The sequence below is a fragment of the Ambystoma mexicanum genome, chromosome 6p, assembly GCF_040938575.1.
Source record: "Ambystoma mexicanum isolate Mex_15411 chromosome 6p, UKY_AmexF1_1, whole genome shotgun sequence".
NCBI classification, from domain to species: Eukaryota; Metazoa; Chordata; class Amphibia; order Caudata; family Ambystomatidae; genus Ambystoma; species Ambystoma mexicanum.
Window position 1 is genome coordinate 80,208,108 of NC_090935.1, and position 144,179 is coordinate 80,352,286.

Below are 144,179 nucleotides of genomic sequence, written 5' to 3' on the forward strand. Positions count from 1 at the left end.
TTGTTTATCGGATATTGTATGATTTGTGTGCGAACTTGGTACTTTACCATAAATTCGGCTGGGGTCTTGTTTGTGGCCTCATGGGGCGTATTTCGATAATCTCGAAGCATCCTGCATAAGGCTTGGTGTGGGTCGACATTTTCTAGTCTGGCTCTTTGCAATGTCTTTTTGATCGATGACATGAATCTCTCTGCCATTCTGTTGGCCTGTGGCCATAGGGGTGTTATTTTCTAGTGTTTGAACCCTAAGTGCTTGGCGAATGTTGTGAAATCGTGGCCGCAGAAGGGTGGGCCATTATCTGACTTGATGACGTCAGGTATGCCCCATTCACTCACGACTTCGTCGAAGATAGCTGCAACTTGTGCGAAGGCTGTAGATGAAGATCTCTTTACGATTGGGAACCTTGAATGTTCATCAATGAAAAAGAGTAGGTATTCTCCTGATTCTAGGGGACCATAAAATTCCACCGCCACTTTTTCCCATGGATGTTCTGGTATCTGTGTCGGCTGTAGGGGTACTGGTGTTTCAGCTCTGGCCGTGCATTGGCACGCCATGCAGTTCCTTACCCACCGATCGACTAGGGCATCAAGGAAAGGGAACCACACATGGCAGCGTAGTTGACGTTTGGTGTTGTCTGCTCCCTGGTGTCCCTCGTGGGCCGTCTTGATTATTTCTGACCACAGGGCTGCTGGGATTACTATTCTGCACTCTCTGAGGAGTATGGTTCTGTCTTTCACGGCCAGCTCGGTATGGGCTTTTGCAAGCCTCTCTAGTTCGTCTCGGTTTGCCCCGGATGCGTTGACAGTGACTTCCTGTAGTCTTTCCACTTGTTGTGTTCAGTGAGTTCAATCGCCAGGGACCTGGTAGGATCCGCTGCTGATGCGAGTGCAACAGCTTCTAGTGAGATCGCTGGTGGTAGCGTGCTTGTGGTGACGTAGCTTATGTATTCCATGTCACCCTGTCTTGGTGTTGGCTTTCCTGTGGGTTGTTTCGACAAATAGTCGGCTGGGTTGTGCTCACCCCCCAGACGATGTATGATGTGGTAGTCATACTCTTGTAAGCGAATGCCCCACCGTTCAATTCTGGGGGGCCTCTTTGTTCGTGGGTTTCCAAACAGTGACACTAGGGCCTGATGGTCCGTAATGAGGGTGAATCTTTTCCCAATTATGAAATTGTGAAAGTGTTCACATGCACAGACTGCCACCAGACTCTCTTTTTCTGCTTGGGAGTATGCAGACTCGGGGCGCCAGCGCCCTGCTGACGTAAGCCACTACGTGCCTCGGGTGGGTGTCAACTCCGTTGGTCTGGGCGAGTATGGCTCCTAGCCCCACTGGGCTTGCATCGACTACTATTTGGGTGTGCCAGTCCGGGTCAAAGTAGGCCAGTTTTCTGGCTTCTGCTAGGGACTGCTTGATGGTATTGAATGCCTCTTGGCATTCTGCTGTCCAGGCGAAGAGCATGTACTTCAGGAGAAGTTTTCGGAGTGGTTCGGTGATAGTGGCGTAATGCGGTATGTACCATGTGCAGTATCCTGCCATGCCCAGGAAACAACGTATGTCTGCTATCTTCCTTGGTGCTTGTAAGTTGAAGATGGTTGCCACTTTGTCAGGGTCTGGGGTCATTCTATCTGCTGAGAATATGTGAGCGAAAAATGTTAGCTTGCTTTTACTGAACCGGCACTTTTCCATGTTCAAAGTGAGGCCAGCATCCTGGAGGGCCTTGCATGTAGCACGAAGGGCGACATCATGTTCTTCTCGTGAGCGTCCACACACTAAGATATCGTCACTGTAGTTCAGTGCTCCTTTGATTGGCGAATGATTTGTCTGATGGTTTCATGGAAAATTTCTGCAGCTGAAGATATGCCGAAATTCAGACGTTTGTAACAAAATAGTCTGTCATGCGTAGCAAAAGTAGTGATCCCCTCGACTCAGGATGAAGTACCATCTGTTGGTATCCTTGGTTTAGGTCTAATTTGGAGAAGAGGATGGATTTATTTAGTTGGACTATCATGTCCTCAATTCGGGGGTCAGGGTGTCGTTCGCGGTGAATCGCGGTGTTGGCTACTCGCATGTCTACGCAGAGTCTGAGTCGTCCTCCGTCCTTTGGCACTATTACCAGTGGGGACACCCATGGGGTCGGGCCTGTGGCTGGTTCGATTATTCGATCTTCTTGGAGTTAGCTGACACTGCGGCTTGGAGATGGAAACCAACCCTCCTTGAGTGTTGTGGCACGGGTCGAATGGTGGGATCTATGTGGAGTTTTCCTGGGGGTCCTTTTAGTTTCCCTAGGCCCTTGCAGATGAGGGGGAATTCTTCCATGATGTAGTCTTTTGACATCGTCTCTCTATGCGTGGATTCTGGTTGGACGTTGAACACGCTCTCTCTTGTTTCCACTGCTGGTTCTGTCGAGTGTATTTTGTCGCCATCCTGCACATGTATGTCTATGAGCCCTAAGCAAGAGGCAGTCCTGCAGCTGAGGAGGCATCTACCTTTGGTCGGGCTGCGAATGACGGGGATGCTTGTCGTGGTGGAGTGGTTGTCGTGGATGAGACTACGACTGAAAAATCCACTTGTTTGTAGAAGAGTAGCAGCGCCCCATTGATATATCTTGGAGTTAGACGGCGTCAAGGTTGGCTTGTTGGGAATTTGGTGAAATTCCTTCTCACCCATTATGTTGACGGTGGCTCCTGAGTCAACAAGGAAGCAGAATTGTCTCCCTCCTATGTCAACCAGTATCTTGGGTGCCACACAGGCTTCACCTTCGTCCATGATAAGATTGATGTATTCGTCATGCGGGTACTGATTATATTGATCCACTTCATATTGAACACTTTGTTGGTCCGCCTCATAGTGGAAGTGATGTGTTGGGGGGTCCATAGTATTCGTCACTGATGTGAGATACTTGCTCGTATCCTTCATTTCCCTGGGTCTCATCTGTTGGGTAGACGTCTTCAACCACTCTGACGTATCTTCTTGGGATTTTGTGATATGGTCGTGTTTGGTAGGTTTGAGCTTGTGGGTTTCTGTTTGGTATTTTGAATTGTGGAGCAACTGGAGGTCTTTCTGTCGGAAATGGTCTGCCTTCCCTGCAGACTGATTGAAAGTGTCCCTCTCTGCTGCAGTTTCAACATCTCTGGGATAGCGCGGGGCAGGTTCCAGCGTGAGGGAAAGCCATCCCACAGCGGTAGCATTGACGTTGGGTTCTCGGCGTCATGGAATAGTTGGGGTTAGTGCTTCTTTTCACTGGTCTGCTCTTGTTGGACTGCAGTGCCGCTACAGTTTTGTTCTTGTCTTGTTTCGTCAAAGTGGTGCCTGATATCTGAGTCACTTGTTTCTCAACCCTTTCTAGAATTCTAGCCATCTGACTTACTTCTTCTATGGTGATGGGCTTTTTGAGGAGTTGCTTATTTAGGGTTTGGGATGTACATCCTTCAATTACTCTCAACCTTATGGCCTCATCAAGTCAAAAGGCATCAAAATGACAATTTGCTCCTTTTATTCGTAGGCGGGTGATGAACTCATCCACGGTCTCGTCAATCCTTTGCGTGCACTGATTAAATATGTACCTTTCATTGTCCCTGCTAGGCTCAATTACCAGGCTTTTGTTTAGGGCTGCAATTAGTGATGGGAAGTCAGCCTCTTCAGCTGTTGAGATGGTTTTTAATAGGATTTGGATGTCATTACCTGCTAGGTTTAGAAACATGGTGCGTAGCCTTGGTGACTTCTCTTCCCCTGCGGCATCTATGAAGGTATTAAAGTCCTCTAACCACTCAACCCACCGTGGGCCTTGTCCGCTTGGGCATCATGGAGAAAGGGGAGGGGGCATACACCATGCCGTGGTTGCAGTGTTCCCTGTCGGAGCTGGTGCGTTTGGAGCTTGTTGATCCTGGGGCGAGCTCATGGTGAGGTGGTGGTGGTGAGCAGGGTGTGCAGCAGGTGAGACGGGCTTGGGCCTGCTGTCCTATGTGGTTGCTGTCAGTGTATGGTGTGACCGCTGGAGGATTGCCGTGCAGTCGGGAAGTGGGGGCACTGAATGTGCACCCTGGATGAGTGGTCTTTGCCTGCGTGAGGCCGGTGCTGGAGGGTGGGCCACGTGGAGATGAAGGATGCCTGGGAGTGGAGGGGGCCCGGGCCTGTGGTCGTGTGCACCTTTGCTGGACTGGTTGAGCCTGTGGTGGGGCGTGTTGCTGTTCACGCGGCCTCCAGTTGGCTGCCTGCCATAATGTAGGTACCAAAAATAGTGAAATAACTGTGGTGATTGATTGAGGTATAACCTGTGGGCATGGGCAGTGGCCAGATTGTCCTGGTCATGGCATAAGGTCATGATCTGACAATCTGGATAATGGCCATGACCACGAGTGACGACCAATGGAGTTAAAGTGGCCATGTGCACCAGGGATTGCAGCAAATATGGGTGCTAGCAAGGAAACATGTGTACTGTAATTTGCCAGTGGCGTAACACAAAATGTGGGGGACCCCTGCAAGCCCTGCTGTGCCCCTCCACCCACTGCCATTGGACAACCCCTGCTAGGCATGAGCAGCATGGGGCCCCCTGCACCGCGGGGGCTGTGGGGGCCCCTGTTACGCCAGTGTAATTTGCTTATTGCGGCATTCAACAGGGCCAAAGCAGTAGCTTTGAATGGGAGAACATATTTAGCTTGTGGTTACAGCCTGAATTGGTGGACTAGATTACAACAAACATTGCGACATGCATTAGCAAGGACCTGCAGGCATGTTTTTGGAAATATGTGTTGTGTTTTATTTTTTCCAAAATGTTAGAATGTAAGTAGAAAAACTAGTGATGTAAATTTGGTGTCTGGGTAGTGGGCCTGACCCTCAGCAAATGCAAATGTGTACGCTGATTTGCTTACTGGGGAATGTGCAGTGGTTGAAGTCTACAAAAAGAAGTAGTGGAACTGTTTTTCCTGCTGGCCTGTTTCCGCTCCCCACAAACATGATTGCCATGCCCCCTCCAATGCGCAATCCAAACCCCCAGACAAACACACCTGCGGTTCAAGGGAATGTTCAATGCAGTGCACTCAAATGCAAGTTTCAACTTCTTCCTACACTTTTAGCAAACCATTCCGGAACGGTTTCTTGTGGTCATAGGCTGCGCAACAAGGGGCGCAAAGTTAAGGTGGCTTTAGCTGAATTTCAGGGGTTTTGTTGCATTACGTTCTTACCTTAACGTCCCTGCAACTGAAGTTGTTTCCTCGAATGTCAACGGTTTTGGTACAAGGTATTGCTCACCTCAGCTTCCCTGCAACTAAAGTTTTTTCCTTGAATATATAGATGGATAAAATGCAACCACAGAGGCACACCCAAGTTTCAATGTGTCATCTGCGTACATCCGATGCAAACGAATTCCCAACAGAAATCACAGAGTTGTGGCTTGATAACCTTCATTTCACAGACTTTAAATCCAAGTCTGTAAACCACAACGGTGCCTCCCACCTTTGTGCTTACTCTGCTATATTGATATATTGTAGTGTAGGAAGAGTACATCATTGCCTGGCTCTTAGGGAATGAGAGAGGCCCTAAGTATAAATCTGATTCAGTGGCACAGCCTGGATGTCTTGTTATGATGGCCCGACACATTGTACATGAAGGCCAAGGGCAGAGCCTCAGTAGCTAAATGATTTATTTTATGTGGGTGCTTTATTTTGCCTGCTCCTGCAGAGTATTCTGAATGTTAAACTTTTCTAGGCCACTGAATACTTTAAACTGGTTCAAAGACAAAAGTCAACCAAATGTCTTGTTCTATTATCCTAGAACATAAAGGAATGTGAGCCTACACATTTTTTTCTTCAGTTTTATGAATACTTCCAAGACACATAATAAAAGTTGTGTTATGCGCACCAGCTTGTAGTCTTTGAGCCTCATTATGAGGTTTTAGCTGACGGAATGAAGGGGGTCAGTACGGGACTGGCCCCCTTCATTCCGTCAGGGCTGATTACAGGGTTCCCATCTCAGGACCCGGATCGCACGCCTGGTAAAACCAGGCGTACTTTCCGGGTTCCGCGATGGGAAGAAGGAGGTAACAACGGGACACTCATAGTGTGCCCGTTGTTACCTCCATCCCCATTCCCGTTGAGCCCTATGGGGGCTCAAATGGGAATGGGGAATGGTTCCTGCAAGGAGGAATTACCTGGTCCTCCTATCTCGGAGTAACCGGGTAAGTCGGAGGACCCCGGTAAAGGAGGCCGGTTTGGAGGCAGCCATGGAGCTTATAGCTCCATGGCTGCCTCCAAACTCGTAATGAGGCCCATTGTTTGAAAATAGCATTAAGGTTTTTATGTGTGATTTGATGAAACATTTAAAGTCCTTTGAAAAAGGAAAGGAGTTTAAGTTTGTGATTCAATTTGTTGTTTTGGAAGATTAGGTTGCTAAATGCGATGGCTGGGGTATTTGAGACTATGGGCCTCATTACGAGTTTGGAGGTAGCCATGGTGCTATTAGTACCATGGCTGCCTCCACACCAGGCTCCATTACCGGGTTCCTGCAATTAGGAATAACTGGGTTACTCCAACATAGGAGGACCAGGTAATTCCTCCTTGCAGGAACCATTCTCCATTCCCATTTGAGCCCCCATAGGGCTCAATGGGAATGGGGATGGAGGTAACAACGGGAACATTATGAGTGCCCCGTTGTTACCTCCTTCTTCCCCTCGCGGGACCCGGAAAGCACGCCTGTTTTTACCAGGCTTGCGAACTGTGTCCCGTGATGGGAAGCTTGGAATCAGCCCTAATGGAATGAAGGGGGCCGGTCCTGTACCAGCCCCCTTCATTCCATTACCGCAAGCCTCGTAATGAGGCCCAGTCAGTACTGGGAGACTTTATTTCCCTTAGTCCTTTCCTCATGTTGCAGCTTTTGTGCAACATGCAACAAGTGTGCAATGTATCTTACCATACAGCACACTTGGGTCTATATTCATTTCCAAAGGCCCTAGAAATGCTCGCTGGACTTTTTATGAACTGTACATATGTGTCATGGACAGGACTGGTGGCAGCTATCTTTTTGCATTATTTTTAACCCTTTCCTGCTATGTTAACCGCGTTAACCGCGTTTGGCACGAATTGGTGGCCTGGCTCCAAAATGGCCATGCCACAAGGTTCTTTGCCCTGTCCTTTGGCCATTTTGCCCCTTCAGCTTCCCCAGGTCGAGCCAACCCAGGTCAGTCCTTATTTGGTCATACACTTTCCCGCGAATCCCAATGCTTTTGCAGGCTTCTGCATGCCTTGTGTGTGTGCCTCCAGGATGTGGGCTGGAATGTCTGATTCCAATACACATCCTGGGTGCCAGAGAGTCTGGAGTGCCATGAATGCCTGAGACCACCGTGGTCCATGATTGGTCCACTTATGGAGTGTTTGTTTGTGAGCAGATCTCCCATTGAGTCCTCTCCATTTTGACGCGAAGGGAACGTTGGCTTAGAGGAGGCTGAAACCACCACTACCATGTCGATCTCCTGCGTTCACACCAAACAAACGATAGGATCCAAGTATCCTGCAACACAAAGCCAAGTCGAGGAACCGCTGATGACCCACTGGAAGGTTTGGCACCCTGAGCCCGCTGTCGTCCTGTGGGACCCCTCTGCATCTGATCGTCCTAGAAGGTCTGCGAAGATTCTTCGACCCATTGGAATAGTGGGACCAACTATTCTCGGCACATTCATCAAACCTTGCAAGTAAGCGTTCACAGAAGTGTCCCTGTGCCAACCAGTGGACTGACCAGTTTACCCAGTTGCTTTGCTCTGTCACCGCTGCCATTTCGAGGAGGCCCTTGAAACTTGGTATACTGCTGGCTCTGTGTCCCCGGCACCCTCCCACTGAATTTCGTACACTTGCCGTTCCCAGGTCTGAAGTGAGACGAGTGCGCCAGGACTGGAGTAAACACAGTTACCGTGTTGCCCTGCCACAGCAATGTCCTTTGCAAGTTCACTGCATTTGTGACCCTCTTGCCCCTGAAGCCGGCTGCAGTGAAACTGGGTCGATTCATCCACCCAGAGCGGAGAAATTGCCACTGTCCCATTTGGGAATCATCGCTGTATCTCAGGAACTGAAAGGTGCTGAGACGTCCTTTTTGCCGCATTCGAACTTGCCAGCGAAGTGGACTGAACTGGCGAAGTTTGGGTCTGCTTGCGTCGGGGACCGGTGAGTACTCCATACCCCAACCGGTGGCCCCTAGTGCAAGAGCGCATTTTTACGCACAAGTGGCCCCTGGGGGTCCCTCTCATTTCCACTGCTATTGTGAAATAGCGACTCCATCACACACTCTCAAACTGCCTCTGCCTTCAAGTGGAGGTCGTCTCTGAATAGTGGGAACTTGTTCTGAATCGCCTCATCCACATTCCTGAGCTAGAGACTCTTGAAGAGAACCTCGTCTGCCCATTGGCACAAGCGTGTGCACCTGCATTGCATGTACTATTGAGCACAAGGCTGCTCTCTGCGTAGGGCTTGAACTGCCTTTTAGTTAGGTGTATTGTTGATGTTGAACTGGGCCTAAATACTATCTGCACTGTCTGTTTCCTTCCCCTCTAGGTTGTCGACATATTTCGTGCATTTTACCCCTTTAGACCCAAATGTTCTTGTATATATATTTTATTGATTGTGATATGTTGGTTTACCTAGTGTTATTGCTATGTTCTTTGTTACAAAGGCCTTGTAATAAATGTGCCTATATTTTTGATATACCACCTGCATGGAGTAATTTGTAAGTGTCCTTGCTCTGTGTGCTCATTGAGGTCTTTCAGTCACCCTCACCCGTCCTGAGACTTAAGGGGTCATTACGAAATTGGTGGTAGTCATGGCGCTATTTGCGCCATGACTGCCACCAATAACGGGTCCGGCATCAGTGTTGGTCAATGGGGACTTACTGGTCCATTCCGACCTTGGAGGGACCGGTAACTCCCCATTGACCAAACCATTCCCCATTCCCTTGTGGTCCGACCACACGTCCCTTATGGGTCCCGTTAGGGGACCTCAGAATCGGGCAGTAGGGGAATACCAGCACCGGTCCCCTTACCGGTTCCCGGTATCCCCTACCGCCTGACTCGGAATGAGGCCCTAAGTCTTGACAGCCTGCCAAAGCTACCTTGATTGGTCTGGCTTGTCCAGAGGTTGCCCTGTTCCAAGAATCTAGGCTGGCCTTCTAAACCTCTGCCCACCAGGTCAGAGTTCAGAAATCCTTCTTAACAGACTGCAACATTGACCATGTTTGAACTGTGGCAGGTGTACTAGAGAGATGTTAAGCCCAATTAGCAACACCAGAGGTCGCTGTATATATGGACCAGTATGTTGTTGCCAAAGTGAACACGGCCCACAAATGGGCCGTCTTCCTGGAATTCTGCTTATTGCTGCATCGGATTTAGTGTCAATAACCGCAGAATCCAAGGAGAATTCATTAGAAGTGTACAAACTGTACTGTCAATGATGAATAGCTCTTTATGGGCACAAATAAATAAACAACTCTCAAAAGGCTGGCACAAGAACTTAGCCTGGCCGGCCTGCCTGCCAATCATAGATTCTGCTCAGCCGTCCATCCGTACATGCTGGTTACTAGGGACCAGGTGGATGGTACAACTAGGACGTTGTCCTGTGTGGGCCCATTGATTCTTTCTGCCGGCTCATGTGGCACCATCTGTGCCAGTACCAGTGGATATGGAGCCAAACAATAAGAGACAGACACAAAACCATCGTATATCTGTGCCTCAGGATCATCCCATGGTACCTTTTGGTCCATTGCAGCGACTGGACACACCGAAACCTCAATTTCCCTGCCCATATCCGGTTTTACCATCTATTACCTGGCACTCACGTCATAGTGATTGTGGCACTGAACTTACTTCATTTCAGGAACCTAGTAAAAATTGATGAAATGAGTCTGAAAGCAGAGAGTCTGACGGACCCCGAGCCTTGTGGCCATTACTAATGCCGACATACTGTGTGTCGAACTTCCAAACCGGTCTAGCCTCACAAATTGGGTATTAATTGAGTTGGCCACACCTGTTTGGGCTGCTCTATTATATCTGTGTTCGAGCATGCTGTATACTTTCAGGTAACAGTATGTCACAAACAAACATCAAAGACCCATGATGAGGTCAACTCAAGGGGCACTATGTATACCTCACTGGTGTGTAATTTCACTGCAGACCATCCCCTTGAGAGGCTTGGTTTGCAGGGTCTAGGTGTATGTTCCTCTAATGAAGTAGGTAGGACCGGAGAGACTGCATCTTGGGCCGTAATCTCTGTCAATTTGCATGACCAATGACATTGCAAGCCCTCTGTTGGTGTCGCACTGCCCCACGATTCTGTGTGTGATTTTAAGTTTGCACAATTACCTCTAGCCTATTTTCCTAGGCCATTAAAATCAATGCGGATGATGTCATGGTAGCAGGCATTCAGAAGTACATGGAGGACCCTGTGTGGCTGGATCTGGTGCATTCTTATTATATTATAGCCCTGCAAGAGACACATGGCCTCATTCCGAGATTGGAGGTAGTTGTGGCGCTATTTGCGCCATGACTGCCTCCAATAACGGGACCGGCACCGGTCTTGTTCAATGGGGACTTACCGGTGCAGTCCGACCCTGGTGGGAGCGGTAAGTCCCCATTGAACAAACCATTCCCCATTCCCATTTGAGCCCCCATAGGGCTCAATGTGAATGGGGAGGGTGCTAATAACGGGCTCGCGACTAGCAAGCCCGTTATTAGCACCCTGGTCCCTTAGTGGGACCCATAAGGGACGTGTGGTCTGAGCACACGTTCCTTACGGTTCCCTTCAAGGGACCTCGGAATCGGGTGGTAAGGGATTACCAGCACCAGTCTCCTTACCGGTGCCCGGTATCCCTTACCGCCCGACTCGTAATGACCAATGGTCATTGGTGGCCCACGATATCCAGGGCTTTGTTACATTTAGTGTACCAGCTTCAAAGGGGAAAAATACAAAGTAGTGCTTTGCAAAAGAGCATATAAGGCAATGAATGCTGTGGGGTCCATGCTCCCCAAGGCAGGTGACCGTAGGTTGTGCCATTACATCAGAAAAGGGTCAAAGTCATCGCAAACTTTTAAGGTGTTTTTCTCTTTCAACCCCTGCTTCACAGCAAATGATCGATCATTTGATGGCAATTCCTAGTGATGGAACTACTACACTAGGCACTTTATTGAAAAACATTACAATTGTGTGAGAAATGTGACTTTCTGGGAACTATATGATCTGATTACCAGAAGAAAGGCTGGTTGTACCTGTGCATATGCGAGCATTAATTAGCAAATGCTAAATGCCTGGACAGTCTATACAAACCAGAACTATAGGCCTTGTCATGCTTGTTGAAGATGGGACTGTCACCCCCACACATGAGGAGGCTGTAGTATTATTAGAATATCACCCCTTTCCTCTGTGGAGACTACTTGAAATACAGAACTACCATCTCAGATCAGGAAGCACATCACATCAACATCACACTATTAGGCGAGATGCAGAATGCTTACCAGCACCACCAATGCAAGCACCATCACACTCACAGGAGTCCAGCCTGTGTGCTGTTGCTACAGTACTTCACAGGGAATATTGAGCACATGCACATAAAGCTGGCCATTTGAAAACTCTATATGAGCCAAGAGAAAGCAGTGACACATTTGGGGAACACTTCTCACATTCCATATGCAGCTGCATCGTGCACAGGCATGGGACAAGTCAAAAAGTCTGACGTGCGTTGCGTACTTCTCTTACCCCTAATAATACTTTAGCTGTGTCAGTGCGGGGCACTGTGAGTAGGACACCAAGCTCTAACCTTAATTCCCTAGCGGCACATGGCAGTGATCCTCATTGCATCAGGGAAGTGTCATGTCCTGGACAGAAATATCACAAGTCACATGACAGACAGTGCCTGCTCGATGCTAACCTGCCAATGATGCTGGGAATAGAGTCTGTGCCCTTCCCATTTGTGAAACATGCTGGATTCTGGTGGATTATGCGAGAAGTCGATAAACAGCTGGGAAGCTTCTGACAATGTTTTACTATCACAATGCGGTACCAGAATGGGACAGCAAGGCTATGGCTACGGTGACGTAGAAACTACAGCTGTCTGTAGAGCAAAATTCCAACTTCGCAATTCACATGTGGGCCAGTGTTCAGATCATTGGCTACATGACCATCACAGCAGAGCATGTGGCCTTTCTTCCATCCAACAGCCAATAAGAGTCCCAGAGAAATTCAATGGGACATCAAATGAGTACAAAGTGGCACCCATCAAAGGTTTCAGAGGTAAGACCATAGGGAATTTGCCATCTGGGAGACGGTGGAGGAGGGGAAATCACAGTCATTAAAGCCTCACAGCTTTCATGGGGGCTTTTATATACCACCTTATACTTCTTTATCTTTTTACTGTCGATTTATAAAATGAACTCACTTCAAGGTGCTATGAAAAGGAGGGCAGAACACAAAGGAGTAGGTAAGTAGTAGAATGGGGGGTTATAGTATTATCAGGGAATGCAATAAAGGTCCAATCACAGGTGGTGCACCATTTCCATACCCAGCTCATGAAGACGTTAACTGCTGTGAAGGCACGTTGGGTACTTGTGTTTCATGCACTATCCCACATAGAGATGTGGGCATGTGTCTTCTCTGAGTGCCAGCTTGAGCAGGTTCCTGAGTTTCTCAAGGTCAAGTTGTTTCTTATACTCTGGGGTTAAAGTTTAACAAAGTATGGATCTTGTATTGACCAGTCTAGGACATGCCTGTTTCTTCTTTAGGTATTTTATTTGCATATGCCCTGATGGTTTGATTATAGATTCCTTGATGGAGAGCAATGAGTCGCAATGTCTGTAAGGCCTCTTCTAAACTGCATCATAAATGAGGCAATAGGCTCTGAGGATAACCCTTTGTTCTAGAGGAAGCCCATGCAATCTTATTAATGCAGGATGAATATGTTCATCGGTCTGAGGTCTTGAACCTACCAGAGCTTTCTTTTGTAGTTGTTGAAGTTGCGTTGTGGATTTCTGGAAAGACCCAGATACAGCCCATTATGGTCTTCACGTTTTGTGAGCATCAACGTTTGTACCAGATCCATTGTGTTCTTCAGAGGGTGAGAATATTCTTATGCATATGTGGAAGCATATGTTATAACTCACTGCATCGAGTTGCAGGACGAATGAGCATTAGGAGTCAAAAGGAAAGTCCTATTTGTTTGACTTCTCTTCCACCTTAGTGCATAGCCTAGTTAGTGCAGCCATTTCAATAGGAATAAATGGGCCTCATTACGAGTATGGAGGTAGCCATGGTGCTGTTAGCGCCATGGTTGCCTCCATACCGGGCTCCAATACTGGGTTCCTTCAATGAGGAATAACCGGGTGATTCCAACATTGGAGGACCCAGTAATTCCTCCTTGAAGGAACCATTCCCCATGGCGAGGGAGGTAATAACAGGCATGTTACTAACGGCCCGTTATTAACTGCCACTTCCCCTCGCGGGACCTGGAAAGGATGTCTGGTTTTACCAGACGTCTGTTCAGGTCCCGCGAAGGGAACCTCGGAATAGGCGCTCCCGTAATGAAGGGTGCCGGTCCCGTACCGACACCCTTCATTACGGGACATCCAGGGTCGTAATGAGGCCAATTGGGTTTATCTCCATTCAGGTAAGGGAATCATTACAAATCCACATGTCCACAGTCGAAAATAATGATGTTGTTTGATCGCTTCCTATGTTACTATTTGTAAGTTAGACATTGAACAAGCTAGGGGACAAGGAGGTACGTGAAAATGACCTAGGCTTGCAGAAGTTAATAATGAGAGCATGCAATACACTGCAATGTACAACAAGTAAAACTGTAAAAAAAAAAAAATGAAAGCATCTTACTTTCGTAGAGGGGCCTTGAAAGAAGGAATGTTCCCATTCTTAGGCAGTTCCACAAAGGCCGGTACTGAAATGAAGGTGTTTAGTGATGAATTTATGGCCACTGTGTCACATGCAAGAAAAGTCAGAAAACATTTCTGATTTACGTCAGCGACTATAGGTAAGATATAATGTCAGTCGGGGTGGTCTCTGCTCTTCTAAAGTGGCAGAGGGACAGAAACCCTATTGTTTATCATGGAAATGTCTCCCTTTTTTCGGTATTGGTATGTACTGATGTAATTGCCAATGGGCTTCATTAGATGGTAGGAGGTAACCATGGCGCTATTAGCACCATGGCTATCCCTTTACCGCATTCCGGCTCTGTGTTCCCGGAATAGGGACTTACCAGGTCATTCTGACCTTTGCGGGACCAGTAAGTCCCCATTCCGGGAACCTTTCCCCATTCCGATTTGAGCCCCCATACGGCTCAATGGGAATGGGGATGGAGCTAATAACGGTACCGCAAATTGAGGGTACCGTTATTAGCTCTGAAGTCCCTTAGCGGGTCCCATCCTTAACACCTGGTAAAACCAGGCGTTAAGGAAGGTACCCGCTAAGGGACCTTGTAGTAGGGCGGTAAGGGATTAACGGCACCGGTGCCCTTACCGGTGCCGGTAATCCCTTACCGCCTACCGTGTAATGAGGCACAATGTCTGTAGGATTGTAGCCAAGAATGGAAAAGAAAATTAGGGATGGGTCAAAAGTCTGAAATTATGGTGGGCTCAGGTTTGTTATTATGTTTGTGAGTGGGCAGATATTAGGCTTTTTCTGGTCATTTGCTATGATGCTGATGTATAAAGACAGGCTGCAAAGCTGTGCGATGGTAGTAACACGAGTATGAAGCTGGTCCTTTATGTAAGAAGCAGGGACAGGGGAGCCCTGCAAGAAATCTGCTTTCATAAAGGTATTTAATGAAACGCACTTCCACTTCTCATCTCCGACTGTCTTTCTGCTATCCAGGAATGGTGTGCCGCCAACGACCTCTGCCTTAATGCCAGTAAGACTGAGATTCTACTTATCGGCACACCCACTCCCTCCTTCCCTGCAGCTCTCTGGCCAGCCTCCCATGGCCCTCTACCTGCAAGGCAAAAAACCTCGGGGTAATCTTCGACTCCACACTCTCTTTCTCTCCTCACATATCTGACGTCTCTAAGAAGTCACACTACCAGCTACACCTCCTCAGAGGTATCCTTCCTTTCCTCTCCTTCCCCCAGAAGCTCACTGTCTCCAGAGCCCTGGTTCTCTCGAAGCTGGACTACTGTAACAGCCTCTATCTAAATATTCCTGCCTCTACTCTCCGCCCTTTGAAACTCATCCAGAACAGGACTGCGAGACTTGTCCTTGACCTCAAGCCCAGGGACCGTATCTATCCAGGAGTGAAATCGCTACACTGGCTCCCAGTGGCTGCGATGATTAAGTTCAGGGGAACTGCATGGAGATAAGAGTGTGTGAGTGCGCAAATCTATGATTATGTACCTCTCGAACCCTTCAACCCAAAGTACAGTTTCTGTGAGCATACGGCAGCCCATAAAGTTCACCTGTGAATTATGGAAGATAAGCTCTCCGTCCTGCTACTTCTGGCAGTCCCGCGTTGAATGGGATCTAGTTCCTTCACTGATCCCTAATAAGGATTAGTCCAGTCCAGCTGCGACTATGCTTCTCCTTATGATTGGTAAGACTTTCTTGAGCTCTTGTGATGCTGTTCGTTCTGTTTAATGTCTTTATATGTTGCTTCGATTTATGCCCGCAATAATGTCTCTCTTCTGTTTTCTTCCCTTAAATGGAAATGCGGCCTCAATGCAGCTGTGAGATGCGTGACAAGGCCGGCTGGAAGATGGATGCTACTGCAATGTTTGACAGCTGGTAAGTGATGGTTTAAGGAAAGCGCAAAGTATGGCAAAGGACAACCTGAAACTGACAGATTTTTCAATGTCTAACCTCGTCTTCTGTTTTTCCTTGCAGGAGCTGCTGTCGACGATGGAGCGTGTCGTGCTGCGGTGCCAAGATGAAGATATCGGCGTTCCGCAAAGTGTAAAGATACTTGGTTTGCCGAGGAGATGTACAGGTAAGAACAGCTTCCCCCAGTTGGTAAGTATGCTGGCAGGATGTCCAGGAAGCAAGATCTTCAAAGGTAAGTCTGACCTCAGGCGACGATGAGCGTTACGCTGCTTGCAAGTGCAGAATAATGCGAAGCGTCTGTCTAAAGGATCGGGACAGCTTATACAGCTGAGATAGATTGTGAGCACACCCATTAGGGCCTGCTTACTAGCCACACCCTGCCACTCCTAGAGAGTGTGTACGTGTAAAGGCAATCCATTAGCAGCCACACCCAAGAATACACTTGGGGCTGCTTAATGGATGGAATAGACAAACATAAACATCTGTTTGATGCACACATCCTTGAGAAGAAAAGAGATAAGAGGAGAAGCATAAGACAACCAAAAACTGCAAATAAAGATGCTGGAGAGTATAAAAGTGAGGTAAGACTGGTGATTAAAAAATATATGCACTGGGCCAAGTCCTATACATCCCTGAGACCCAAAAGAGAGGGGGAAGAGATGCCGAGGACGGTCTGTCAGAAGAATTCTTGTAACTTCTGGTCGATCATTGGATCGATGGAGAGACCCGTTAATACCGCACAGGATGGTGTCATCCAGGAGCAAGTCTGGGTGGATCACTTCTCTAATCTATATGGTGCCACATGCTCTCCTAATCCCAAGATTCCAATAGATTCAGAATGGTCCTTGAATACTTCATTAGAAGAGGTGACTACTCTAATAAATAATTCCTCCTCATCAAGATCCCCAAGGCCAAATGGTCTTAGCAACAAGATCCTCAAATTAAATCCGATCTCTGGGCTAGACTAAAATCACTTTTGGCAGAATAATTGAGACACGACAAATCCCAGAATCCTGGAGAAGATCGATTATCATCCCGATATGCAAGAGGGGAGATCGTTTGGCTGCTTTGAACTATCGCCCAATCTAACTCTTGGACGCGGATGGTAAGATCTACGCCCGATTTTTATTGAAGGACTTGGAACTATGGGAAAACTCCCAGGGAGTCATTCCTAAATAACAGTTTTTTAGAAGAGGCCTTTTGACTTCACTTAATGGTTTTGTCCTCAACTGTGTCAGCTGCAGTGCTATCCCCAAGGGTGGGCCTCTGCTTTTTGGGTAGATCTGCCCCAACCATCAAGGAGGCCTGGGTCTTACCAGACAATCTCCTGGCCAACTTCATAACAACTCAGAACTTCAAGTCGAAAACCATCCAAATCGAAAGAGGACTTAGTTATATGGCTCCAAGACGTGGCCCGGTTGAATCCCAAAATAGGAACTACTAGGATAAATTGGTTGGCATATGTGGATGATATTGTGATACTGGACCACACGCAGATAGGTCTACAGTGGCTTCTCGATGCTTTGGAAGAATATGCAAATCGAAATGATCTTAAAATAAATCCTGACAAGTCAAAAATTGTGATTTTTAAACATCATCTACAGGCCACTTAATCATTCATCTGGTACTTGAACGACCAAATAATTCCAATTGTTAAGGAGGTTATCTACTTGGGCTCACAGGTTAGAGCGTTTCCAACAAAATGTCACTTAACATCGACCTTGGAGGCAAAAATCTGGAATCTGGGTATGCAAATGAAAAAAATACCAACTAGAAATTGCAAATTCTCTATTGTTACCGTCATAAGATTCTATATTGTCAAAATAGTTCCAATTCTACTTTATGGTTTGGACACAAATTTTCAATCATTTTTATTGACTGGGACAGATTTGAAGGAAAAATATGGAGGTGGACATTGGGTCTTCCTGATTGCGGCCCTATTGCATGTATACCCTACAAACTGGGCCTCACTACACTTAGAGCATGGTTGGAGTGGAAATGGATATCCTTATATAGATCGATCCTTGATCCATCCTCGCCAACTTATATGAAGATGTGGCAGTTCTATTACAGGGGTCTGCTAATATTTTTTTTAATACATTGAGAAAAATGTACCGATATACTGATACAGTCGGATAGTACAGTAGAAATACTAACCCAAAATCCCCTCAAGGTCAAAGGTTCCATGAAAAGGATGGACTGGATTAGGACCATTGAAAGGATGAGATCTGCAAACATATCTGCATCTATGACTCCGACAGATAAAGCAAGGTCCTTTCTACCAATCTATCTAAGGAAGTCACCAGACCCCAGGACTAGATTGGACTTCTTAAGATTCCGACTTATCTCCTACCTACATTGGAACTACAGCATATTAGAGATAATGTAGAGACACCAACTAACATCTGTCAAAAATGTGACATGGCTAAAAAACAGTCCACAGAACACCAGTTAACTGCATGCCCAGCGACATGGGACTTGAGGGCACAAAGGCTACAAAGATTTGTACATAACGTATGGTCCTTAGAAACCAATTGTTTTTGGCTAAGTCTGGCTTCGGGGAATGAAGTTATTCTGATGGCTGGAGTAGTAAAGATACTGAAAGAATTAAATCTTACTGGATAGTAATGAGAATGCAACAGTAAGATACTGCTTAAAGATAAGATATTTTCTTATGGAGTATTAACACAGAAAATCAAAAGATGCCTTATGCTTTCTATTCCTTGCTGTGATATGATATAAGTCGTGAGCTTTATAAGATGAGAAGTCTCTAGTGTATTTTACTCTTACTAATTATTATCGGTTAAAAATATATTTCGTTTTATCTATGGTACTGATTTGGTTTTATGTAGCTTTTCTGTATGTATATTTGCAATGTTTAGTGTTCTGCTTTTGTCTCTTTCTCTTTTGTATTTCTTTCTGATTTTGAGTTCTAATCTTTCTATTTCTGGTCATTGGCTTGATTTTATGTAAGTTAAGATTTTGTGAAAAGTCGAACATTTTTGGCTATAACACAATAAAAAAAATTCAAAAATGACATGAGACACCAGCTATCTATTTCTAGATGACATGTTATCTCTCTTTAATTCTTCTCTCTCTTCCTTCATCTTCCCTAATTATTGGGAACACAGCATCATTAAACCTTTATTTATAAGACCCACCCTAGATCCATCCGACCTTAACAACTTCCAACAGTTTCTCAACAACCCTTTCTATCCAAACAGTTTGAATGGGTTATTGTTGACCAGATTCAAATTCATGCCGAGACCCCAATGCTCCTGAACAACGCACACATGGGTTTTAGACCTGCGCTTGGATAGAATGGGTCACTATCTCCGTTCAAGATTACTTAAGAGAATTATCTGACCCAACTGGCTCGGAGACGCTGATCCTGCTTGTTCTGTCAGCTGCATTTGATACGGTCAACCAACAATCGACAGACTCAACACCAATCAGGTGTTATATTTTTTGACTAGCAGATGACACTCATATCCTGGTGAATCTGAACAATGAAAGTGACATCTTGGCCCTTAGGATTAGAAATTGCTTTCCATGTATTAAGCACTGGATGGACCAAAATCACCTAAAGATTCATCGAGACATAACTGAACTCTTGATAGTGAATGAAAAGCCTCATTCCTGGTCCCGTTCCTTCTCGAAGACTCCTTTGGGCAATGTCCAGAACCAAAACCAGAATTTAAATAAATAGAAATCTTCTGAAACAGTAAATTTGTATATGTATATGTTGGTGAGGCAGTTCTTGACGATGAGTTGGGTGTCATCTGCATAATTGTAGGCAGTCAGTCTGTGGTTTTGAATGATTTTCATTAAGGGGAACATGATGAAGAGATGTGGGGAGTGTCTTGAACCTTGTAGCATGCCACACGAGATGTTTTGGGTGTTAGAGGTAAATGGAGGTAGGTAAGTTCTTTTGGTTCGGTTGGTGAGAAAAGAATGTAGCCACTGTAGAGTCTTTTACCCCGCATTCCTCCAGTCTCTCAATTAGTGTTGTGTGTCTTTTTGTCTAATTGTGTCGAACACGGCTGATGTGTCCAGTAGTATGAGGGCAGATTGCATGCTGTTGTCTGCATTTATTTTTAGGCTGTCCCATATGGATAGGAGTGCTGATTCTGTTCCTCCAATGGGTCTGAAGCCAAATTGCAAGTGGTGTTGTTTATTAGTGTGGTGAAAACATCATCATTTGCGGTTTGTATTTCTGAGTTCTGTGAACTACCTTGCTGCCAATTTTTTTGCAGTGGCTTTGAAAGGTTTTGCTGGTCTTAATTGGTCTAGGGCTTCTGTGATCCAGGCATCAAGTTTTTTTCTGCTGAGTCACGGGTCATTCTGTTCAGTTCAGCGATGTTTGGTTAAGTCTATTCCAGCAGTTCTGTTAAGGATTCCATGTCGATACACTTCCAGTCTCTTTTCTTCGTAGCATGCAATATTGCCTTTCCTGGCAGTGTGTGGGTTTGAAGTTTGATGGAGAATGGAATCAAGTAGTGGTCACTCCATATCATTGGTACCAGTGGGGTGTAGGTAGAGAGTCCATCGCTGCAGAAGATTGCATCCAAGGTGCATTGTGGTTGGATCTTTTCACTATTTGCTTGAATTGGAGAGTTTCCAGGAAGGCGCAGAGTGAGTTTGCTGGGGTTTTGTTCTCTCTTTCGAACCAGGAGAATTAGTTTATCATGATAGGTGGAGAGGTTAGCGTTGTAGCCAGTGAGACTCATTGCAAAGTTTGGTTTGTAGGATGGCGGTCTGTAGATCAGAAGGAAAACTATGTGGGCTTGGTCATTGAGTTTGATCTTGACGTGGAGAGATTTGCAGTCCATTAAGCGGAGTGGTGTGGCGCAGAAGTGGTCTTTGCGTGCCATTGCGATTCCACCACCTCTTCAGTTTTCTCTGTTGGCGTCTATTAGTTTGAAATTGTCTGGGATGGCTTCATGGGCGATTGTTTTGTAGTTGTCCAATAGCTATGTTTCTGGGAAGAAAAGTGTGGCTGTGCCACCTTCGCTTAGGAGGTTATGTATTTCTGTTTTGTGTTTCGACATGGATCTTACGTTGAGTATGTTGCATTGTAATGTGCCAGTTTTCCCAGGTGGGTTGTTGTCTATCCTTTTATGAGTCCAAGACATGGTGGTGTTTGTCAGGTTTTCATTTCTTGGGATTCTCTTTTGGGTGAGGCTGTTTGCTGAGATTGTCATTGGGTGCTCTGTCTCTTCATTGAGGAGTTCAATTAGGTTGATGACAAGATTACTTAGTTGTTGTTTGCGGTGGTTGATTGTTTATTTGTATATGGTGGCTTTTTCCAGTCTTTGGTTATGTAGGATGTGTGAATGGTTATGGATTCAAGTTTACCCCTGATTCTTTTTGGGGACTTTCCTATTTGCTTTGTTTTGTGTTTTGGTATATTTGATTTGGCATCCTGTTGGAATACAGGTTTATTTGGGTTCTTTCTTGTTGGTTATTTGTCGGTTGTTGGTTCTCCGTTGAGTTGGAGTCGTAGGTGGAGAGGTAGCATGAGATGTATTCCATGTTTTCTCTTTTCTTGTTCCATATCCTTAGTCCATTTAGTGGTGGCAGCACAGGATTTCTGGGTGATGTGAATTCTGGAGTAGATTTGGTTCCTTCCTGTTTCTGATTTACTTTCTTGTTTCTTTGTCTTTCTTGTATCGAGGCATGTTGGTGGTATGTGATTATTGTTTTTGGGATTTGTTTGTGATATATGTATGTATTCCAGGAGGACCATGCCCTCCTGGATTTTTTTAATGTTTTTATTTGGGATAAGAGATGGGACCTTCTATTGTTGTGGAGGCCTTGCTGTGGTTGTTGGAGATGGCCTCCGTTTCCGTTTGAGAAGTCTTTCAGTGTGTTTACAAGGGTTGGTGCACTCTTGGATTCCTGTTTCCTTTTAAGTTGATGTGGTTTGACGTACAGTGTTGTGTAGATCTCTGCTTTCAAGTGTTGAAGGTCTCTCTATAGTGGTTGGGTTTTGTGCTAGAATCGGGTTTATCAGTGGTGAAATTCTTCCTGAGGTCTCTGTGGTGGTTGTGATTTGTGTCCCACCCGTGCGCACCTGTGAAGCCCCGGTAAGACCCGCTCTGCCGCGGTCGACTTGTGGATTGCTGTGGAACGCTTTGTGGAACGCTTTGTGGATTGCTACGCACTACGAGAACCAGCAGGCACTTTGCTTACTTTTGCTGGGAGGGGATTTAAAAATTAGGTTGCGCGCGCACATTTGAAGCCCCAGTAAGTCCCGCTTTGCCGCGGTCGACTTGTGGATTGCTGTGGAACGCTTTGTGGAACGCTTTGTGGATTGCTACACACTACGAGAACCAGCAGGTGAAGAAGTGGGGAGGAAAAGCTATATATTTATAGCACAAGCATAAGTATATGCTAAAACATTGTTTTCTATCCTCTTTAGGCACTTTGCTTACTTTTGCTGGGAGGGGCTTTAAAAACGAGGTTTCGCGCACACCGCGCTCGTGCACCCGTGAAGCCCCGGTAAGTCCCGCTTTGCTGCTTTGCCGCGGCGCAGCGGGTAGCGGAGCTGAGCAGAAATTAATTGCAATTATTTCCCTTTATCAGTTGATTGTTGCTTTGAACTTCTATAAAAGTTTCATAAGCTCTCACTGTGTGATAGTGTATGGAAGCGAGGATCGAAAATGTTCACACTCTCCACAGATATGCCTTGCCCTGAAATACTACGTGCTCTTTTCAAGCACTCGCTAAAAGAAAGCCCTGTTTGTACACCAAAAACTGTACGGCCCGGTGTAAAAAGTGCGCCGTGGGACAATCGACCTACACGAAAAAGAACTTGTTCCATCATTGCAACTGGTGACTTGCGGAATTTTGGTTTTGCTACTTTGACTTCCCCTGGTTATAGGAAACAGAAGCCATTACCGATTAATTTGAGTGTCTCGACTGTTGAGGCCCAACCAATCTCAAATAAGCAAGAAGGTACTGTAAGACAGCAACCATTAATGAGTTCTCCAACACGTCCGGAGATGAATGATGGTATTGATGATGGTAAACAACTGTGTAATATCTCTCTATCTGATACCATGATTTTGCAGAATGCTCGTTCTGGAACTGCTGTTTCTGTGATAAATAAGTCTAATTCGGCTATGGTGGCAGATGCTGCGGTTCTAGAATTAGAATCTTCGCATTCTTGTTTCTTAACCAAGGAAGATGAATCTGACTTATCAAAATTGCCAGCAATGTTTCAGGATAGGAATATCTCAGAATCAGAATCTTCTATTTCATACATTCTTCCAATTCCTAGGAGATAGTCCAGGAATGAGTCGGCTATGACTGGGGGCACCCAATTCAAAGAAACGTCTGTGCTGACAGCTGTAAACATAAATATGGCACTAATGTCTCTTGCAAGACTTTTTGAAGTCCTAAATTCCAAAGTAGATCTTCTACACACTAATGTGAAAGCATAGCAATAAGGCAAAAAAATTGCGGTGATTCCTTGGCAGAGAAACAGGTGTCCGATGATAAAGAAGTAGCCCTTTTGTCTAAACACCTTGAAGACATTTTGTCATTGTATAAAAAACTAATTGACCAATTCGATATACAGTCAGAAATCAAAACAACAGGTGAGAAATTAAAATACTCGAAGTCGGTAGCTACATCTGCAGAGGAATATCAATGCTAAATTACAACGGTTGGAATCGGTAGTTCCATGTGTGGAAGGTATTATATATGTTTTGCCCCTGGATGTTGCAACAAAGGCTCAAGAGGCTTTACAAGAAAGTGGTGTTAACGTGGCAAGTAAGCCATCGGAAGCAGTTTTACATATGACCAAAAATGCCAAACCTATTAAAGAGGCGTAGACAATATTGTGAAAAATTCCGTAATTCAGAAATCGGAATGTAGGACCAACATGAAAAAACAAAAAATCAAAAAGCCAAGGGGGTGAATGGGAGTGGACAAACAAGGCAGTTTTTTAAATCACTTTCTAAGCCAGTGAATGGTTTTACTCTGGCGGCAAATGCGATTACTAAAAAATATCTAAATCAAACTCTAGAAAGAGATAAGAATATAAAGAATGGTATGGTACAGGGTGCAGAGGAGATGAATGACAGCATTGCGAGTGTAGTGATAGAGACTAAATCAGACCTGATGCATGCAAATAATAAAAAGAGTAAGGGTGAGAAACTTGGAACAATACTAAACAGACAAGATCTTAGGAAAGCGGTAGATGAATATATGAGTAAAGCCCACACAGAGTCAAATGTGAGCCATCCTCTAGCTCAATCAACTACCACAATCAAGTCTAAGATAGGCTTAGATACTGAGCCAAAAATAAATCTGATGGGTTGTCCGTCAAGGAGCCAAGCCAAAATCACAGAGGGGAAATTGATGGTAAAATCTTCTCTTCCTGATATACAGGATAATCTGCAAAATAATATTCTAAACACAATCAAAGAGTGCTTAGTAGCCCTAACAGCAGAACAGAATACACTTAAATCCTCTATGAAATCGCTCTTAGTTAACAAACCCGACTCCTCAAATGCTCATGAGGAAAAAGTGACCTTGAAGAATGTCTCATTCAAACTGCCTTCTGATGAAGAGAACTGTAGCTTGAACCAAGACAGCAAACGGAAGAAAAAGAAGGGAAGCTTTAAGGGGATAGCTAGGAATGAAAAAAACGCCTACAATGTACTCAATGTTTATTAGTTGCCGGGGAGGCTCCTTTCCTTCATACACTATGAACCGATTAAGCATCCTTCAGTTATTTTCTGATATTTCTAATTTGGAGGATATATCATCAGAAGATATCCAGCAGGTTGAATTCCCTGATGACAATGATCCGACAGTATCCTGTTTGTGGATGAAGTCTCGTATTATTTATAATATGATATGGTCTGCAAGATCTGCCTTACATGCCCTGGGATTTATGCTATTCTCCACCTCAATAGAGAACTTGTATAATGACTCGCCACAACAGCATTACTTACAAAAGAATAAAACTGAAAGTATGGTGGCAGTGACCTGCAATTGTAATAAAACCTAACTAGAATCTAGTGATATGTGTCCTGCAACTCATAAAATAAATATTATGAGTTGGAATACCAGGGGTCACAAGCATCTACTTAATATTGATAATAGCCATCTGAAGAACTTTGATTTAGTGTTGCTACAAGAAACCTGGCTAAGTGTACCTCGCTCATGGGATAACCATTATGTCCATCTACTTCCAGCAATAAAAGGTCAAAAAGGTAGACCGATGTCTGGCATTGTTACCATCTCAAACATGTCCACTATAAACAATCTAGCTGAGTGGTCCTCTCCAAATTCCTTTGTACAATGTTCCATATTAGAAATACAAAATACAAAATATGCAATAATTAACATATACTGGAATCCAATGGCAATTGTAACTGATACATTTTTCAAAGATTTGAATTCAATGATGGAAAAAGTTATGATTACCCCAAATATTGACCATGTGATTCTAGCGGGTGATCTGAATATTCATTTGCTGGCAGTAGGTAAGAAGAGGAATTCGGAACGGGCAACGCTATGGCTAGATTTTGTCCAGACCTGGGATTTAATCATGTTGAATGGAGCTTTTGAGTCTGACTCCCCTCCATTTTACACCTGGTCAAGTGGAAGTCAAAGGGCTATTTTTGACTATATGTTTGTAGATAGAGGTCTGTTTACTAAAGTTGTAAAATTCTCTGTAGTTCCAACTTCATCCAGTGACCACTTGATGTTGGAGGCAGAACTTGTGTTACATCAGTCCCATGTTGATAAAACATATAAAAAAACATTGAAGGACTTAGTAATAAATCCTCAACGAAGTAGACTGCATTGGACTAGTCCGGTGTTAAAAGGTTTTGCTTGTAGCCTAATAGAAGATCAACATCTTGTAGAGAGGGGATTTACCTCTCCTGAGTATACTGACAAAATACACTTGTTTGCACTAGCTTCTGATAATAACAAGCACAGTATTGTACAAACCCATATTTTTGATCAATCGGTGAGAACTAGAGAAATGGCTTTCTGGAAGGAAAAAAGACAGATTATTTTGCTACCAGTGCAGTATCGTGAACAATCTTTACGCAGAATAAAAACAAAGTATAAAAACTGGATGCGTATGCATAAGGCAATCATGCACCAAAATGATGGTGAACACTGGCTGAAAGTATTTAAGAATAAACGATCGTCACAAATTTGGAAGTTGCTAAATATGGGCTCAACACGACCTCAGATGCAATCACAACTTAATGGTGTCTCTGAAAAGGGCTGGGTGAGTTATTTCACAAATATGTATGCGTACCCAAAAATGAGTAATGCACATTCAGACGTCGTACTAAAAAAAGGTACCTTCGCAATCAATTTTGACCAAGATGATGCGCTATTCTACTTAAAAAATGCCAGCTCTTCTAGAGCTCCTGGGCCGGATGGCATATCAAACATTGTGGGCATCTATATTATATGCTGTTTTTCAAACAATACTAATAAAACAAAGTGTGCCGGTGTCGTGGTGCAGATCGATCATAGTGCCAATATATAAAAAACGAGTTCGATCAGACCCGGCCAATTATCGGCCAATATCTCTCCTGGATGCTCCAGGGAAGATCTTTAGCAGAATTGTACTGAGAGATATTAATGCGTGGACCCTTAAGGAAAAATGCTGCAATCCTTTTCAGACTGGATTTGTCGCAGGCCTCGGCACGGCTATCAACATCACGACCTTAAATGCGATCAAGGAGCTTTATGCGTCAAAAAAACAACCTTTATATCTGGTGTATGTAGATTTCCGAGTTGCTTTTGACTCTGTAGATCGACATTTGCTTATTCAAAAACTAGTAAGATTTGGTTGTCCATATACATTAGTTTATTTAATACACTTATTGCATTCAAACACCTCTATGCAAGTAAAATTGAATTTGGATGGGCTATTATCTGTGGTGATTCATACCAAGCGAGGCTTAAAACAAGGGTGCATACTTGCGTCTACTTTATTTAATCTATTCAATTTTGATCTAGGAATTGATATTATGGAAGCAACGCACGATGGACCAAAACTTGGAAGTCAGACCATTGCATGGCTCTTGTATGCAGATGATCTCGTTCTTATATCGCAGACGCCAAGTGGTCTGCAAAATATGCTTCACAAATTAGATCTGTATTTTGACAAAAACAATCTAACTTTAAAAATGGAAAAGACCCAAATTATGGTATTAGGTAAAAACAAAAGGAGACAAAAAATCATTTTGATTGGGTTTTGAAAAAACAAAATCTTACCATAGTTGATGAATATAAATATCTCAGAATCTTATTTAGTAACTCCACTGTGAACAAACCTCAGTTAAACAGCATAAATAATAAACTGAAAGCTCTTACTTCACAAGCAGGGATTCTCCAATATAGGTTCGGGAAATTCGCCTGTGCACACATTCTTGTATTCTTCCAACAGAAAGTAGTACCCATCATTACGTATGGAGCTGAGACGTGGTTGCCACAAAATCCTACTTACTGGAACACATTAGAAGCACAGTTCTGGAAAAGAGTATTAAACCTTCCTTACTCAACTCCCACTGCTCTCCTCCGTTTTGAGTTGGGTAACTTATCTATAAATATACAAGTAGCCTGGAAAAGATGTATTTTTCGAAAGTGTGTTCTAGGTCTAGCTGAGAAAAATGTGCTCACAGTGTTGGCAAATTATCTATTACGATCTGAACATGCTTTTCCGTTGAAATGGAGAACCGCTGTTCTAGCAGATATGAGTGATGCCAACATCTCGCTCGATACTTTGCTGCATAATCCTAACAAAGCAAAACTGAAATTGCACCATTTTGATTGGAATAGAACTCAACAAAAGTGTCTACAACTGAAAGATTTTGACAGGGCACTTTTTGGTCTTAAAAAATTTCGGCAGGCGGCAGATTACTTATTAAAATGTCCTTCGTTTAATTTAAGAAATCAAATATTACGATTTTGTTTGAACTTATGGCCGACTAATCAGATATTAGTAAGAAGAGGCCTAATTCAAGCTGAAAACGTGATCTGCCGATTTTGCAAAATAGCTGACAGTAAAGAAACGTTAAGGCATTTATTAATTGATTGCACTGAGCTGAGAACGCAGAGAGAAGTGGTTATTAAAAAAATTAACACAACATCACCACATTAGACGGACAAATGATGAATTGTGGCATGAGCTATTTGCTACTTCAAAAATTGCAGTAAGAATAGCTACTATGCAATTTCTAGTCACAGTTTTACATACTACGTGTCTAGAGAAATAGAAGATTGATTGATACTGTTAAACTATAATCGAGTGAAGCTAAGACAATCCAAGGTTACCAAAAAAGACATGGCGTAAGTGGAATCATTGAGGTGTTTGAAAATGGTGCACAAGTATGATCCTTTGATAGGAGGGCAATGAGCATGCTAGTTACTCTCACAATACAATGTGAATATGTATATATATAGGATGATGGTCGATCCTTTCTATCTTTTATGTACATTGCCTTTCTTTTATTTTTTTGAAATTTTAGTGGCTTCAAAGTACTTAAAGGATTGGGTTTTTTATGTTGTGTTTTTCTTTTGCAATGATTTAGGTATCTTTGAGAAAGTTTCTTTTATATGATTGTATTTATTAAATGTTTGTTTTGAAAGGTTAATTAATTAACCAACCAAAATAAAAATAAAAAAAAAATAAAAAGATTTGTGTCCTCTATACAATTTCCTTTTGAGTTGGTGTGGTCCGACATGCAGTGTGGTGTAGATCTCTGTTTCTTAGTGTCAAAGGCCTCTCTACAGTGGTTAGGTGTTGTGCTAGAATCGGGTTCACAGTAACAAAAGCATGCCTGTAGTCTCCCGGTACTGCTTAACAATAGCGAATGCCACTCTGTGGTGGTTGTAATTTTTGCCCGTATCAGGTTCACAGAGACAGAAGCCTCCCTGTGGTCACCCAGTACTGATTCATAGTGGTGAAGGCCTCTCAGTGGACGTTTGGGTTTGTGGTTGGTTGTATTGGGTACACAGTAGTGAAAGCCTCCCTGTGGTTGCCCAGTACTGCTTCATTGTGACAAGGGCCTCTCTGTGGTGGTTGGGTTTTTTGCTAATATTGGGCACACAGAGTTGAAGACCTCTCTGTAGTGGTTTAGGACTAGGGTTCTAAGGTGTAGGCATACATCTGTCTAAGGTGCCCATTGTAAATGAGCGTAGCGAAGACAAGTAGAATCCAGGACCGATGTGGTTATTGTAGATGGGACGTGAGCTGTGGGAGGAACACAGTATTATCGATGATTCTGAGTGTAACCTTACCTCTATGGTGAGGGAGACTTACCTGTGAGTTGCTTCAGCTGGTTACTTCGGTGCTTTTGCCGGAATGTGGCGTGAAAGTAACAAAACCTCTGAACACGGCAGCATTAGACAATGGCAGGATGCAACTGTAGCTGAACTTCTGAGAGCAGCGCGATTTAAACAGTGGTAGGGGTCAACACTGTACCAAACCTATGGGTTCAGAAGGGTCGGCCTAGATGTAAATTTGTCCCACGCGCCAATGAAAAAATGGCCCTCAATAACACATTGGAATAAATTATTTTTCCTGACAGCGGTTTGAGTACTACTGATGGGGGTTGTTTTTGGTACAATGTAATGCAAATAATGCATTTTAAAGTACATTTGGTTAGTAGCAGTTTCGAAAACTAGTGCAGTAACTCAAACTGGCCCTCTTTGGCCAAAGAACTGTCCCTCTCTGACCAAAAAAACAGGCCCAAGCTAGAATATTGGGCCAGCACTTAGGGCATTGTCCTATATTCCTATGGCCTAGTCCGAGCCTTAAACCGTGGTAGCAATCAACAGTAGCTAAGCCTCTGAGCGCAGCAAGAATTAAACAGCGGCAGGAATCAGCAGTAACTAAACCTCTGAGCGCCGCCAGATTAAATCAGTGGTTGGATTCAGCACACTAGTAGATCCTCTCAGCGTAGCAAGATTTAAGCAGTGAGTGGAATCAACATAGTAGCAGAGCCTCTGAATGTGGCATGATTTAAATAACAGTAGGGGTCAGTGTAGCAGCAGAAACCACTGAGCACAGCACATTTTAGACAATGTCAGGAATCAACAGTAGCCAGACCTCTGAGCGCAACAAGATTTTGGGCAGTGACTGGGTTCAACACAGTAACACAACCTTTGCGTGCAACAAGATTAGACTGCAGCTGGAATCAACAGTAGCTAGTCCTCTGAGCATAGCAAGATTCAACCAGTTGTAGGAATAAACAGCAGCTGACTTCTGGGCACAGCAAGATTTAAACAGTGGCTGGAATCCACACAGTAGCAGAGACTCTGGGCGAGCAAGATTTAAACAATGGTAAGGGGTAGGGTCAGCACATTGATAAACCTCTGAGCGCAGCAAGATTTAGACATTGGTAGGAAACAACAGAGCGAAACCTCCTTGAACAGCAAGATTTTATGGTAGCATTAGCAGTGGTTAGACCTCTGAGTACAGCAAGGATTAAGCAATCACAGTGTGTAACGCCTGAATGCAGCAAGATTCAAATACTGGCAGAGATCAACAGCCGCTAAAACCTCTGAGCGCAGCAAGATTTCAAGAAGTCACAATGTGTAGCTGCTGTCAAAGCCCTGCAGGGAAAATGGAATGGGAAGGTGGTGCACAAGGTTGGGGGGTTGCCTATTAGGAGTGGGAGGAAGAATATTTGAGTGTGTGTGAACGTTTATTTGAGATAACCATGTTTCCTTGCGAAAGTATCATCAGACTGGAGTTACCCCTTTCCAAGATGAAGCAAACTTTCATTGAGTCTGATTGGTTGAAGGTTAAAGAAAGGCAGCTTGGAATGTTTAGTGGAATTCTAAACTGCCTTTCATGCAAGACACAAACTGAGCAGGTACAGCATTCATAGGCTCCAGTCACAATTTAGAATAGTCCATTTTTAAAGGGCGAAACTAAAGAAGAAATGCATCAGCCAACAAGAAACAATAGCTAAATGTATTGATTTCCTTAATTAAACTAAAGAATAATTTAATGTAGAGTAAATGAAATTGTAAATACTGTAAGTAGTGCTTTGAATGGTTAATGATAACAAGGTGCTTAAGGGCAGCAAATAATTTGGTGGGAGCATGTAACTTGGAAGATCTGAGGTTGTGGGAACTTGTTATCTGCGTCCGAACATATACACGGTGCACATGATCGCAAAAGCCCGAGCAGTGAGGCCTAGTCATTAGAGGAGTCATGTTCACAAGATCATGATGACGGTGCGTTGCTGAATAGGTGTCCAGGAAAGGCAATGAGACGGCTGAATATTACGGAGACGCAGCGGTTGCTAACGCCAAGTACCAGAATTAATTGAAAACCCGGCTGTACTGGGAATTGGTGACCTGAGTAATTGACCAGAGGAGAGCGAGCACCACGTAAGCGCAGCAGCACAGTGAATTTGACACAGTTTACACAGAAAAGACAAAGTGTGGCAGCACAGCATCATAAATCTAAAGAGGCTACAGTAAATGCAGAGCACGGCTGCACAGCGAAAATGGAAGTCAAGCAGCAGCCGGCTGTAACCTTTTAGGAGTTATTAAGACACTGAGAAATTAAACAGTTAAAGGGAGAATTATGCAGGAAAAAGACATGTAACAAAAACTTAAATCAGTGCAAGTCAATAGTGGATTGCTGAAAGTGACAGAATAAAAGAGAAAGATTAAAGGACACAAGAAAACTCAATATGACAACATAATTGTACAATAAACAAGTGAGAAGTATGTGTAGGTCATCCAGTGCACCTTTTAACTATTCCTTCACGAAGTATCTAAGTGCAGAACAGATATTCCTTTAGGTGAAGATAGTAGGCCCATTCGGAGGTCGCTTCGAGCTCTAATCAGAGGCAGACAGGTAACCAGAGGGGAGTAGTTCTACAGGACGAGAAACAAGAGCAGGAGGTAAGAAGCAAGTCATTAATCTTGTGTATTTGGTTTCAGGTCCACTGTTAGAAGTTGGAGGATCCAGAAAGAGAATTGAGTGAAGACCTGACTTTTTTGTTTGATCCACTTCCCCTTTCCCCCCGAGGTTGTGAGCTCAGCAGTAGTCACCAAAACTCATGGGGTTCACAGCCCCATAGGGGTTCTTCTTCAGCCTCTCGGGTCAGAAGCTGGGCCCTGATAACTTTGGAATGTCGCAAGATTCAAACAGTGGCAGGGATCAACGGTAACTAAAACCTTTGAGCGCAGTTAGATTTATAGCAGTCAAAATATGTAATTTCTGAATGCAACAAGGTTTAAACAGTGGCAGGAATCACTGGATCACCCCCTGGCCAACCCATAGTTGGTTGGCATCAGTATAAACTCCCCTGTCCTAATCGTTACCTCAATGCCCATCATCTCTTCTTCCCTTCTGTCACCATGTTCCTTCACGTATGCCTCAAGTGCCTTGCTTGCCAGGTCTCTGGGTATCTGCTGCCAGTGCAGACGTGTGCCTTGTAAGCAAAGTAAGGAAATGCACATAATTTATGAACGAGGCAAGGATAAAAGGGGGGTGTGCGTGGCTTCTCTGCCACCCCTTTCTCCAGGCAGCTACCTTCCACTACGGGCGAGGGTCTTTATAGCACAGCAGATTGGGCTGTTTCATGCAGTCAAGATGGCGGCATCCCTTTCCAATGGCAGCTGTGGGGCACCAATCGGGATACCCCCCAGAGAGGGTTTCCTTCCTCGCACTGTGTCCCTCACTCCTCTGCATCCGACTGCATTGGGTTTATCACATCCTGATCTAAACAAACAGGATATTAGGGCAGAATATGTGAGGGACAGCACAGAGCCTCAGCAGCTCATGTGCGCATGGTTCAGCTGCACAACAGCGCCCCAACAATTTTCATCTTCAGTCCATACCTCACAGAAGGCACCTTCACATGTGCACTAAAAATGATAGGTAACACACACTTAACATAGATGAACTGTCCAAATATCGCTCTCACTAGTCAGGTACACAAAAGGATCACTCAGGACAAAATATTTCTGATCAGGTAGAGACCGTTATCAGATATGTTATTGATAATTCTCTGTATATTGTGGACAAAGGAGACACCTGCTTAATCATATTTAAAAAAAATCTCTGCTGCCTTTGATACCATTGATCATGAAGCTCTTCTCAACATCCTCACCACACCCACCACTCCCACAGTGGTTTGACTCACATTGTGCCAACAGAGAGCATCTTGCCCACATGGGCGCAAACATATTCCAGCTCCACCCAGTAACCTGTAGAGTTCAGCAATGCTCGACCCTGTTCCCTGTCATCTTCAACCTCTACGTGAGACTGCTGAAGCAATGCCTTGCCAACACCGGCATTGAGATATGCAAATGACACACTGCTTTACCAAAGAATCAATTACATTAACAACATCCATCAAATCATGTACTGTCTGTCCCTCATACAAGCCTGGATGTCAAGTACCTACAGGAAGGTCAACCATAGGAAGACCAACTTCATTATCCTAGTAAGCTCCACCATGCAAGCCCAAGTCCAGAATTGGCAGAATGACTTTCAGCTCAAAGGATTCACACCTCCACTCTCCTCCTGTGCAACATCTCAGTTTTACTTTTACCTTTAATTCATAAGACTAGCCCTTTCATAAGTGTAGCCCTTATCTTCACTGAGTGGATCCCTGCCTCTCTCCTTCCCACTCAAGCTTACTCCTCATTTAAATGCCTAGTCTGCAAGCTCTCTCTCTCTCCTAGCCACTCTCTTACTGTTGCTACTCTCTACCGGCCCCCTGGTCAAATCACCTATTTTCTCTCTAAGTGGGCTGACCTCTGTTAGGAAAGATTTCATATTTGAATGTAATTTTCCCTCCATGTGTCAACCTCCAAACTTTTTGCTGCTGTTCTACACCCTGATCTAACCTTTGCCAGAGTAGCGCAGCCCTCAGCCGCACTCCTCTGGGCTTTCGCTCAATTCTTATGGGGAAACTGACATGCCCTTAAGACGGTCAGTACTGGGAGACTTTGTTTCCCTTAGTCCTTTCCTAATGGTGCAGCTTTTGTGCAATATGTAAGAAGAGTGCAATGCAACTTACTTTACCGCACCCTTCAGTCTCTAGTCATTCCAAAGGCCCTAGAAACTCTCGCTGGACTTATTATGAACTGTGCAGGTGTTTATCTTATGTTTTGAACACTTTTTTGCCATGTTATCCGCGCTTACCGCATTTGGCACAAATAAGAGGCCTGGCTCCAGAATGGCCATGCCACGCGGTTCTTTGTCCTGTCCTTTGGTCACCGTGCCCCTTCACCAGGTCGAGCCGGCCCGGGTCAGTCCTTATTTGGTCATGCACTTTTCCGCGAAACCCAAAGCTTTCGTGGGCTTCTGCATGCCTTGTGTGTGTGCCTCCAGGATGTGGGCTGGGATGTCTGTTCCCAATACACATCCTAGGTGCCAGAACGTCTGGAGTGTCCTGAATGCCTGGGACCACCATGGTCTGTGATTGGTCCACGTATGGAGTGAGTGTTTGTGAGCAGATCTCTCATTGGGTCCTCTCCGTTTTGGCACAAAGGGAACTTTGGATAAGAGGAGGCCGGAAACACCACTACCATGTCGATCGCCTGAGTTCACATGAACAAAGGATAAGGAGCCAAGTATCCTGCAACAAGAAGCCGAGTCAAGGAACCGCTACTGACCCGCTGGAAGGTTTGGCACCCTGTGCCCGCTGTCGTCCTGCGAGACCCCTCTGCATCTGATCGTCCTAGAAGGTCTGCGAAGGTGCTTCGACCCATTGGAATAGTGGGACCAACTATTCTCGGCACCTTCATCAAACCCTGCAAGTAAGCCTCTTCGGAAGTGTCCCTAGGCCAACCAGTGGGCTGACCAGCTTACACGGGACGTTTGCTCTGTCACCGCCGCCGTTTCGAGGAAGCCCTCAAAACTTGGTATCCTGCTTGCTCTGTGTCCCCGGCACCCTCCCACCGAATTTCGTACACTTGGCATTCCCAGGTCTGAAGTGAGACGAGTGCGCCCAGACCGGAGTAAAGGCGGTTACCGTGTTGCCCTGCTGTGGCAACAACCTGTGCAAGTTCGCTGCACTTGTGACCCCCTTGACCCTGAAACCTGCTACCACGGAAACTACACGGTGTCAAGACGTCCTGCTTGTCGCATCCGAACCTGCCAGCAAAGTGAACTGAACTGGCGAAGTCTGGGTCTGCCTGCGTCGGGGACCGGTGAGTAGTCCATACCCCAACCGGTGGCCCCTAGCGCAGGAACCCATTTCTTTTCTACCGCTGTTGCGAAATAGCGGCTCCGTCCCACACTCTCACCCTGCCTCTGCCCACAAGTGGAGGTCTTGCTTGAGTAGTGGGGACTTGTTCTTCATCGCCTCATCCACCTTCCTGAACTGTCAGAGACCCTTGAAGAGACCCTCTTTTGTCCATTGGAACAAGCGCGTGCATGTACTATTGAGCATAAGGCTCCTCTCTTCGTAGGGCTTGGACTACCTCTTAGTTAGGTGAATTTGTGATGTCGAACTGGCTCTAATGATTACTTGCACTGCCTGTTGTCCTCCCCATATAGGTGGTCTACATATTTTGTGCTCTTAACTCCTTAGACCCCTCGGTCTTGTATATATTTTGTACTGATTGTGATGTGCTGGTTTACTTCAGTATTATTGTGATTCTTTGCTATGGTTGATGTTACAAAGGCCTTGTAATAAATGTGTCTATATTTTTAATATATCACCTGTCTGGAGTAATTTGTAAGTGTCCTTGCTTTGTGTGCTCATTGAGATCTTTCAGTCACCCTCAGCCCTCTTGAGACTTAGTCTGGTATACACGCATTTCGTTGCCTGTATTAACATCGTGGGACTTTTCATCGCCAACCTTTTCATCGCCAATTTTTTTTTTTGGAATTTTGTTTTAGGGGGGGTGTTTGTGCGGGTTGGGGTATGTTTATTGAAGTAAGGGGGGGGCTTGTGGGGGCGCAGCCCCCCATAAAAAAAAATAATAATAATTTTGGCGATGAAAGGGTGGCGATGAAAAGTCCCACGATGTAAAATCAGGCGGCAAAATCACGTAGAACCCTTAGTCTTGACTGCCGCCATCGCTACCCTGATTGGTCTGGGTTGTCCACAGGTTACCCTGTTCCAAGAAACTAGGCTGCCCTTCTGAACCTCTGCCCCTCCAGGTCAGAGTTCAGAAATCCATCTTAACAACCTCTCCTCTTCCCTCTTGGCCTCAACCACTCGACTTCTCCTCCTTGGTGACCTTAACATTCATCTTGATTCTACCTGTCCCTCATCTTCATTCATTCGCGACCTCTGCGATTCACTCTCCCTCTCCATCCTTCCGTCCAGCCTGACTTAATTGGCTGGCCACACACTTGATGTCTTGATCTCATCCAGCCTCCCCCTCTCTATCCCCCTTACCACTCCTCTCTCCTGGAGTGATCACTGCCTCCTCTCCTCATATCTCTCCATTTCCTCCCCCCAAGCCAAGTCCACTCCTAGATTGCCACCCACCTTCTCAGATATCCGGCCCATGAAGGATGTGTCAGTCGAGGCCTTCGCTGTAACCTTCTCTCCTCCTCCTCCACCCCAGGCTGACTCACACCCTGACACAGCCCTCTCTATTCCATACTCCTCTATTTCTGCTACTCTTGATACTCTTGCCCCCGTCATGAGGGTCCATTTGAAGTCTAAAGCCAAGTGCACTTCTTGGTATGAGTATGACCTAGCTAGAAGAGAGCCCACATACAAGCCTGCATCTCTGCGACATCTAACAACTCGGCTGAACTTTTCAAAATCTGCAGGGAACGGGCCAACCCTGCTGCAGTCTCCACCCCTCCTCTCTCCTCCCAGGATCTTTGCAATGCCCTTGCCTCTCACTTTAACTCTAAAACCCAGGACATCCTGTCCACCCTCTCCTCGGCTCCCCCTCCTCCGCCCTCTCATTCTTGGCCTGCTGACCCTCTCTCAGCTACCCCTCATCCCCCTTTCTCCTCCTTTCCTCTTTTCTCCCCTGATGAGATAGCTAGACAAGTCCGATCTATGAAAACCTCATCAAAACAGGTCCATCCCTGTTCCTCTAAAACCATTAAGGACCACATTGACACCCTTGTGCCAGCCCTTGCTGATGTCTGCAACCTCTCCTTTGCCTCTGGCTCTTTCCCCACCCCTCTTAAAGACTCCCTTGTGCATCCTCTCATCAAGAAATCCACTGCTGATCCATCATGTCTGGCAAACTACCGCCCAATTTCCACTACTCCTTTTTTGGGTAAGCTCCTGGAAAAGCTGGCCATTTCTCAGCTTAATCTCCATTCCGACTCTGTTGGCTCCCTCCATGACCACCAATCTGGCTTCAGGGCTGCCAGAAGAACGGAAACTGCTCTTCTGAACATCTGTGAAAACCTGCTCTCCAACCTCGATTCTAACATTCCCTCTGTCCTCATCCTACTTGATCTCTCCTCTGTATTCGACACGGTCAACCATATCACCCTGCTCAATCGTCTTCATGACAACCTCGGTATCACTGATCAGGCTCTGGCCTGGCTGACCTCTTTTCTCTCTGATCGACCCTCCCAGGTACAACTTGGGTCCTTCCTATCTTCTATCTCCCTCTCCACATGTGGTGTCTCCCAGGGGTCTATCCTCTCGCCCTGGCTTTTCAAACAATACCTGGCAACTCTCGCTTCCTGCATCTCAATGTTCTGCTCAACTTTCCAGGGCTATGCTGATGACACCCAACTCATTTTCAGGCTTCCTTCAGCCTCCTCCTCTCATTCTCTCATCTCTGATTGTCTAATTACCATTCAAATTTGATGTGCCGCCAATGATCTAGGTCTAAATGCAAACAAGATTGAGATCCTCCTTATCGGTACATCATCTCCATCCTTTCCTTTCACTCTCTGGCCGGCCTCCCTTGGCCCTCCTCCCACCCCCACCTGCGCGGCTAAGAACCTTGGGGTTATCTTTGACTCTACACTTTCCTTCTCCGCAAACATCTCTGATGTCTCCAAAAAATCTAACTTTTTACTTCACCTCTTTAGAGGTACTCTGCCTTTCCTCTCCTTCCCTCAAAAGCTCACTGTCTCCCAAGCTCTGGTTCTATCCATACTGGATTACTGTAACAGCCTCTTTCTAAATCTACCTGCCTCCACTCTCTGCCCTCTAAAACTAATCCAGAACAGGATTGCGAGACTTGTCCTTGGCCTCAAGCCCTGGGATGGTATCTCTCCAGCCTTGAAATCCCTTCATTGGCTCCCAGTGGATACAAGGATTACATTTAAAATCCTCTGCATTGTCCACAAGGCTTTCTGGGGCCCGGGTCCAAAATACCTTCAACTATCCCTCTGTAAATACCTTCCCTCTCGAGCCCTTTGCTCCTCTACTTCTACCTCCCCCAGGGTTAGTCGTTTTGCAAAAAACGAGCTGGGGTTAGATCCCTGTCTTTGGCTGGTACCACCCTTTGGAACAGCCTCCCGTCCACCTTGAAACTTGAGGAAAAACATCTTTGGTTCCGGAAACTTCTCAAGACCTTCCTCTTTACCTCTGCCTTTGCCCCCCTTATCCCCTGTTGATCTGTTTCTTCTCATGGCATTGGGCACCTGGCCACCCTCTGTTATTTTGGGCCGAGGTATCTGCTCACCCTGCCACCCTCCTGCACTGCCTCCAGGCAACCATCTGCACTACGGTTCTGTATCTGTTCCCATTCAGTCCTCCTCCCACATTTCTTCTGCACTTATCAGATATACGTTTCTGACTAACTTTCACCTGCCACTTGCTGGCTTTACTACCCTGGTGTAAAGCCCTTATTTATTATTAATTATATTTAATATGTATTGATGTTTTCTTTCCTCTGCTTCGCACTTTCCACTCCCCCCTTTTCCTGTTCCTGTTATCCCCATTTTCCTTTCCCATGCACTTGCGCTTTCTTAAATGTCACTGGGCCTAGTAAGATCGCTGTTATTCTGTTTTGTTTTTTCTTCTCCCTTGATCCCCTCCCTTTCTGCCTGGTCGCGCTCTGAAACACTTGTGTACGAGCGCGATATAAATAAAATATCATTTAATTCATCATTTCATTGCTAGGAAGACTGAAGCAGCAAGTTATCAGATAGTGCTCCTCCTCAAAGTCAAGCCTTTCATCCATGCCCAGAGTTTCAGAACATGGGTCCAGGTCCTGCTCATCTTCCCCCTGAAATGTGGCAACACCCTACTCACAGGAGTCCCAGATGCCCTCTTGGCCCCTCTAAAAGTTGTCCAGCATGTTGCTGCATACTGAATTACAGGACTGTGACAATTTTCCAACATCACCCCCAACCTCAGGCAGTTGAACTGGCTGCCTGGCAGGCACGCATTGTGTTGACGACTCACTGTATCACCTACAAGGCAGTCACAACCAAAACAACACCGAACTTGGCAGAGAAAACCACTGTGTCTCGATAGCAGTGCATAGCCAGATGCCACAACATCACAAGATGGAAACAGTGTTACCGTAGATTTCATTGAATACCATTTCACCTAATGAGATTTCACTGAATTTATTTCACAGAAAATGGTAGCTGAAGTGTAATATGTGTAATGCATGATTGGTGGTGTGCGAGGTAAGTGTATAAGTTAGGGTAGGGAGGGGTGAGGAGGTGTTGTGGGGGGTCTCCCCCACATTATTTTTTTTTAAAGTAGAAAAAGTCAAAAGTTCATTTAGTTTTTCGCTGAAATGGATTCGGTGAAATCTCCATTAGGTGAAATATTTTCTAAGAAATCACATACATCCTGGAAACAAAAAACTGCAATAGGGAAAATGCAGGAAAGAGACCTCCCCCTGCTATGCACAATGTACACAAGTTACCAATGAAGCTAAGACTGGCCTCCTCCATTCATACTTTAGGAGGGACCTGAAGCCTCTACTCTCCTAAGAACAACTCGCTGATCACTGATTGCTCTACTCAACCCTTTCTACTGCTCTGGTGTCCCCCATTCACTGCCTACCTCAAATCCCAGTTCCTCTGCTATGTCTGCACCATATTTGTAACACCTGAGTGTGCCCCCCTTGAACACTGTTCATTTGCTTCCTATCCAGACTTGCGCTTTATAATCCCCATAATTATTACATATATGTTTCTTTTGTCGACATGAGCCAGGCAAGCATGAGGCCATGGCAGACCTTCTTGCAGTGATTTTGTAGAGCCGGCCTGATTGGTGTAAGCGTTGGCCCGCTGACGGTTGCCTCCTCTCACATCTCGTGGCAAGTGTTAGGAAAGATTTCGTAATTGTAGGTAATTTTCCTTCCATGTGGCAACCCCTAAACTTTTTGCTGTTGTTTTTCACCTTGTTCTTGACTTTGCCAGAGAAGTGCAGCCTTCTGCTGCACTCCTCTGGGCTTTCGCTCCTTTTCTTACGGGGAAACTGACATGCCCTTAAGACTGTCAGTACCGGGGAACGTTGTTTCCCGTAGTTTCTTTTATCATGTTGCGGCTTTAGTGCAACATGACACAAGAGGGCACTGTAAGCTAAGTTACAGCTCTCTTGGGTCTCTAGCCTTCTACAGGCCCTAGATACTCGTTTAGGATTGTATTTGATCGGTGCAAGTAATTCAGGGACGGGAATGGTGGCAGCGATTGTTTTCTTGTGTTTTGAGTTCCTTTTGGCGTTCTAAGCGCGTTTCCTCGCGCTTAACCCAAAATGGTGGCCTGGCTCCCAAAATGGCCAGACCACAAGGCTCCTTTGTCCTGTCCGCTGACCGTCTTGCTCCCTTCACCTTCCCCAGGTCGAGCCGACCCGGGGCCTTCCTTATTTGGGCATGTACTTTCCCGCGAAACACAGATGCTTTCGCTGGCTTCTACATGTCTTGTGTGTGCCTGCAGGGTGTGGGCTGGGATGTCTGGTCCCAATACACATCCTGGGTGCCAGAGAGTCTAGGGTGGTGTGAATGCCTGGGACCACCGTGGTCCATGATTGGTCCACGAATGGTGTGAGTGTTGATGAGCGGATCTCCCATTGGGTCCCCTCCGTATTGGCGCAAGGGGAACCGTGGATAAGAGGGGGCTGGAAACACCACTACCAGGTCGATCTCCTGAGTTCTCACAAACGAAGGAATACAGGAGCCAAGTATCCTGCAACCAAGAGGCTGGACCGAGGAATCGCTGGTGACCCGCTGAAGGACTCCTCCTCTGCACTGCTGTCGCCTTGTGGAACCCTTTTCACCTTTGATCGAACCAGAAGGCCTGTACTGGTACTTCGACCCTTGGAATAGCGGGAACAGCTATTCTCGGCATCTTCACCATCTCCTGCCAGTAAGCCTTCGGAAGCGTCTCTGGGCCATCCAGTTGACTGACCAGCTTACACAGGAGTCTTGCTCTGTAACCGCCGCCAGGTTGTGTAGTATTTCGAGTCCTTGTCACTCTCACACGTTTCGTACACTTGGCGTTCCCAGGTCTGAAGTGAGTAGTGTACATTTGGCTCAGATACACACGGCCGCTCTGTTGCCCTGCTGTGGTGACAAAACTGTGCGGGTTTCTTCGATTGGGACAACTTTTTACTCAACACGACGACGAGGCGTTCCCTGCTCTTCTGAACCTGCCAGCTGCTGAAACTGACGCGGAGAAGCCTGGGTCTGCTTGCATCGGGGACCGGTGAGTAGCATAGCTAGGATCTGGTCGCCCTCCTGCAGGAGCCCATTGCTTTTCCCCGCTGTGTAAAACAGCACCCTTGTCCGTACTCGCGCTCTGCTTCTGCCCACTGTGGAGGCTGCGCTTGAGTCGCGGAACTTGTTCTTCTTCTTTATGCACTAAACTGAACTGCCTGACTTCCTTCGAAGAGCTTCTCCTCTTGCCCGTTGGCACCAGCGCGTGCAGGTACTTTGAGCACAAGGCTCCACTCTTCGCAGGGCTCGGACTTCCATCTAGTTAGGTGCCTCTGAAGGCGAACTGAGTCTAAGCATTGTATCGCACTGCCTGTTTTCCTTCCCTTTCAGGTGGACTACACATATCGTGCATATAACGCTTGCGACTGTCATATTTGTATATATATTGTGTTGATATGGTATGTGTTGGTTTAATATCGTGATATTGTGAATTTCTCGCTACGGTCATTGTTTTAAAGGCCTTAAAATAAATGTGTATATATTTTTTATATAACACCTGTTTGGAGTAGTTTGTAAGTGATCTTGCTTTGTGTGCTCATTGCGGGCTTTCAGTCACCCTCACCCCTCTTGAGACCTAGTCTTGACCGCCACGATCGCTACCTTGATTGGTCTGGCTCGTCCAGAGGTTACCCTGTTCCAAGTAATTAGGTTGGCCTTCTGAACTTCTGCGCCACCAGGACAGAGTTCAGAAATCCGTCTTAACAAATTAGTGGGATACAGCAGTGGGATACGACTGAAGGTATCCAGTGTTGCGCACGAACTAAGGCATTTCAGGTTATTCCAACCAGGACACGTAGTGAATTGTTGTCGTATAACTTTAAAAAGGCCATAGTCCTATCTAGCAGTATGGAAACAAATACCTTGTTAACTTTAAATGCTTCCAAATCAGAAACATTGAAGAAGATGTGTGCGGAGAGAGGTGTTTCCTCTCAAGGCATGAAATTGGAAATGATCCAAAGAATCGTGGCGTGGCAAGAAGCGCAGCTTGACGCTATAACTTTGGAGGACAGTGCGGAAGGTGGTGGGGCTGCTCTCACTGGCAGAACCGATGGTTCTGCCGCTGCACTGATCCATCGCGACCACGAGGACAGGGAGGACGAGATGTCTAATGTTTCCTCTGCCAGTGCTGATGGGGATGCTATGCTTGAATTCAAGAAGCAAGAGCTGCGGTTTAGGCAGCAGGAGCTTGAATTCAGCATAGCCAAACTAAAAATCGAACAGGCAGAAAAACAAAAAGACAGGGATCACCAGTTGGAACTGGCCAAGCTTCAGGTTGCAAATGGGTCCAAGGGTCCTGGACATGGGTCTGGGGCCTGCTCTCATCCACGGTTTCCGAAAGATCTGCTCAGTGTGTATGAAGAAAGGAATGACATTATGGACTGGCTGAATGCGTTTGAGTATGCATGCGAAGTTCAACAAGTTGACAATGCTGATAAGATTGCCTGGTTACTCAGCAGACTGCCCCATTCTGGCTGTAGTGCCATTATGGAAATGTCGAAGGCTGAGCGAGCTGATTTCGCAATGTTAAAGCAAACTCTCATTTTAAAGTTTGGGAAGACTCCGGCCCAATATTTGAAATGTTTCAGAGAGTATAAGAAAAAGGAAGGTGGTACTTGGGTATCTTATGTCACTGAATCCTTGAAAAACTTAACTGGCTGGGTCGAAGGTTATAAGGTTTCTACCTTCGAAGGCATGATAAATCTTGTCATGCTGGAACACATTTTTGCTTCTTCTTCCCTGGAGCTTAAGCAGCATTTGGCCGATTCGAAGGAGATAGATCCTAAGAAGCTGGCCATTGCAGCAGACTTATGGTGTCACATCGAGTGTCCCATAAGGACAAAACTCATCCTGGTAAGCAGGAGGAAGGGAAAAAGTCCAAAGATATGGAGGGTGGAGAATCTGCTAAAACTTCTTCTCATAAGGGCCACAAAAAGAAAAATAAAGGGAAGACACAAGAGAACTCACAGGGTAGTGGAGGTCAGCCTCCGAAACAGAACTCTGGTTACAATAAGCCTCCCTATGTAAACAGACCCAATGGATCTTGTTTTGCTTGTGGAGCAACTGACCACGTGAAGGGGGATCCCCGTTGTAAGGTTAGACCTTTGGGGGTCCACTCCGCTAATCTGGCCTTCTCCTCCTACGAGGAAGAAGAGATTACAGGAGCATCCTTCTCCTCAGACTCATTTCCCAGCGGGATAGAGGCTGAGGTAGTTTTAGTGTGCCTGGGTTCCTGGGAGCCTAAAGTCGCAGAGGCTTATGCTAGGATTCCGGATAATACCAAGCACTACTTTAAAGACAGTGTGCTGATCAATGGAGTAGATACTCCAGCTCTTAGGGATAGTGGGTGCAGTCGAACTGTAGTGGATTCTACCTTGGTAGACTCAGAGGAAGTTGCCAGAGCTACTCTGATGCCCACTAAATTGGCTGACGGCCCCCTCCGTATGTTTCCAGTAATACCTGTAAACCTTACTTTAAATGGTACAGCAGTCAGGATTCCAGTGAGCATTCAGAGAAACGTCCCGGGAAAGGTCTTGTTAGGTAATGATCTCAGAGCTTTAGGGCTCGTAGGAGACACTGCCGAAAGACCCTACACACGGTCTCAAGCACGGGCAGAATTGGCCAAGTCCAATACGCCGCCCCAGCCGAAGGGGAAACCCAAGGCGAAAGGAGTCGACAAGTCACGACGAGGGAAAGAGAATATTCCCCTGAGCTCGCCTACCACTGCGGTGGAGGAAGTTGGTCAATCGCCCGGGCCTGACGAGGAGGTGGCGATGCCTGAAGTATTCGACCCTAACGATCATCCTGAACTAAAAGACTTGTTAGTTGAAGGAGGTCCTGATAGGGACGAATTCAGTAAAGGCCAATGTGAGTGCCCATCTCTCGAAGGCCTAAGGAGACAGGCCTGCTCCCAGCTTGAGGGTGAACCTCCTGGGACGCATAGGATTTATTGGGAAGGTGGACTCCTGTATAGTGAGCCCACAGAGTCTACAGAAGGAGACCATAGGAGGTTGGTGGTTCCCCTTGCTGTTAGGCCCTTCCTCCTGCAGTTGGCGCATGAGGTTCCCCTTGCTGGTCACCTTGGTATGAAGAGGACCAAGCAAAGGTTATCCATGCACTTCTACTGGCCCAAGATGGGGGTGCAAGTAGAAAGTCACTGCAGGGGTTGTGCCTCCTGCCAGTTGTCTGGTAAGGTTGGCGCGACAATCCAAGCTCCGTTGGTACCGCTCCCAGTTGTGGGGGTACCATTTGAAAGGGTAGGGATCGACATCGTTGGTCCCTTTGACCCGCAAACATCCTCGGGCAATAGGTTTATCCTGGTGCTGGCCGACCATGCAACCAGGTATCCTGAGGCCATCCCATTGAAAACTGTAACTGCCAAGTCAGTTGCAGAAGCTTTACTCGGCATATTTACTAGGGTTGTCTTCCCTAAAGAAGTTGTGTCGGATCATGGCAGCAACTTTATGTCGAAGTATATGCAGGCTATGTGGAAAGAGTGTGGGGTCACCTACAAGTTCTCTTCTGCATACCACCCCCAGACCAATGGTCTGGGGGGGCGTTTTAACAGGACATTAAAGAGCGTGATTGGGGCTCTGGAGGAGCCTCAGAGAAGAAAATGGGATCTTCTTGTTTCATACTTACTGTTTGCTTACCGAGAGGTACCACAGGAGGGTGTTGGCTTCATCCCCTTCGAACTTCTGTTCGGTCATCCCGTACCCGGACCCTTAGCCATCGTCAAGGAGGGATGGGAGATGCCCACTCCCCCTGTTACTACCAACGTAGTTGATTATGTGCTAGGGCTCAGAAAACGGATGGTACTTCTGATGGGCTTGGCTAGTGATAAATTGAAGGCAGGGCAAGCGCTGGTGAAACATTGGTACGACCAGAAAGCTTCCCTCATCAACTTTACACTTGGTCAGCAAGTCCTGATCATGAATCCCATAAGGCCTCGAGCTTTACCGGACAAATGGTCAGGCCCTTACCCAGTGGTGGAGCCCCTGGGTGAGGTTAACTATTCAGTGGACCTTGGAAGGCCTGGACAGGCTCCAAAAGTGTTTCACGTGAATAGGCTGAAGGCTTTCGTCCCAAGCGTCGAAATCGCAGCACTGCTACTGGCTTCAGACGTTGAGGAAGAGGAGTCTGAACCTCTCCCCGACCTGTTCCAAAGCAGTCCTTCAGATAGCTCTTTTGAGGGTGTCCGAGTGGCCCCTCACCAAAATGGACAAGGCTCAGTGGTTTACCTTGGACATGAAGTAGGTGGAGGGAGGAGACAGCCTCTACCCAGTAAGGTACAAGCAGTACAAGACTGGCCTACCCCCACTATGCAAACCCAAGTGAGAGCCTTCTTAGGACTCACGGGGTATTACCGCAATTTTGTGGCAGACTATGGCACCATAGCTGCCCCTCTGACTGCCCTCACAACTCCGAAGAAACCCAAGAAGGTAACTTGGACCGACGAGTGTGAGAAGGCCTTCAATGGCTTAAAAGACTCCTTGTGCCAGGCCCCTGTCCTCAGGGCCCCTGATTATCAAAGACCTTTCATCGTGCAGACGGACGCCTCTGACACTGGGATAGGAGCTGTACTATCACAAGTAGATGAGAAGGGTAAGGAACACCCTATCGGTTTTATTAGTCGCCAGCTTAAGGACAGAGAGCTCAGATGGTCCACGGTAGAGAAAGAATGTTTCTCTGTTGTGTGGGCCCTAAGGAAGCTGAGGCCCTACCTCTATGGGACCCACTTCACTGTGCAAACTGACCATAAGCCGTTAAAGTGGCTAATGAACATGAAGGGGGAGAATCCAAAGTTACTTAGGTGGTCCATAAGTCTACAAGGCTTCGACTTCACTATTGAGCATAGGCCAGGTGTCCAACATAGCAATGCTGATGGGTTGTCCAGAATGTTTAACCGACCTGAACAAGAGACTCATCCAGGGGTGGATTAGTTCCCGCTGTCCATAGTCTGGGAGGGGCGAGTGTTAGGAAAGATTTCGTAATTGTAGGTACTTTTCCTTCCATGTGGCAACCCCTAAACTTTTTGCTGTTGTTTTTCACCTTGTTCTTGACTTTGCCAGAGAAGTGCAGCCTTCTGCTGCACTCCTCTGGGCTTTCGCTCCTTTTCTTACGGGGAAACTGACATTCCCTTAAGACTGTCAGTACCGTGGAACGTTGTTTCCCGTAGTTTCTTTTATCATGTTGCGGCTTTAGTGCAACATGACACAAGAGGGCACTGTAAGCTAAGTTACAGCTCTCTTGGGTCTCTAGTCTTCTACAGGCCCTAGATACTCATTTAGGATTGTATTTGATCGGTGCAAGTAATTCAGGGACGGGAATGGTGGCAGCGATCGTTTTCTTGTGTTTTGAGCTCCTTTTGGCGTTCTAAGCGCGTTTCTCACGCTCAACCCAAAATGGTGGCCTGGCTCCCAAAATGGCCAGACCACGAGGCTCCTTTGTCCTGTCCGCTGACCGTCTTGCTCCCTTCACCTTCCCCAGGTCGAGCCGACCCGGGGCCTTCCTTATTTGGGCATGTACTTTCCCGCGAAACACAGATGCTTTCGCGGGCTTCTACATGTCTTGTGTGTGCCTCCAGGGTGTGGGCTGGGATGTCTGGTCCCAATACACATCCTGGGTGCCAGAGAGTCTAGGGTGGTGTGAATGCCTGGGACCACCGTGGTCCGTGATTGGTCCACGAATGGTGTGAGTGTTGATGAGCGGATCTCCCATTGGGTCCCCTCCGTTTTGGCGTGAAGGGAACTGTGGATAAGAGGGGGCTGGAAACACCACTACCAGGTCGATCTCCTGAGTTCTCACGAACGAAGGAATACAGGAGCCAAGTATCCTGCAACCAAGAGGCTGGACCGAGGAATCGCTGGTGACCCGCTGAAGGACTCCTCCTCTGCACTGCTGTCGCCTTGTGGAACCCTTTTCACCTTTGATCGAAGAAGGCCTGTACTGGTACTTCGACCCTTGGAATAGCGGGAACAGCTATTCTCGGCATCTTCAGCATCTCCTGCCAGTAAGCCTTCGGAAGCGCCTCTGGGCCATCCAGTTGACCGACCAGCTTATACGGGAGTCTTGCTCTGTAACCGCCGCCAGGTTGTGTAGTATTTCGAGTCCTTGTCACTCTCACACGCTTCGTACACTTGGCGTTCCCAGGTCTGAAGTGAGTAGTGTACATTTGGCTCAGATACACACGGCCGCTCCGTTGCCCTGCTGTGGTGACAAAACTGTGCGGGTTTCTTCGATTGGGACGTCTTTTTACTCAACACGACGACGAGGCGTTCCCTGCTCTTCTGAACCTGCCAGCTGCTGAAACTGACGCGGAGAAGCCTGGGTCTGCTTGCATCGGGGACCTGGGAACTGTGGAGGCTGCGCTTGAGTCGCGGAACTTGTTCTTCTTCTTTATGCACTAAACTGAACTGCCTGACTTCCTTCGAAGAGCTTCTCCTTTTGCCCGTTGGCACCAGCGCGTGCAGGTACTTTGAGCACAAGGCTCCACTCTTCGCAGGGCTCGGACTTCCATCTAGTTAGGTGCCTCTGAAGGCGAACTGAGTCTAAGCATTGTATCGCACTGCCTGTTTTCCTTCCCTTTCAGGTGGACTGCACATTTTGTGCTTATAACGCTTGCGACTGTCATATTTGTATATATATTGTGTTGATATGGTATGTGTTGGTTTAATATCGTGATATTGTGATTTTCTCGCTACGGTCATTGTTTTAAAGGCCTTAAAATAAATGTGTATATATTTTTTATATAACACCTGTTTGGAGTAGTTTGTAAGTGATCTTGCTTTGTGTGCTCATTGCGGGCTTTCAGTCACCCTAACCCCTCTTGAGACCTAGTCTTGACCGCCGCGATCGCTACCTTGATTGGTCTGGCTCGTCCAGAGGTTACCCTGTTCCAAGTAATTAGGTTGGCCTTCTGAACTTCTGCGCCACCAGGACAGAGTTCAGAAATCCGTCTTAACAGCAAGCAATATATTTAGAACTGTGTAGGGGTAAAAAGATCTTCAAAGGTTATAATAATCATAATTTGTGTTCTTATACAGCACTGAATGGCGGGTATCTGTGGCTACTAAGCTCTGCAACAACATGTGTTTTGGTAGCCTATCTAACTGATCCTACAGGCACTCCTATTGGCAGAATTACCTATGAGTGCCTATGATATTCAACTTGACCATTAATACTCCTGTCCTGTGTTTTTCACAATCCTGCTGAGCAGGGTTGGACTGGGAACACAAAGAGGCCCTAGAAAATGTTTTCACAATGGCCCCATATTACACATATACAACAAGCCCAACCCTTTTCCTATGCGAAAATGTGGAAACCCCATACAAAGGAGGCCCAGTGGACAAAGGCCTACTGGGAAAATTTCAGCTGCAGCCTTCTTCATCTGGAGTCTGAAAAAAGACACCAAAGCCCTGTGCGAAGACTGTGCACGGACCAGAAAGCTGTGTCTGGCTCCAGTGTATGTCAAGCCCTAACTGCCCTGCCCTGCTCTGTTCCCTCTTCCAAGAAACATCTCTCTGATGTACTCATCTTCCTGCATATGGTGGCCTGCTGAAGGATGCCACCTCTCATGACAGCAAGCAATAGAGTTGCATGTTGTGTGTATGGACACCACATCTTTAAAGGGATAATAATAATAATAATAATAATAATAATAATAATAATAATAATAATAATAATAATAATAATAATAATAATATATGTTCTTATCAAGCAATTCAGGCCAGATTTCTGCTGCTTCTAAACATCGTAGCAACAGGTGTTTTCAATACCAATTGTAATTGATCTCACAGACACTGCCTCTGGGAGCATTACTTTTGAGTGTGCATGACATTCAATTTTTACTATAGAGGCCCCTGTCCTGTATTTTACTATGCTTTAATGTCAGTTACGTCTAATGCCTCCTTCAGAGCACTTTCAGACACCTTAAGTATTCGAGAGCAGCTTTGGCTGCATCATTGTAGACCAGTCTAGCCACATAGCAACGCTTAACATCTTTGCTTTACCTTTGATGCCCTAAAATATAGGCCAGTTTAGAAATGTAAGAACACTTATGTTTGGCCATTTAACCCAATAACACTCATGTTTGCCTATTTAATTCCGATAACAAATGAGACTCCTCCATGCTAACTAGTTATACAACCCCCAGCAAATACTCGGCGGGCTCCCTTCTGTGGAATAGCCTCCCTCTCCCTCTGCAGCTTGAGCCGGACCTCCTTAAGTTCCGAAAAAGTCTGAACACCTTTCTCTTTACCTTATCCTCCTCTCTTCACTGCTAATCATACAGTAGCGTGACTGATGTGCAGGGCCCTTATGTATCCTCGGGGCCCTGACCGCTTACATCTCTCATCCCAGCTGCGTTCTATTTTACTGCACTTACTTAGGCTCCCACGGGAGGTTGCACTTAGGTTCTTCTCTTCTGAGCACTTCACCCGAGTACTTCTCCATGAGCACCACAGATCCTATCCCTTACCCCATCCCCTCTGCACTTGCACATTCTGAACACTCACAAGGCATAATAGGTTTGTCTTCCCTCCCTGTTATTCTAATTATTTGGTCTATTAATTCAATTATTTATCTTCGTTGTAATTCATTGTCTACCTCCCCTGTCCCCAACCTGTTGCCCTGTTGCTTTGGAACAGTTTTGCTAATTGTATAAGTGGCTAGCAATGACCAAAAAAATAAATAAATGCATGACCAATACAAAATGCAACGCCACAGTAAAAATAAATCACTAGACTGGCAGCAACAATATAGGTAAGAACTAGCCACACAATAACACTTGCAATGTTTGATTTACCCTTGATGCCCAGAAAAACCATGCCACAGGAACAGAGCATAACCAAACTGTCTGTAGCAATGTAGGCCATTCTAGCAATGTATTAAAAATGTTGTTTGCTTTAAACTTGATGCGCAAGAAAAATAGTCTGAACATCCATTGTGACATCAATATTGTCACAGTTATTACGTTGGAATCTCGGTGCCTTCTACGTGTGTTCTGTGTGTGCTCTGCCATACAAAGGAACATACCTCATGTCTTTTGGAAAATGCAGATCACAGGTCAGGCTCCAATGTAAAACTCCTTAGCAGGATTATAAACCGGCAAAGATGAACCACAGTCACACGTCAAATATTTTCTGAAATAAAAGTGTCTGACCATGAGAAAACTGTTAATGTCCATGAGAGATCAGGATTGTTCCAAAATCTCTAAGAGTTTTTCATCAGCCTAGTTTTGCTCCTCAGGGCCTGTGGACACAAGATCAGTCTTAATCAGTTTCTTTATAAAAAAAAATATTTAAAACATTCTACACATGTAACCCCATTCAGGATCTTGAAATTGCTATCTTGTGTTGCATCCTTGTATGGTCCTGAGTCTCCTGACTTGCCCCCTCCTTCAGCCATCTCCTTGCATCCATAAATATACCTCTCTCTGCTAACAATGGAGATGACAGACAGAAGACTGATATTACAGAGCGCACAGATGCTCTACACACAGAGCAAAGCATACTCTCATACTTTGCCTGCAAGTTATACAGTCCTACTACTGATAGAAGAACATGACAGGGTGTGAGAGGATTTAGCTGAGCTGGACTGGCATTGCTGCCTGTAATTCACATGAGAAATCTACAGGTAGATGCTTATGGGAACATATAGGTTGTCAAAGGCCGGGTTAACTGGGAAGATGGGCCAGGCCCGGACTAGCAGTTGTGCAATGCTGCACTAGTACTAGTCCCCAACTTCAACACGAAGTTAGGAATCCTCTTTTTCTGTTCTAGCCGCAAAACATTTGAACACTCTACTGTGAAAGGTCATACATGAGAGACGGAGACAAGGTTGTCATGTTTTGTCAAACATATTTATTAAATAAAAATGGGTTGGAAAAATGCCTCTCAGACCCTAAGCTAAAGAGGAGTTTCTCTACCTACAAACTAAAAACTAAGGATCTGTCTGCGTCAGGATGTCAACAACTGAAAAACTGTCCTTGTGTCCAAAACGTCCTATCCTGACCCTCACACTATAATCTAATGATAATGTGTAAGGAAAATGTCTTCAACTGGCCAGAAAGTGTTCAAAACTAAAGTAAAGATAATTCCAACAAAAACGTCCTCCAAGACGGAAACCCTTGGTTCCAGAAGGTGGATTCCTTCCACTGGATTCTTGATTCAAAGACGAATAGTCACTTTTACAAACAGTTCCTTGTTGTCTTGTTTGGATTCACAAGATTCCTGTTTAGGCAACCATGTTTTTAATAGTCTTTCTTTAACATCAATATTACCTTTAACATTTCTTGGGGCTTGCAAATTACCAGGTTTACTCTCCTGCCAGCTACCTGTCTGCATTGCCAACTGCCTGGTGGACTCTCCTTCCAGGACGCTTTCTGCAACACAAACTGCCGGTGTACTTGCCTGCCAGGTCTTCATTTATGAGTTTCACTTGCCTGGAATACTCCCCTGTGAGGACCTTTATATATACTCCACTCACCTGGTGCCTTCCTTTGCCAGGGCTTCTCATATGCTTTGCACTCACCTGATGTCTTGCTTGCCAGAACTTCTCATATGCTTTGAAGCAATCCACATGTGTATAAGCGCTCTTTAAATAAATAATTCCAACAATTACTTTACACTTGCCTGGGTTCTTGCTTGCCAGGACTTAGATCTGTCTTTTCAATATTGCAGGAATGGCTCTCGACGTGATCTATAAGCTTGTGGTAAGATTTCTGTAGGTTTAGCCACACATTAGCATTTCAGGTGTTTACAGTTCATTGGGGTTCGCCCTTTTGCTTTTTGATATTCAAATAAATAGGCCTCTTGATGCCTTTGCAAGACTATAATGCTCAGATTACTTTTGGCACGATCGCAGGAACGTCTTGGGGTCCCCACAGGCTTCAGATAGACTCACCAGCTTTCAACAGCATCTCTAGTTGGGTTTGTGCTTCTGCAGCGTGCGGCTGTCACCTGCTATCCACTCTGGAGGGTGTAGACGTTCTTCCGGCATCTCCCTCACAGTACCAATATTGAACGTCTGCTTCCTTTCAGGACCCGGAATGAAGAAAGCCAGTTTCTCGACTCGCTGAACACCCAGGAACTTCCTTGCGCTCCCAGAGTATCCACAGCAATGCTGTCTCTGCATCAGTGTCTCTCCTGTTGCAGCCTCCTTCGCCCTGTCAAACTGTATATGAAGTTCCAGTTTGTGAGCCCTTGGATAGGATCCAATGTCCTCTCCTGCACTGCCTCCCTGATTAGTGCGCTCACCAGATTTAAATGTCCTGCGCACTGATGCTTTGAAAAAAACAAGTAAACTGCACCTTGGGTTTCTGGTTCCTGGTACATGGTTCAAAATCCAGCATCCTCCTTGTCTCAGTACTTGGGGAATTCTGGTAGTTGAAGTTCATAGATTTTGTTGAACACATGGCATTTGAATAGTTCTTTTCACTGATGTTATAAAAAGGAACCTTAGAAGAAAAGGGTGTTATGTTGGAGCAGTTAGTGTCATGGTCGGGCATTTGGCCATAAAAAAATAAAGAAGAGGAAGGTTTACTTCTACTACAAGCGGGAACATGTGTTTGACAGTATGCCATGATGCTTTGGGCAGCAAAGGAACTTACTCGTAGAAAATGGTCTTGGGTATCAGAGATTCTTCCTCATGGGAGAGAGGGAGATACCAGCTCTCATCCATTGAAGCCACGACATCTCCTGGTAGCTGTCTCCTCCCATGTGATCCTCCCTCATGAAGCTGACCCCAGGGTCAGGATCAGGTAGCGGCTGCATTCCCCAGGCCATATGGGAGGAGGTTACCGCAGGAATCCGTGATGACTCGACTGGATTCATCACACTGCCGAAACCTCTAAATCAGGATTAGAACCACCTGCCTATTAGGAAACAGCTCAAGAATTGGTTTTCTAACCAAACACTTTGAAAGCAAAGAAAAATAATAGCAACCAACTAAACACTGTGCACCAGAAACCTTGGTGCTAATTTACCACATGCATTTTTTGAAACCATCTGGGCCAACCAAGCTGACTCATGAAACCTCTCCTGCATGGCACTGGTTCGCAAACTTAATCTCAGTGAAATCTACCACGAAGAGCATGGACGTGACAACACCCACGCCCCTACTCTTCACCCCCCGCATCCCTCAACGAACTCCTCACTACTAAAATCTTTCATCCTTACACACTCCTACAGACGACCTACTAGGTCTAGTGTACTTAACATATTTAGATAGTATCTATCTTCTATCAACAGCCATGCTAACCATTTTTGCACTCCACAATCTGGGGCATGCCCATACGGTTAACCTGCCAGTCGGTACCAAACACAAACAACTTAGAGATATTCATATCGACACACAGGTAATGGGTACTTACGTCCTGCATCCATCAACACCAAAGGTTTCTGCATCTGACTTCCCGCTACCTGACTAACACACCCTGCCCTGCTATTTTACAGAGCCATGCACAGTGAGGCCAACATTATTGGCAGAAGAGCGTTCTGTAAGACCACTTTACATTACATAACATGCATGCCTGCTAGATAGTACTGGCAGTAGAAGAAGTAGTGATAGTATCACTGGCACAGTCAGTGTAACTACTACTGGCAGTACTAGAAACATGACCTCCCTGCCAGTAATAATGTTGGCAGGGTAGACTTAGTGATTGTAGTACTAACATCACTAGCATTACTATTACTGGCGGTGCTAGAAACATGCCATCCCTGCTAGTAATAATGCTGGCAGTAGTAGAAGTAGTGATGGCAGTACTCGTATCACTGGCACTACTATTGTTACTTCTACTGGTAGTGCTAGAAACATGCCATCCCTGCTAGTAATAATGCTGGCAGTAGTAGAAGTAGTGATGGCAGTACTCGTATCACTGGCACTACTATTGTTACTTCTACTGGCAGTGCTAGAAACATGCCATCCCTGTTAGTAATAATGCTGGTAGTAATAGAAGTAGTGTTGGCAGTACTCGTATCACTGGCAATACTATTGTTACTTCTACTGGCAGTGCTAGAAACATGCCATCCCTGTTAGTAATAATGCTGGTAGTAATATAAGTAGTGTTGGCAGTACTCGTATCACTGGCAATACTATTGTTACTTCTACTGGCAGTGCTAGAAACATGCCATCGCTGCTAGTAATAATGCTGGCAGTAGTAGAAGTAGTTATGGCAGTACTAGTATCACTGACACTACTAGTGTTACTTCTACTGGCAGTTCTAGAAACATGCCATCCCTGTTAGTAATAATGCTGGTAGTAATAGAAGTAGTGTTGGCAGTACTCGTATCACTGGCAATACCATTGTTACTTCTACTGGCAGTGCTAGAAACATGCCATCCCTGCTAGTAATAATGCTGGCAGTAGTAGAAGTAGTGATGGCAGTACTAGTATTACTTTCACTACTAGTGTTACTTCTACTGGCAGTTCTAGAAACATGCCAACTCTGCTGGTATTAATACTTGCACTAGAAGTAGTGATGGTAGTACTAGAATCACTGGCAATATTAGTATTACTAATACTGGCAGCAATATAAACATGCAACATTTCCATTGTGCATGTTTCCAGCTGTAGAGCATCTGGAGACTGGATTTACTCTATGACTTTGATGTCACTTCCTGTTTCCCAAATTCAAGGAAACCTTTTGTAGGAAAAATGCTATGAAAGTCTTAAAAGTAAAATGTGTTGTGAAATTGACAGAAGGAGAACAAAATAATAATAACGAGCAACTTGTAACTGTTGTGCATATTTGTTGCTGAGCACTGCTACTCTCCAGAGAAGGACTCATTACTTCCCGGTGCTCTTCACCTTTTGTCAGGCCTTCTCCCTGGGTCACCCTGTGCCTAATATAGTTCCTGTGAAGCGAGAAGTGGCAGGTCCATTACCAATCAGGACACCATTGAACACATTGTGCAAAAAAGGTTTAGCATGCACAAACTGTCAATATTTCATAGTCTTGCAGAAAATGCGCTCCTTTTCTTTTGCTAGGTGACGAACATTGCCTCAGGATGGTAATCTGTCAGTCATTTCTGTAACCAAGCGGAATGACACCCATACACAGGCATTCTATAAACAGTTTCTGTCTGAAGGAGCTTGAGAACGTATTGGGTTTTGTGTGTTATTTTGGCAATCTCTTTTGACCTGTGAGGACTCACACTGAGATGCAAGTCTAAGTCCAAGACAAGACATTCCTCACATTTTAACTTCCCCAGGGAGAAGCTGTGGGCCCAATGCGATCAAATGTGTGTGCCTGACATTCTGGCCTAGGATATAGGAGACATTTAGATGCTCTGCTGCTGTTTAGTTTGTCCTCGTTGTTGGATGTGCTTTTGGCTTCCAGGCCAAGCTGCAGGGAAGACATCTTAGGATGGATAGAACAATGTCTGAATATTGCAGTAATATCTTTTGAACATCTGTTTACATGCAAGAGAAATCATCTTATCTATCATAATTTTTTGCAGCTTGGAGGCTTGTGGCAAGAGCACGGGTGTAGACAGATTCAAGGATAGATTTCATTTCTCCCCCCTGGGTGAAACAGCTGTAACGGAGCTGCAAGACTTCAATGTTGCAAAGGCAACATCCTGTATACTAATGCTGTGGCGTTGCCTTACATTGCTCTTTATGACCTTCCAATGCACCGCCTGGGATGCTGCAAACAATGCACCAGGCTGTGTCTTACAACGTAGCAATAAACCGATCTACTCCAAGGAGGGCGACATCCTGCTGGGAGGAATCATGCAGCTGCATTTGTTAAATTTTCCTGCGATGCAAAAATTTGTAAATATACCTGATTTGCCGACATGTAGCATGTAAGTTCTTCAGATTTGAAATCATATTAAAAGAAAACACACCCTTTTCTATTTGTTGGCAACAATGTCATTGGCTTTTTTTCTAAATATGCTTCATTGCTGTGAGGTATCTGAGAGCGGGGAACGCTGCTGTCTGCTGCTGAATGATGATGCTTCAAATAAAACTGTAGGGAAAAGTACTGTGTTAGCCAGACACACAGCCAAGTATGTTTTTATTTAAAAATGCAAGCTAGCAGTAATGGATCTTGAAGTGATAGTTATGAGGCTAAAACATATCATTATGTAAGCTTGCGTTAGCCCAATACAGGTACTTTCCATTCTATCAAGCTAGTGGTAATGGATCTCGAAGGGTGTTGGGAAGGGGGCAGCCCCACCCCACCACCCTAGGAGCTTTAGAGTGAGGCAAGATGCATTTGACACACTATGATGGGCTAAGGGGGATGGGGAATGGAGAGAGGACCACCTCCCAGTAGTAAAGGAGCCCACGTTAATATAATCAAATATAATCAACCCGCGTAGGGTGCGAGCAGCATTGCCATTTTGCTTAGCTATTAGTAACTATAGGTAGAGGGGAAGGCCTGCGTGTTAAATGCGGCATTTCATGCACTAGCCCCAAATCACGAGAATAGAGAAATACCCAGCCTTGCCCGAGGTCCCATGAGGACGGACCAAACCCCCAACCGGCACAAGGCCTATTCATTGTTCTAGCAGTATTGCAAAGATGTTCAAGAGGAATGTGCCCTACAATGCCGTGATCACAGACCGGCACCTGGTGTGCATGTTATCTCACACTGGCAAAGGATGACCCGGTCTACCCCCGGTGGCCATGAGTTATAGCCCATATAACTGACTAAAATTTAAGACCCCTGAATTCCATGGCACCAGGTGCCCTTTGACCACCTACCCCAAAGTAACAAGTCCTGAAATGTTCAAAGAGGACGGGCAGGGCAAATTGTTGAAGTGACAATCATGTGTTGGAAGGTGCTGGGAGGGATACACTATAGTTCAAAACGAGGATGGAGACCTTGAAGCTGGATGGCGCGGAAGGGAGTGAGTGAAATGTGTGTGTGAAGGTTAGAGTGTCCGAGAACCTCCTTTGTGCCGTTTTAAGGCCTGCCAAGTGACAGTATGAGTGATAAAGTAGTCGTATGTTAGGAGTATAATATTTCACCTTCGATGTGAGAAGAGCATGATACTGCAACAACCAAGTGATGGAGGACGGAAAAATTGGGCTGGAACGAATGGCCTGGCATCCCTTATGGGGCAGGGGGTCCTGTATAGGCGCACACCAACCAGCCGCATGGGATTTCATCATATGTATTGCATCATGTATGACAATGTTTTTCTTTATAAGATTCTGCTTCTACTACTTTTCCGCAGAACATTCTTAGCAGCAGAGTTCTCTGTTGTTGCTCTCATCTGCATGTGAGATTAAAACTTGTTATCCTTACAAGACAGACTTGGGCCTTTCTTCCCTATCGGGTTGTATTCTCTCTGGTGTGAGCGTTTAGGGGCTTGCCTTCAAGGGATGACTCAGTTATGTCATTATGTAAGCTTGTGTGAGTCTAATGCTAGCCTAAAGCATGTATTGTTCTTTCTATTTATTTGCCCATGGTCACATTGTCTAAATGCCTGTATACACGCAGAGAGGTAGCCTGCCCTCCATGGCTTCAATGGGGCTTGTTCCTGGTGAAGCTGTTTTCTTGCTTTGCGGCCCACACTCACCCTGCGAGTCTTGTCTCCCTGTCGGCAGGTGCTTTGACCTGATTGGCTCCTGCCAATTCAATGTGTAATATGAAGGTGCCGCTTTCTAGGATATCACGGGTGCAGTGGAAGCTCCTCATTCCACCCGAAGTTCAGACAAAGTCAAGCCCATCTGCGCTCCTCTGATGAGCTCTGGGATTGACCCTATGTTAACACTATGCTGCAGTACACAGTCAAGCGCTTGTTGAGTCAGCAATTCCTGATATTATGTTTCCCTCTGGTTGGCTATTTTACCCTGATGAACTCTCGGTTGTCCATCCATAATGTCAGGTAAAATGCTTATTGTTTAATTCATGCTTTTTAGCATCTCATACTGCTGACTGTCACGCTCTCCTTATGGATCATGTTCTGGATCTGGTCTTTGTCACAGAAACATGGCTGAAAGATTCCTCTGCCCCACTATTAGTCCATGCAATGCACCCACATTATGGCATACTCACTTCTGATAGGGCTCCCCCTCGATTGGGGGCAGGGCTCGCCCTGCTTTATTGCACATACTGTGCTTTATCTCCTCTCAGGCACACGGTCACCATGGAGGCTGTTCTACTCTGTGTTTTGATTTTTTTCCTCTCCCTCCCTTCATTTTCTATTGGTTTATCTTCCTTCCAGCCCGACACAGGCATTAACCTGGCTCTATTGGATATAGTGGCTGGCTTACGACTCTAATATGATATGGGACTTTGATCGTCCTTGGGGATTTTAACCTCCACCCCAAAAACCCAAGTGATGTTCAGGCATATCGTCTTATCTCTGCCTGTGTTGATCTCAGACTTTCCCAGCTTATATTGGGTCCTACTTACGCCCTGGGGAACACCCTTGACCTTATAATTTCCACACCTGGTTACGATTTTCCCATGATTTCCTATTATCTGGTCTGACCAAATGGTCATCCCCTTCTCAGTTAATATGTCTGCTACTTCTTTGGTTCTCGCCCTTCCTCCTCCCCCTGCATGTAGGTGGCGCAATATTGAAGGTAGTGACATCGCCTCAGGTATCACCAAAGCTGCCCTGGTGGACATTCCGTGTGACCTTTTGGCCTCTTCTTCAGCTATGGTCACGGTGGCTGAACTTTTGGTGCCTTTTCAAGCCGCCCGTCCCCTGGTCGCCACTCCATGTCCTGGTTTTCTGACAAGATTGACAGTCTCTGTTTGGCCCGGAGACAATCAGAATGGAAGTGGTGTATATCCTGCTGAATGTCTTGTATTTTTCCAAAGCTATGGATTTTTATCAACAGGCAATAGTCAAGGCTACATTTTATTACTTGTCCTCTTGGGTATAAGTTGCTGTTAACTCCATGAAGGAACTTTTTAAACTGGTTCAGTTGTTTTCCTCCCTCCCCTCTTACAATCAGGGCATTCCTTCTCACAGTCCTTGTGACTCTTTATCCTCTTTCTTTGATGATACAATTAACATTGAGGATTCCAAGATGGCTGCCGACGTGTGAGGACGTACCATCCTGTCCTCTGTCTGGGTTCTACTACAGCTGGCCTACGGGCCTTCCGAGCAGGGGAAGAATAGCACCCTGCGATCACTGAGGAGTGGAACAGTAAACATACCAGAGGCGAGAGGATGAGGTTTTCCCAAACGTATGGGTAGCAGAGCAGTGCAGCGTCTCTTGACAGAGGGAACACTGCCATGCGTGAACTAAGAGTAAAGATGGAGAGCGTGTCTCCCGGTGCCGTGGGAGTAATGGAGGAGGCTTCTGGTGATGGGACCACGAGAGCCAGCGGCTGGACGTCCCTCCTAGGGGAAGAAAATCGGCCCCAGCGAACTGCGACCTGCATCAGGGAGACGTGCCTCCCAGAACTGCATGAGGGGCGGAGAAGCTACCGGTGAGGGACCACATGAGAAGACAGCCGGTCGCCCCCCTCCGGTGGAGTGGATCATTTCCCCCCAAGGAACGGTGCACAGTGGCAGAAAAGGAGGGACAAGCCTCTCGGGCCGTGGGCGTGGCCGTGGGCGTGTGCACCTCCTCAGAGGTATTCTTCCCTTCCTCTCCTCTCCCGAGCCCTGGTTCTCTCGAAGCTGGACTACTGTAACAGCCTCTATCTTAATCTGCCTGCCTCCACTCTCCGCCCTCTGCAACTCATCCAGAACAGAACTGCAAGACTTGTCCTTGGCCTCAAGCCCAGGGACCGTATCTCTCCAGGACTGAAATCTCTACACTGGCTCCCAGTGGCTGCGAGGATTAAGTTCAAAACCCTCTGCATTATCCACAAGGCCTTCTGGGGCCTGAGGCCAAAATAGCTTCAACTCTCTCTCCCTAAATATCTTCCTTCCCGAGCCCTTCGCTCATCCGTCTCCAACTCCATCAGGGTCAGCCGCTTCTCAAAGCAACGAGCTGGGGGTAGATCTCTCTCCGCGGCAGGGGTCTCCCTCTGGAACAGCCTTCCTGCCTCCCTGAAACCTGAGGAGAACCATCTCCGGTTCCGGAAGCACCTCAAAACCTCCCTCTTTGCCTCTGCCTTCTCTGTCCCTCTCCCCTGCTAAATTCTACACTGAAATTGCACTGAATCTGCAACTGGGCCACTCTCACCGACCTCGGTCCTGGGCCCAACCACTCTCCACTTGCACTGCCTCCCTGGCTTCGCATCCCCTGCACTGCGGGACAGTCTCTGTATCCCTACAGCCCCCCCTTCCCAGCACTTGCCTGCACCTACCTTGCACTTGCCACCAGCTGGCCCTATTTATTTATTTATTTATTTTTATTCTACTTACTTGTACTGCACTTCCCCTCCCATTCCCCTTGCACTTTTTCCCTTCCCCTATCCCTGCACTTGCGCGGTCTGAATGATACCTGGCCTAGTAGGATCGTTGTCTGTCTTCCCCTTGTTTCCCCCCCCACGTTGTCACGCCTTGAAACACTTGTGTATAGGTGCGTTACAAATGTCATATCATATCATATCATATCATATCATATCATATCATAAGGAGTGAGGAGTGAAGCAGCAGAGGAGTGAAGCAGCGGAGGAGCACATCGCCCTTAACTCTGACCGCACAGTAAAAAACACTAGGTGCGCCACCTCTCTTCGAGCCTTAAGGGGAGCGCCCTGATCGCTGCGCCTTTCATCCCGGGCCCATAACAGAGGATTACCAGCCCGCCACGGCTTTACGGACTTGGAGAGGAGCGGCCTGCCCCCCAGCAACAGTATCTGGAAGTGAAGGAGGTAGGAGGTGGGGGACCCTGTTGGCATTCGCGGGCATCCCTAGGTGCCAAATCAGAGCGCTCCCCACCCATCTGACATCCCCAGTTTTCTGCCGCTGCCCCCACATAGCTAATATCTAGTGGAACAAAATTGTGGAGGAGTGGGGGGAGGGGTGTATGAAGGTGTTTGGGCCTTCCCCTCTCTTAGGCTATCAAGAATAATAAAGAGTCCTCCTTGACAACAGGGATGCATAGGAGGGAGGAGATGGGGGTGTGTGTGAGATCTTATTAGGTGACAGGAGATAGAGTGGCAATCACCACACACATGCTTTACAGGTGAACTATTCTCCCTAAGGGGTATAAAGGCACACTAATGGAGCTCAACCGGTACATCTCCAGAACAGTTTCAACGTGCACTCACATTGTGCACCCTAAGAAACCCATAGGGAACAGTTAAAATTGGCAAGAGAAGACGGCCTTGGTGGCCACAAATACAAAGAAACCCACCACAGATTATCATTGGTAAACCCTGTGGCTAATGCAAGAGCAGGCCCTGAAGAATAGCAAAAGGCACCCGAAGCGAACTGGGGACAGAGTCTCACCCCGGCTTTGTATCATTCTGCTAGTCTGCCCCATAGGCAGAGGAAACCCAGGAAGGGATAAGAATTTAGAACCTCAAAAGCTAGCCATTACACTGCGACACTAAAGGAACATGACTGTGGTGGTCCCTCCCCCTCTCCCCCCAACGACCCCACAGATGCCAGGTGCCAGGGGGAAGATGGCCTCAGTCAAACCTAAAGGGACGCCTTACCCAAGAGAGGGACAGCTGGAAAGGTGTAGACGCCAACAATTGGAAGAAGTTTTGGCTGCAGATTTGGGGAACCGGTCGAAAGCAGGGCCCAAAGAAAAGGAACCCAGCAGCATGGCCCTAAACAAGGTGGGCCAGAGGGACATGGAGGATAGCATGGTGAACTCCTTCCAGAACCAACTCACTAAGATGAAAGAAGAGCTGCAGAGCTCCCTAGAAGAAGTCAGGAAAGAAGTGACAGAGCTAGGCGACAGGGTACATGAACAGGGCTCTCAGAAATGGCTCAGGAGGTGAGGCAAAGCAGTAACCTGTTGGAACAAGTAGCTAGGGCCACCCATACGCTTGAGCGGCAAGCAGAGGATCTCGAGAATCTCTCTTGTAGATCAAATATCCGTGTAAAAGGACTATCCTCGACAGAGATCTAAAAGACACTATACAGCAATGCTTCGGAAGCATTTTAACAGAGTTGCAACCAGAGGGCATGAGCAAAGACTGGGTTCATAGGGTGGGACCAAAGAGACAAGACCCAGGCTCGAGGCCAAGGGATATCCTAGCAGCCCTTTCCTCCTATACAATGAAGGAGGATATACTCCATGCAGCAAGTGCCCACCCAGGAGTCAAAATCAACGGAGCCCAAATACAACTCTACCAAGACTTGGCACAATCGACTCTACAAAAAAGGAAGGCTATGAGCCCAGTAACCAAAGCATTAATCGCTAAAAACATTACTTACAAATGGACATTCCCGTTCAGGCTCCTCTTCATATGGGAAGGTAGGCAACGAGTCACGACATGTTAAGAGGGCCTGCCGGTGATGAACTTGGACAAAGAAGAACGGAACTTGCTGCGAACACCCAGACTGCCATCCCCTACTGGGAGCAACAAACCCTGGGAATGGATGGGAGCCTGCGGAAGGAGAGGCAACAGAAGCAGTAGAGTGAGGGGCCTCCCACCTAAGACGGGAGAGATACCTCCCACGGAGGACAAATGACAAACAAACTACCGGAAGCCGATACCATAAAATATCAAAAAGGATATACATGCTAAGTTCCCTGAACTCGTCTGGCTGCTGGTAAGACGTAGGGAGCTAAATATAATGGCCCAGACGGAGGGTGAGAAGTTGGAGTGGCATCACAGAATCTAACACGGGTGTAGTTCACCCCCACAGAGGATGTCCCCGGGGTTATACCAGGACCAAAGCCTCAGGATAGTATCTTGGCCAGTTCAAGGGAACACTGGCCCTGACCTTGGAAGGAGAGGTGGGAGTTAAAGTTATTGGCGGTTGCGAGGGAGTGGGAATTTGGGGAGGGGAAAAATGCCTATGGTAAAGGAGGAGAGGAGAAATGAGACTGCGGCGAGGAACACCTACGTGGGCTGAATAAATGGCCAAAGTAATAAAGAACTGCCAGGGGAATAGTATTGACCCATAATACACATAATGGCATCCACGATTATGTCACATAATATACAGGGATTTATTTCTCCTAGCAAGTGCAAAACAGTGGAGGGGCAACTGAATCGATATCGGGCAAATATAGTAATACTCCAGGAGACCCATATCAAAAAAACAGATGCTCTGTTCCCTGATTTCATCACTACACACATCTCTACCAGGCGAATGCTCAAGGACGAATGACTGGGGTGTTGATAGGCCTCAGAAACTCACTCCAACCAAAGGTAATACGCACACTAGAAGACAAACAGGGGAGGCTTATATTTGTACAGGTGAAAATGGGATTCAAGAGAATGACTCTGGTGACAGTATATGCACCAAATACAGAGAAGGAAAGATTCTTACAAGGGATGTTAAGTTCCCTGAACTCGTCTGGCTGCTGGTAAACATTTGCAGTGGGAGACATTGTCCTCTCAGGGGATTGTAACCTGGCTTGGGACCCCTCAATAGACAGGAGCTCAGGGAACAGCCACGGAGGGAGTCCCCCTTCTAAAACCCTGAAGGAAGCTTTTGATAACCTAGTGCTCAAGGAAGCACGGGGAAGGTAGAGAGGGAGAGAATGTGGTTTCACCTGTCTTTCTAATGTCCTTCAGACCCTATCCATGATTGACTACATTTGGGTATCAGCGTCTCTTTTAGGTGAAGTAGAGTGGAATAATACTGGAGCCATATCGTTATTTGTTCATTCACCACTAATAGTTCAAATACAGAGATGGGAACCACATAGAGGGCTGTGGGCCTGGTCTTTTCCCCAGGAGATCCTGGCAGACGAGGTGGTGGAACGCTTAGGAGGTATGATAAACACATATTTTTTGGATGACAACCAGGGAACAACACAAGAAGGGATCTGGGAGAACAGCTCTTTATTGACTGTTTAGTTGCATCTGCACTGATAGTGATGTGGTCATTTTGATTTTTTTGCTTTTACCAATTGTTTCTTTCTTCTAGATTTCCCTATTTTTTATCTTTTTCTCCCAGCATGACACTTTCGCATATTCTGTCTGCCTCTGGACCTATGACAGTATGCTGGTTGCCAATCTTGTTTGAGTGCCACCTTTTCCCTTGAATCCGTCGCAGCCTGATCTTGAGCATCTGCTGAGGTGGTATAAATATCCTCTATGGCCACATTCACCAGCCTCCGGAACTCCTCCAGAACTGATTCTGACAGAGGTGTATCATCAGGAAACTGATCTTGGGTAGTGTTTTCATCTTCCTCTAATACCTTTGAAACTGGGTTAGCCTTCCAAAGTTGGATCAACTCCCCCAGAAGAATATTGTTCCTTTTTTCTGACTTTTCCTTATTATAAAGTACGGTCTGCATTGAAGAAATGTCCAGACCTTGCTTGACCTGCTCCAACCTTATTTGTCTGAGTGAAGGCCAAACATTGGCGTTGATAGTAGAAACAAGACCCACCAATGTAGAGTCGTTAGATGCTATCTCATTTGACAATTCCAGGAGAAAACCAGCTTGTGACTAAACTTCTTTTTGAGAAGTTCAAATACTGTAACTAAAGAGTTCAGTACAAAGTTCAGTGCCTTCATGGTACCTTCATTAGGCTCATTTTTACCCAGAGAGGATCCTGCCTGTGGAGCGTGCTCGCTTCCCTGTGGGTCTTTTGGTAACCCTTTCATAGGTGAAATATCTGATTGGGAAGATATGTGGTTTTCCCTTGTAAGGTTCCCAGTGTCAGCAGCTTTATCCTTCCTTCCTGACATTGGGTGAACTTCTGTACTGGAGAACAGGGTTTGCAGGGTTGGTGGTATGACCCAAGAAATGTCCTCATCCGCCTCTGTGTCATTCTGACTTTTGTTTCTTCTTCTGCCACACAAGTGATCACACATTTTTTGGGGGATTTGTTTAGTGGTTATTGTCTATTCCAAGCTCTTCTGCCATTGTTGCTTCAAGGAGTCCTGAAGCTTCCGCTCCTCACCCGCATCATCCAGAGAGGCTGACTGTGCCTCTGCATGGATTTGAGATTGTGTGCCTACTGGCAAGGGATCAATTCCATTTAACGTGGTACTTTGAACAGTGGGTGTTGATACTATTGCTGGAATTGGCAGGTAGGAACCATCCCCTCCTGCCTCACTTTCCTTCCCCAAAGCCATCGTACTTTGCAGTTTCATAACGGTTATCAGAGCTTATTCCTTAGTAAGTCTGCTCACTTAGCCAATATATTCCCAGTGGTATCACTCACTGCGACTTAAGTCAAATGATAGTTACAGAAACAAAAGTGGGAAGAATATTATTTTCTAGTTCGTCCCCCATGGAAAGTAGAAAATTACTTCCACGATAGACTCACAATCTGTTGAATATACTGCCAATGGGCTTACCTTCGTATCAAAGTTGGGCCTCAGGTATGGTAATCACTTTTACTTAGCCTTCAACCATTGGGCGTTTCAAGGCTTTGCATACATTAGTTCCATTCCCCCATTCACCCAACTCGCCGAACAGCCGAACAGATACTCCTCGCCCTTTCGACTCAGGCTTACGCCACAAGGGCATTGGGGATGTGATTTTATGGTCAGCCTCAGCTACTCCAACTGACTCCGGCAACTTCCGTGCTCCTTATGGGGGGCGCACACGTAATTCCAGCTGTCCCAGTGTGCTGGTAGTGCCCTGTGAAAATGCAGCTATGTGAAAATGAAATGTCTCTAAAAGCATTTCCTTTCTGTTTGCACATCCGAACAGATGCTCCTCGCCCTTTCAAATGCAGGCAAATCTCTTCTGCTGCCACCTCTTCACTTTTTTTTCTAGACACCAGATCGCCCATGATACTGAGATCCACACATGGGCTAGCACTGATTCTGACTGCTTGTCCATCTCTCTTTTTTTCAAGACACCAGATCGCCAGTGATACTGAGGTCCGCACATGAGCTAGCACTGATTCTGACTGCTTGTCCGTCTCTCTTTTTTTCTAAACACCAGATCACCAGTGATACTAAGGTCCACACATGGGCTAGCACTGATTCTGACTGCTTGTCCTTTTCTCTTTTTTTCTAGACACCAGATCGCCAGTGATACTGAGGTCCACACATAGGCTAGCACTGATTCTGACTGCTTGTCCTTCTCTCTTTTTTTCTAGACACGAGATCGCCAGTGATACTGAGGTCCACACATGGCCTAGCACTGATTCTGACTGCTTGTCCTTATCTCTTTTTTTCTAGACACCAGATCGCCAGTGATACTGAGGTCCGCACATGGGTTAGCACTGATTCTGACTGCTTGTCCTTCTCTCTTTTTTTCTAGACACCAGATCGCCAGTGATACTGAGGTCCGCACATGGGTTAGCACTGATTCTGACTGCTTGTCCTTCTCTCTTTTTTTCTAGACACCAGATCGCCAGTGATACTGAGGTCCGCACATGGGCTAGCACTGATTCTGACTGCTTGTCTGTCTCTCTTTTTTTCTAGCCACCAGATCACCAGTGATACTGAGGTCCACACATGGGCTAGCACTGATTCTGACTGCTTGTCCGTCTCTCTTTTTTTCTAGACACCAGATCGCCAGTGATACTGAGGTCCACACATGGGCTAGCACTGATTCTGACTGCTTGTCCTTCTCTCTTTTTTTCTAGACACCAGATCGCCAGTGATACTGAGGTCCGCACATGGGTTAGCACTGATTCTGACTGCTTGTCCTTCTCTCTTCTTTTCTAGACAGCAGATCGCCAGTGATACTGAGGTCCGCACATGGGCTAGCACTGATTCTGACTGCTTGTCCGTCTCTCTTTTTTTCTAGCCACCAGATCGCCAGTGAAACTGAGGTCCACACATGGGCTAGCACTGATTCTGACTGCTTGTCCTTCTCTCTTTTTTTCTAGACACCAGATCGCCAGTGATACTGAGGTCCGCACATGGGCTAGCACTGATTCTGACTGCTTGTCCTTCTCTCTTTTTTTCTAGACACCAGATCGCCAGTGATACTGAGGTCCGCACATGGGCTAGCACTGATTCTGACTGCTTGTCCTTCTCTCTTTTTTTCTAGACACCAGATCGCCAGTGATACTGAGGTCCGCACATGGAATAGCACTGATTCTGACTGCTTGTCCATCTCTCTATTTTTCTAGCCACCAGATCGCCAGTGATACTGAGGTCCACACATGGGCTAGCACTGATTCTGAATGCTTGTCCTTCTCTCTTTTTTTCTAGACACCAGATCACCAGTGATACTGAAGTCCACACGTGGGCTAGCACTGATTCTGAATGCTTGTCCTTCTCTCTTTTTTTCTAGACACCAGATCACCAGTGATACTGAAGTCCACACGTGGGCTAGCACTGATTCTGACTGCTTGTCCTTCTCTCTTTGTTTCTAGACACCAGATCGCCAGTGATACTGGGGTCTGCACATGGGCTAGCACTGATTCTGACTGCTTGTCCTTCTCTTTTTTTCTAGACACCAGATCGCCAGTGATACTGAGGTCCGCACATGGTCTAGCACTGATTCTAAATACTTATCCTCTCTTCCTTTGTGACAGCAGGCAGTCAGTAATGTGTTTTCGACATGAGCCATTAACACATAGCCAATACACATCAATACGTATAAACATCAGTACTATTTAAAATCCAACTCAGCTTTAAAAAAAAACCTTCTCGCTTACAAACATCTAACATGACGTTCACATTGTTAAAATCCATGAATAAATGCTTTGCATTCATGGTGTCTCTAATTCCATTCTTAATACAATGATTTCTAAGGAGCTGCTTTCTAAAGTCATCCAACAAAGGGCAAATCAAATGTACAATATTCTCTTCAAACCCTAACCCACAAGAGCATCCTTTATGGCCCCTCTGCCAGGTCATTCTCGCTAACAAAGTTAAAATGTTTAAACAGATCATTAAAATGATCCTCATGTGCTCCGGGGATCTCAAAGAGCTTCCAAAGCCGCATAATGTTCGTACGGGCTTTAGCAAAGAAGGCCACTGACGGTAGAGAGCATAATCGCTTCATCATGTGTGCATGTTCAATTCCAACTGCCTTATCCCTAAGAACATTCCTCAACTCGCCTGAGCTAGTCATTTGGTTAAGTACAATTCCCCATTTCTTTACCAACATATTTCAATGTTTGCACCATGTATACTTTCCTTGAGCCGGGGACAAGCGCATTTCACTCACAGCATTTAGCATGTTAGGGCTTGGATATCAAATTATTGAGCTCTGAAATAAAATTCCAAAAATGTACTTTCGGCGAGAACTGCGATGCAAAGAACCCCTAACTCTGATCTTAGAGAATCCCCCGGCACACGAAGGCTAACACCTAATCTGGCACAATTAGGGAAGCCCCATATTTTGTAGCCATATAATTCGGAGCAATGTACTTTAGGTTTCATCACTCTTAAGCATTTGTCCACTCTTTTCCCCCTGAATTTGTAATAGAACCTCTAAAACATGCTTGCATTTGTTTTGCTACCATGTTGATAAGATGGGACCGGGTGCCATTCCTGGAACAGCATACCTAAATAGTTATATGTATCCTCAACTGTGATCTTTACAGTAGTTAGTCCAAGTTATTTTGACAGTTCTTTGTATTTCCGCGTGTATGCATTGCGTGATTGGTGTAATATCATTGAGCTGTCTGTGCTTGTTAGATCAGTTTGAGCCTACTAGGAACTGCTCCTCATTAAGAAAGGTTGGCATTTAGCTGTGTAGCTGTGTGAGAATATTGTCAGTGTGCTGGTTGCTGAATTTTCGTATTGTTGCACCTAAATTTGAACTTACATACTCTGCTGTTTTTCACAAGCGTGTTCTGCAAATTTAGTGTGTGTGCATGTGTGCACTTAGATTAAAATTTGAGCAATCTGTTACTTTTCAACAAGAATTTAAAGGTGTGATAACTATTTTGGTGATTCTAGCACCGAGTATCGAGGGCTCCAGTACTCCACGAGCACCTTTCTTTACCATTGTCTGCGTTAGGCTGAATTCTTGAGCCCTGATCTGTAATCCAAGTGCTATGCAAGTTGTGGGGTGGTCGGGGATGGTGGTTGAAAATGGTTCGTATGGAGCACTTTGTGTAGCCCCACCTATGGGAAAATCCACTTGTGTCAACTGACCTTAGGGTGTATGACAAGGCTTTGGAATCACATTTAGACACTAATACAGAATCAGTCTCATACAGCCAGGAGTTAATGGACTAGCCCCCCCATCCTTCCCCACCACAGGGGTCCTCTGGTCATGAGGACAGGGAGGTTGAGCACTTGGTGTTGGGTAATGTAGAATGCACTCAGGAGGACACTGCTAGGAGGCAAACTGTGCTAGTAACTAACATCTCAGTGCCCCTCCTGCACTGCCATGACCCAGCCAATTCATATAACCATATAACTACTTTTGATATACTTAGTACAGTGCTTAAATGCATGCTACTGAACACAAGATCTCTCATTAAGCACTCTTCGGAGGTAACCGACTATATTAATAGCCATCAAATCAAACTATGCGCTATCACTGAGTCTTGGCTGCATGAGGGCGCAGGGCCAGCCCTCTCATGAGCGGTTCCCACAGGTTTCAGAATATAAAGAGCGCAAGAGTACAAATGGGGGTAGCATGGCGATGATGTTAATGTTAATGTTAAAGGATATTTGTACCGCGCACTATCACCACCAGAGTGGCGCTCTGACGGATCTGAAAGAGAAGGGAGTAGGTTAGGGCGTGTTAGTAGGACAAAGTTTGGAGAGGAGCAAGGGAGTCTGTATGGTGTGTTTTTAGTTGCGGTGTGGTGAAGTGTGTGCGGGTGACTGTGGTTTAAGAGGTTTTGGTTGTGTTTAGTTAGGGTTTCAGAGGTGTGTAAAGAGGGGCGAGGTATTAGTAGTTTTGTAGGGTTGGTAATTAGCATTGTTGTCCAGAGAAACACACACTCCTATTGTGTGTCTTTCAAGATTTAGTCAGCGTTGTCTTCCTTACAGTGATCTAGATTCAGCATGATACAGCTGTCTAATCTCTCTATCATTATTTTGCCTTAGTTAGTCTCTACATTTCTATCTTTGTTCTTACTCAGGCCAGCCCCTACGCCCCAGTCTGTGGTTGATGCAAACTGGTTCTCGCGGTTCTATCTACTTGCGACCTACCCCCATACCCATTGCTCTGTCTGAGTGGGTGAGGTTAGTAGTTGTGGCTGTATGTGTCAGCCTTGTTTGCTATTGTTCTGTGCCGGTAGGGTTGTCGCTCGTGGTTGGTTCCACCTAGCATTGTCTCTCTATGATACATCTCTACAAATTCGTAAATAGAGAACATTTCTGTTTTAGAGTGTGAGGTGTTCGGGCAAAATTTGAGGTAGATGCTAATTCTACACTTAATATCTTTCTCATTTACAGGCCCTCACATATCATGCCAGAGTTCCTCACACATCTCAGTGGCTTAATATCTCCGAGCATTAAGCGAAAAACAAGAATTCTCATTCTTGGAGATTTTAATTTTGGTTTTGCAGATGCCTCATATGTTATGCCAATGATGGTCAGGAACACGCTGCTTGGCCTAGGCTTGACCTAGGCTTTCACCTGCTGGAATGGAATATGGAATATGGAATATAGAAAGCTTCACAGGATTACGCCATCTGCGTTGGAACAATTTATTTCACCCACCATCGAGAGTCTGTCCAACCTACATTCTGCAGTGAAGTTGGCAGTGACTAATCGACTCACCCTGGAAAAGACTGCCAACAGCACGGCTCCGGTGAAATCGCACCTCCAGTAAAAACAGCCGGATAGGAAATGGTACTCAGATAATATCAATAACCTGAAGAAAGGCCATGAAGCACTGGGAGAAATCTAAATCATCAATGATAAAGCCATCTACACCCGAGCTGCTAAGATACACAAGCTAGCTAAAAATGTTCTATGAACAAAGAACTCTGGGAACTGACTCCAGCTCCAAGGAGCTTTTTAGAATTCTTAAAGAGTTGGAGGAGCCCTGCCCCTGTCCTTCACAGCTTGTTAAAGATGCCAAGTGGGGCACAACCTTCCTGGATTGACTGATGGTCAGAGCCAGTGCTGGAGTAAACGGTTTGGCTAAGATTGCCACCCTGAGCGCTAATGTGACCTGCCCTGAATTTAATTTCCACCTAATATCGCAAAATGAGCTTGCTGAGATCCTAATGAAGCTTAAACCTACAAATTGTAAAGGGGACATCTGCCCCACCATCGCAGTCAAGTTGTGTGCCCCTCAGCTAGTCCCCATGATCACCAAAATGTGTGAATGCCTCTTTCAGGGAAAAAAACATTCCATATGATATTAAACAAGCATGGATCTCTCCCCTGATTTAAAAACCCTCCTTGGATCCTATGCAGCCGGGTAATTGTTGGCCCATCACAAACATGCCTTACCTACTGAAAATACTGGAAAAGGTAGCGCAGAGATTGAGGGGTTTCTGCTGGAACATGACATCCTTGGGCAGAAACAATCCGGCTTCAGAGGTGCCAATAGCACTGAATCTACTTTACTTGATCTGAAAAATAACATATTTAAGATCATCAAGAAAGGGAATACATCTATGCTTGTGCTGCTAGATCTATCCGCAGCCGTTGATTTGGTGGATCATAACATACTGGCGGGCAGACTACACAGCTCACATCTCCCGCTCAGACACAGCTTGGCTGAAATATTTGCTTCCTGATCGTAAGACTAGGATTTTCTTTAAAGAGGCGGAGCAGAGGACTTCATTGTCACATTTGGGGTTCCACAGGGCTTGTGCATGTCGCCTACACTTTTAAACTTCTTAAAGTTCCCTCTGTTTGATCAGTTGGATGAAGCAGGCATTATATATGCAAATTGTGCAAACGACGCGCAATAACGGGGAACTACATCTACGACTCCACAACTCTGAATTCTGTCTACAACCGATTTCAATCATGGATGCAAGAAAATAAGCTTGCACTCAATACCCCCAAAACAGAGCTGATGGTGCTGTGGACAACCATACAACTGTGCAAATTGAGCCCAAATATAGGTCTTTAAAATGTGGTAGGGTGGTCCACAAATACCCATTCTAAGGTCAAGACACTGGGGATATTTGCTGACGAATAGCTGACTATGAAGGCCCAGGTCAACAGCCTTTTCTCTAGCACCGTGCACCATCTAAAATTGCTTAACCAACTCTGTCCCTTTTTGAATGTGTCCAGATGTGCAACCACCACACATGCTGTTATAGGGGCCAAACTGAACGATTGTGCAAGTCTTCTGCTTGGTATCACCAAGGGGGATCTGACACGCCTGCAGATGATCCAAAATAATGCTGTGCGTATGGTGGGGGGCCTACATAAATCAGATCATGTGACTGCGGCCAGGAAAACCTTACATTGGCTTAGGATCATTTGCAGTAGGATCATTTCTGTGTGCATTGCATTACATGCAGATGCTTGTACGGCCAGGGGCTGAAATACCTCTCTAAATGTATTTCATGGCTTCCCGCTCGCAGAACCCTAATGTCCAACAATGCTTGTCTCCTGGAAATCATCCTGTGTACCAAACCTGCTAGTATGGCCCAGGGATTTTTCCCTCATGCTGCTCCAAAAATCTGGACTGTTCTACCACCACACTTGAGAGCATGTCCCTCGCTAACCACCTTCAAGCGAGGGCTACAAATTGTACTGTTCTCTTAATTCGGTGGTATGTTTACTCTCTCCACCCCTTATCCTCTTATTTATGTTACGTGTTGTTAGTTTTTGTCCTGAGCGCTACCATGCCTCCGGGTTCTGTTACGCGCTATACAAATAAAATAAATAAATACAATTTCCGAATGCCACAATCTTTGTTTTCTCCAGGTTCAATTCAAGACTGCGCTCCTTGAAGAACCTATCTGCATAAAGCAAGCACTGTTGGAGACCTCTATGTGTTAAGTCAATCAGGGCTGTGTCATCAGCATACACTAGCACCCCATATCTTACCCCATATATAACTGCAGGGTTGTTTTTTATCAAAGAGTTATAAGGGTCAAGATCCAAAAGGAACAAAATAAATAGTAATAGGGCAAGGGGGCACCCTTGTCTGACCCCTTTGTTGGTTGCAAATTCCTTAGTGTAACCATCCGGGTACAGCAGCTGTTGTTTCTCACAGCTACCCCAGCTTATTCTGTTTCTTCCACAAAATTGCCCTGTTTGAAGTGCCAAATGCTATCAACAAATCTAAGAATGCAACAAAGACAACCTTCCCTGACCTTAACATATTTTTCCATAATGGTATTCAACAAATAACAATGATCTACCATGTTGTAGCCTTTTCTAAAGCCGGCCTGTATATCAGGGATGATGTTATTAGTCTCTGCAGTTTCTTCTAACCTTAACACAATGCACTTTGTAAACATTTTACTTGTGCATCGAGGAGAGGGATAGGTCTATAATATATTCGGTCACTTCTTATGCTTTTTAAAAAAATTGGAACTATCAGGCTCTTTTTCCACGACTCCGGGAGTACCTGCGCATTCCCCATCACATTGAAAACCCTTAATGACCTCTATTCGAATGCCTTTTGGCCCGGCTGCTATTCCCCTACTTGCTGGAAGCAAGGAGGAGGGAACCTCTTCTTCTGTAAATTGTGGACTAACGTTGGCGGTAACTCTTGATCATATCCTTGCGACACCAACCTGTGATGGATTAAATAAAATACCTGAGAAAATGGGGACTCCAGACTTCGGCCGTGATTATAACATTCTCAACATTCCTACTGTGTGTTGACCCTGATAGATTCATCTAATCTAGCCCACTGTTTTTCTATGTAGACAGCTTTTTTCTTTTTCGGGAGACTTTTATCCCCACGTTTTAACACATGTGTTCCCTGTATCCAGCACCCTAGCCTTAGTTTCCTCACATACCTTCCATTTCGCTGCTCTACAGTCGCAGTCAAACCAAGCTGCATCAGCTTTTCTTCTAACCAAGATGCTCAATGCACCACATAGTTTCTGGGTGAGAGCCCCTGCTATCCTCCATGATAACACCTCAAATACAGTGACTATTTGGTGATCTTTCTAATCCAAGGCAAGTATAGCTGATTTTAGACAAAGAATATATACGCTTTTTAATGTCATTTCAATCAATTTCCTATTCATGATAGTTTTTCCTAGTATATCCGAACCAAGCTTTTTTCATTGCAAATTTGATGCTTGGTATTTTCCATTTAACTACCAGTGGTTTATGGTCAGTGTCCAGCCGGCTGATAACTCAAAAATCTAAGATGTTTTTATACACAAAGTAATTTACCAACTCGTAATGAATCACTGAGGACCATGACCCAGATCTAAACATAGCATTTGGGGGAATATCAGAGGCACACCGCCCGTTTAGCTCCACCAGCCAGGCAGGTTTCATGAAGTCATTTATTAAACGACCCCTAACATCCAGTTTTGGAAGAAATAAACTACGACCGGGGATACCGCAAGCTTTAACTAAACTTGCGACAGCAAGTCATTGATGGGCTAGCACTGATTCTGACTGCTTGTTCATCTCTCGTCCTTTGTGACAGCAAGTCATTGATGGGCTAGCACTGATTCTGAAGTACTGGAGCCATTATTTACATTAGGGATTTTCTTTTCCCTCACTGATTCTTTATTAGGAGGGCGTTGGATCAGAAGACTAAAGCAGGGACTCACAGAGCTATGACCACACTGGACTGGGTACAACAGGCATAGGAAGGTCCTCAAGAAGAAGAGAACCACTATCGACAGCAGTTCCACTGCCACCAAAATGCCCTCAGACTCTCGACAGAACAAAGTGGGCGTTAAAAGCAGCCAGTGGGCTGCGCCAATCATGCAACCCCAGAGGGGTCACAGCTTGTGCCCACAACGTACCTCAGAAATCACAGTGTGCCCCCTGCTGGCATACCTCAAGCCCAATCAGGTATGGCCAATCAAGTATATCAGGAGAACATCTGAAATGGCGGCTGTTTGCATGTTTTCTTTCTCTTTCTGACAGCAATACATTATCCATACAGGTAAGTAAAAAGCTGCACATGAGAACAAGTAACTTATATAGTTAGAATCACTGCATTGGGAATCCATTAACTGTAACACCATTTACAATTCATCTCATCCTATATAAATGCATTACACTGACAGTTTACATTCTTTAATGCAATTACACAAATGTACACCCTCATTAGTTGTCTGAATCATTCATCATTGATTTCTTTCACATGGCAGTAAATAAAATAAAAAATGCTGAAATAAAATAACTTAGCAGTCTGGGGCGTATACCCCATTAATTCAGTTTTCCCCACAGCCTGGTCCTGTTCATGGAGTCAAAAGCTTAAGTGAAATCGATCAGGGCTACATAGAGGGGGTCTACCAGCCCACCATGCATGATCCCTGAGGGCGTTCACAAACAACCCGGTCAAAGTCGTCGACAGGCCGCACCTGAAGCCTGTTTGTGCTTTGTCAAATATGTTCTTATCACTAGCCGAGCTTTCCAATTCTCGCAAGACTGATCCTGAGAAAATGTTACTCCCTGCATCAAGAAGGGCGATCGGGCGATAGTTGTTAGGATTCGATTGATTGCCCTTCTTGAAAATAGGATCCTCCACCGCAGATTTCCAGCTCACAGGACATTGTCTCCTTTCAATACAGCTCTGAAGGATCTGTTGTGAAACTGTGGACCAGGTCTCTGAATCATCCTTTAAGATGGTGTTTGATAGGCCACTCGGGCCAGCAGCTTTGAAACAGGATGCTTCCTTTATCAGATCCTTAATGGTATCTGATGAAACACAGCGTACCGAGGGAGCATCTATTATGATACTCTCTTCCCTACATCCAATCTTACTAAAGAGCGACGCAAAATATGAGCACCAAAGATCTTCCGACACACAGTCACTTTGACCAGAGGATTGAGTAGCCTTCCCACCATTCATTAATGACCAATAATTACGTCCATTATTAGTGACTAGGGCTTCCAGCATTTTCTCTCCCTGTCGTTGGTATATAAGATGTCTATTTGCTCTATTCCAACCGCTATAGGCTAGCAGTGTCTTTTTCTCTTTAAGGACTAGATCCCTATCTCTAATGTTCTTTTTTAAGAGTCTCAGTTTTCTCCTTAGTTCTCTCTTCCAATTCCAGGTTGCTTCATCAAATTCCGATTGATGAGATCTCACCTTTTTTTGCCCTCCCCATTATGGTTTGTCCAAATTCCACAAGAAGTGTCCAAAGTTGTGAGGTTGGCACGCTACATTTAGCTCTTCTTGTGAAATATTTGTTATTATGTTTCTCAATTTTTTATTCAAACCTTTCCCATTCCGATAAAATTTAACCAGGCGGTTTTACCCCTCACTGATAATGAAGTCTATGTGCTGTCCACCTTCCTCCAAATACGTCCCATCCAGCATTTTAAGAGTTACCATGTTATAGTCGATTCTCTCTGTAGTTTTTATCTACAGCCCATTGCAGCACTCAAATAGGTTTCCAGAGAGTATTATGCAATCAACAGATTTTGTTTTGTTACCTACCCAGGTATACCTCATAGGTGAATCACCCACCAAGTTCCTGTTACAGATCATCCAATCCCAATTAGCACAGAATATTAACCACTTCCTGCCCCTTTCTTCTACTAGGCTTGTATCATGGACCCCATGCAGATGGCCCAAACAGTATGAGTTGAGGTCACCCACAATCGAGATCTGCATTCCTCTATCAACGGTCACAGAATTTGATAGGACCTCTGAGATCTGCTCCAAAAAGTCATCCAACGATGAACACACAGGATTATAATAAATATTCAGGACTAGAAAGTTTGTCTTTACATCACTAATTTGATGGTCACATTTTATCACAAGAATTCCACAGCTGGAATTGGCAATTATTTTTACTTTACAGAACCTTGGAGTTCCTTGTGGCTATCAACATACCATCCGACAAACCCTTAGTAATGGCTGCTTGTCATATAATATTGAAGCCATCCATCGTGACTTCTGAAAGCAGCCAGGTTTCTTGCAGTAGTATTAAGTCACAGCTGCCGAAAATGTAATTGCAAGCATTCTCTGTCATGAAACTTCTGTAACCCTGTGTATACCAGCTCCAAACATTAATTCCCTTATATGTTAAAGCAAAGCCTCACTTTCTGAAAAACGAGTGTCAGGATTCCTGATAACATAGCCAACATTCTACTAGGAGTCTCTACTTCCTCTCTACCATTCCTGGGCCCTAGGGACTTCCTCTCTGCTCGTCCACCTACAAACCCCCTAGTAACAGTTCTCTCTTTAGGTTTGATAGTCAAGTTCTTACATCCTTTTTTCAATAGGGTGGCAGCTACTGACAGCTGAGCATTCACCCCCAGACGTGATTGTAAACCCCAAAATAGGGGGAGATGGTGAGGCACGCACTCCAGTTCCCAGTCAAATTAGACCTGATACAAAAAGTAACTGGGTTAGATCCCAAAAACAATTTTATAAGTATTAACAGGGTTGAATCCCAAAACATTGAAAAAGTATTAACAGGGTTGGATCCCATCTGCTGTTAAGTTGCTCTGTTTCTCTTCTCCTCCTAGCGCTTTCCTGTCACAATCAATTATCAGGGAGGCTGTACTGGTATTCAGGTGATTCCAATTAGCAGTTCTTATAGTATCTAGGGTTCTGGTAGCTGTAGTTTTCACATGTTACCAAATCAGGTGACCAGGAATCGACACCCCTCCTAGTGCACAAGTCTTTCCCAAATTTGGGGGTGGGGGGGTAAACCATCAGTGTTGTTCTCTGAAGTGGGACAAAGTAACACCGGTGCTGCTGCCTCTGGAGACTGGGACTCCAGCATAGTAAAAAAACGGGGGAGATGGCGAGGCACGCACTCCAGTTCCCAGTCAAATTAGACCTGATAGAAAAAGTAACTGGGTTAGATCCCAAAAACAATTTAATAAGTAGTAACAGGGTTGAATCCCTGTTAGGGAGAATTCTTCAGAATGGCTAATTTCCCTTACCTAGTGAGTCCCTCAGCAGCTTTGCTGGATTCCTAGGATTTATTTTTTTCACCTGGTAAGAGTGTGAGCCTTTTTTTCCCACTCTTACATGTGTTTTGCTGTGTGTGTTTAAAATGTTTGTATTCATAGACTGTGGAGCTTCACCTACTCCATAGGCATCATCTTTTTACTGTGTGTTACATAGCACCTTCAGTGCAGTGACACAGGGGTGTCTTTTTCAGACTTCCCAACTCCGACTCCATTTTCTGGGACTGACTACTGTCTCCCAGAAACATGTAAAGTTGCCATTGACTTTATTAGTCTTTTTAAACTCACAGACCCAGTACAAACTAGCTTACATAGAGTTCTGGAAAGGGTTAATAATGATCCATTTTTGTCTGTTTCTCATGGAACATTGTTTTGTTCCCTTTTCATTAAGATTTGGCTGGTGGCAGTGGTAACTACCCTATTTTTCCTACCGCGGCTATCTTAAATAGCCCTGGTCGTGTTTTAGGCTATCTTAGTAGCCTCAAACTTAAACCCACTGGTCCATATAGATTTTTATACAGTTCCGGCTGGGTTTATTTGCCGTTTATTTTTGTAAGTCTTTCTCATGTTTTTCTCTGTGCACCAAACCAGGGTTGATTCCTTTGTTCGCCGTCCTTTGCGGACTTCTGCACAGAAGCCCTCCTTAGGCGCCTGAATGTCTGAGGGGGCAGGATGTGAAGCAGGGGTTTGAGACTCCCTGCACAGGGTCTCCTTGGAGACCCATGTCACACTCTAGCATGATTGGCTGAGGTGACTGTCCCAGCTGGACAGCCACCCTGCCTTGTGATTTACAGCCAGGCTGTGTAAATGGGGGAAAACTGCATAAAAAGCAGGTCTCTGCGGCTGGAAAGGCAGAGTCGCCACTGGAACAAGAGAACAGAAGAGAAGCTGGAAGAAGACAACCCTTACCACGACTAAACCTCCTGATGAAGATCCGAATCTCCACACTTCGTCGACAGGGAAGATCTGCAAGGAATCTTTTCCCCTTGAGCTGGTGGGACCAACCAGTTCACAAAACTTCAAGCCAGGCCTCCCTCCTCTGGTCAAATTTGCTGTACAGAGCTACAGTGAACCCGGATAGCCAGGAGGATCGGACCCTGATTGGGTTTTAAGGAGTGCACCTTTTATTTGTCGTTTTGCTCCGCTGCTGGTTTCTTCCCTGAGCAGTGCAGGACCCTCCAGTCTTCCTCCTTCTTGGCTACCAGTGATTTGGTCGACAACCAAATGGTCGAATGACCATTTGGTCGACACCAAATGGTCGAAATCCAAATGGTCGAATTTATTTTATTTGTTTTTTTTTACATTTTTTTTTTTTGGGGGGGTTCCCCCACCAACCGCCCTTTTGAATTTTTTTTTTTAACCAAACAAAACAAAAAAATATATATAAATAAATAAAAAAAAAATTCAACCATTTTTTTTTCGACCATTTGGTTTCGACCAAATGGTCAGTCGATCTTTTTTTTTCGACCAAATGAGCGGACACCCTCCTTCTTGTCAGTCCGACAGTCGCTTCAGGAACAGTGGGCCTGCAGGATCTGCCAGGAACGTCTGCCTCAGCTACAGCATTCTTCCGATTTTAAGGTACTGTGCTAACCCGGTTGTTCGTTTTGCGGTGAAATTAAGAGCTAGTAAACCAAGAGCCCATCTTAACAAATGGTTTACGCTACAACTTAAAGACCTTCGCACTCGGAAGAGAAAGAGCGAAACTAACTGGAGACATTGCCCCTCTACTGAGAACAAAACTAAACTAACCTCTCTCTCCTCGCAATACAAGAAGGAACTTTGCCAAGCGAAATGAAATTCCTATGATGAGCGTATTACCAATTCAAACTCCAGCATGAAGGATAGAATCTCCAATAGCGATACCGATATCTGCACGAAAGATAAAACTTGGTGCGCAGATATCCAACAGGCGCTAGCTAATAAAATCAACATGCTCCAAAACAAAATTCAGCAGAAGAAAGAAGCATTCAATTTGCAGTGTGCATCTAAAAACCCTCTGTCCTGCCCCTCACTAATTGTACATAGTAACACATTCCATTTTTCTAAAATGTCTATTTTGGATGTAGAAAAAATAATTCTGTCACTTAAGCCTTCTAACTGCAAAGGTGACATCTGTCCAGCACAACTCATAAAAGATGCTGGTAGAGAAATATCTCCATTCATTACTAAACTAATCAATGCCTCCTTTGCATCAGGCACTATCCCGGCTAATCTTAAACAATCATGGGTGCTCCACCGCCTCAAGAAGTACACACTAGATCCCCTCATCCCAACTAATTACCGTCCCATCACTACCGTTCCATTTTTACTTAAAATTTTGGACAAAGCTGCCTATATTCAAATTCAACAACATCTTGAACGGCATAAACTCTTAGGCAATAGACAATCTGGCTTCCGCCCACTACACGGAAGGGAAACAGCCTTAATTGATTTAAAATCACAAATGGACGAGCTGAGAGACAAGGGTAGGACAGCACTTCTGCTCTTGCTTGATCTCTCAGCCACATTTGATCAGGTCGATGATAGGGTCCTTTGCGGACACCTTGACACAGCTGCCCGCTTCTCTCAGGAAGCTATCCGATGGATTGAATCCTTCCTGATTGAGAGAACGATGAGAGTTTTCTCTCCCTCGGCAGCAGCTGACCCGACCCCTATTCAGTGCGGTGTTCCACAGGGCTCTTGTGTTTCGCCAACGCTCTACGATATTTTCACCAAAACCTTGTTTGACGATCTGGACCTTCTGGGTGTCACCTATACTAACTATGCAGACAACACTCAGATTCTCCTCCCGCCTTCTGGGGATCATAGTAAGGACACGGAGTTGGTGAACAAGGTATATCTTATCATCCAAGCATGGGTGGCCACACATGGCTTATGCTTGAATGATGATAAGACTGAGCTGTTGATTCTGGGTTCACAGGCCACTAAGTGGATTCAGTCATTTCTGTCTGACAGGTCGACTAGAGTCTTCACCCCCACTGCAGCTGCGGACCCTATCCCAATCACATGTGGAGTGCCCCAAGGCTCTTGCATTTCCCCCACACTTTACAACATCTTCACGAAGCTCCTATTTGACCGTCTTGACGATCTAGGTGTCAGCTACACTAATTATGCAGACGACACCCAGGTCCTCATCACGCTCACTGGTAGCTATGAAGAAGATGTTGCAAAGCTTAATGATATCTACTTAGAAATCCAAGCCTGGATGGCTACACACAGTCTTTGCCTAAACGACGATAACACAGAATTGTTTATCGTAGGCTCCCAGGCTCGCCTCAACAAATTGGACCAAAGGTACCAATCCTTTACCATTGATGGCAACATCATAAAAGTATCCAAAGAGGTCAAAACACTAGATGTATACCTCGACTCTACCTTGTCACTAAAGAAACAAACTCTACCATCTCAGCTACCACATACACCAATAAATTGATCAATGCCTGTAGGCCTTTTCTCTCCACCTCTAGTTGCCTCACCCTATCTAGAGTGCTGATTTTGTCTAAATTAGACTATTGCAACACACTCTACTTAGGTACTACCACAAAAAACTTGAACAGGCTCCAGATCCTGCAAAATAATGCACTAAGATGTGCCCTCAACCTCCCGCGCAAGGCGCACATATCCACGGTTAGCAAAGAAGTCCACTGGCTCCCAATCCGCGACAGAATTAAGCTAAGAACCCTGATCATAGCCCACAAGTGCCTGTCACATACTGCCACACACTACCTTTCAGACAAATTCTCTAGACACTGCCCCATTAGACCCACCAGAACTCCTTACCTGCACCAACTAAAGATCTGTAACTATAACCTAAAAACAGCAGGAGGCTCCAGTTTCCCAGTGCTCGCAGCACAATGTTGGAACACCCTCCCTCCTATAATTAGATCGGAAACCGCGTTCTGGCCATTCAGAGCCATGGTAAAATCATGGCTACTAGCCTAAACATCTAGACTCTCACCAACACGACCGGCCAGCCTCCTCTCTTTACCTGCAGTAATGTTTACTCTATCTACAGCCTACTCATGACCAACCTGTAACCCGGTCCTCACTCGCCACTGTAACTACTTTGTGCCTATTCTCTGTACATTCTATTCTCTGTATATTCTACTCTTGTATGTAAACATTCAGTGCCTGGACTAATGTATGCTCTGTCTGCTGTATTATGATGCTTGTGTAATGATATGTAACTCTGCTGTGCACATGATTATGCGCCCAGCTACCTGAGGGTTCGGACACGCTTTATAAATAAACAAACTAAACTAAACTAAACTAAACTGAAAAAACTAGGACAGGAGTTCGCCTCATTTAATATTGACGGGAACACTATCAAAGTCTCTAAAGAGGTAAAAACCCTTGGTTTCTATTTGGATTCCACATTGTCATTTGACAAACAATTTAAAACCCTTAACTCATCCACAGCTCACACCTGTAAGCTGCTACAAGCAGGAAAACCCTTCCTCACTGAGAACAATTGTCTAATTCTGGCCAGAGCCTTAATACTCTCCAGAATTGACTACTGTAATGTCCTTTACAGTGGGGCTAATGAAACTACTATTCGGAAGCTCCAGATATTACAAAATAATGCCTTAAGAGCAGCCCTAGGTACCAATAAAAGAACTCACATTTTCTCCCTCAGATGCCAACATAAATGGTTATCTACAAATAATAAAATTCAGCTCAAGACTTTGGGCCTCATTACACGGATGGCGGTAAGGGTTTACCGGTACCGGTATTTTACCGGTACCGGTAAATCCTTACTGCCTTACTACGAGGTCCCTTTGCGGGTTGGGGAATTTAACGCCTGCTTTTTGCAGGCGTTAAAAACCCAACCCGCAAAGGGACCAGGGAGCTAATTACGGTACTGCAATTAGCACCTTCCCCATTCCCATAGAGCCCTGTGGGGCAAAAATGGGAATGGGGAAGGGCAATGGTGGAAGGGGGAATTACCGCCCCGCCAACCTTGGAATGGGGCGGTAATTCCCCTTTCCACCAAGGCGGTGCCGGTATTTTACCGGCATGAACCATGGCGCTAATAGCGCCATAGTTCTACGCCATCTATGTAATGGGGCCCTTTGTCTTTGACGGACAAAGCACTTAACACTGCTGCCCCTAGCTACTTGTCAGATAATTCCAAAGAAGAAACTCTACCAGGCCAACCAGAGAGGGTAACACCAATTTTCTGACTATACCCAGACTTAGACTTACCACTATCGGTGGTAATAGTTTCCCTGTAAAGGCAGCAAAACTATGGAACACTATTCCCCAAGACTTGCGTAGGGATCAACCTTTCCTACACTTTAGGAAGAATGTTATCAAACATATCATCCAGACCGACCCATAGTCTCCTACTTTATTGGCCGCTTGCCCACTATCCCGTACGCAACCTTGTGGTATAAGTGGAATGTGCCACATTGGTGAGTCTATGGTAACTTGCATTTTTTAACACTATCCACTGTTGAAACTCACCGCCACTGTATGTCTTTACCCTACCTGCTGAGTATGTGAGTTCCACCTAGCGAATTACCCTTCAAATTGTATATTTGTACATTATATATTATTGTAAAGATATAGGGCCTCATCACGATTTTGGCGGTAACCCTCAAATCTGGCAGTCACGCTATTACCGCCGGATTTAAGGGTCCGCCAAATCAGGACTTTGGCAGATTTCACCCCAGCTCTTGGCTGGGGGGCAATCAGCTGAAAATTTGCGCTATTACCGCCGGCGTGAAATCCGCCGGCGGTAAGAGCGCAAATTTTCCCCATTGAGCCCAATGGGGAATGGGGCATTCCCGAATGGGCTCAATGGGGAATTACATTACCGCCGAACTCGTGATCCGGCACTATTAGCACCGAAGAGTTCGGCGGTAGGGCTAATAAAGTCGTGATCAGGCCCATAATTGCCTATTCTGTACCCCGATCTGTTTTCTGTACCTTTGCAATGTCCATTATATGTGTATACGTCGACATATTGTATAACTATGTAAACTATATAAGCTTTGCATCTGCATATTGTTGCGCCCTATTACCTTCGGGTTTGGTGCGCATAATCAAGTGAATAAACAAACAAACAAACGGGAATGGGGATGTGTTTTTTCAATGAGAAATTACCGGGTCCTCCAAGGTTGGAATGACCCAGTAATTCCTCATTCAAGGAACCCGGTCCTGGAACCCGGTGTAGAGGCAGCCATGCCCTTAATAAGGGGATGGCTGCCTCCAAACTCAGGTCCGGTAATTCCTTATTCAATTTACCCAATCTATGATAACAAAGGGACAATCATCTGTCCCCACCTTAACACCCTGAGAATGTGTCCTTGAACTTGCTACATTGTGTGCACCCCTTAGTAGTAAAAGTATCTCAATTAGGTGTGCACAAAAGGAACACATGGAAGATGGAGTATGCCACTAATACCATGCCAAAGTACACATCTAAATGCGGTATGTCACCTAAACCCTCCCACACTTCAAGTCACCTGGTTGACACACCATGCCATGGCATGCAATGTCCAACTGACCAGTACAACATACCATAAACACAGGACCCAAAAGTTAATCCTTCTGACCGTGACCATACATAAATGCACATGTGCCTGTTAGACAGAATTGCATGCAGTTCGCTCTGGGACCACCACATACAATTAGGGATACAGGTGTAAGAAAAACCAACCTTTGGCATAGTTCTGTACTACACAGTTTAGTGGTAGCAGGGCTGAGGAGTCAGGCTTATCTCAAGAGGGAATGTGAGCAGTACAAGACACAGTGGTTCAGGTAGACACAGGTTTCTTGGTAAAACACTTATTAATGTATTTACACAATAATTTATAAAACATTCACTAGTGGTAGGCAACTTAATAATATGCACAGATATACTTCAATACTAAACCAATACGTTTCTGAACAAGTTAGGCTCCCCTGAAGTGGGAGCAAAATGGCAGTTCAGTAACTTTCAAAAGGAGAAAAAAGGCATAAAGTAGCAGAATAGATCACATATACTTGGTAGACGGTTCAAATAGTTTCAGTTCACCAGAATAGTTCAATTCAAGTCAATAGGCAAGGCCAAAGTAAATGGGCTAGTGTTTTGGATAGGAAAGAGCAGTTCTTGTATCAAACGGTAAAGTTGTTGTAAAAGTTCCTAGTAGTAGTTTTGAGGAAAAGGAATCATATGTCGGGTCACAAGCTGATTAGGCCTGCAAGTTAGGAAAGTTTCGCGAACTTTCACCGTGAGAGAGAGGTTTTCTCAATCGAATGGGCACATTGCCTTATTATGAAGAAACAAATACTGCTGAAGTTGTGGTTTTCTGGCAGTTCCTGCAGATCTCACTGTTCCTGAGGCTCAGTCATGGGGACAAGAGGGAGGACTCCTGCACTGCACAGGATCGTCGAAGAAAGCAAACAAGATGAAGTCACTTCAGTTTCCAGTAGCTGTAGATTCAAGAACACAAGCAGGTGTCCCTCTCCCTGGTAAATCCTAACCAGCCTTGAGAATGATATCCAGGTGTCTTACGAGTTGATTGGTCCCACCACCTCAAAGGAAGAAGCTATCCTTGAAGGAGCTTCTCTGTCCAAAGGAGCTTTGGCAATTCGGACCTGCCGCAGGGCTTCACCGGGCAAACCAATGGTCTAGGAGTTGCAGCAGCCATCCTCTTCCAGCTCGTCTTCGGTTCTTTCATTCCAGCTGTCGACTCTGCCTACCAGTCCAGGAGACTCACCTTTTAAACTGTCTTCTCCCATTCAGTCCAGCCTAGCTGTCACTCACCCAGCAGGGTGGCTGTCCTTGCCAGACAGTCAGCAAGCCAATCATGCCAGAGTGCATTTTGGTTTCTTAGGAGACTAAGCACAGGGAGTTCCGGGCACCTCCCTCACTTCCTGCCCACCCCAGACACTCAGAAGCCAGAGGCGGTTTTCAGTCCTGAAGCCCGGCAAGGCAAATGAACAAATGGACCAAACCTGGTTTGGCGCATAGAGACAAACTCTAGAAGGAACTTTCCGAAAAGAAACATTGAAAAAAGAAGACCGGGACCCATTCTAACAAAGGGGCTTGATGCGCCATATTGAAAAACATGGCTCCCGTGATTTTTAGCTACCGGGGGACGGGAAAAATCATGGTAGTTCATTGTAAAAGCACTGCCACCAGCCATTTCGATCGGAAAGGGTAGCATTGGACTGCTACATGAGTATTTAGTCACAGGGGATACTAGGTAACCCCTCCAGCACTCCATTGTAAGATGGTTTGTGCTGGGTCTTGGAATTTGGAAAAGACTTGTAAAGTCAATTTCACTTTACATTCGCTGGGAAACAATAGTTCATCCCAGAGAATGTGTTTAAACCTTTGGGAAGTCCAAAAAGTCATCCCTGTGTCACAACACTGAAGGTGCTGTGTAACGCACATGAAAAGATGTTGCCTATGGAGCTAGCTAAAACCCCATAATCAAAGAACACAAATGTGAAACACACATCAAAATACATGAACGAGTGGGAAAAAAGGCTTACCCTCTTTCCAGGAAAAACAAAAAGTCCTCAAAATCCAGCACATTTGCTGGGGGTCTCTATGGTGAAGGGAATTAGCACATTTATGAGAATTCTCCCTAACAGTGCCTGAAAAGTGTCGTGACTTGCACATGGCACCCTTGTATATTCGTATGGCACTGCTAACCAAAATGGGGCAGGGAAGCGCATACAGCAGGAAGGCTAACAATAATGGAAATAGTCAAGCCAATACATGAAGATGGAAAATGAACAAAGGATGGATCTCAATGTTCAAACAAAAGGGATGCTAACCATGACTGAGATGCTTGCATCTGCAACATGATGGCTCAGAGGTCTCCATGCAGCACCTCACGGGATGCAAGCAGTTCCTCCAAGATGGTACGAGTCATCAGTTGCATCTGCTGTTCAGACCGTCTACTGCTGGATGCCTCGAGTGCAGCCAGTGTAGTCCTGAGGGACCTATACTCTAACCTCAGGGCTTCCCAGTGGGCCCAACCCTCTGCAGCCATGGATGCGCGCTGAGCCCTCAGTTCTGTCCTTCGGCTCCTGTTGCTGGCCACCATGTTCAGCCTGTGCGCGCGGCATGTGGACCGCAATGCCTGCTGCTGGTGCTCCACCTGTCTGGCTGGGGGTATCATGGAATTGGCCACCCTATCCTGTTACGCTCACCTGGTCTCTACGGAGGCGTTGGGGCGCGGTTGCAGCCCTCCCGGGGGTGAGGTCGCTCGGGTCCGACTTCACCATCTAGGTTTATGTGGTGACTGGTGGTAATAGGTGCTCTGGACTGCTCCTGTTGATTCGTTTTGGCGAGCACTCCGTCCTGCTGCTTCTGACAGGGGCGCTTGTATGATCTGGATCGAGTTCCTTCATTGGTCTCTTGCACATGGTAGTCCAGTTGTGCTGCGACTAAGCCACTATACTTCAGGTAAGTGTTCCTGTTTGCCTTTGTCTTTCCTTGTCTGTTTTTGTTGTATTGTAAAGTTCATTGTCTTGTATTGCTGCCCGTTCAACTTTTTATGTTTGCTCTTTTGCTTTTTCTTCACTTGCAGGTGATGTTGCCGGCCCGGCAGAAGCTGCAGAGCTCGAGGTGACAGCCGGAGGGAATGAGGGACGAAGCTGCAGCGGTACAGTAGCTGGTACGTTGTTAACTAGGGGTGCACAGGGTACAAATGCGGTGTGGCCCTAGGACAGATGTTCTAACCTTGTCTTTCTTCTTCTTCACAGGGTCCGAGTTCGTGGATGCAGAGTGCAGTGCTGCGGCATCAGGATAAAGATCACTGGCTGTCAGGAGATGAGTCTGCAGATGAAACGATGAAGCACCGGTTTCCTGCAGGTGAGTATGCAGGAGAACGCCTGGTTTCAAAGGTAAGTAAACTGGACCAAGCGGCACGCAAGTGCACAGTAATGCGAAGCACTGGCCTTAAGAATGGAGCAGCTTATATAGCTGAGCTTCTGAAGCCATGCCCACCAGGTTCAGGCTGCCTGCTACACCCTGCCACACCCGATGAGTCAGCACATGAGGATGCTCTCTGGAATAAAGGCTTTCAGCTCCTGGAAAGTTCTTGTAAAATAAAAGCACTCCTGCATTGAAATAAAGTGTTCCTGCTCACATCTCTATATGAGCCTGGTGCCAAATGCGCCAGGATTGAGTACAGCGAGGGCCCGTCTTTATAGGTCTCAAAGGGACATAAATGAGTCAAGTGACCCATTGCCCCCATCACTAGATGGTGTGGTTTTTGTGTTATGGGGCCTGTGGCCATGAAAGCACTCCCCCTCAAGACCCCTCTCATGGGTGATTTCTGCCCTGGTTTAGTTGAGTTATTGCGGTGGAACTGCCTGATTAATCGTGGCGCGAGGACATGCTCAATGGGTTCCCAGGTCCGATCTTGGGGTCAATAACCTTTCCAGTCTATAAGGTAGTATAACTTGGACCGGGCCATCTTAGAGTCTAGGATCCTTTTAACTTCGTATTCTTGTTCTCCTTCAACTATTTCGGGATCCGGTGGAGTATTGATCCGCGTACCTGGTCTCAATGGTTTTAGGAGGGAGACATGAAAGACAGGGTGGATCCGCATGTGGGCCAGTAATTCTAATTTCGTAGCCGCAGGGTTGAGAACAGCCTTGATAGTCTAGGGTCCCAGATATCTGGGACGGAACACCCATGTTCCTTTCAGGGGGATGTTTTTGGATGCTAACCAAACATTGGTCACCGCCGGTACCGTACCGAGTCCGCCATGGTGAATGGCAGAATTTCCGCCCTATTCCAAGGTGTGTGGGGATGGTAATTCCCCATTCACCATGGCACTTTCCCATTCCCATTTGAGCCCCCATAGTGCTCAATGGGAATGGGGAAGGCAGCAATTATTGCGGTACCGTAATTGCCTCCAAGGTCCCTTTGCAGGCCCGTTCCTTAACGGCTGGTAAAACCAGCCATTGAGGTCATGTCCCGCGAAGGGACGTCGTAGTAAGGCGGTAAGGGTTTACCAGTACTGGCACCCTTATCGGTGACAGTAAACCCTTACCGCATTCCATGTAATGAGGCCCCTTGTCTCCGACTTGGTAGTTGGGAGCTTCCCTTCGGTGTCGATCTGCAAACTGCTTCTGTTTCACTTTGGCTCTGGCAAGATGCTCTGCTGCTTCCTTAAAAACCTGGGTGATGGTTTTGTGTAAGGTCGTTACAGAGGCCATTTCTAATGATTCGAGTGGGTTAAAAACGGATGTCTGTGGATGTCGTCCGTACACTATGTAGAATGGGCTTTGTCCTGTACTGGTGTGAATGGAGTTGTTATATGCGTATTCTGCTAACCAAAGTATGTCCTTCCTGGTATCCTTGGTTTGTTTCAGCATACACCTTAAGTATTGCTCGAGGGTCTGGTTGGTCCATTCGGTCTGGCCGTCGGTTTGGGGGTGATGGCTCGTAGATAACTAGAAGTCGATTTTGGCAATTTTACAACAGCTTTTCCAGAATGCAGAGACAAACTGACTTCCTCGGTCTGATATCAATATTGATGGGAACCCGTGTAGCAGGACTATATGTTCCAAAAACAGGGTAGCCAGAGTAGAAGCAGTTGGGAGACCTTTCAGGGGAATAAAGTGGCCATTTTGGAAAACAGATCTACGACGACTAAGATGATATTGTATCCGTTACAGGAGGGAAGGTCTGTAATAAAATCCATTTATATCATATGCCAAGGTGCTGGGGGTACTTCTAATAGACGTAGTAGACCTGCAGGACTTTTTTTTTGGGACTTGTGTTGTGCACAGGTGCCATGGGTTGCGATGAACTGGACAATGTCCTTTTGCCAAGTTGGCCACCAGTAATTTTTTTTTATTTTAGCTTGGGTTTTGGCTATTCCCGGATGCCCTTCTACTAATGAATCATGATAGTTTGCGATGATTTGATTCTGTAATTTATTATCCGGGATGTACAATCATCCTTGGTAGTATGCTAGAATATCCACAATTGTATACTGGTCTCCCTTCCCTAGCCATTCCTGTTGCGCTGGTGGACTCATCAAGTGTTGCAGGTCAGATTTTAAGTTGTCTAGAGTGGTGGTTGCGGCAATCATGCCTTGGATTCGTCCTTCAGGGATGATGGCCACAGGGTCTGGTGTAGTGAATGCCTCTTCTCCCTCACTCATGCAAGACAGGGCGTCCTCTTTTCCATTGCATACCCTGGGTCTATAGGTGATGACAAAGTCGTATTCCGCAAATAAGTGAGCCCAGTGCAGTTGCCGAGATGGTTGCGCTTTAGCGGTCTTCAGATATTATAGATTGCGCTGATCCGTGACGACGGTGACTGTATCTCTAGCTCCAAGAAGATAATGGGCCTCATTACGACCCAGGCGGTAAGTTACCGCCTGGGCCGTGACTTTACCACCATGGCGTAAACTACGTTTACGCCATGGTGGTTGGCGGACTTACCGCCCCATTCCGCCCTTGGCGGGGCGGTAAGTCCCCAATCCCCATTTACCCTTCCCCATTCCCATTTTTGCCCCATAGGGCATAATGGGAGTGGGGAAGGCGTTAATTACGCCACCGTAAATTACGGTGGCGTAATTAACTCCATGGTCCCTTAGCGCCATGGATTTTAACACCTGCTAAAAGCAGGGGTTAAAAGCGCCATGGCGCTAAGGGACCTCGTACTCAGGCGGTAAGGGTCGGCGCTGTTAACGCTGCCGTAAACCCCTTACCGCCTGGGTCGTAATGAGGCCCAATGTCTCCAGGCTTTGAGAGCTGCCTTAATTTCTAGCAGTCCTTTATCAGTGATTGCATAATTCAATTCAGGGGCTGAAAACTTGCAAGACCAGAATGCCACGGGATGCAACTGACCTGTTTCGGAGTCTCATTGTGACAGGACTGCTCCCATTGCTATGTTGGAAGTATCAGTTTCGACCAAGTATGGTAGTTCTGGTTGAGGATGCCATAGAATTGGTGCTGTGGTAAATGCTTGTTTTAGCTCCTGGAAGGCTTTCTCTGCCTCGGTTTGCTGCCCCATATATATATATATATATATATATATATGGGGCAGCAATCACCTAACGGTGACAATACAATTCAGAAAATATGCAAAGCAATTAAATTCACTTATACTAATGCAGAATAGAAAACACAGGAAAAAGAACAGTTTTGGTTTGTGAACAGATAGCATGTAGGTTATTATTTCCCCGTGCAAAGTTCTTAAGGTACAAAAGAGCAATCCTACACAGAGGTAAGTAATCAGCAGGTATTCAGGAATGAAAGACAGTGTCTAGAGTTGAATTGCCATATTCCCTCCCCAAACAAGAGAGAAAACCATTTTTGGAAAAATTACACTTTTAAAATGACAAGTGAAAATGGCTTTGTAAAGTACTGCAAAATGGTCAAAAATGCTTAAATGGAGAAAAATTCTTAGGAAAGCAACTACAAGTCCTAACACATATGAGCTACAAGACAAACAACAGTACACACTTTAGATCAGGATGGGTTTAAAGCAACACTTTGAATGGAAAAAGGCACGTGTACACCTTTGCTAAAATGTCAATTTTCAGCAAAATGTCTATATTTGAGAAAGACGGGTCAAATACACTGTTCCGCGATGCGGTTTTTGGTTGTGGGTGTAGCTAAGGGTCTTAGGTATCAGTAAGAGTTGAAATTCCGTTTTAGAGCTATAAATTTGAAGAAGTTATGGAGGTTTTAGTGAGAGGCGTTTTTGCAAAATAGATGCAAAAATGAAACAGAAATGCAGGTTTAAAGACGACAGATTGGTTTGATTGCACTATAGTATGACTATGAAAAAGAGAATGCCACACATGAATCTTCACAGTTACGCCGCCAGCGTAACCCTTCACGTGGTGGATACTCGATTTCTGTCTGGCATTTACTTTAATTACTCAAAACCACTAATGACTTATGGTATGAGAGAAAATCAGTGCAAGAAAGGTTCTGAAGTTAAAGATGGGATGGGTTTGAGATTGGATAAGACAATGCAAATATACTATGGGTCACTGTTCTTCCTATTAATACAGTCCCTTGTAATTAAAATTGGACCGTCAAAGTTCTGGACATCAGATCGGGTAGGTCTACCGGCAGCAGGGCACTTCTGGAGGGATTGGATCAGGGGCGCGGTTCCGGTCAATTTTGGACTGCACTTCAGACTGGATTTTGAATGGGCCCTTCTGGCCTTAATGGCAGCAAGCCAAAATGAATTAGTATTAAATCTCCTTAAGTTTTTGGGATGGTGGAATTTGGGCCTAGCTAAAATGAAGTCAGCAATGTTAAGGCATGGATGGTGCAAAGAAATCTGGAGTCAGCTGTAAGGTGAAGAGTTCTGGACAAGATGAAGAAGTCAGGAACAAGACGCTGAGCGGAAATCTGTTTTCTGGAAGAAGTGTGTCCCATGTGTTGTGAAGTTACTATATTTATACTATAAAATTACCTCACCATGTTTATGGTCTGGGCAGAATTTCAAAACACACCCCCACGGCTGTGAGTGGCCACGGGCATTTGCATTGTTTTGGTTGGCAGTCAGAACAGAGCTGTCATCTTTATGATGGAATTTAGGAACTCCCACATTGATTTTGACCAAAACTTAACTTTTGCACAAATGTACATTTTTAAAATGATGTTCCCTAATAAAATCGAACATATACAGTTCATATTTGCTGGGCTATATTCACATTCAATCCACATCTCTGTGAGAGCTGTCTTTCTTATTCTATGGAATTTTCTCAATTTTAATCATAACAGTTTGGATTAATAATTTTCTAATTTGGTACATCTCTGGGCGCTTATCAGTTTATCATGTACATACAATCTTAGGCTTGCAACATTAATAGTTCTGCTACAATGAGGGTTTTTTCCTAACTTTGGTTCCTTAACTCAGGTTTCATCAATGTCCGTAAAGCAAAAGCCTAAAATGAGGTTAACATTTAGCAATTTTTAGATGTATATTCCTTTAGGTTGCACAGTTACAGAGTTTCAGACTTAACCACAAGTAAAGATTTCAACAGCAAAAAGTTCCTTTGAACAGAGTTTTGTTTTCTCTCCTTTCAACAAACAACAGCTGTCAGATCCCTTTGATCAGGGTGGAGTGTAGAGAGAAGCATCCTGTCCTTCCCCAGCAGCGCATGTCCTCTGTCTAAGGAAGTCTATTGTGCTCCATATGCGAGAATCTTCTGCAGCCATTAGCCTTCCTGTAGCAAGGAGTTATCAAACTAAAGTGTCAAACCTTCCCAGGCTGGCCACTGTCCAATCACAATTAACCAGTTACTTAACTCCAATACTGGGTTGCTTTAAAATTTACAATAAAGTATTTCTTTAACACATATAAAAATAAGCAAAGTTCCCAAGGGATTTGGACATTTAAAAGAATTAAGCCCCTCATAAACATGCTTTAAATCGATGGATTTTGCAATTTCTTCAGAAAACAGAAACACTTTTAAAGTGCGTTTGACATCTAATTTTCTTATGCAGCTGTCAGCCAGTGAGGCCTGGATTCCTCTGACTGTACTGGATGATCTGTGGTTTCAGCACACTTTAATTTCAACAGTTCACTTGGAAAATGCCTGAAACTAGCACCTAAACAGCACTTTGAAGGTTGCAATTAACTAAGAGAACTGTGTTTTAAAGGCATTTTCGGATTTTAACCCACTTCTGTGGCCTTGATTAATGTAGCAGCTTACAGCACTCACTGGCATTCTCCTGCAGGGAGTTATGTTTTGACATCAACTTTGCCTGTGTGTGGCAGCCTCTTTGTGATTTCTGAACCATGCACAGTTTTGGCGTGCACAGGGGTTATCACATCAATTTTTGGCAGTTTTCTTTCCCCCATTGACAAAGGGGTGTGTAGGGTACATTGGCATGGGTTGAATATCCCACACTCCCCCCCAACCTCAGTGTGATGCCCAGTTGTGAGGAGTCTGGCATGTGGGATTTCTTTTCTTCTGTCCATGTGAAGAAATACGTTTGCTTCTCCCATCAGCGATTGATGCAACACGCTCTCCTTGCTGGTTCTGGTTAGAAGTGTGGAGCGACACTCCGGATCTCTTGGGGTTTTCCTCCCAGTCCCCGAGGAGGTCCACCTTGGTGATTAAGTGGGTTTAGTTCCCGTACTAGAAAACAGAACATAGCACGGTTATGGAAATTTCACCACTACTGTTCCCCGAGGGGTGTAGTGAGGTGGATGCATGCATTTAATAACCATTGACAATATTCCCTGCCTATATTGAATGATAGTCTTAACACTTTCCTCGCACATACTCAATGAACATTTAATAATTCTTTTTAGATCTCCGGATATTCCCTCTCTGGGTTTCCGGTAGCCTCTTTGTCATGATGCCTACCCCCGGGCAGCTGGACCAAGCCCATCCGCCCTGGAAGCAGGCATCCGGACATCTGTTTAAACCTCAGAAGCCCCGGCTAGGGGCTATCTGGGTTCAGTCCTGGCGCCTTAGGCGCCAGGCTCATAGTCATCACTTACCTCAGACAGACCATGCTGCACATGCATCCAGGCCAACGTGAGACCTGGAGGGACGATTTTTCCACAAGGACTACTTTTCACTCGGGTGTGGTTCTAGGGACTTCTTACCTGGGACTACTTTCAAAGCTATTTAAACCACGCCCGATTTTCAACACATGCTTCGTGTTATTCTGCATTTAGCAGCATAACGCTCACCGTGTCTGCAAACCTGCATCCAGCCTTCTGCCACGCCCGCCTCGAACACGGAGCCCCTAGGAGAAAGGAAAATAGAAAAAGAGGTTAGATTACAGACTTTAATCTGATTCCTCACCTGATTTCGGATCCTGCATCACTCCGAGCCTGAATGGACATTCTTCCGGCATGCGTCGCATCCCAGCTGCAGCGCCGCTCCATTTTCACCAGCCCACAGCATCTCTGACTCGGCGCTGCCTCCGTCACTTTTTTGGTGATTTTCAACACCTGGGGAAAAGACAAGAAAAAGCAAGGTGAGCCTAAAGAGACTAAAAAGACAATCACTTATATTACAACACTTACCTGATTATCACCGGAGGCTTTATTCTTCAATACGCCGCATCCAGGAAAAAAGGAAAAGACAGTGAGCTAATCTCACGCATCTTTACAGGATAGTTTGGGTAATACAGACTCTTACCTGAACGCCGCCAGCAACCTCCAGACAGAATTTGCCACCGCAAATCAACAGGGGAGTGCAAGAGTGAACTTTGGACATTTTGAACTCTTTAAAAACTTGGCAAACTCCGGACTCAATAATCGTCCAGAACCCCAACACCTCAAACCAGTGAGTTAACTGGTATCTACGTGCCCCTGCATGCCACGCAGGATGGAGAGCTCACCAATCAAAAACATAAGGTGACCGGGAATATTGGAGGTGGCAAGTGGGGAGAACGGGAGCAGGGAGGGGGGTCTGCATTCACACACACAGGCTAAATACCTTTCTCCATCTACAAGAGAATATTTCTACGAGTCAAGGTTACAAGACTGAGGGGGTACATCCAGACGGTCATCTTTGCCCTACGCTTCATGCTGGTGGAGGCTGCAGCTGTCCGGGTTCGATCTACGCCCCTGTGGGAACCAGGTGAGCATAACAGAACGTGAAGCCTACCTAAAAAACAAACACCCGGGCATTATGGAAACCTCTGAAACCGACCAACTAGCCCAACTGTTACGGGAACTTAGGGCAGAGGTGCGCTCTGCATGTCAAGAGACTAATGCCCTCAGGAGAGAACTTATTGTGTCAAAGGAACACACTGATGATCTTGCTAGACAACTTCTGCAAAGCCAAGCCAGGCAAACACCACTACCTGGCCTCGGAGGGAATCCAACTCCCGTCTCTTCGAGCAATCCTGTGCAAGTGGTTCTCCCAGGGAGCATTCCTTTAGCTCCACCCAAACGTTTTGCTGGGGACCCGAAAAGGTTCCCCGTGTTCATGAACCAGTTCTGCTTGCACTTCCTATGCAGACCAAGAGCCTTCCCAAATGACCAAGCTAAAGTGGCCTTTGTACTGTCATACCTTAGTGGCAGCGCAGCAGATTGGTCAATCCCGCTGTTCAACCAAGATGACCCTCTTCTTCGGCATTTTCAAGGTTTTCAATTGAGTATGGAAAAGCTATTTGACAGGCATTTGCAGGGTCAGGCCCTGGATAACGAACTTTTATCCCTACGACAAGGCACTCAGGATCTGTTATCCTATATCGCAACCTTCAACAGGTTAGTGGTAGAAACCGGATGGCCAGAGGAGAAAAGAATTACTTTATTTCATTGTGGGCTTCGTGGTGAACTCAAAGATGTTTTGGCCCAAGTGGTGAACCCACCCCAGGATTGCACAGAATATTTCGACTTAGTAGTCCAGTTAGACCACCGACTCCAGAATCGAAAGGCTGATCAAGCTAAATTCGAGAATCGGGTTCTGATCAAACCACATGTTACCTCCAAAGGATCTGACACATCAGAACCCATGCAGATCGGGGGAGTTAAGGGACCCTTAATGCAAAAAGAGAGAGAAAGAAGACAACAAAGGCAATTGTGCCTTTATTGTGGGGCTTCAGGACATTTTCTAAGAGATTGCCCAATTAAACCATCCAAGAAAGTAGCCGGAGTAGCTGTTAGAAATCAAACAGAGCCTGAATCGGAAACGACCACGCCCGACAAGCGTAGAGGTCCGCTTGCCGAGCTTGAAGAAGGACACTCAGACCTTGCATCTGATCATATCAATGGTCCTCATTGATCCTAGACTCCCATCACGTATGCACTCAGCAAGGGCATATATCGATAGCGGGGCCGTAGGAAACTATATGGACCATAAATTGGCTTCTAGGATGAATCTATCTCTCTGCAAAAAGACCTCTCCGGATGTCGTCACCACAGTCGATGGAACTGAAATGGCCTCAGAGCCTGTAGCTCATTCCACTACAGAGATGACATTGCTGGGTCAGGACGGGCATCGAGAGACTATTGTGTTTGACTTAATCAAAGTCCCACAGTTCCAAATAATACTGGGGATACCTTGGTTAGAAACACATAATCCTTGTATTGATTGGCGAGAGAAGAGAATAACCTTCCCGGATTGTGCAAACACCTGCTACCCGGAAAAACCCTTGAACAAAGGCCTGGCCTCAGTCACTACTCCAGTCGTGCAGTTACCTCAGGAATACCAAGAATTCCAGGGTGTTTTCCAAAAAGAACAGGCAAATACCTTACCGCCACACAGATCATACGATTGTCAAATCAACTGCGGTGCACAACTCCCATACAGCAGAATCTACGCCCTCACGGAACCCGAAAATCTGCACCTACGACAATATCTAGACCAATACCTTGCTAATGGTTTCATTCGTCCATCCAAGTCCCCTCTTTCCTCAGCTTTGTTCTTCGTACCGAAAAAAGGAAGGTGACCTAAGAACATGTATAAACTACAGCGCATTAAACCAGATTACTGTAAAGAACCGATACCCATTACCTTTGATCCCCGAGTTACTAGACCAGGTAAAGGATGCTTGCATTTACACTAAATTATATCTCCGAGGGGCATATCATTTGGTACGTGTAAAGAAGGGCGACAAATGGAAAACTGCCTTCCGCACCAAATACGGATTGTTCGAATATCAGGTGATGCCCTTCTGGTTGTGCAATGCACCAGCAGCCTTCCAGTATTTTAAGAACAATGTCCTTCGTGAACTCATCGATGTTTGTGTTGTTGTTTACATTGACGACATTCTAGTGTACTCTTCCTCAGAATCAGATCATGTTGAGCACGTTCGAGCAGTCCTTCAGAAACTACATCAGCACAAGTTATTTGCAAAACTGGAAAAATGCATTTTTCATACCACGGAAGTGGAATTCCTAGGATTTATCTTGACTCCAAAAGGAGTCCGAATGGACTCTCGAAAGATGGATGCAATCCTCAAATGGCCATCACCCAATTCAGTTAAAGGAGTAAAAAGCATGCTCAGATTTGCTAATTTCTACCGCAGATTTATTCCAGACTTCTCACAGGTTGTACACCCCATCACAGCACTTTTGCGAAAAAACGAACTCTTCTTGTGACCGAAGAGGCTGAAAAAGCCTTCCAAGAGTTGAAGTCGAAATTCACATCAGCACCTGTCTTGAAAAGCATCCACGTCCCGAACTTCCATACATAGTCGAACAGATGCATCCAGTTTAGCATGGGGGCTGTCGTGTCCCAGAAGGATCCCGAAACCGGTCAACTTCATCCTGTAGCCTTTTGGTCCAGAAGGTTTTCGGCCCCCGAATTAAACTATGCGGTTACCGATAAAGAATTGTTAGCCATCAAATCCGCCTTCAAAGCTTGGAGACATTACCTTCTCGGTGCTAGGCACACCATCACAGTAATCACTGACCACAGGAACCTGCAGTATTTAAAAACAGCCAAGGCTCAATCATCCCGTCAACTCTAATGGGCGCTATTCTTCGCCGAATTCGATTTCGTGATTACTTATCGACCTGGTTGCAAGAATGGTAAGGCAGATGCCTTATCCCGAATAGGAATGGGAGAAGCATTTTTGAACTCAGAACCAGTACCCATAATTCCAGGACAAAGAATCCTCGGCGTAACTACTTTGCAGACTTTGGAAGATATTCATTTAAAGATTCAACAACTTTTCAATTCAACAGCCCTGCAGGACCGGAACAAAAGAGGCCCAGATTATTCAGTCATTAATGAGTTACCCTACTATCAAGGGCGTCTGTGTTTACCACACAAGGAACTGCAAGAACTGGTAATCTCCAATTACCATGATGCTTTGATGGAAGTAAACCCAGGTATTGCCAAGACTGAAGCTAAAATTAAAAGACAATTCTGGTGGCCCACCTGGCGAAAGGACATAAAGTCATTTGTGTTGTCTTGTGGGATCTACGCCCAAAACAAAAGCCAGAAGAAGAAACCAGCCGGTCTTTTACAGCCTTTGGATATTCCGCCTACACCTTGGCACACTTTGTTCCTAGACTTTATTACAGATCTACCTCCATGTAATGGGTTTAACACAATTCTAGTAGTTGTTGACCTTTTTTCCAAGATGTCTCACTTTATTCCTTTAAAGGGATTATCTTCCATTTAAGTTTTGGCCAAGGAATTCCTTGAAAACATTGTTCGATTACATGGATTTCCTTCTGTATTGGTGTCAGATCCAGGTAGTCAATTCATTTCGCAATTCTGGAAGAAAAGTTGCCAACTAGCGCAAATCGACATGAGGTTATCCACTAGTCACCATCCCCAGACCGATGGTCAGACGGAAAGGACCAACCAGACTCTAGAACAATACCTACGTTGCATGTTACATCAGACCGAGGGCAATTGGAAGGATATATTATGGATTGCCGAATAAGCATACAATAACTCAGTACATTCAGGAACCGGACAAAGCCCCTTTTATACCATTTATGGTCATCATCCTCGAACCTCAGAACTTGATTCACCCCAACACTTAGAAAGGCCGGCAGTGACCTATCTGCATTCTACTATTACTCAAGCCTTTAAGGAAGCAACTGAACATTTGAAAAAAGCAAAGGAGAAATACAAGAAGAATGCCGATCAGCAATGGAGTGACACTCCCCATTATCAGATTGGAGATCAAGTTTGGCTGGCAACCAGACACATAACCTTAAAATGGACTCGAACTTTTAATCCTAGATATTTGCGGCCTTACACCATTAAAAAGATTATCAACCCGGTAGCAGTTAAATTAGAATTGCCCTCTAGTATGCGGATCCTTCCCGTCTTCCATCTTTCACTTCTAAAACCAGTTCAACCCAGAACAAGATTAGCCAAGCCACCTGACCCCATCCTAATACATGGAGAACCTGAATTCGAGGTAAAAGATATCCTGGACTCTAAGATGGTTAAATCTAAACTTTTTTATTTAATCGATTGGAAAGGTTACGGACCACAGGAAAGGTCATGGGAACCCAGTGACCACGTCTATGCACCTCAATTAGTGAAGAAATTCCATCAGAACTTTCCAGACAAACCAGGGCCCAGAGGAAGAACAACCTTAGTGGGGGCCTTGGGGGGGAGTGCTGTCATGATGCCTACCCCCGGGCAGCTGGACCAAGCCCATCCGCCTCGGAAGCAGGCATCCGGACATCTGTTTAAACCACAGAAGCCCCGGCTAGGGGCTATCTGGGTTCAGTCCTGGCGCCTTAGGTGCCAGGCTCATAGTAGAAATCAGTCCTGGCGCCTAAGGCGCCAGTTCTCATAGTCATCACTTACCTCAGGCAGACCATGCTGCACATGCATCCAGGCCAATGTGAGACCTGGAGGGACTATTTTTCCACACGGACTACTTTTCACTCAGGTGTGGTTCTAGGGACTTCTTACCTGGGACTACTTTCAAAGCTATTTAAACCACGCCCGATCTTCAACACACGCTTCGTGGTATTCTGCATTTAGCAGCGTAACGCTCACCGTGTCTGCAAACCTGCATCCAGCCTTCTGCCACGGCTGCCTCGAACACAGAGCCCCTAGGAGAGAAAGGAAAATAGAAGAAGAGGTTAGATTACAGACTTTAATCTGATTCCTCACCTGATTTCGGATCCTGCATCACTCCGAGCCTGAAGGAACATTCTTCCGGCAAGCGTCGCATCCCAGCTGCAGCGCCGCTCCATTTTCACCAGCCCACAGCATCTCCGACTCGGCGCTGCCACCGTCACTTTTTCGGTTATTTTCAACACCTGGGGAAAAGACAATAAAAAGCAAAGTGAGCCTAAAGAGACAAAAAAGACAATCACTTATATTACAAGACTTACCTGATTATCACCGGAGGCTTTATTCTTCAATACGCCGCATCCAGGAAAAACGGAAAACACAGTGAGCTAATATCACGCATCTTTACAGGATAGTTTGGGTAATACAGACTCTTAATACAATAATACAATAATCGTCAAGAAACCCCAACACCTAAAACCAGTAAAGTAACTGGTATCTACGCGCCCCTGCATGCCACGCAGGATGGAGAGCTCACCAATCAAAAACATAAGGTGACCGGGAATATCAGAGGTGGCAAGTGGGGAGAACGGGTGCAGGGAGGGGGGTCTGCATTCACACCCACGGGCTAAATACCTTTCTCCATCTACAGGAGAATATTTCTACGAGTCAAGCTTACAAGACTGAGGGGGTCCGTCCAGATGGTCATCTTTGCCCTACGCTTCACGCTGGTGGAGGCCGCAGCTGTCTGGGTTCGATCTACACCCCTGTGGGAACCAGGTGAGCGTAACACTCTTCTATTTGCTGCAAAGTATGCCTGGGATGGCAACTCTTTAGCTGGTTTATGTGTTCCCACTTGTCTTCCCCTTCTTTCAAATTGCCCTTGGGGATGCAGATTCTGTAGGTGTCTGGTGAGATTCTGTCCACAATTTCAAAAGGACCCCGCCAACTTGGGAGGAATTTGTGCTCCTTGGCTTGGTTCCTTTGGAAATTGTACAAGTAGACCCTGTCTCCACCTTGATGTTCCTTTTTAGTTGTCTTAAGGTCATATTGGGTCTTCATATTGTCTGCAGATCTTTCTAGATTCCACTGTGCATACGCAAAAGCATATTGAAGGTGTTTTCTCAGATTCTCAACATACTCATGAGTTGTGGAGGCATTTATCAAGGTCTGCTCTTGGGTTCTGTAGAGCAGATGCTGGGGTAGCACCATCATTCGTCCAGTCATCAGCTCAACTGGAGACATTTTTGTTGCAGAAGAAGGGGTAGATCTGATGGCCATCAGGACAAGGGGTAATCGAATATCCAAACTTGGTCCAGAGTCTGACACAAACTTTTTTAATATGCTCACAATGGTTTTATTGTACCTCCCAATTCCACCACTAGAGGACAAGTGGTATGCAATGTGTAATTTCCTTTTTACCCCAAGTATCTCCCACATCTTTATCATCACTTCTCTGGTGGAGTGCCTACCTCGGTCTGACTCAATCCTTTGGGGTAGTCCTAAACGCGAGAAGATGTGATTGTTCATCAGGGCAGCTGCTGTTTCTGCCTTGCAATTTGGGGTCGGGTGACATTCCACCTATTTAGTAAACAAGCATGTTACGGTTAACATGTACTTGTTCCCCCTAGAGGAGCGAATCACGAGCCCAATGAAATCGACTTGCATATCTGACCAAGGCAGTGTCATCCCCCTCTTTTGGAGGGGAGCACGGTGTGTGAGTGATGTTGGCTGAAATTGTGCACACACAAGACACCCCTTCAAGTATTGGTCGAGGTCCTGCCCCATGTGTGGCCAGTATGCAACCTCTTGCAAGATGTATAATGTCGTATGAAACTCAGAGGACTGGCTGTGGCTGCATCATGGGCGTGACTTAGCACCAGGCTTCGCAATGAGGTAGGGACCACCCACTGGACATGACCAGATATAGATCTCCTCACCAACAAACCGTCTTGGATTCAGAACATTTTTGGACATTTCATCAACACTCTAAGGTCCTTTTTCCCAATGCAATCGGTATCCGTCCGGGAAAAGTTCTCAGGGTCCTCAATGTGTTGATAAAACTTACCAATTATTGGATTCCCTTTTTGAGCCGTAATGAAATCAGCATCTGGGGTTTCCTTACTCCACTGGGCAGTTGAGAGTTCATTGTGAGCATTTGTCTGGGACATAGTGATAGCAGTGAGCTGGATTTCCCCCAACAGGGACTAGATCTCAAGTATATCCTTGTCAGGCTTCGACCTTGGAAACTGTGGCAAACTTGGAAGCACTAACGTTATTGCATTTCAAGTTGCCGGTCTAGCCTTCTACCAAGATGGCCGCTGTTTGTTTATATTGAAGCCACTCCCCCGGCACAGCGCATTGTATCTGTCCATTTCCCTTTGGACCGTGCTGCTGTGTTGTTCACAGTTTTTCCCCTCGTCTGCCTTTGCGTTCCTATTTTTCTTCAGAACTTTCTACTGTTTTCTCTGTTTATTGCCCTCACTAGGCTTGGTACTTGGTCCATCTTCACACTTCCGGCACAGCGTTTTACTGTTGCTTTCTACTATCCTCAATCCTTTTCCTTCCTCAGTTCTACGTTCTTCGAGTTCACTCCTGTATTTCCGTGTGGCATTTTACCATTGCGTTCGACTTTCCTTGATGCTATCCTATTCTCTCTCCTTTCCGCAATCTGGCACCTCACTCTATTCTACTCACTTAAACTTTCACCACTGCAGCTATTCCGATTCTCACTCTTTTTCTGCATCTTGGCACCTCACTCTAAGTCACGCTGTTACTTACCTTGGCTTACCTCTCTCTCCGTCTCTTTCGGACATTTCTCCTTTTCTTTGTCTCCTCTCTGTATCCGGACTCGCTCTCGGCATCTTGTCCTTCCGATCTCCCGTTTTTTCCTTGAGCTCTGCTGTCTTAGAGGGGATCCCTTTGAGCCTCTCCCCTCTCATCGGAGCGGCATAATAATCTCCGGATCAGAATGGTTGCTGCCTACTGACATCTTGGAATGTAATCCATATTGCATCCTGATTTTCAAGCTCCGTTGTATCTTCAACCTCGTTGGATTGTTCCCTACTTACCACCTTAGAGGACATCATCCGTCTTGGCTGTTGTGTGCATCCTACAGGACTCCATCCACAAACAGATGCCATCTCCCAGGGTTTTTTGTTGCTTTGGCTTTTTCCCTGGTCTGGGGTTTGGCTCCTCGGAGTTCCCCAGTGACAGGTTTACCCTGCACGGTGGCCTCAGAGGGAGCCAGACCTTACTTGCACGAAAAGAAGGAAAGAAATCAGAAAGAAGCCGAACTAAAGAAAACACGCCAAAAGAAGCTATCTGAACACAAGGACAGCTCTTCCGAAGATAGAGGTGAGGAGGAGGTTCGGGAGGGTAGGATTCAGTGGGACAATCTTGACAATCCCCTTGGATGGCTCCGGTTTTGGCCAGCTGATCAGCAAGGTCATTTCCAGTTTTGTCTTGTCCCGCTACCTTAGAATGACCCTTGATCTTTTTCCAGTAGATGGTCATCCCACTCGAGGTGACCATATCATCAATATTTTGTATTAGTTTTCCATGCTTTAGTGGTTTCTTGTTAGCACATAGCATGCCTCGGGTTTTCCAATCAACCAGGTGCTCCACGAGCAGGTTCCGGACATAATCTGAATCAGTGATTATGACCAGTTTGTGGAGTTGGTGTTGGTCAGCGGTGTGGATGGCTTGATGCACAGCCATCAGCTCTGCCACTTGACCACTACGGGGACTGATTTTGTACCCAGCGGAGGGCTCTGGTGCCTGATTCACCCAGGCATTCCCCATGCCAGCCACTAGTTCCTTTTCCCTGTTGTCAACATGGAGGCAATCCCTCACATTTGTCTTCTTCATAGCCTTTGTGTTGGGAATTGAGGTACGCCTCCATGTTGTCCTTGATTTTAAGACTTTTGTTTCTCTGGCACAATCATGCAAGTCAGCCAGACCTTGCGCGAGGGGACCCTTCTTGTTTTGGCCATATCTGACCTCCACAGGAAAGCCTTGCATTGACAGAATCCAGGAAGTAATTTGTGAATTACTCACATTTCCAGGCCCATATGCTGTCCCTTTGAAGATATTGTAGAAGCTGGTATGGAGTCTCCTCTATGATGTGCTCCCCCTGTATGAACGGGTGGTAATTCTTCAATACCCAGACTGTTGCCAGGAGTGCCTTCTCACAATCGTTGAATTTTTCCTCCACAGAGGATAACGTCTTACTCGCAAAGGAGATGCCTTTATTGACCTTGTCATGCTTTTGGTATAATACTGCAGTCAAGCATGTATTTGAGAACCCTGTCTCCAAGAAGAACTCCTTGTTTTTGACAGGGTAAGCTAGACAAGGTGCTTGTGGGAGGCTTCTTTTGAGTTGTCTTACTGCCTCGGCTTGTTCTGGACCCCACTCCCACTTGACCCCCACCTTCCACCAATGGATCAGGGGTCTTGTGATCTCTGCGTAATCCTCAACTTCCTACTGTAATTAGTCAGTCCAAGAAGGCTCCTTAGCTCATGCAGAGTTGTGGGTTCTTTTAGTTTCAGGAATGCTTCTACTTTCCTTTCCTGGGGACAGAGACCCTCAGGAGTTATCTCATGCCCCAAGAAGTTGACACGGTTCCTGCACCACTGTGCCTTTTGGAAAGATAGTTTTGCTCCGGCAGACCTCAACTGTGTCAGAACATAACAGATCTCCACTATGTGTTCCTCCACAGTTGAGCTTTTTATTAGAACATCATCTACATAGGCCAGGTTACCCCTTTCACCCAAGTCGGGCCTGGCCTTATGCAAGAAGATATAAAATTAATTCCCGGAGTTGAGGTATCCGAAGGGAGTTCGGGTCCAAGTGTACTGCTGCCCCCGAAGGTAAAGGCCAGCTTGTATTGGTCCTCCCTACTGACACGTACGGTTCAGTACCCATTGGTCAGGTCAATAGCAGTGTATACCTTTGACCCCTGGATCTGGGCCAGCCCTTGGTTAATGTAGGGAAGAGGCCATCGGGATGTGTGGACCCATTTGTTTAGCTCCCTCAAGTCAGCACAGAGTCTCAACTGGCCGTTAGGTTTAAAAATTCCCAGCACCGGATTATTGAAGGTGCTCTGGACTGGACGAATTATCCCACGGGACTCAAGGTTTTTAATTATTTCTGTGAGCGACTCCATGGATGCGAGAGGCAAGCAGTATTGCTTCACAAACACTGGAGTCATACCAGGGTCCGTGAGAATTGTTGTTGTGTGGATTTCTGTGTGACCATAGTCATATGATGTTAAGCAGAATCCTCTGCAGTTCCCTTAGGGAGCACTACAGAACATTAGGACTACATGTATATGCAATAAATCCCCTTTGGTATCAGTCCGTACCAAACAGATTTAGTTGGTAGCTGTGGCTGAGCAGTAAGACTTATCTGAAAAGGGAGATGAGCATTATTCAGGGTTTACACAATAGGATTACAGTACTGTGTGACAAGGAAACACTGACCAAAGCTGTGTATCAAAAAGAATATATTACAAGGCCACGGTAGTGGCCATGTAGTTATGGTTAAGTTGCTGTTTCCATAGGAAGAGCACTTTTTGGGCGGCTTATAACTTCGCTCTCCCTGGACGGATCCTCACCAAACTTTGCAAAAAAAGTAGTTGGGTCACTCTGAATTCTTTTGCAAAGTTTGGTGAGGATTCGTCCAGGGGGGCAAAGTTATAGGGGGGGTCCCAAAAATGTTTTTTTCCCATAGACTGAATGGGAAAAAAACTTTGCGCACGGCTACAGCCCGAACCGCTGGACGGATTTACACCAAATTTGCGGCAGGAGCGGCGGCCTGGTCCCAAAAGCGTGCTTTTGTAAATTTGGTGTAAATCCGTCCAGTAGTTTTTTTAAAAATCACTAAAATGTAAGGCAAAAAAATTAGTGATATCTGCGTTCGCTTCGCGGACGGACTTCCCTGTTCGTTCCGCGGACAGCACCCCCATTGGCCCGTGGGCTTGCGTCATGTCTGCAGACATGCGACATGTTCGCTGATTGGACGGCGAGGGGCATGGAGCGCGTCAGATTTTCTGTGGCGCCCGCCATCTTGTATTCGCAATCGACCGCGTACAGCGCAGTGAAACGTGGATAAAAAATTGTATTTAGTGCCGTGTGTTGGTGTGTAAGAGTGTTTGGAGAGGGTGGGGGAGTACGAGATAGGTTCAATGCTTTGTTTTTTTATGTGCTAGACGTTTTTGTTGCGTTCGATTTGTCCGCGGAGAACACAGTTGTTCTGACATTTTGTAAATAAACTAAATGATGGGGTGTTTAGAGGACGGAGTATGTGTCATTTTTGTTCGCAAGGAAGGTAAAAATGAGCTATGAACACTTGCGGTGTACTTAATTGTTTGTAAATACACAAACTGGGGGTGTCCTTAGGACGCTGTCCGTATTGTAATTTGTCTAGTTGAATGTGTTCTAAGAACACTCGCAGTGTCCCGAAATGGTTGCAATTACACAAAATGGGGGTGTTTTGAGAACGTTGTTTGTATTGTTCGTTGTGAGGGTGAAAGTGTTTTAAGAGCACTCCTTTTGTCCGCTAATAGTACAATTTCCTAGGGGCGTCAACTGACTTTTTGTCCACTAAAGAAACGATAAATCCGGCTGGTGTGCGTCGACATTATGTGATAATCCTATGACTGGCGCTATTGACCTGGCTGACTTGCTTTTGCGACACTAAATCATATCTCCCACCACTAAGCCTGATATTATCAAAGCATTCATATTCCCCGCCTCTCTCCATGACGTTACAGGGTGCGTCATGAAACGCGACCAGTCCTCTGCAGTACTACGCGACTTTACACAGAACCCGGAAGGCAACACACATTATGTCACAACACAGCGCGGCACAATTCAGAATATGAAACTGTGATTTAAAAGCAAAGAGCAAGATTGTAAATGTTGTAAAGTACATTTATTTGACATCAAATATTTAGAGAATATTCAGCAATTTGCATTTGTCTTGGTTGTTGATCCGCAAAAGTTCATGTTGAGACACGCGATGTTCCTTTGCGGTACAGAGAGTGTTAGATCAGGTTAAAATTCAGTGCGTCACAATTCGGAATATGAAACTGTGGTTTAAAAGTAAACAGCAGGATTGTACACTTGGTAAAGTATATTTATTTCACATGAAATGTTTAGTGAATATTCAGCGATTTGCTATTGTCTTTGCTGTCGATCAGCAAAAGTTTATTTGGAGCCGCGCGTTGTTCCTTTGCAGTAGATAGGCTGTTGGTTTATGATAAAAGCAGTAAATGGTCTCTCTGATAATCGGAAGGTTGCTCCAACAACGAGCCATTAGACCACCGTATTGGTTGGTATGTTGTTTGTAGCCGCTAGTACTGCGTAAGGGCATATTGGTCCTTGGCGATTGTCCCATAAAATGGTGAGGGTCATGAAGTTGCATATTTGGACCTGCACCTGGCAGTTGAAGACCCCATCTGCTGGAGTCTGTAAATTGTGACATAGACAAAACGGGGCCACGTACCTGTTTTAAAAAACATAAATTAGTCTCACCAGCTGATCTTCTTTAAAAATCATCATTTTATTTATTAGGGCGTGAAACTATTTGCTATCGAAGATAGTGCAACAGAGTATGTTAATAATAAAAAAATAATATTTTCCCATTCATATAGCGCTAAGAAATGTGAGGTATCTAAGCGGTGCTTATTATTAACCACGGTGTGTGGTGCTCATTTATCGACCACGGAAGGATGAAAGGCTGAGTTTGGGTTTGCCTGGATTCGAACTTACGTTAGCAAGCTGTGCACGGATGTCAAAGCGAGCGCAGTCCTCGCTGTGCCACTTGACAGGCTACAGTAAAGTGGCACAGCGAGTAGACGTTTGACCGCCTATAGACCGGTTAAATTATTTCTATTAATCCACTCTGTGTCGTCTTCCTTTTTCAGAGGCCTCTAAACGACAGGGGATCAATTCGGCGGTGATAGTACGCAGTAGAAAACATTATTCCACTTTCAACGAACAAGTTCAACTTCAGTGGTCTTTAATGCTACGCTATTGTAATTATATTTGGTATAAAGTAATGTAAAGGGTTACTTACAGTACAATTGCAATTTCCATTGTCTACGAGTGGTGCAGTCCGAAAATACGACTACGCGTGTGCCAACGATCTTTCGCATAGTGATATAATATGTAAAAGTGGTTTTGTTTCAGAAATGTCATCTTTATCTTCTCTTACGTTTTAGCAACACTCCTTCAAGAGAAGTCTTTCATCACAATCTCTGTCTGTCAAGGTCAAAACACAATACAACCTTATAGTCTGCTTCGTGAGCCTCTCCGAGGCCCGAGAAAAAAATGAAGCAGCTGACCTTCACTGTGAACGAGCATAAATTCTTACTTTGCAACATTCTGTGTAAAGCCATCTGTAGAAGTTGGTTTTTGCACGCCATGTTTGTATATTGTTTGCGTGATATTAAAAAAAGTTTGTTTAAAGGACGTTATGGTTCTAAGTACAGCCGAAAGACCCCTGAAAATAGCAAGTTATGGTAAGCTATGAAAAATAACTCGCGCCAACACCATGCACTGCTAAGACTAACACCCAGGACATCAAAGATGACATCGCAAATGTCATTGATGAAATCACTGATGACATCACATGTGTATGTACTTTTCATGGAATTTGTGTACTAGGGATTTTCATTATAATGTTCCGAAAAAAGTGTCAAGGATATTGCAATAAATATCATACCGTTATTAGTGCTTTGCACGATGCATTTATATCAATAAATAGCATTGTATTATGGGATTCTATGTTGTATACTGAGCTGCTAATGGAGAAAGATAGCATTGTGTGCAGAGTACAAGATAAAAGTATAATATTTGTAATGTTAATATGTAGAATAATGAAATGATAATTGTCCTGAAATGTTGGAAAATTCACAAAATGGGGGTGTTCTGAGGACGTTATTCATATTGTGTGATTGCTTAGCTGTATGCAATGAGGGAATGGTACAGAGAGTAAAGTGGACGCCGTCCGTGGACACCGCGGCTGTTCGTGGACGGTGCGTGGTAAATCCGGGTTTTTCCAGGAAATCCAACATGGAAAGAAGACTGTACGGATCAGCCAATCAGATTTCCACTTTTATTTCCTGACTGCTACTGAAGAAAACCATGTGGCCTAGATATGTCAGTAAAGGAAAAAAGGCGGAACCAGACATGTGATGTCATCAGTGATGTCATCAATGACATTTGTGATGTCATCTTTGATGTCCTGGGTGTTAGTCTTAGCAGAGCACGGTGGTGGCGCGAGTTATGGTTGCTTAGCTTACCATAACTGGCGAATTTCAAGGGTTTTTCGGTTTTACTTGGAACCATAACGTCCCTTTAACAAAGTTTTTTCACTGAATTTCATAGGTTTTTAGTAGCACAACTTAACCATAACGTCCCTTTAACAAAGTTTTTTTCACTGAATTTCATAGGTTTTTAGTAGCGCAACTTTACCATAACGTCCCTTTAACAAAGTTTTTTCACTGAATTTCATAGGTTTTTAGTAGCGCAACTTAACCATAACGTCCCTTTAACAAAGGTTTTTCATTGAATTTCATAGGTTTTTATTAGTGCAACTTAACCATAACGTCCCTGTAACATTTTTTTTAACAAAATTTTAAAGGTTTTTATTAGTACAACGTGACCATAACATCCTTTTCAATAGATAAAGACCACTAACATCTTATGTCCTCAAAGTGGGAATGCGCAGGCGTCCCGGCGTAGGAAGGAAAATCTTTTACCAAGATGGCCACCATGGAAAGGGAAGGCGGGGTGTATAAAGAACACAACGGCGCATGAGCGGGGTTGGGGGGGCACAGGGGAGACACATGGGCATGAGCGGGGGGTGAGAGGGAACAGGGTACAAACGGGGCATGAGCAGGGGGTGGGGGGAAAAGGAAGGAAACACAGGGCATGAGCGGTGGTGGGGGGAATACGAGAGCGACACGGGGCATGAGCAGCGGGCGGGGAGGAACATGAGGGAGACACGGGGTATGAGCAGGGGGTGGGGAGGAACATGAGGGAGACACAGGGCATGAGCGGGGGGTACAGGGCACATACGGGACATGAGCGGGGGTGGGGAGGAAAGGAGAGAGACAAGGGGCATGAGCAGGGGGTGGGGGGAACACGAGGGAGACACGGAGCATGAGCGGGGAGCGGGGGTAACACGAGGGAAACATGGGGCATGAGCGGGGGGTGGGGGGAACATGAGGGAGACACGGGGCATGAGCGGGGGCTGGGGGAAACAGGAGACAGACACGGGGCATGAGCAGGGGGTGGGGTCAACAGGAGAGAGACACAGGGCATGAGCGGGGGTGGGGAGAACAGGAGACAGACACGGAGCATGAGCGGGGGTGGGGAGAAACAGGAGACAGACACAGGGCATGAGCGGGGGTGGGAGGAACAGGAGACAGACACGGGACATGAGCGGAGGGTGGGGAGAACAGGAGACAGACACGGGGCATGAGCGAGGGGGTGGGGGGCAACAGGAGACAGACAAGGGGCATGAGCGGGGGTGTGGGGGGCAACAGGAGAGAGACACGGGCATGAGCGCGGAGTGGGGGGGTACAGGAGACAGACACGGGGCATGGGTGGGAGCAAGAGGAGACAGACATGGGGCATGAGCGGGGGGTGGGGGGAACAGTAGACAGACATGGGGCATGAGCGGGGGGTGGGGGGTACAGAAGACAGACACGGGGCATGAGCGGGGTAGTGGGGGGCAACAGGAGAGAGACACAGGGCATGAGCAGGGGGTGGGGGGGTACAGGAGACAGACACAGGGCATGAGCAGGGGGTGGGGGCAACAGGAGAGAGACACAGGGCATGAGCGGGGGGTGGGGGAGGTACAGGAGACAGACACGGGGCATGAGCGGGGGGCAACAGGAGAGAGACACGGGACATGAGCGGGTGGGGTGAACAGGAGACAGACACGGGGCATGAGCAGGGGGGGCAACAGGAGACAGACATGGGCATGAGGGGGGGTGGGGGGGTACAGGTGACAGACACGAGCATGAGCGGGGGTGGGGGGTACAGGAGACAGACACGGGGCATGAGCAGGGGGTGGGGGGCAACAGGAGAGAGACACGGGGCATGAGGGGGGGATGGGGGGAACAAATGAGACAGACACGGGGCATGAGCGGGGGGTGGGGGGCAACAGGAGAGAGACACAGGGCATGAGCGTGCAGAGGGTGGGTACAGGAGACAGACACGGGGCATGGGTGGGAGCAAGAGAAGACAGACATGGGGCATGAGCGGGGGTGTGGAGGGAACAGGAGACAGACACGGGGCATGAGCGGGGGGTGGGGAGAACAGGAGACAGACACGGGGCATGAGAGGGGGTTGGGGGGCAACAGGAGAGAGACACGGGGCATGAGCGGGGGGTGGGGGGCAACAGGAAAGAGACACAGGACATGAGCGGGTGGGGGGAACCGGAGACAGACACGGGGCATGAGCGGGGGGGCAACAGGAGACAGACACAGGGCATGAGCGGGCGGTGGGGGGAACAGGAGACAGACACGGGGCATGAGCGGGGTGTGGGGGGAACAACAGAGACAGACACGGGGCAGGAGCAGGGGTGGAGGGCAACATGAGACAGGCACGGGGCAGGAGCGGGGGGCAACAGGAGACAGACACGGGGCATGAGCGGCGGTGAGGGGCAACAGGAGACAGACACGGGGCATGAGCGGGGGGTGGGGGGCAACAGGAGACAGACACGGGGCATGAGCGGGGGGTGGGGGGCAACAGGAGAGACACGGGGCATGAGCGGGGGGTGAGGGGCAACAGGAGACAGACACAGGGCATGAGCGGGGGTGGGGGGAACAGGAGACAGACACGGGGCATGAGCGAGGGGTGGGGGGAACAGGAGACAGACACGGGCATGAGCGGGGGGTGGGGAGAACAACAGACACGGGCATGAGCGGGGGTGGGAAGAACAGACACGGGGCATGAGCGGGGCGGTGGGGGGCAACAGGAGACAGACACAGGGCATGAGCGGGGGGTGGGAGGAACAGGAAAAAGACACGGGGCATGAGCAGGGGGTGGGGAAAACAGGAGACAAACACGGGGCATGAGCGGGGGGTTGGGGGGCAACAAGAGAGAGACACGGGGCATGAGCGTGTGGGGGCAACAGGAGACAGACACGGGGCATGAGTGGGTGGGGGGAACAGGAGACAAACACGGGGCATGAGCGAGGGGTGGGGGGAACAGGACACAGACACGGGGCATGAGCGGGGTGTGGAGAGAACAGGAGACAGACACGGGGCATGAGCTGGGGAACAGAAGACAGACATGGGGCATGAGCGGGGGTGGGGGGAGGGAGAGAGACACACGGGGGGTGGGCGGGGTGGGTGGGAGGGAGAGAGAGACACACGGGGAATGAGCGGGGGGTGGGCGGGAGGGAGAGAGACACACGGGGCATGAGAGGGGGGTGGGAGGGAGAGAGTCACACGGGGCATGAGCGGGGGGTGGGCGGGAGGGAGAGAGACACACGGGGCAAGAGCGAGGGTGGGCGGGAGGGGGAGAGACACAAGGGACAAGAGCGGGGGTGGGCGGGAGGGTGAAAGACACAAGGGGCAAGAGCGGGGGTGGGCAGAGGGTGAAAGACACAAGGGGCAAGAGCGGGGGTGGGCGGGAGGGTGAAAGACACAAGGGGCAAGAGTGGGGGTGGGAGGGAGGGGGAAGACACAGGGCAAGAGCGGGGGTGGGAGGGAGGGGGAAAGACACGGGTCAAGAGCAGGGGTGGGCGGGAGGGGGAAAGAGACACGGGGCAAGAGCGGGGGTGGGCGGGAGGGGGAAAGAGACACGGGGCAAGAGCGGGGGGTGGGGGTGGGCGGGAGGTGGAAAGAGACACGGGGCAAGAGCGGGGGTTGAGGGCAAGAGCGGGGGTGGGCGGGAGGGGGAAGACACAGGCAGGAGTGGGGGTGGGAGGGAGGGGGAAAGACACGGGGCAAGAGCGGGGGTGGGGGGAGCGGGAAAGAGACACGGGGCAAGAGCGGGGGTGGCCGGGAGGGGGAAAGAGACACGGGGCAAAGGCGGGGGTGGGCGGGAGGGGGAAAGAGACACAAGGCAAGAGCGGGGGTGGGCGGGAGGGGGAAAGAGACATGTGGCAAGAGCGGGGGTGGGCGGGAGGGGGAAAGACACACGGGGCAAGAGCGGGGGTGGGCGGGAGGGGGAAAGACACACTGGGCAAGAGCGGGTGTGGGGGGAGGGAGACAGACACAAGGGGCAGGAGCGGGGGTGGGGGGGTACAGGAGACAGACACGGGGCATGAGCGGGGGTGGGGGAACAACAGAGACATACACGGGGCATGAGCAGGGGGTGGGGGCCAATAGGAGACAGACACAGGGCATGAGCGGGGGGTGGGGGGCAACAGGAGACAGACACGGGGCATGAGCGGGGGGTGGGGGGCAACAGGAGACAGACACGGGGCATGAGCAGGGGGTGGGGGGAACAGGAGACGGACACGGAGCATGAGCGGGGGGTGGGGAGAACAGGAGACAAACACGGGGCATGAGTGGGGGGTGGGGTGCAACAGGAGACAGACACGGAGCATGAGCGAGGGGGTGGTGGGCAACAGGAGACAGACACGGGGCATGAGCAGGGGCGTGGGGGGCAACAGGAGAGAGACACGGGCATGAGCGCGGAGTGGGGGGTACAGGAGACAGACACGGGGCATGGGTGGGAGCAAGAGGAGACCGACATGGGGCATGAGCGGGGGGTGGGGGGAACAGGAGACAGACACGGGGGGTGGGCGGGAGTCGGAAGACACAGGGCATGAGCGGGGGTGGGGGGAGGGAGAGAGACACACGGGGGGTGGGCGAGGTGGGTGGGAGGGAGAGAGACACACGGGGAATGAGCGGGGGGTGGGCGGGAGTATGAGAGACACACGGGGCATGAGCGGGGGGTGGGTGGGAGGGAGAGAGTCACACGGGGCATGAGCGGGGGGTGGGCAGGAGGCAGAGAGACACACGGGGCAAGAGCGAGGGTGGGCAGGAGGGGGAGAGATACAAGGGACAAGAGCGGGGGTGGGCGGAGGGTGAAAGACACAAGGGGCAAGAGCGGGGGTGGGCGGGAGGGTGAAAGACACAAGGGGCAAGAGCGGGGTGGGAGGGAGGGGGAAGACACGGGGCAAGAGCGGGGGTGGGAGGGAGGGGGCAAGAGCGGGGGCAGGAGGCAGGGGGAAAGACACGGGTCAAGATCAGGGGTGGGCGGGAGGGGGGAGAGACACGGGGCAAGAGCGGGGGTGGGCGGGAGGGGGAACGAGACACGGGGCAAGAGCGGGGGGTGGGGGTGGGCGGGAGGTGGAAAGAGACACGGGGCAAGAGCGGGGGTGGGCGGGAGGGGGAAGACACAGGCAGGAGCGGGGGTGGGAGGGAGGGGGAAAGACACAGGGCAAGAGCGGGGGTGGGCGGGAGCGGGAAAGAGACATGGGGCAAGAGCGGGGGTGGCCGGGAGGGGGAAAGAGACACGGGGCAAAGGCGGGGGTGGGCGGGAGGGGGAAAGAGACACGGGGCAAGAGCGGGGGGTGGGCGGGAGGGGGAAAGAGACACAGGGCAAGAGCGGGGGTGGGCGGGAGGGGGAAAGACACACGGGGCAAGAGCGTGGGTGGGCGGGAGGGGGAAGACACACTGGGCAAGAGCGGGTGTGGGGGGGAGGGAGACAGACACAAGGGGCAAGAGCGGGGGTGGGGGGGTACAGGAGACAGACACGGGGCATGAGCGGGGGGTGGGGGGCAACAGGAGAGAGACACGGGGCATGAGCGGGGGGTGGGGGGTACAGGAGACAGACACGAGCATGAGCGGGGGGTGGGGAGGTACAGGAGACAGACACGGGCCATGAGCGAGGGGTGGGGGGAACAAAAGAGACAGACACGGGGCATGAGCGGGGGGTGGGGGGCAACAGGAGAGAGACACAGGGCAGGAGCGGGGGTGGCGGGCAACAGGAGACAGACACGGGGCATGAGCGGGGGGTGAGAGCAACAGGAGACAGACACGGGGCATGAGCAGGGGGTGGGGGGAACAGGAGACAGACACGGAGCATGAGCGGGGGGTGGGGAGAACAGGAGACAGACACGGGGCATGAGAGAGGGGTGGGGGGCAACAGGAGACAGACACGGGGCATGAGCGGGTGGGGGGAACCGGAGACAGACACTGGGCATGAGCGGGGGGGCAATAGGAGACAGACACGGGGCATGAGCGGGCGGTGGGGGGTACAGGAGACAGACATGGGGCATGAGCAGGGGGTGGGGGGCAACAGGAGAGAGACACAGGGCATGAGCGGGGGGTGGGGGGAACAGGAGACAGACACGGGGCATGAGCAGGGGGTGGGGGGAACAACAGAGACAGACACGGGGCAGGAGCGGGGGTGGAGGGCAACAGGAGACAGACACGGGGCATGAGCGGGGGGTGGGGGGCAACAGGAGACAGACACGGGGCATGAGCGGGGGGTGGGGGGAACAGGACACAGACACGGGGCAGGAGCGGGGGCTGGAGGGCAACAGGAGACAGACACGGGGCATGAGCGGGGGGTGGGGGGCAACAGGAGACAGACACGGGGCATGAGCGGGGGGTGGGGGGAACAGGACACAGACACGGGGCAGGAGCGGGGGGTGGAGGGCAACAGGAGACAGACACGGGGCATGAGCGGGGGGTGAGGGGCAACAGGAGACAGACACGGGGCATGAGCGGGGGGCGGGGGGCAACAGGAGACAGACAAGGGGCATGAGCGGGGAGTGGGGGGAACAGGACACAGACACAGGGCTTGAGCGAGGGGTGGGGGGAACAGGAGACAGACACGGGGCATGAGCGGGGGGTGGGGGGAACAACAGACACGGGCATGAGCGGGGGGTGGGGAGAATAGACACGGGGCATGAGCGGGGCGGTGGGGGGCAACAGGAGACAGACACGGGGCATGAACGGGGGGGTGGGGTTCAACAAGAGAGAGACACGGGACATGAGCATGTGGGGGAACAGGAGACAGACACGGGGCATGAGCGGGTGGGGGGAACAGGAGACAGACACGGGGCATGAGCGGGAGGGGTGGGGGGCAACAGGAGACAGACACAGGGCATGAGCGGGTGGGGGGAACAGGAGACAGACACGGGGCATGAGCGGGGGGTGGGGTAATGGGAGAGAGACACATGGGGCGGGGGTGGGGGAGGGAGAGAGACACACGGAGGTTGTGCGGGGGGTGGGCGGGAGTTAGAGAGACACACGGGCATGTGCAGGGAGTGGGCGGGAGGGAGAGAGACACACGGGGCATGAGCGGGGGGTGGGCGGGAGGGAGAGAGACACACGGGGCGTGGGTGGGAGGGGGAGAGACACAAGGGGCAAGAGCGGGGGTGGGCGGGAGGGTGAAAGACACAAGGGGCAAGAGCGGGGGTGGGCGGGAGGATGAAAGACACAAGGGGCAAGAGCGGGGGTGGGCGGGAGTTAGAAAGACAAGGGGCAAGAGCGGGGGTGGGCGGGAGGGAGAAAGACACGGGGCAAGAGCGCGGGTGGATGGGAGGGGGAAAGACACGGGGCAAGAGCGGGGGTGGGCGGGAGGGGGAAGACACGTGGCAAGAGCGGGGGTGGGCGGGAGGGGTAAAGACACAGGGCAAGAGCGGGGGTGGGCGGGAGGGGGAAGACACGGGGCAAGAGCGGGGGTGGGCGGGAGGGGGAAGACACGGGGCAAGAGCGGGGATGGGCGGGACGGGGAAGGCACGAGGCAAGAGCGGGAGTGGGAAGACACAGGGCAAGTGCGGGGGTGGCCGGGAGGGGGAAAGACACGGGGGAAGAGCGGGGGTGGGAGGGAGGGCGAAAGAGACACAGGGCAAGATCGGGGGTAGGAGGGAGGGGGACAGAGACATGGGGCAAGAGCAGGGGTGGGAGGGAGATGGAAAGAGACACGGGGCAAGAGCGGGGGTGGGAGGGAGGGGGAAAGAGACACGGAGCAAGAGCGGGGGTGGGTGGGAGGGTGAAGACACGGGGCAAGAGTGGGGTTGGGCGGGAGGGGGAAGACACGGGGCAAGAGCAGGGGTGGGCGGGAGGGGGAAAACACGGGGCAAGAGCGGGGGTGGGTATGAGGGGGAAGAGACGAGGCAAGAGCGGGAGGGGGAAGACACGGGGCAAGAGCAGGGGTGGGCGGGAGGGGGAGAGACACGGGGCAAGAGCGGGGGTGGGAGGGAGGGGGAAAGAGCCACGGGGCAAGAGCGGGGGTGGGAGGGAGGGGGAAAGAGACACGGGGCAAGAGCGGGGTTGGGAGGGAGGGGGAAGAGACACGGGGCAAGAGCGGGGGTGGGAGGGAGGGGGAAAGAGACACGGGGCAAGAGCGGGGGTGGGAGGGAGGGGGAAAGAGACACGGGGCAAGAGCGGGGGTGGGAGGGAGGGGTAAAGAGACACGGGGCAAGAGCGGGGGTGGGAGGGAGGGGGAAAGAGACACAGGGCAAGAGCGGGGGTGGGAGGGAGGAGGAAAGAGACACGGGTGCAAGAGCGGGGGTGGGAGGGAGGGGGAAAGAGACACGGGGCAAGAGCAGGGGTGCGGGGCAAGAGCGGGGGTGGGCGGGAGGGTGATAGACATGCGGGGCAAGAGCGGGGGTGGGCGGGAGGGGGAAAGACAGGGGGCAAGAGCGGGGGTGTGCGGGAGGGTGAGACACGGGGCAAGAGCGGGGGTGGGCGGGAGGGAGAAAGACACGGGGCAAGAGCGGGGGTGGGCGGGAGGCAGAAAGACACGGGGCAAGAGTGGGGGTGGGCGGGAGGGAGAAATACATGGGGCAAGAGCAGGGGTGGGTAGGAGGGAGAAAGACACGGGGCAAGAGCGGGGGTGGGCGGGAGGGGGAAAGAGACACGGGGCAAGAGCGGGGGTGGGCGGGAGGGGGAAAGAGACACGGGGCAAGAGCGGGGGTGGGCGGGAGGGGGAAAGAGACACGGGGCAAGAGCGGGGGTGGGCGGGAGGGGGAAAGAGACACGGGGCAAGAGCGGGGGTGGGCGGGAGGGGGAAAGAGACACGGGGTGGGCGGGAGGGGGAAAGAGACACGGGGCAAGAGTGGGGGTGGGTGGGAGGGGGAAAGAGACACGGGGCAAGAGCGGGGGTGGGCGGGAGGGGGAAAGACACACGGGGCAAGAGCGGGGGTGGGCGGGAGGGGGAAAGACACACGGGGCAAGAGCAGGGGTGGGGGGGAGGGAGACAGACACACGAGGCATGAGCGGGGGGTGGGCGAAGGGGAGAAACAAGCGGGGCATGAGCAGGGGGTGGGCGGGAGGGGGAGAGACACACGGGGCATGAGCGGGGGTTAGGGGGAGGGAGAGAGACACACTGACATGAGCGGGGGGTGGGCGGCAGGTGGGGAGAGACACACGGACATGAGCGGGGGTGGGCGGGAGGGGGAGACACACACGGGGCATGAGCGGGGGGTGGGCGGCTGGTGTGGAGAGACATACGGACATGAGCAGCGGGTGGGAGAGACACACATACGAAAGACACACGGACATGAGCGAGGGGTGGGCAGGAGGGAGAAAGACACACGGACATGAGCGAGGGGTGGGCGGGACGGGAGAAAGCCACACGGACATGAGCGAGGGGTGGGCGGGAGGGAGAAAGACACACGGACATGAGCGAGCAGTGGGCAGGAGGGAGAAAGACACACGGACATGAGCGAGGGGTGGGCGGGAGTGAGAAAGACACACGGACATGAGCGAGGGGTGGGCGGGACGGGAGAAAGACACACGGACATGAGCGAGTGTGGGGGACTTACTGTGCAGTCGGGATACAAAGCCTCTCATGCGAGGAACAAAGATGGCGGGCGTCTCTGAAGCCAGACGCACTGCATGCTTTCACGCATCCAATGAGAGAGCACGTCAGATGTCCGCGGACATCACACAAGCTGCTGGCCCAATCACTGTCCTGTCCGCGGAGCGAACAGGGAAGTGTGTCCGCAAAGCGAACACAGATATCACTAATTTTTTTCACTTACATTTTTGTCATTTTTTTTAAAAACTACTGGACGGATTTACACCAAATAAAGCAAAGCATGCTTTCGGGACCAAGCCGCCGCTCCTGCCGCTAATTTGGTGTAAATCCGTCCATTGGTTTGGGCTGTAGGCGTGAGCAAAGTTTTTTCCCATTAGGTCTATGGGGAAAAAAAAGTTTTGGGACCCCCCCTATAACTTTGCCCCCCCGGACGAATCCTCACCAACCTTTGCAAAAACAGTGACCCAACTACTTTTTCTGCAAAGTTTGGTGAGGATCCGTCCAGGGAGAGCGAAGTTATAAGCCAGCCAAAAAGTGCTCTTCCTATGGAAACAGCAACTTAACCATAACTACATGGCCACTACCGTGGCCATGTAATATTGTCACTGTTATATATAGGCAGCAATGCAGCAATCACCTAACAGTGACAATACAGAAAATATGCAAAGCAATTAAATTCGCTTATACTAATGTAGAACAGAAAACACGGGAAAAAGAACAATTTTGGTTTGTGAACAGATAGCGCTTAGGTTAATATTTCCCCCTGCAAAGTCTTAAGGTACAAATGAGCAATCCTACACAGAGGTAAGTAATGAGCAGTTATTCAGGAATGAAAGACAATGTGTAGAGTTTAATTGACATCTTTCCTCCCCAAACAAGAGAGAAAACCGTTTTTCAAAATGGAAAAAAGACATTAACATAACAACAGAGGCAGGTAGTAAATAGTCCCACTATATCAAACTGTCTACATGGCTGAACATACAGTTTTCCTGCTTGCAGAGCAATAAACCCCAGGTATCAAGTTCACTTTCACCAATGGGCGAGGAATGACACACACACACATAGACACACACAAACTCTTTGACAGCAGCATATACCTGGCCTATGGCCTAAAAATGGTTGTTCCTGCACATGAGCCATGTAACCCACCTGGTTATATTTGCGGCAGTGACTGATTTGGCAACCACATTATAGCAGTGATGATGGGTGTCTGTGTGACCTGAATGGGATCAGTTTCCTCGGTTTGAGTCTCGGGAGGATAGCTCAGTGGCAACGTGCTTGCCTTGGAAGCGAGAGGACACTGAGAAACACAGGTTTGATCCCCGGGTCTGTGCTTAGAAACTTCTGGGTATTAAGTACATTATAAATAACCTGTCATATCATTCACTCAGAAAGTGAATATATGCTAAAGTGAAATATACACATTTAGTTTAATTGACCTTTCCACTTAGAACAGGGGCCTGCAACCTGTGGCTCTCTAAGTGTTTTGGACTATGACTCCAATGATTCCCCACCACAGACTATGCTGGCTAGGACTGTTGGGATTTGTAGTCCACAACATTAGGAAAGCCAAAGGTTGCAGACCCCTGCCTTAGAAGAAAGCGCACAAGGCAAATAAGCATTTACCTTTCAAAAAATGAATCAACCTGGAAAAATAATCAAAGGGAGGAGAAATGTCAGTAACTATGCTGTCAAAGTATAAAGGGTGCCACCCTTTTAAATCCAACAATGTAAATATTGCAAGGAAAAAAAAAATCAGAGTTCTGGGGTGGCCCCAAAACAAAGAGTCCTTTCCCTACACATTTCAATTTGGGAACCAGTCATGGCACAGGGTGGGGCTTACAATAGACACTGCATGAGGGGGGCATGATGAGAGAACGGCATCCTTGTGGCCATCATCCAGTTCCCTTCTCACTGCACTCTCTACCTTTCTAAGTCAAACGCATAGACGCTGAACTACTGGCACTCTGCACTGAATATAGTTGCCTTATTTTGCTGGTACTGTATGTGATGTCAGCATTGTTTTAGGATGCCATGTTTACAGAAAGAGTGAGAGGAATCTTTCACCGGAGTCAATCTATGGCGCTAATAGCAACTGGAGACAGTGTCCTATTAAATCACACTGTTTTTTGGTGATGGGGCAAACACTCTTAGATGACTTCCATTCAAGTACCTTGTTAGTCAGTGAAGAGGGAAAATCCGAATATACCTTTCCTCTCGATGGACCCCCCAACAAGTAGAAGCATCCGCGACAAAATGACCACTGATCGTATGAGCTTGCACCAATTGCCACTGCTCCCACCATAGATAACCACCACGTAAGGTACCCAGCCACCCGTCCATACAACCCTGCGGTGTTATGAACCCTACCTAAAGTGAGCGAGGAGACACAAGACTGAGCTGGAGACGACTACATGGACCGAATCGACTAACAGCATCACAAAGCCATGATGCAAGTCCTTATAGACATCTTGACGACATAGCTACGCTAGAAAGGAAGCACACGTGCACTCCGCACATTTGGGAAATTCACACACCAATCAACACGAAGAATATATGCGTACAGTTCTATCAGATAGAGGACAGTGACATCTACATACTGTCGGTACGTTTATTATTTTGCCATTAGAGTCACTATAGCAACGCAGAAACGCAAGAAGCCAGAACAGCTTGTGTACATGCTTGCAGATGCTTACACGCAACTAACCCTATGGAAGGACAGGAGCACTTGAGGGACCTGACCGGCCATGACACACACTAACCCATGGACACTATGGAACAACAGATACTAAAATGCCAGAGCAGGCCGCAGGAAAATAAAGTAGGCTATGATCGTTGCAGAGAATTCTCAAGCCACAAGGTGCTGTGCACACATGAACAGCCATGGCAGGAGCAACGGTAGCCAAGGCCACAATGTTGCCAATGACATTCCACACACAGAGCTAAGGTGACACCGGCTGCAGCAAAGAATATATCCTGAAAAATACAAGCTAATTCAAAGCAATTGAGCCCACAAGAGTGGTCTCCAGCCATCCCGAATTGACATTGGGCCGGAGGCTGGGAACGAGCAGCCATCCCACGGCCAGACAGCAGTTGGCAACACACTCGCTACTCTCCAGCTACCTTGTAGAATGGGAATTGAACGCTCTCATGGCATTAGTCTTCAACACACTATTGTATAATGCAGACACATAGTTGCACCTCGCTGACACATAGTATACATGTAGCGCAGACTGGTGGCTCACGGGCTGGAAACAGAGTTTGTCCCAGGCTTGGGGGCCCACGGCCTGACCAATCAGGACCCTAGGGTTTAAGGGCAGATGACATGGGCTATCTACCAATCACAGGACTTATCCAATGTAACATTTTAAGAGTAGCAATGTTAGGGATGATCCATGTACACCGCCTGACATAGCTGCATCCACTAATATCATTTCTCTATAGGGTCCTATGCTGGACCTACCACTCAGTGGCCTATCTTGAGTGACGTTAGGTTTGTGGGGAGGGAACCTCACGAGTGACGCAGAATGTGGTGTCACATGTCATGAAAACTGGCCTGCGAGCCAGAATGCGGCGAGATGTGCCTGTATTGCTGCGCGCATATGACCCCTGTGTGTTTGTTCTAATAAACCGCAGTAATTCTTGACCCTTGTGTGGACCTCGATCTCTATGGGATAAGGAAGGAGTTAGGGCCTTCCGTCAGCTGGGAGTCTTTAACCCCTAGCACGGCCTTGCCTGCCCAGAAATTACCCCAATAAGTTGGAGGCCCCAGAGAGATCATTTGTGATGTCAGCTTGGCCAGGTGCTGTCTCCTCAGCCGTTGGACCTAGGAGGACTACAGGACCCTTGTGGGAATTGCGAGATAACCGGCCAGCGCAACCGGAGAGTGGTTGTCGTGAGCCAACTTCAAAATTATCTCACCCGCAGTTGACGAGGATTGCACGCAGTCCAGAGGGGGCGAGACGAGCCAAGAAAGGGGAGTCAGTGGCTGAGCAGTGCCGGCAAAGTGGAACTAAAAGTTTGCACGGTTGGGGGAAAATGTAAATGAGACCGGGGGGGAAATAAAATTCTAATATATACGATTGGTGTTAAGGTGTTTAATAGCATGTGTGCAAATGCAGGGATCGGAGCGGAGGTAGTCCCTTTTCTGTCTAGTGAACATTCAGGTTCCAGCGTTAACTAGAGGGTGTTAGATCTATAGGTCTGGACCGTGAATGTATGTGTAGATGTATGGTTTTCCTATGAGTTGAACGTTCTATTTCAGTGAATAGATGACGTATTCCCGTAAAGAGTTAGCTTGAGCTATCGTAGATTGCGGAAAGGTGGTTAACTGGTTAAGTCTCCCAGGTGAGAGACGTATAGGGGTGGGAGGGACATTGTACAGCTGGTCCAGAACACTAGTAACTCCCATCTAGCACCTTTGTAAAACGCTGCCCATGTACAAGGATAGAATAGTGAAATGTAGCATACAATGGACAAAAGTACGGACGTAAAGGTAGCAGTACCATGGTCACCTAACGGCAGTTTCTCCAACGACGTGCTGCAATCACTGCTGACCCATTTACCGAAAACATACAAAGGGATGAAATGATCTACCGTATGGTGATATTTGAGCTGTGGCGTATGTTCCAGGAGGTCAGGCCATGGATGATGAGCTTACAGGGGGTAAAAGAGGGGGGAGGGACTCCTGCGCTCTGCCTCCCACACCTCCCACATTGCCTCTAATGACGTAGAGGAGGTGGAGGAGCAGGGCTTGTACCCGGTGCAAGAATTAAGAGAAATTAAGGAGCTTCGAGAATTGACAGCAGCAGAAGGTTACCCAAACCCCACATGAAAAAACAACCCCCATATGCCCCAAAGGTGCACGCCCCAAACGGCAGGGTTGCTGGAAGCAAAGAACGAATTTGCAGGAATAGGTCCAGATGAATGGGTAGCGGCACAGGTGCTCTTGAAGTTACAAGGGGTAACTACAGAGGCGGAAGGGGCAACGAGGGCCATGGGGGAGTTGGAGCTGGGAAAGGGATGGAGAGGAAGATCAACGCATTTAGTAAGGGAAGGGCAAATACAGGAAGATGGGGAAGCAAAATTGGAAGTGAAAATAGCAGAACTGAAGGAGCAGAGGAATGTGTTAGCAAGACAGCTAGCGCTAAAGGGGCAGGAAAAAAAGGAGTATTTTGCGTCGGTGGAAAGGGAGCAGAGAGATGTAATAGAGAGGGATAAGACAGGTGCGAGGAGCAAGTTGCAGGCAGAGACAAGAAGAACGGAAAGAGAAAAGGATGGAAAGGATGAGGCCGAAAGGGAGATGGCATTTCGGAAGCTAAAGATATTCTTAGATCAAACACGTAAGTATGAGGAGGCAAGATTGGAAGAGTTGGCAAGGGTAGGAAAAGCACAAAAACAGAGAGAGGAAGATGAGCGGGTGCTCCAAAGGGTGAGCGAAGCAGTAAGGGAGGCGAGGAGCAAAGGAAAGGACAACAAAACAGGCAGGTCCCTAGCGGTAGATAACGCAAGTACATCTAAAATGCATACGAAGGGGACCGATGTCCCAGGCTTGGGGGGAAGAGAAGAGGAGAACAAATGTGGCTTCGCGAACATCGTTCTTGAGACAGTAACTGTACGCTATCCACTTCCACGCAAATTGACATTTTCTGATGGATTATGTAGCGATGAGGAAGGGAGGGGTCCAATAAGCTCTATATAACACAAACAGGCACATGAATGTCATGGGAGTGTAGAACACAAGATGAGAGGGGCATGGGCCAGCACATTGACAACACAACTCAGGACGCAACAGAAGGGGTGGCCCTGCAAACGCCATACACTAACAGGCTTTGGGGCCTCCCAGGGCGCAGGAGAGATGGGGCTGCAATAATAAACAACCGAGGGCACTCGTGCCCACAGAGTGGGCACACTGGAACACGGGAAAACCCACATCAGTCACACACAATAGACATGACAGACATAGGAGTAGATTTAGAGGATGCGAGAGGGCCCATCCAGATACAACAGTATGGACTCACGCCTGAAGAGAGGGCTGCATACTTGCAGATGCCTCGATTGGAAAGAGGAGGGACAAGACCACAGTATTTACCTTGGAAACACATGGATAAGGAAAACATTAAGTATACAATACAATCTTTAAGTGGGGGAGCAGGGAAATGGATATATGAAATGGAGAAATTGACAGCAGGACGGACACATGCTAGCTGTGGGAGACGTCAATGGCTTGCTGGTCTCCTTATTGGGTGACGCAGCAGATGCCATTTGTAAAAGGGGGGGGTTCGCGGGTGTAATCACCCAAAACTCAACACATGATGGATCCCCATTTGCGATTTGTAGACATGCGGTATGGCAGGCACTGCGGACACAATATCCCAACACATCAGGAATAGGAGCCATTACGTCAAGCAAAAGGCATGACGATGAAGACCCTGTTAGTTACATTCAGGAGATTCAGAAGATTTGGCGCCTCTAGACTAGGGAGCCATGGGATAAAACAATAGCTATCTTCTACCACATCTTGATACAAGGGTTACCAGAGCAGGTGCAGAGACAGCTGGAAAAAGGAGTAGGAATGGTCAGAAATACAACTCACAATAGTACAACATTGTAGGCTGTGGCAAGAAAAGATTAAGCAAAAGACTGCGGATAGAAAAGCAGATGAAGTCAAATTGGTCCAAAAGAAACTATCAAAATACGCTCTAGAAGGGGCACTCATAACGAGCTCAGCCCCACAAGCCCGTACTGCAGTATCAAACTCCAATCTCAACCCCAAGCGCAGCAGTAGTACAATACAATACAGCAATACACACCACAAATGGGAATGGGTGGGTATCAAAACAATTATAGAGGAAGAGAGGGTTCCACAGAGGGCGGGGCTTTGGGCCACAATCACATCACTCAGGAGGGGAGTTCTGGGATTACCCACAGCAAGGACAACAGGGACAGGGTGATGGAGGCGGAGTGTTCCCATCGCAACCACAGGAACCACCCTTGTGCTGGACATGCAATGCAGGCAACTAGGTCACAGGAGTAGAGGCATGCAGCAAGGATGGGATGAGAAAGGGCAGCAGAGTTACCAGGGCGAAAAGAATTGAAAATATACACAAGACGCCCAGCAGACAGGACAACCACAAAATATATATATATACCACAGCAAAACATACCTCAGCCACAGATGCCAAACCAAACAATGCCAGTGACACAACAAATACAAACACCACAACCACAACAAATAGCAGGACCATTAGCCCAACATATACAAACAGCGCAACAACTGACACAATTACAGGACAACTCATCACAACCCATGGACACAACGGAAGTAGTACCTGTAACTAGAATGGGAGGGGTAACAATAGTGGGACATAACCCTTACACAGGTAATGGACAATCACTGTACCCACAATAGGACAGCCCACAGACAAGCTTTTTGTGTCTCATCCAATCAGTAACCTCTAACCCTGTGGAGGAACCTCGCATTAGGGGGCGATGGGTGACAAAGCTTTTTCCTTTCTTGTTGACACTGGGGCCACTAGGTCATGCGTACGGGAGGGGAAATACATATTGTCAGGTGATGCCATGAACACTCAAGGATTTTCTGGGGCTCGAGAAGTGGTTCCTTTTACTGATAACAATTCCTTATCCATAGGAGACCACAACCTATCTTTACCCTTACTTTACTCTAAGCACCTGTGAACATATTGGGACGCAACATAATGAGTAGACTGAACATGATTATCTCCTTCATAGACAAGGGCATACTGTGCTCCACACCAGGCATTCACATTCTCATGGCTAGGCAAATACTCCAGGCTTCTTGCGGGAAAAGTGTACAGAGGGGGGAGCCGGTAGACCCTGAAATTTTCCAATACGGAACAAACATGGCACTTGCATGGCTGGCAGGAATAGCGGGAACATTTTGGAGAAAGCCAGGGGAATACCTCTTTAGGCCAGAGACATCAGCAGATGAGAAGAAGGGAGCATTTGTGTCAATTGACATAGAAGGAATTGTGGCAAGGGAGGATTGGGTTGCAGTGCACGCCCTCTATGATGAGGGGTGTCGATTAACTAAAGTGTCTGATGAAGAACTCTTCTCACAAGAGAAGGGAGAGAGGGAGATGATGCTGGGAATGAGTGTATATTTTTGGTTGCACATAACATACAGAGAGGTGGCTCAAAAACTGGCAATGGTGCTGGAGGCACCCCTCCCAGCACCCCCTCCCTTCTGCGAGGAAGATTTAGCAAAGGTACCAACACACTATGGACGACAAGTACCTATGACGTAGGGTGCATTAAAAGCATGGGAGGAGTGCAAATTAAATTGCAACAAGGAGGTATTTTGTCGAGAGTTAGGCAATACCCCCTGACCAAAGAAGCAGATGAAGGCATTCATGAAACAATTAGCGCTCTCATAGACGGAGGCATCCTAGTGCCATCAGAATCTCCATGTAATACTGCTGGGTACCCCATTCACAAGGCAAACATGGGGTCATGGCGTTTTATCCAGAATGTACTACCCCTCAACAACATTGGGGAGGTGGAATACCCCGTAGCAGCTAACCCTGCCACAATACTTTGTGGCATCCCAGCTGAAGTAACATGGTTGACAGTTATTGATCTAAAAATGCCTTCTTTTCAATACCCCTATGCCCAGATTCACACGATTTGACTAGATTAATGTACTCACAAGGTGGTAACAGGACGCTGTATGCACCTCCCACTAGCTCCACCCAGGAGGGCTGCAAGGGATTGTGAGGGGGCTGCTGAGATATTTGGAACGGAAATACATGAGTATGTAAATTCACTTGTTTCTAGTGCCTCTTTTATCCCTCAACAGATTCAACGGACACAGGGGAGGTTGTAAGACAACATACCCAAGAGCGACATTAGTAAGGAACCTACAAAAGAATTGACTATTCAATAGGAGACCAGGTGCTCCTAAGGAACATCTCAAGGTGTTGAAATTCACCTAGATTTACCAGCCCTCACACAGTGGAGGCGGTAGCAGATAGGGCTGTCAAAATAGAAGGACAAACAGTGTGGCACCTTTACAGGACATCAAGCCCTAGAAAGCGTTGGCCTCCCATAAACACGCCTCCACAGAAACCGACAGGTCAATGATACAGCAACGAACAGCGCCCTAGACAGTTGTAGTACCCCAACCCAAACATTGATGATTCCCTAAAAACAAGTGAACAAGAGCGTGCCAACCACCCAATGGTCTGACGCTCACACGGCCCTGATGTCCCCACTGAAATGTTGATACAACTCAATGAATAAAATGAACATTGTCCTTACATGATAGAAACATTAAGTAGCAACTCTTCATTGTGCAAACTGAACATTAACAAATGCCATAATATAGACATGACCATACTGCACGCACAATCTCACTAGTGAATACACTGTGCTAACACTGTCTTAACATTCTTCTTATTCGCACATGTATGGTCCTGCAACTGTTGATTGTATATGAACAAGTGATGGTAGAAATTGATATATTGTGGTATTTGCTTTAGATGTTGCCCTCTACTGACCACCCTGAAGCGTTGTCTCATCAATACAAGCATGCTATACGAAGGCACGTACATTCCAGACCAAGGCCACCACAAATTTACTATTACACATTCCTTGAGTATATAGCCCAAACATACCCACAACTTCGCCATGTCCTGCCCACGATTAGACATCGATCCATACGAAAAATTTGTGAAGAAAAGCTGGAATGGGCATTGAATGGTTGGCAGAGCTTAAAGTACTTACAAATATTAACCCAATAACGCTTTTTATCGTGATTTTCAGGAGGGCAACGTTATCGTCTCATCAGCCGCTCAACAGTGGTACAAGTACCAAAAAGTCATGGTTGTAATAATAAAACTTGTTTTGACAACTGTATGGTTAATACAATCAACCAGATTGCTAGTGACTGCCCTTTGGCAGCTGTACATGGTTTTGCACGTCTCTGCAACACCCAATACTTATATTTCCCCCACCCACGCAGCAAGGAGTACTGTGTCAGGTGGTACAGGAGACACTACAGCTAAGGTAAGGAGAGGTAAGCGTAATGTTGGCACGGATGTTAATGGAGTTTACACATATCTCACTGGCAACGCACACATAAACAACAATATGTGGTATAAACACATGTCAAAAATTGGCAAAGATACAACAAGGGACAGCTGCTATGTCTGCTCACTGATACCATATGTAGAATGCCTCCTGTACTTCGCAATGTTCCAAAGAAGAGTAACATTTCAAGGGAAGACAGTGACATTAAGATGGAGATCAAAAGTAACATACCACTATGAAGATAATTTCATCAAGACATTACCCATGATGGGAAATTATGGTAACATACTGAAGCACTCAGGTACATGACTGGTGGTCCAGAAAAGGGCAAAACAAAAACAGTAACACTGGAATACTTACTGTGCAAATGGGGAGCAAAGGAAATAGGTGGAGAGCCCTGCTGCTGGGAGCGACCACAGATGCTAGTATATGGGAAAGTATACACAAAGGATGGATGATAGGACAGAGTGGTGGGGAGCAAGGCACTGAAATTGACAAAGACAGCAGTAAACAAAGTGCAGGAAGAAAATGACAAATGCCTCAAGGAATGGGCCAGGAGTACATGCGTACTGACATTGGTAGATAAAGATGATGGACCACTGACAACAATCCCCCTAACAACACCGGCCTTATGCTACCAGCATGATGGGGACAACGAAGTGGGCACAAATAAAGGGTGTAAATCAATAGAGAAGATTTCCAAAATGGGGACAGGAACAGTGGTGCTGATGGATCACTATTTTGCCTGTGGGTCAAAGGCATATGACAAGCTCCCACCAAACTGGAGAGGGATCTGCTCCCTAGCACATGACAAACATACCATCATTAGTAGTACCCAAGAAACATGTCAAAATAGATGACTTCCCCAAAATGGATGAAGGCAACAGCAGGAAGAAGAGATCATTAGCATCAACAAAATACACTTCGGATAACACAACGACAAAGGATGGAACATTGAGGAGAGTGAAGAGAGAAGGGAAATACTTCTGGGGACGGTCGGATGACGTACCTCCATCACACAGACTATTTAGCAGAACATCTATGTTTCTCTCTGCAATAATACATCCCAGTGTTCAAACTTATCCAAACGCCAAGTCGCTCCAGATAAAACGATGGGAGTTAATGATGAAAATAAACTCAACAGTGAACAGATTCAACGCAATAAAAAAAGAGCTCAGAGCAATATGCCTGGTGGCACTGCAAAATAGATATGTCTTGGACCTCCTCACAGCAATGGAAGGAGGAGTTTGCGCAAAAACGGGGAGTTCCTGCTGCACGTTCATACCAGCAAACGATGGGGACAACGGGACGCTGTCAGGAGCTGTAGCACAGTTGGCAAACATGCACGCTAAAATGGAAGAAGAATATGAAGGTACCAAGAAGGATGGAAGCTGGTTCTCGTACATTTGGTCCTGGATGCCATCCTGGCTCTCAGATGGCCTGAATGTACTCGCAGGCGGACTAATCCTGGGAGCGGCCTTGTTGTTTGGGGTAAAAGTATGCATGACAAAATACAAGACAACAGCAGAAGGTGGTCGGAATGAAACTACTCATACCCATGGACAATGAACAATAGAGCAACGTCATATTAAGGAAATGAGAGAGACTGCGTCAACAGCTAACAGAATCAGACATGTATCCACTTTCAATGGAATTAGAGAATCTGAGGAACCCAAAGAAGCATGTTGGAAAGTGGGTTAACTGCAAGCCGGGAGGGGGATGCGTATACATATATTGGTGATTTGAAGATCATGTCAATTACTATGGGCTCCTATCTAGGATCACCACTGTGTGGCACCTGAGAGATGACAGAAGAAGTAACAATTGTGTGGTCTACAAATCAACCAGAGGGGGGACTGAAGGGGGAAAATCCGAATATACCTTCCCTCCTGATTGACCCCCAACCAGGAAGAAGCATCAGTGACAAAACAACCACCAATTATATGAGCTTGCACAATTCCCACTGCTCCCACCATCGATAACCACCACGAAAGGTACCCAGCCACCCAACCATACAACCCTGCGGTGGTACGAACCCTACCCAAAGTGAGTGAGGAGAGACAAGATCGAGCTGGAGACAACTACATTATTTATTATTTTATTTATTTATTATATTTGTTACACGCCCAGATCCTGGGGTATCATGGCTTAGTTGCAGAAAATGTAGACATAACACATTCATTTACAGTATTAGACATTGACACACATGCACTTTATACATTAAGACATCAGTATTTGTTTTATTGTAGCATGCTGGTGGTGCAAGAAACTCAGTTGGGCTCATCCTGCCCGTAGGTTTACTTCGTTATAGCTGTAGATGGGCTGTTGGAACCTGTAGCGGTTGGCTTTGGTTTGCTAGTACTGGTAAAATACAGGTTTTTAAGGATTTTTTAAAGCTCAGGAAGGATTCCTCATTTTTTATATTTAATGGGAGGGAGTTCCAATGTTTGGGGGCCAAGACTTGGAAGCTGCTACCTCCTGCTCTAGAACTTTTGTACCGAGGGACCACAAGAAGCAAGTTTTTGTTGGATCCGAGTGTCCTACTGGCGTTTTTTTTCATGATGCTTCTGTTCAAGGAAATAAGAGCTTTATTGGATAGGAATTTGTGTGCGACACACAGTGTCTTGAATAGGATCTGGCATTGATAGGAAGCCAGTGGTTTTCCCTCCTAATATTGGAAATGTGATTGGATTTTTTTATACCTAGGGCAGCCCGTAATGCTTACTTGTAGCTTGTTAAGGTTGGCATTGGACGTTCCTAGTAGTAGGGTATTGCAGTAATCCAGCTTCGGCAGAATTAATGCTCTAACCAGGGTGATGCAGTTTGCAGGAGTGAGGAACTGACGGCTTAGAGCAATTAATTTAGAAGTGTATGCAGTAGTAGAGGAGAGTGCTGAGATGTGTTTACTCATAATAAGGTTGGCATCTAAGTACACTCCTAGAGTTTTGACTTGTTTGAGTACTGGAATCAGGGTTCCATCGATGTAATTTGAGGAGTACTCTGTATGGAGGGCATCTAATTTGGTTTGAGAGCCCACAATGAGAATCTCTGTCTTCTCATAGTTGAGGCAGAGGCTGTTTAATTCCATCCAATTTCGGGTAATAGCATAGACTTTGTTGATGGTCACTGTATCCTGATCATAGTTCCCTGAGATTGGTATGAGTATTTGGGTGTTATCTGCGAAGATGACACCCATATCATCTAATGCAGAGAAGAGAAGCTTTCTGTGTGCATTATAAATAGTTGGTGAGATGCATGAGCCTTGGGGGACTCCGATGGGGACTGCGATAGGGTCGGCTGCGTCTTTACTGATGGCGACTCTGGACGTGCGGTCGGCAAGGAAGGATTTGACCCACTGTGGCATTGTTGGAGAAGCTAAAATCATTGGCCAGGGTGGTGCATAATTTATCATGATCCACAAGGTCAAAAGCTGCAGATAGATCTAACAGCAGTAGCATGCAGAGTTTTCCTGAGTCTCTGATGGTGTCCATCTGTATTTTAAGGTCGATGAGAGCTGTTTCTGTGCTATGGATGGGCCTGAAGCTGGATTGTCTCACTCCTAGGAGCTGGTTTTGTTCAAGGTGGGTTTGAATTTGTGAGTAGGCTATTTAATCCATGATTTTGAGTAAACATGGGACTGTAGTTATTGGCCAGTCATTGGTGGGCACAGCAAGGTCAAGGGTAGGTTTTTTTTAGAAGAAGGGTGACCCAAGCTTCTTTGATGCTAGCCGGGACAGTGTTTGTATAGATGGACGCATTGATAAAGTTAGTGATAATTCGGGTGAGGGTGGCCGCTCATAACTTGACTAGGTGGGCTGGAAAGTTATCCCCTTTGCAGTTTGAGGCTTTCAACTTGGCAATGCTATTGTTCACTTGTTTTGGGGTTACTGAAGTGAAGTGGAATAGAGGGGTGTCATGGTCTTTAGAGGTTGGGAGAGAGCTAATATTTTTCTTTTGGTATCTATTTTCTTTTGTAACAGCGCGATTTTGGAAGCTAGTGCATCTTGAATGGTAGTACATCGTTCTTTACTGGTATTAGCTAAGGTGATGGCTGGGATAGGGTTTTCCAGCTCACGAAAGATGATGAACAGTTCTTTTGAGTCTGAAGAGGCATGAGTGTTATAGGTGTTTGCTTTATGGCCAATGATTGCCATTTTGTAGCTTTTGTTTGGCGTATTAAACGCAATACCGGAGTCAGTGGTATGTAATTTTTTGTGGATATGTTGGAGTGAAAATTTAGTTCGCCTTAGTGCGACAAGTTCATTGTTGAACCAGAGGAGGTTCTTTTGTTGGCACGTCAGGTTTTGGTTGTATTTGGGGCTAAGGAATCAGTATCGGTGGTAAGGCATTTATGGTAGTTTGCTGCCAACAAGCAGGGGTCATGACTAGTGATTAAGTTGGTTTCTATGGTTTTACTTAAAATGCGATTTAAGTTCTCAGCTATAAGTTTGCAAGTGTTTCTCATTTCATAAGTGTCCGCAGTTTTAGGTGGGCAAATTTAATTCCTTTGCAGAGTGAAGTTAATGCTATAATGGTCTGTCCAGTCAAGAGGTGTAATTGAGTCTATGTTTACAGTTGCGTTGAGTGAGAGTATCCAATCTAATGTTCTACCCTTGATGTGGGTATGGGCATTCATATGTTGCATGAAATGCATATGTTTTAGGGCAGAATGCAGGGCTTCAGCTTTGTGTTCTAGACTATCAGTGAAGCCTAGATTGAGATCACCAAGTATGATACATTTAGTATTTGGTTTGATGAAAGGAGCTTATAGCAAAGCTATATCTAATTCTGGCTGGGAGTTAGAGTTAGGCGCTCTATAAAGTACCACTAGGTTGATGGTAGTTTTATGGTTGATTGCAAGTTTGGCTAGTAAGATTTCATAACCTGCTGGAAAATCGATGGGACATGATCTCAAAAGTAGGTCGACTTAGCTATAAGGGCTACGCCGCCTCCATGAGAGATGGATCGATCAGTCCTAAGGATCGTATATTCAGGTGGGATGGCAATGGCTATTATGGGTATGGATGCTTGGTGAAGCCAAGATTCTGTTATTATTAGTAGGTCTGGTTGTTGTTCAATAATGAGGTCATGAATCTCAATAGCATTGGCCGAATCGACTAACAGCACCACAATAGCTATGCTAGACAGGAAGCACACGTGCACTCTGCACATTCGGGACATTCACACACCAATCTACATGAAGTTCATATGCGTACAGTTCTATGAGCTAGAGGACAGTGCTTTTAGAATGGGCCTTTCTCTCCTTGAGTTTGCAAAGCCCATTTTACATGTGTTGTGAAAAGCTGGCAAAACCCAAGCATTGCTGATCCTATTCCCAGCAAGGTCATTGATCCAGAATCAACCCACTAATCTCCCATTAAAAAGGGGAAAGTTGCGGTACCTTTTGCATCCTGAAACAACCTGGCTTGCTGCCCACTAACTGCATCCAGAGATACCTGTGCCATCCAGTGACCAGAATAACCATCCGGTGACCCGACCCTGCCCAGCTGTCTTTTGCCCAGCTGTCCTTTGTCAGATGCGCTGCCGTGTAGTGACCAGAGCCAATGACGGTCCAAAAATTCCCAAACTAAAGTGGAATGTAAGTATAATCCCTACTCCATAGAAATCCATAGTCTACCTTGTCTTGCATTTCTTCTTATCCCACTCACTAAGCCATCCAATTCTTATCCTGGTAACTTGGTAAAACTGTCAGAATTATCTGCGTTCATGCACTTGATCTCCATGCGTTAGCGCCACTTTTATCTTAATTTCTGTCTTGCCTAGAGCATAAGTCATTAGCAATATTGTGTTTAAGGGGTACACTGCGAGAAGGGTTCCAACTGCAGTGTAACTTTTATATTCACGGGTGGCGTTCCTCTTTTCTTAGCCATAATGAGGGTAATTCATAGAATTCAGCGCACAAGTGGCGCATGCGGCTGGCGCACAGAGTGCGCGTGCGAATTTCTGCACCAGCCGCGTGCGCTAAAATCCATTTCTGCGCAAAGCGTATTCATGGATTTTAGTTTCCAAAACCAGCCGTGGTGCAGAGTAGTGCAGCGACCCTGCAGCAGCGCCAGTTACGCCCCCAACCTCCCCATACAAATCCTGTACATGGCGTACAGACCCCCAACCACGAAAATGCCAGTAAAACTCCCTGCGCGCCCCCTCCGAATACACGTACCCCGCTGCATGGGGAGTGTCACACGTGATTGGAGCGGGTACGTGTATAACAGGGGTTCGCAGGAAGTTCCATACGCAAAATGCCCTGTGTGAGTGGGGTACGTGTATTCCTGGGGTGCGTGGGAAGTTTCACATGCGATTGGAGAGGGGAACATGTATTTCGGGCGTGAGCGGGAAGTTTCACACGCGAAATGCCCTGTGCGCGTGTATTCCTGGGGTGCACGGGAAGTTTCACACGTGACTGGAGCGGGGTACATGTATTTCGGGGGTGCGCAGGAAGTTTCAAACGCGAAATGCCCGGTGCGAGTGGGGTACGTGTATTCCTGGGGTGTGCAGGAAGTTTCACACGCGATAGGCCCTGTGGAGTGGGGTACGTGTATTCCTGGGGGGCGCGGGGAGTATCACACGTGAAATGCCCTGTGCAAGTGGGGTACGTGTATTCCTGGGGTGCGCAGGAAGTTTCACACGCGATAGGCCCTGTGGAGTGGGGTACGTGTATTCCTGGGGTGCGCGGGAAGTTTCACATGCGATTGGAGAGGGGTACGTGTATTCCTGGGGTGCGCGGGAAGTTTCACACACAATAGGCCCTGTGCGAGTGGGGTATGTGTATTCCTGGGGTGCGTGGGAAGTTTCACACGCGATTTTGCTGTCAGATCGGGTTACGTGATTTTCGGGGGTGCGCGGGGAGTCCTACACGTGAATTGGCAGTGTGGGTCCTCCCAGGTGTTCCCTCTACACCCTCCAAAGCCGCTGCAGGCAGCCCACACCACAGGGACTACCCTGCACCCCTGGTCATGTCCCACAAGCAGCCCATCCACCATGGGAATGCCCCCCAGACAAGCCACATGTCACCTTGCACTACTGATCACCAACTCATGTCCCCCAGCACCCCCACCCCCCAGCAGTCAGGGGCACCTGCCAGCAGGCCCCCACTCATGTTCCACTCATGTCCCCCAGCACCCCCACCCCCTGCAGTCAGGGGCAGCTGCCAGCAGGCCCAAGGGCACCTGCCAGCAGGCCCCCACTCATGTCCCCCAGCACCCCCACCCCCCAGCAGTCAGGGGCACCTGCCAACAGGCCCCCACTCATGTCCCACTCATGTCCCCCAGCACCCCCACCCCCCAGCAGTCAGGGGCACCTGCCAGCAGGCCCCCATTCATGTCCCCCAGCACCCCCACCCCCCATCAGTCAGGGGCACCTGCCAGCAGGCCCCCACTCATGTCCCCCAGCACCCCCCATCAGTCAGGGGCACCTGCCAGCAGGCCCCCACTCATGTCCCACACATGTTCCCCAGCAGCCCTACCCCCAAGCAGTCAGGGGCACCTTCAGCAGGCCCCCACTCATGTCCCCCAGCACCCCCACCCCCCATCAGTCAGGGGCACCTGCCAGCAGGCCCCCACTCATGTCCCCCAGCACCCCCACCCCCCAGCAGTCAGGGGCACCTCCCAGCAGGCCCCCACTCATGTCCCCCAGCACCCCCACCCCCATCAGTCAGGGGCACCTGCCAGCAGGCCCCACTCATGTCCCACACATGTCCCCCAGCACCCACACCCCCCAGCAGTCAGGGGTACCTGCCAGCAGGCCCCCACTCATGTCCCCAGCACCCCCACCCCCCATCAGTCAGGGGCACCTGCCAGCAGGCCCCCACTCATGTCCCACACACGTCCCCCAGGATTCCCACCCCACATCAGTCAGGGGCACCTGCCAGCAGGCCCCCACTCATGTCCCCCAGCACCCCCACCCCCCATCAGTCAGGGGCACCTGCCAGCAGGCCCCCACACATGTCCCCCATCACCCTCACCCCCCAGCAGTCAGGGGCACCTGCCAGCAGGCCCCCACACATGTCCCCCTGCCCCCACGTCATGACGATCCTCAATCATGGGCCTAATGGCCAGCCACATCACACCATATGCCACCCCAGCCAAGACCCAACCAAGTATTGCATCCACCCACATAGAAATGTCCATTACATGATACAACCCAAATGGCTAGTATGTAAATGAACACATGTCCGTCACACACACACAATGGGTGCAATGTGAAAACCCACATCATGACATGCATGAAATCAATGAGAGAATACCACACACCGAAGTATGAAACAAAAATGTATTGAATCCAAAATGAATGTAATGAAAAGAAAACACACAATAATGTGAAGAAGAACTAAAACGCAGCATGTCCAGAAAATAATCAAAAATATGAAATCAGAATCCAAAGAAAACCAAATGAAAATGTGTCCAAAGTCTCAGTCCAACAAAGCAAATCCATGGGAAAAAAATAAGTGAAATCCATTGCTGCATGGTGAAATGAAAAAAAAAGAAATAATAAATCCACTGTTCAACTATATACAAATCACCAATCCAGGGTCCATGAGCCCAGCAAATTAAATGAAACCTACAAAAAAGACTACCTAATAAAGAACTATATACAAAAACAGGTGCATTGTCCAATCGCCCCAAAATAAACAAAAACAGAAAGGAAACGTAACACTAAACTATTTACAATGGCAGCGGGCTAGTCCGACGGCTCACTTATTGATGTCCCGGGCCAGGGCATCATCGAACTCCCGCTCAATATCCTGGAGACGGTCCTCTTCCATGGCCCCGAGGGTTCGCAGGGACGACGACATGTTCACCTCCAACTCTCTGCGAATTGCCTCGAGGCACTCGGCCCGCCTCAGGGCCCTCTGCATGGAGTTCTCCGCCGTGACTATTGTGAGCTGTGCCTCGCAGCTCTGCATCTATGGCGTGGCCCAACCGCTGCCACACGGAAGACACTTGAAATCCGGGGTCCTCCTGCCCTATGGCTGATGCCTGCCCCTCCGATGTTGAAGGCCCCGAGCCATCATAGCTCCTACCATGTTGCTGCTGCTGTGCCTGTGCCTGCGTCCTGGCTTTTGCTGCCTGCACGTCCTCCTCTTGATGGGGTTCAGTTGTCGTGGTGGCCACCCCTACTGGACGTCTGACTCCCGACTGTTGCAGGGATGTGTCCTCCACCAGCCTGGCCGCTGGGTCAGGGGCAGCTCCACAGGGTACCCAGGTGACACAGGGGTGGGAAGATGGCATGGAGGACGACTTGCGCATATGGGGTTCAGGTGAGGAGGGGGTCGCAAGAAGGTCCAGCTCACGGAGGAATCCAGCACCAGTGACCCGTCCCAGTAGGTCAACGTGGTCAAAGACGCATGCGAGACGACGTGCAGTCTCTCCACGAAAAGACTGCAGGTTACCTCGCATGCCCCGCTGACGCAACGCTATCCCACTCAGGACAGGCTCAACACGGTCCCGGATAGCCACGCCAGCAGGGAGAGGAAGGCCAGTTGTCGTGCGCTCATCCCCTCCCTGAAAACGGGTCTAGATGTAGGCATCCCTGCTGGTGCCAGATGATGCAGTGACAGGATCAGGGACAGGATTACACACAGGCACCTCCGCGGCAGCCTGTGCTGCCTCCTGTCCCTGCCCCTGCACTGCACCACTAGCACCAGTGGAATCCCCACCTCCAGACCCCATGTGTGTCCCTTCCGTGGCCTCCTCCTCCACCAAACCCCCCACCAACCTGGATGACTCCATGTCATCGTCCTCCGCTGGACCCTGTGGGGTCTCAGCTGCCCCTTCTGCTGCCGAGGAGTCCACCTCCGACCTCTGCCTCTTGGACCTACCCTCGGCAGCTGCGGCCAAGGACGCGGCACCAGACTCCTCACTCCCCGACGAGATGACAATCTGGGAGGGGAACCGGGCTTTGCGTCTCCGGCTGGTGGTGCGATCCCTGCCGCTGTGCTCCACAGCACCCTCTCCGCCCTCTTCATCAGTTGACGCTGCAGACATCAGGGCACTGTACAATGGACTGATACACACATGACAGTTGCACATGAGTGGCAGTGTCAAGCTTCAGACATGCCATCACACTCCACGACACACATGTCATTTCAACTCACACACATGATCATTTCCACAGCAATATTACACCAGGCAGCAACATCCATACACATACAACAGCATGAACAGCCGAAGGTGAGCCTGACATCACATGAAACACAGGGAGTGCACTAGACACGCACACATGCCACCACACTTACATGCATGTCTACATCTCCTCCAACTGTCGAAGTGATGCGATCGCCATACATGTCACATCTGGCATTCAGCCTCCTACATATCAGTGTCACGTGCATCCATGTTGCATCCCAGTTGCACACTTGTCAAATACACACACATCCACATGTACACAGTGCCGATACATGCAGCAGGAACCACCATCCATGTGTGACACCACAACCATGCCAACGTACATACACAGAAATTCAAACATGTGTGCTACCACACCTGCATTTGCTCAGCATGCTTACCAACACATACACCATCGATGTGTCTCACACCTAAGAGGACTCACATGTGGCAGCCTCACGCCCCTGTTCATACACATCCCTATTTGGCTCTAAAAAAACACATGTGCAACTTGCACACTACTGGCACACCACCACACGCAGTCCAATCAGTATGCATGTACACTTACCGCTCGACTCCAAACGGGTCTGCCTCTCAAGGAGCTGGACGTGGAGCGCTGGGCATATGTGTTCCAGGACCTTCATCTGGTGGTCGGACAAGTGGCCCCAGTACCCCTTGGCATCCGCTGCCTTCAAGAGGCGACAGGCCTTGTTGAGGGTCCTGGACCTGAAGTCCTCCCACCGCTTCTTGACATGGTGTAAGTCGCGGACTGCCACCCCCTCCGCATTGATGACAGTCACAATGTCCATCCAGATCCTGGTCCGTCCTTCATTGTCAGCGCACAAACTTCCAAAGAGGGCATCATACTGCCCCAGGACTTGCTCCACCAGGACACCAACTTCCCTCGCACTGAAGCTGGTGGCTCTCTGCCTCTCTGGCTGGGGGTTGCCAGTGGTGCCAGATGGTGTTGTGCCCGACATGGCAACCCCAGAGGCAGGAGTGGGTGGCAACTGGGTCCTGGGGCTGGCCTGTGGAGTGATAGTATCCCAGTCGGGAGTCTTCGGTTCCAGCAGGGGTGGTCACAGCAACTGCACCCCTGGCTGACATGCAGGCAACAAATAGCAGGGCACATGGGCAGCAGGCAGTCAGGCAGCAACAGGCGGCAGGTGGGAGCGTGCTTGGGGCTCTGGGGGGCAGTAATTTGGCCTTCTGGGCAGGAGCGTGGTCTTACGTGTGTTGTTGCGTGGCCAGCTTGATACGGAGTGATTTGGCATGTGAAAATCTTCGTCAGCGTGTAATTCGAGGAAGGGCCCTTCGCACGTAAGCGTGTCAGCACACGTACGCGGTTTCATTGGACCAAAGGCCCTTAGTGCGTAAGCGCTTCTGTGAGGTGACTCGCGCGGGTGTTTCCCTGGTGACGTGGCAGCGCGCATGGAAAAACTGATCATGCGCATGTGGATGCGTGTAATCCGAGGAAAGAGCCTTCGTGCGTAAGTGACGTGACGCGCGCAGGCATTTCCATCAACACTGGTGCATGTTCATCGTACACGTCCAAAAACTGCACATCGAGTGTCAGCTCGTGTAATTGGAGGAAAGGGCTTTAGCACGTACACGCGTAAGTGGCGCTGTACGTGTGGGCCGCTTTAAAAGGTACGTGTAGAACCACATGCCCTTGTACGTGCTTTCGTGGAGAGCGAGTGGGTTGATTCTGTACTTCTTGTCGGTTCACACATGATTACTTCACAGAGTTTCGAGTTCGTACTCCCTGTTACCTCTGACAGCGTTCTTTATTTTTTTTGGGCTTGTCTCATCTGACAGTGTACAGTTCTTCTTTTGGCGGGGGTGTTGCCTACACGCACACGTGCGTTTTTTTCACGTTATTTTTCGAGGCAGACGGTGAGTCGCGCATGCATTTACCAACTGTGCTTGCCCCGTGTGTCGCATACCCCTTCAGAGGTCATTGTAGGCTGCGTGTAACACACGTACACTTGTTTTTGTGTTTCTGGGTGCCACAGCGTAGTGCGGGTTCATTTTTCCACGCACGTGGTCTACGAGGGGTTGCGTGCACGTTACTTTTTGGTTTTGGGGTGCCTGTGCGTTGCGTAACCCATCATCTTCCCCCAGGGGTCACAGACAGCCTTGCTAGAGCACTAGGGTACGAATTCCATCTAGGACCCTACCCCGTTCACCCCCAATAGCCAAGGACAATTGTTTACTGCAACTCCCGTACGCACAACAACATCAGTGCCTTGGTTGGGAGGCGACCTAGCGGTAAGGGAGGCAAAGGTGGCTGACCTCCAAAAGGTGGGCGTGGTGGCCATGGTAGGGGACGTGGCCAGGATTTGCAGGGTGCCCCTAGACCCCCATGTGTGGAGGACCAATCAAGGACACCCATGCCCTCCCCCCCTGGTGGAGGGAGACATGGCTGACACCATCCCAGCTCAGCCCTTGTTGGACCAGCCCATTGTGGCTCCTGAGCCAGCACAGGATGACTCCCAGGCTGACTTCCAGGTCAGCAAGTCTAAGCCACGTGCGTCGGTGCAAGTTGGTGTCACCAGGCCACGTGGATCTGGGGCAGCGATGTCATCTGCTGCCCCAAGTAGGCAGGGTGGGGAGGCTGCAGGGGCAGCTGCAGCTCTATACACCCCAGCTCTGATTCTCCAAGCCGGGACAGTGTCGGTCCTGGTCCATCAAACTGACATTGCCCCTGCCAACATCACACTTCAGCCAATGCCTGCACCAAGACCTATGGTCATTGTGCCTTTGCACACTCCCAATACCCAGTCCACCTGTGCTTCTGCCCCTACTGACCAGAGCGGCGCAAGCCACTCAGGCTCAGCTCCACCTTTGAAGAAGAGGAAGAAGGGTGCTCTGACACTACAGGCTGAGACCCCAGACACGGCTACACAGTCCGGCACGTCAAGGAAGCCTAGCTTTAATGACCCCGAACTTGATGCACTTGTGAGCTATGTGTCAGCACATAGCCGCGAAATGTTGGTGACTGCAGGGTGCAAGACCACACCTGGTCAACGTAGGGCACACTGGCAGACCATCGCGGACCGCATAAGTGCCCTTGGATTTGTGAGGCGCTCAGCTGATGATTGCTACACGCGGTGGAATGACCTGACACGCAGAGCAAAGAACAAGCTGGCATCAAATCATGCCGCTACTCTGGTGACTGGTGGTGGGTCTCCACAAGAGGACAACAAACTCACTGAACATGAGTCTGTTGCTGGGACCTTCGTCAGAGGAACAGATCCAAGGTGTGGGAGAACTACCTGATCACGACGCATTGTCCGGTGGGTGCCCATGAGTGTGTGTGTAATCCATGTGTGTGTTGTTTGGGTGAGGGGTTCTGATTGAGTGCCAGGTGAGGGCGGTCACCCATTTGCTTCCTCCCATACATTCACGTGCCTTGGATTTGGGTATGACTGTATCCCTTCTGCCCACAGTTGCCAATTAGGCCCACATTAGTGCACTTTACCTTGACTGGCATCTGGCAACTACATTGTTCAGATTTTGTAAGTGTTCATTCAGGCTGATTGTTTCCACTCTCCCATTTTTGCTATGCATTATTCTGCCCTATTGCAACATATATGATATGCATCCGTCATTGTTTACAGACCACACTGGGCCACTACTTTTACCTGGTTATGTTAATGATTACACTATTCAGGCCAATGGAGTATTGGGCTGCAGAAATGTTTTATTAGGGCCTATTTGCATTTGGAAGATGACAGGTGTTTCCTGTAATGTTAAAGTGACCAACCATTGATCAGCCCACAATGACTGTGTTATTGGACACTGGATGAGTTTCAGTGTGTGGCACATGCATATTTTGCAACACTATTCAGCATCAATCTTCGCATCATGTTGATGTGACATGGATGTGTGACAGTACTAATGCACTGATATATTGCTGTAGTTTTGTAATTTACTGTGGCTATGCTACATGACATCTGGGTGGTGGCATGTGTCATGTATGTGTATTGGACATGCCACTCACAGCCTGATGTGTGATGCCAGTGCTACCCAACCTGCTGCAAATGTGTTGCATATCCATCTTGCTCTCCCCAGTGTCTGACTTTTTGACTCCACTTCCAACTCTTTGACAGTGCATGCATGGCAGGGTTATAGTCATGTGGGACATGTGTAATTCATTTACTGGATCTCTAGCTTGTCACGGCCTATGTGTGTGCTATCATGCTCATGCCTGTTTCCATTTGTTGTCGTTCATGTTTTTGCAGGTGATGACGCACTTGGTGCTGTTGAGCTTGAGGAGATGGTGCAGACCCAGGAGGAATCTCAGGCACGACCGGGCACCAGTGGGGGACGTGGTGTGGTGGTTGAAAACCCAATGTTACCGCAAACCATACTGTCCAGGGGTGCACCTCCCCAGACCTCTATTCAGGTGCTGAGTCGGATTATGAGATTTATGTGCAGTCGCAGGTAAGTGTTTCTGGCAGGGATTCTGTTCTGTCCAACCCACCTGGACCAGGGGTAGAACCCTCTATGGGGATGTCAGTGTTGGTAGGTCCGCCTTTGGTGGTTACGGATGCAGGGTCACACTCCA